General features: G+C 46.0%; 6 protein-coding genes and 1 long non-coding RNA gene across 13 annotated transcripts in view; 3 read left to right on the top strand and 4 right to left on the bottom strand.

The window, feature by feature from the left end:
* Window positions 1-222: 222 nt before the first annotated feature.
* Window positions 223-73,347, top strand: MAP3K13 (mitogen-activated protein kinase kinase kinase 13). 5 transcript variants are annotated; one of them, XM_035334514.1, is made up of 18 exons: window positions 223-294; window positions 7,094-7,182; window positions 8,495-8,611; window positions 27,019-27,164; window positions 49,077-49,633; window positions 56,509-56,692; window positions 57,193-57,384; window positions 58,168-58,326; window positions 61,317-61,475; window positions 62,929-63,037; window positions 63,963-64,072; window positions 65,237-65,353; window positions 65,871-66,008; window positions 66,453-67,182; window positions 68,585-68,655; window positions 70,493-70,790; window positions 71,462-71,559; window positions 71,648-73,347. In XM_035334514.1, the coding sequence occupies exons 5-18, from the start codon at window positions 49,132-49,134 to the stop codon at window positions 71,682-71,684; spliced, it is 2,904 nt and encodes a 967-aa protein (XP_035190405.1). In that variant the 5' UTR covers window positions 223-294; window positions 7,094-7,182; window positions 8,495-8,611; window positions 27,019-27,164; window positions 49,077-49,131; the 3' UTR covers window positions 71,685-73,347. The 5 variants fall into 5 exon arrangements, with proteins under 5 accessions (XP_035190405.1, XP_035190407.1, XP_035190410.1 ...); XM_035334515.1 differs by lacking the exon at window positions 223-294 and adding an exon at window positions 1,567-1,706; XM_035334516.1 differs by lacking the exon at window positions 27,019-27,164.
* A 2,943-nt stretch (window positions 73,348-76,290) lies between these two features.
* Window positions 76,291-78,422, bottom strand: TMEM41A (transmembrane protein 41A). Its single transcript, XM_035334528.1, has 5 exons — window positions 78,235-78,422; window positions 77,975-78,128; window positions 77,730-77,891; window positions 77,052-77,190; window positions 76,291-76,740 (listed from the first exon to the last, which is right to left on the bottom strand). Exons 1-5 carry the CDS (start codon window positions 78,330-78,332, stop codon window positions 76,520-76,522), a joined length of 774 nt encoding a protein of 257 aa, XP_035190419.1. The 5' UTR covers window positions 78,333-78,422; the 3' UTR covers window positions 76,291-76,519.
* Window positions 78,423-78,507: 85 nt separating this feature from the next.
* On the bottom strand, window positions 78,508-90,135 carry LIPH (lipase H). The gene is made up of 10 exons (XM_035334526.1): window positions 90,057-90,135; window positions 85,650-86,017; window positions 84,829-84,937; window positions 84,635-84,736; window positions 84,087-84,176; window positions 82,982-83,149; window positions 81,966-82,061; window positions 81,008-81,119; window positions 80,281-80,454; window positions 78,508-78,736 (listed from the first exon to the last, which is right to left on the bottom strand). Exons 1-10 carry the CDS (start codon window positions 90,106-90,108, stop codon window positions 78,652-78,654), a joined length of 1,356 nt encoding a protein of 451 aa, XP_035190417.1. The 5' UTR covers window positions 90,109-90,135; the 3' UTR covers window positions 78,508-78,651.
* A 1,318-nt stretch (window positions 90,136-91,453) lies between these two features.
* ANAPC13 (anaphase promoting complex subunit 13) lies at window positions 91,454-95,688 on the bottom strand. The gene is made up of 3 exons (XM_035334529.1): window positions 95,605-95,688; window positions 95,247-95,372; window positions 91,454-92,817 (listed from the first exon to the last, which is right to left on the bottom strand). Exons 2-3 carry the CDS (start codon window positions 95,343-95,345, stop codon window positions 92,692-92,694), a joined length of 225 nt encoding a protein of 74 aa, XP_035190420.1. The 5' UTR covers window positions 95,346-95,372; window positions 95,605-95,688; the 3' UTR covers window positions 91,454-92,691.
* A 297-nt stretch (window positions 95,689-95,985) lies between these two features.
* CEP63 (centrosomal protein 63) lies at window positions 95,986-115,113 on the top strand. Of its 3 annotated transcripts, none has more exons than XM_035334521.1 (15): window positions 95,986-96,071; window positions 97,125-97,260; window positions 98,997-99,177; window positions 100,200-100,295; window positions 102,533-102,658; window positions 103,524-103,637; window positions 106,032-106,268; window positions 106,496-106,641; window positions 107,417-107,551; window positions 108,176-108,290; window positions 110,187-110,384; window positions 110,788-110,874; window positions 111,326-111,528; window positions 112,092-112,416; window positions 114,587-115,113. In XM_035334521.1, exons 2-15 carry the CDS (start codon window positions 97,217-97,219, stop codon window positions 114,743-114,745), a joined length of 2,166 nt encoding a protein of 721 aa, XP_035190412.1. In that variant the 5' UTR covers window positions 95,986-96,071; window positions 97,125-97,216; the 3' UTR covers window positions 114,746-115,113. The 3 variants fall into 3 exon arrangements, with proteins under 3 accessions (XP_035190412.1, XP_035190414.1, XP_035190415.1); XM_035334523.1 differs by having other exon boundaries at window positions 106,035-106,268; XM_035334524.1 differs by lacking the exon at window positions 110,187-110,384.
* Window positions 115,114-120,064: 4,951 nt separating this feature from the next.
* Window positions 120,065-133,939, bottom strand: KY (kyphoscoliosis peptidase). Its single transcript, XM_035334525.1, has 12 exons — window positions 133,681-133,939; window positions 132,909-132,971; window positions 132,124-132,186; window positions 130,247-130,321; window positions 130,033-130,074; window positions 129,444-129,494; window positions 128,162-128,244; window positions 127,774-127,882; window positions 127,049-127,166; window positions 123,200-123,388; window positions 122,475-122,665; window positions 120,065-121,719 (listed from the first exon to the last, which is right to left on the bottom strand). The coding sequence occupies exons 1-12, from the start codon at window positions 133,844-133,846 to the stop codon at window positions 120,815-120,817; spliced, it is 2,055 nt and encodes a 684-aa protein (XP_035190416.1). The 5' UTR covers window positions 133,847-133,939; the 3' UTR covers window positions 120,065-120,814.
* A 4,515-nt stretch (window positions 133,940-138,454) lies between these two features.
* LOC118171419 overlaps window positions 138,455-138,525 on the top strand; it is a 5,211-nt gene continuing 5,140 nt past the window's right edge. The window contains exon 1 of the long non-coding RNA XR_004753195.1: window positions 138,455-138,525. This exon is cut by the window's right edge and continues 677 nt beyond it. This is a non-coding gene — a long non-coding RNA (uncharacterized LOC118171419).

Below are 138,525 nucleotides of genomic sequence, written 5' to 3' on the forward strand. Positions count from 1 at the left end.
TGGTGCTGTATCTGCTGTAAACTCCCGCAAAGAAATGTTAACAGGCACAAACGCTGGGAAGGCCTCCGGGGGCGGGAGGGGGGACGGACACAGGCCGCTCACAGCCCCCGGCCCGGCCGCTCCCGGTGTCCCTGCGCGCCCCCAAAATGTCGCCGGGTGCCGGCCCACGGCTGCGCCGTGCCGGCGGCGCGGCCCCGGAAGCGGCGGGGCGGTGCTCGGGAGGCCGGCCCGGCGGGGCGGTGCCGAGCCGAGCCGAGCCGAGCCGTGCTGCCGGCGGCGGGACGCCTTGCCCAGGTAACGCGGGGGGCCGCCGGGCTGGGGCATGGCGCTGCTGCCTCCTTGGGGGTGGCGTGGGGCGGCACGGCGCGGACCCCCGTTGCCCTCCGGTCCCCCTCATTTGACCCCCGGTCCCTCCCGGTTGTCTCCCAGTGCTCCCTGGTTGCTCCCCGGTGCCCTCCCTCAGTCCCTCCCGCTTGCATCCCAGTGCCCCCCCCGGTTGCCCCCCGGTGTCCCTCCCGCTCGGCACTGCTGGAGCCAGGCACCGACTTGTTCTGGAGCCCCAGGCTTGCTCTATTGAACGCAGGAGCTTGGCGTGTTTGGGAGGTTCCCCCCGGGGCAGGAGCTGTTTCTCAGTCCTATGGAGAGGTGAGGTGCTGGCAGTGCCGATAAGGAGCTCTCGAAGCAGGTGTCGCGGGGTATGGTCTCCTCTGCCCGGGAGGGAGGCAGCGTTGAACCAGATCTTTGCACAGAGTCTGGAGCAAATCGTGTCTGGGTTAAGACTGTGGTGTCTATCGCAACCCTGTCGGAGCAAAATGTATCACAGGCTATTGGCAGATCTAAATAAGTCTGCACAGGCTGCTGTGGTTTTGTGCTGTATTCAGTTAAAAAGTGCGCACAGTAATTTTGGTGCTTCTCTCTCGTGACAAGTTTGGAAGAGTGAAAGGGGCGGCCTCAGCTGGCGCCTTGCGTGGGTTCCCTGGCCGCACCTGATGAAGTGAGACCGGGGTAGCGGCGGGAGGGGAGGTGGCACCTGGCCTGCCCAGGGCTGGCCTGCTGCCTCCAGCCCGCTTTGGGGTGGGGGCGTGGAGATGGGAGTAAATAATATACTTGCAAGCATTGTGCAATGAAAATGAAGTTTGGGGAGTAAATGGTCAGGACCTGTCATCCTCCTCTTTTATGGGAGTTTTGCTGCTCAAAATGACTAAGATCACGTTGTGGCTTCATTTGCATTTCTTGTGTTCTCTAGTCACATTACTTCACAGGTGGGCTGGTCTTAGCACGCTGCTCACGTTGTCAAAGCAGAGCAAAAAAGTAAAGAGAAATACTTTCAGCAGCCATTCTGAGATGGATTTGATTCCTGAGCTCCGAGCAGCCATGGGAGATGCTTACGTTTTGGTAACTGTCAGGAAGGGTGGGAGGTGGTGCTGCTGAGGTGGCCCTGTGCACCTCTTTTCCTGCCCTCCAGCCACCCTGTTCGATCGCCTCCCGTGTGCGGCAGGTATCGGGTTGTGTGGCCAGCTGGGTTCATATCTGGCCAGCAATTAGCACCAGACAGAAAGCGAAGTGAGCGAGCGGACGGGCTGCCTGTATTGCTGCTGGTGCCTGTAAAAGGGAGAGGCAGGCCCGCCCATTTAGGCCGTGGCACGGCTCTAAATCAGTTAAGCTGCTCGTGGAAGTGCACCCTGAGGCTGCAGTTCCTTGGACAGGTGAGCTGGCCAAGTGGTTTTATGTTTTATTATTTTTTGGGACTGGAAGATCTTGTTCCCTGTTCACCTCCAGGTCCTAGTCAGTACATTTAGGTCAAAGTTCTGCAGTGCTGTCTGTCTCCGTGTTTCATGACGTGGCTGACATGCTCAGCCTCCTCACACCTGACATTTTTTTCAGGAAATAAATTAAATCAAACTAAAAATGCTTCTACTATTTTGAAAAAAAAGTTACTTTTTTTTTAAGGATGGCATAAGAGTTACTTTTTTTTTTTTTTTTTTTTTTAAAAAAAAAAAGGGGTGGTGTACATGTTGCCTTAAGTATAAAGGGCTAGAAATGTAGCATTGCAGGATTTTAGAAACTTCCCTGTAGTAGTTATCACCAGTAACTGCACTAGAATCATTGCTGAAACAGGTGTTCAGTTTGAGAGAACAAAAGCAGTCCTTGCTGAACGCAAAGATAGGAGTACTTGCCAAAAAATAAGTAAATCGCGCTTAGATAAAGAAAACAGGTGGATAAACGATTGAAATGTAGTAAACAAGTAATTTTAGTCTCAGTTGCCGTGTTTTGATCTGGATTTTGTTTCATGAGCAGTTTGAGAAAGATCTTTGCCTGGAAATACCATAAAAGATGAGAACATGAGCAGTAGCTTACGTTGGAGGCATACAAAGAATAATTCTGGGATCTAACCAATTTGGTTAGTTACACTTAGAGAATCGGCTGAAGTCCGTGCTAGTACAGCAGTACGTAGATTTATCCAAATACTATTGGAGAATATATACTTCTTGTAAAGCCCAAGAGCTCTGTATAAGAGTTTGTGACAAAGTTTAATAGCAGAATTGCACTGGTAAAGTGCTTGAAAAAGTGCTGAATTTAGCTTAATTTGTAAATGATTTCTGAACTGTGTCTTCTGCCCCTCTCTTGAACCTGTTCTGGAGCATACATCATATTGCTTAGAAGTTGCAACATGCTTCTGTGGAAATATTTTCTTTTAGGTCACTTATTAAGATTATTAGAACTGAATCTTAGCTGCTGTCCTTGTAGAATTTCTCTATACAACTTCTCATAAAGAAGATGAATTGCCATTTGTTATTTTTGGTCAGAAAAGATAGATAGTGTAAGATTTAATAAGCTACCGTATCATACTCTAGGTGGGTCCCTGTGGTACAGTGCCCAAGTTAAATATTTACCTGCTGTATAGGACTTTGGCCCTGCGTAACCCTTGCCAAACACCAGCTCTGTAGCCAGAAGGAAAGTGACAGAGATATTGGCACGGTAAAACTTGTCCCCGTCTAGACTGGAGCCGGTCTAGCTGGGCACAGAAACAGCGAGTGGCCACAGCGGGGCTCAGCCTGGTAACGCTTGTAATGATAAACCTGGGGTCTGAACAACACCTTATTCCTTTTTTTCCCATCTCCATGGAAAATAAACATTAATTAAAATGGCATTTCAAGAAAAATATGAAGTAAAAATGTAAAAAATATTAGTGTTTTTTTTTTTTTTTTTTTTTTTTAGTGTGTTTTTTAACTACGTAGGCATCAACCACCACATAGCGTGCTCCTGTCGAGTGCTGGAGGGCTGTGCCGCAGGGGGTGGTCACAGCCCCTCTGTCACTCTGTAGGTAATGAAATGACGGGAGTCTGTGGTCTCCTAGCTGGTGTCACGTCTGGTGATCCTTCCTGGCCTTGCTCTTGTTTATACCTAAACATACCTTTAGCCGGAAGAAATTCTGTGTGCCAGCAGGCCAGCAGTCAGAGGCCTGAGGCTTCTGGGGCCATTCCTTCCTGCACAGAAGACTTTTTGTTTCTTTTACAAACATTATCATTTCTGGGGAAAAAATAACATTTCTCTTTCTTGTAAAGATTCCCTTCCAAATATGAACTAAGCGTAAGTGGTTGAGTATTTTGGGCCTGCTCCATGCCTCTCTTCTTGCTGTTGTGGGCTTTCTTGCAGAGGTCTAAAATCTGGTTGATAAACTGCCTTGAAAAGAGAGGAATTCCTCTGGAACTGATGAGATTAGATGTGTTCCTCGGTGATGTGGCGTGTTTCATTCTTGAGTGCTTTGCTATGGGGAGCTCAGCATGTGACACTGAAAGCTGGATAATAGAGAACTCATTTTTCTAGCTGAGAGGCTCTGTAAGTGGGAGGCGTCTTGGACTTTCTTGTTTGCTAGTGGGGAATAGGAGCTTCCAGCTAGTCAGAGGTTGGTACCAAAAAAAACCAACAACAAACAACAACAAAAATAACTAGTTATGCATGGTGCTATAGGTGAAGGAATTTCTGCATCCCTTAGTGTTCAAATAATTCAAAATGCTTTTGAATTATTTACATGGGCGGGTAAAAGTTATTTAATGTGTTTTTTTTTTGGTAGGTCTGGTTCACTGTCAGAACCCAATTCTGGGAAGGCTCCCATGCTATCAGAATGAGGTTGGGTGTGTCTTAGGGACTTCATTTGCTTCAGTTGTTTTTGTTCAACAGAAGAAACATTTTGCTTTAGATGTAGGATTGGGTTGATAAGTCCTGCCTTTTTACTAACTCATTTTGAAGCTGTTTCCCTAGATGTGACGGGCTTGAATCGCCCCTGGCTCAGTCTGCGTATTCTGGAACATGCATTACAGAGCTGTCTGAGACAGCCTGTGGAGTGAAAGGTCGCGCGGGTTTTTAGTGTTTGTCATCTTTTACTGCTTTGGGAGTTTAATGCGGTGATGTGGTTCACCTCAGGTGTGTTTATATTAAAATCCTGGTTTCAAAGGTGCATTGGATGCTTAGTGTAACTGAGATCAGGATTTAGGCTGACCTCCAGATGGTGGTCGGAGGATTACTTCAAGAGCTGATTATGAGAGTGTTCTTTGTATAAGTCCCATGCCTAACTGAATAGTTACATCACAAAGATTTTTCTTTAATGACTCATCAGGCAATTTAGTGTGTGTGGGGAAAAAACTCTAACTTTCTGATGAAGCTTGTTTTTCCTTTAGCCCATCTGGCTCATACTGAGCTGCACCCCAGCACTTGCAGGCTATTTTAGTGAGCATTCATTTCCTGACTCTGAAATTGACATCTATAGTATCTTTGTTGTCTGGGTATCTTTCTCTGCATGTGTGGCCTACATTTGTCCTTGCATTCATCTGCTAAGTGAGTGGTGGGAACTGTGAGCAAAGCCCATTGTTCACGGTGTGTTTAGATGTAGACTCCACTGAGAGAGGGTGTGTGACTTTTGAAGTTTCCTAGTGGAGACGGTAATCAGCATGCCCAGCTTCAGAGCAAGCCAAGGGGAACGTACCAGCGCAAGCGGCAAGTTGCTGAGAAAATGTTCATTTTCCTCCTTTTGCCCAATACTGTTGCCAAGAAACATCTAGTTTAATTCTTCAGAGGCTTGTGGGCTGTGGCTGCACCTTCCTTAGCTCGGTAGCTTTGCCCGACAAGTCACACGTGCAGGCTGATGCCGTGGCACCTGCAGCTCCGGATCGCTGCTGGCGTGCTCGTCTGGCTGCACGGTCGCTGTCTCATTCGGTGCCTGCTGCTGTGGCCACTGCGGTTTTGACCTTTGCTGTGTGGCAGGATGGCTCAGTGATAGAGGGGGTGAAGTTTGCTCAGTTACCGGTCCCTGTGTACCACCTGGGTGCTGCTGGAAGAGCAGTTTCCCGCTGGTGCTGTGTTCCTAGCACTGCTGCTGGCTTCACATCAGCCAAACACTTGAGCGTCGGAGGAGGTGGAGAAGTTGGGCTCTCATGCAGGTGGCCAAGGGCCTCAGCAGGTAGCAGACTGACTTCTGACTTCTCCTTAACATCCTTTGTTTTCTGTCTGTTTGTCTTAACGACAACCTGAATGCTGAAGTTGGTGGTGTTGCTCAGTGGCACCGTGACTCCCCCTGGGGAGTGAGAAATGTTTACAGGTCTGTTAGTCACGGCGCTGCTGGGAGCACTCCTCTCTCTCTGTGCCTTCCCAAGTGGAGGTTAGCACAGCGTATAGATGACTAGGAGTACTTTGGCCTTCTGGTTCACTTACTTTACAGTACTTTTTTATGGTTTATTTACATTCCTCGAGGTACTGCGCCCTGTAGTTTCTATGTAATTGCCTGTCTGTAATGGGAGGAAATACTGGTGCTGGTTAACTGATTTGTTGTGTTTTTGTGCTTAGAGACTCCTCTTGCAGCCTGGTGGCCAGAAGATTGTTCAAAGGTGTTGGCTGCAAGCAAGGAGATGATTTTTTGTGTTCAATAATCCATTGCTCGTTCCTGCGGGCAAGAACAGCTGGGAGAAATAATGCGACCTGCTGATGGGAGTTGTTCAGTACAGTCATGTCTGGGGGTCAGTAAGATGACCAGGTAGCCAGTTGACTGAAGAGGACTGACCCCAAACAGGCTGAGACTGTATGTCTGACCCCAAACAGGCTGCTCCTCAGGGTTCTGCAAGATGTGATGTGTTGTGGTGCATCAGGTAATAATAGATGGATGCTTCTGTTGATTCCCTCCTGGCCAAGGGATCCTGGAACCTTCTGCCTATTTTGTGCGAGGCCCACAAGGTTACAGGACCAAAAGACAGCTCAAACTTCAGATTCATGTGTTGGGTTGCACAGGCTGAGTGCCAGATCTTGACACTTAAAACGGCCTGCTTTTTCTCTGGTAAGAGTGTAATTGTTACAAAGAAAAACGTCAGTAGAGAGCCTACCCAGCCAAAAGGCTGGGTTCCCCTTGCATTCGATGAGTTCACTGTTTATTTCAGAGCTCAGAGTACTTCATACTCCTTATTTCTTACTCTTTCCCAGTAAGTCATGCTCTTTCCTGTTTGCTCTGTAAGATTTCATTTCAGTCTTTTTCTGGAACCTCACATCTCCAAGGCATAGATGTTATATCACCTATGTTTCCCAACATCTATTGTGTATTGAGAGAATACTTTTTTGCTTAATTAGAGGACAAAATTTTTCCGGGTGCTCTTTGAAATCACTACTGAGAGCAAGGCTATTGCCAGAGTCACTTGGAGGTGCATTAGAGATTCTCAGGAGCTTGTTTGTGCTCTGTGTGATGAGAGATATTCCTTGTCCTCTTTTCCCCTGGGCCAGTTTAAATTATGCTGATAGTATTAATGAAGAACGCTTCCAAGTCTGATATCACTCTGAACACACCTCCAGGTTTTTGCTGTAGAGACTTACCAAGCACTGGGATTTTGCAGAGTCATCCAGGAATGAAACTGCGTTTTGTTGAGCTGTACTAGGATTGTGGTTTGCATATAGGGCTCCAATGCTTATTGCTGGATTCTCCGAGTGAGTAGCTCCAAGCAGGGCTCTACGAGCATGCTGTGTGCACGCAGTTACCTGAGGAGAGTTGCTTTTAAGAGGCTGACGTTCTTTAGTCTATGTTGCTTGACACTCCACTCTCCTTCTCTTTTTGCAGTTCTTTCAAACTCCAGCAGCAAGGTGAGAAGAACTGTGAGTCTGGGACGTATGCAAAGCCTCTGTACCTGTAAGCCTGCATGCAAGGAGGTATGGGACTTGCCCTGCAGATACGGCCGAGGGGGGAAAAGCTCTTGGGAAGATTGCATCCCAAGCAGCCGAGTGCGGCAGCGTATGCTGAGCTGTAGTTATTGGGAAGTAGCTGTGTTTTCATAGGCTTCCTGGCTGGTGGGAACCTTGAGAATGTGACCTGAGTAAACCAGAACAGATGGAGGGTTTCACTGCCCTGAATAGCATTATGACTTTTTCACGGACACTTGCAAAAGGGCAGTCTACAGAATACTGATAACAGGAACTGCAGGACATACTGTGTTGAATTTTTATCTGTCTAAATAGCTGCTAGTCCAATTCCATTAATGCTTGCATATTTAATAAACTTTTAATGTTGGATTTTAATGAGTTGGCAGTTATCTCTGAACATCCAGCTGCAGCAGTCACACAGTTGAGGAGGCTCTCAAGTGCGGATTTCTCTCAGAAGACATGTGGCCTTTTCTTGGGCAGGCAGCACTTCACAGGCCATAGCATGCTTTGCTTTAGCCTGTGCTGACGTGCTTCAATGTTGAATTTCCTAATGGGGGAGCTTTTTCAGGGGAGGAATCTTAAACTGAGTTTAAAAGAACATGACCTTGGTTAATCTTACAGTGAACCATTTATCTACTTGGGTTAATTCTTGCCAGAGATCTAAATATTTTGGCTGCGAAATGGGGCCTGTTAAGGAATTTGTTTCTAATGTGGCATTTGCTCATTTACAATCCAAATGTTTTGGCTTTGTCTTTTCAGCGTTGTTTTCCAAGCATCTGTCCAACTCCACAAAATACCAAACAGGCTAAGAAGTGCCCTCATTTTCAGCACAGTTGTACCTGAGTGTCCCTAATGAGGTTAAGGAAGCCAATCTATTGTTGATGAGACCTTGGTGAAATTGAGCAGAAAAGTTCAGTGTTAGTATTTCTGAGATAAACCCAAGTGTAGTGAATAAATGTCAGTAAGTAAAATGCATCAAACCATGTGAAAAGGGACTTTTGATAACACAGTGTAATTCTCTGCTCCGGCACCAGTGTGACTTTAAAGTCACTTCCCATTCCCAGCCTTCAGGATACATTTCAGTATGCTACTGTAACGTAGATATTAAATACATAAACTGTGAGGGTCGCAGAGGTAAAAATTGGAGCCTTTACTGCCCTTTGTCAGCATAGCTGTTCGGTAACTGGAGCCATCAGGCTGGTTTCAGGTGACCTTTCTGTGTGCCAGGTAAAAAGCAGGAAAAATGTAATATTTATGTAACACAGTATTGCTGTCAGCGAAAGAGCTGTATTTTAAACTGAGGTTCTTTTTGTATCTGTAGAATACCAGTTTCTGAGAGGAACGGCAAAGAAATTTAACTGCAAAAACTGATGGACCATTGCATCTTCCAAAATGAGCCTTTTCACACTTTTCTACTGGAAGCTAGAATGTCGTGAAGGTGAGTAGGTTTTGTCTGTGACGGATGAACTGTTTAATGTCTTGGGCCTTGGCCATCAGTCTTCTCAGAGATAGGACTGCCCTCGTTTCAGCTTAATGTGCGCAGGAAAGGCACAGCCCATGGAAGCGTATTTGTGAAGCAATTTATTTTGTCATTGGAAGAAATATCTAGGAAGCAGGTATATTTTCTGCCATGTCCATTAATTATCACTAATTTGGAAACTCTTGAAGAAATGGAGTGCTTAGTGAAAGAGGTGAACCATGGGAAGGAGCATGGATATTTTTTGGAGGGTGGAGGATGAACAAGTGTTTTACTTGCAGGATGAGGAAGTCAAGTTTGAAAGACAAACTTCAGTTTGCCAAATGTATTAAATTAGGTAGGGCTTTTTCAAGTTCTATTCCAGTCGTACCTCAAGTGATGGTATCAGCATTCAGAGTAGCTGAAGATGACTGCCTGCTGTCACAGATAGTAAGTTAATTTCCCCAAAGTAAAGAACATAGTGCTTCAATGAAATTAAATCAATTTTATTTTGTAAAGTTTGTGGTATCTTTTTGTTATTTTTGTACTCATACCCTTAGGGCTGTAGGCAGTGACCGTGCAGTATTGTTTTAAAATCCTTTAATAACAGAAATTAAAATGGGAAGTCACAAACAGTTGAGGTTTATAACATCTTGATTTAGACTGTACTGTCACTTTATGTAAGCACATAAAAGGAAGCAGTGAGTCTGTGTAAGTCTAAGGTTGCTTGCATAGTGATATCAATTGGGATTTACTTAGGCTAGTAAAGTTGCTTTTCTGTTAGTTAGCTTATTGATAATTACATTTTCTCTCTTTTTAATATGAACTGCCCAGAACTGATGAAATCAAAGCTAATGGTGCAGTGTGAGTGGTGAAAAATGTATCTAGGTGTTTGCCAGGTGTCCTTCTGTGTGGAAATTGTTTCAAAATGCCCAGCGTTGGAGTCATAGGCCTCCCATGTGCAAATACTGTACGGTGTGGGAAGGAAGCCTGCTAGAAGTTCAGTCTACAATAATCTCAGTTTTCCTGTGTTTTTGCAGCTTTGAAGCTTTGTGTCCTGTTACCCATGTGAGTTTCTGAAATATTTTTATATGGAGCAGTGCTGATGAGCCTTTCATGTGAGTGTGGTACTTGACAGAGGCAGGGCGATGCAGTAGGAGGGGGCCTTACTACTGGAGAAGAAGACTTGTAGCTGGGGAGATACTGTGCATGTTCCTTTGTGCTGTTTGGTCTCATAGCTGGAGAGAGAAATACTGTGCATGTTCATTTGCACTATTTGGTCTCTGGTATAATCTACGTGATTCTACGTGAAGGGATGGCAAACTGAAACCCCCAAACCAAAACATGTTGCTAAGGTCTAAAACCTTGTCCTGCATTAGCCCCGGGTGTCAGTGCTCTAACTTTAGTCCTGGGCCCACGTTCCTCAACCAGAAGATTTGTTTCTGATTTGTTTTCACTAATGGTAAGTGTGTTGCAATAGATGTCTCTGATAGCTGTGTTTGGGGAAAAAGGAGTTATCAAAATGCTCAGGTGACTTCAGTTTGTATTTCTGAGCATCTCTTTTTTGTTTCTCAGCTAGGACAACTGGGTTTTGAGCTTTTGTTATGTGTAGTTAGATGCTGAGAACTCCGGGAAGACTTTAAGTAGGATCTTGCTGTTGGTGTTTCACACTTTCTACCTAATAACATGGAAGCTAATCTAATGCTACCAAAAAGTAAGATGCTTTCTAAGAGCTTTAAGTTGAGTATTTTCTGTCTATATGGAAAAAATAACAATTCTTTTTCCTGTACTGCTTGCAGTCTAAACATTTAAGACACGCTTACAGCTGAACTTGGAGTGCCCTAGTTTCTTTCCACATTATGCGTTCGTTGTATGCAAAGAGGCTGTGAATGGCTGCATATTTATAACAATCTTCAGTTATTTTTGGAGGGAAGGATCTTTTAAATTTGATCCATGAATCCTGTACAAGTAACTGTATATGAATATCTAACTAAAAACTACTTGTGACAGTTGAGTGGTTGTGGAAGTCAGTAGTTACACTGATGCTGTTTGTGAGTGGGTGAAGGATGGTTGGAAGGTGAAAAATGTCATCTGTGAATCCTTTTGCTGGAAAATCTGGAAAACTAGGGAATGTAATTTGGAAATATTTTTTCTGGTGTAGCCTGTGCTTTTGTACTGATGTAGATGAACAGAAACACCACCTTCCTTTTGCTCTCTTTCTTCTCCTCTTACATCTTGATGAAAAGTGCAACTCTCCTCTCCAGATAAAGATTGTGCAACAGTGAGAAAAGGGTGAGTGTGTGTGAAAGAAGGATATTTTTCTTTCTACAAGGCTTCTTTGTTCTCTGAGGTCAGGAAGAGCTGATCTCCCAGTCGTTTCATAAGCTCTTCTGTTACCTGTTCACCGACTGTTAGGTCAGTTCCCCCAAATGAATGGATCCTCCTATGTATGAGTCATTAGGTAAATATCAGGTAGCGCTGGTATTCTAATACTGTCTGCTTTGAGTACTTGCTCCTTGTTCTTGTTTGCAGTTGACTGAATAATTTCTTTGCTGTTGTCACAACCCCAGTGGTTTTTCTCAGCACCGGATCTTCTCACAGCATGCCATGGTAGAGAGAGATCTTCATTGGTCCTGCTTGCTGGTCCGGCCTTGTTAGAGTGTATGTTTTCAACAGTAGCTGGAAAAATATTTGGAGATGTTTCCAGTAAAACAGTTGGTACTGATTCTTGGCTCAAAGCCTCCGCTTGATCAGAGGCAGCATCGTGGCTTGCCAGATGGCCTGCAGGCTGGATCTGGTGCGTGCTCTGATTGCACCCCTCCTGCAGGACAGGGCACGAGAGGCAGCGCTTTGCTGGCCTCCCGTGGGACACCAGAGCACGCTGTGTTCGGAGCTGCCACTAGAGCAGGAAGTGTCAGCAGTTCCTGCCTGCCTCGAAGGACAGCTGACTGCTGCAGGCAGGGCTTCAGGACGGGAGAGCTGAGAGCTGTGCTCCTCCAGCCGTTGCTGCAGCCGAAGGGTAGCTGGGTGGTCGTGATTCCTTGCTGTCTCCTTGAAGAGGAGCCTTGGAGCCTGCATGTGGGGCAGGGCACTTGCGTATTTGTGCTCACGGTTGGGAGGGAACAGAGCACGTTGCCCTCTGGCCCATGCAGGTGCCACAGACTGGCCTCCCACGTGCATGTGTCCAGGTAAGGGATAACTGCTGGGTTCTGCTGAGGCTGTGATCTGTGTCCATTTTTCATGTAGGTGAGACTGCAGAAGGCTTCTGTCCTAGGTGCAAGACCTTGGATAGGCATAGAGGTCCCCGTTGGTTTATCTCTCTTGTGTTTCTGTCCCTGATGTCATCACCTGAGGCCTTTTTGGATTGAAAATGCTTCACTATTTTCTATGGACCCACAAACTGGAAGGCGCTGTGCAGCGAGAATCAGGTGCCATCCCTGCTTTCCATGGGAGAGGGACAGCTTCCAGGGCTGGCTGGCCGAGTCCAGTTTGGGGGAGGAAAGTGAAGGAAAATTGCAGAAACCTGCCCTCTGAGGCATTGGCATCCCCTTCTGCCAAGGGGAGCTATTCCAGCCACCTCTAGAGAGGTTTCTGGAGGTGTTAAGGGTTTCTTGTTACACGCTGGAAGTCTAACAGTTCAGCTGTGGTACCAGCAGTGCAACAGCCTGCGACAAACGCCAGGTTTCCTAGAGGAAGATCCATCGGACCCATTGCCACGTTGAATTTATAGCTGCTGCCAACGTTCCTGCAGTGAATTTGCCAGCTTGGTTGGTAGAAATATGTAGACTTTGGGGGATGTTCCATTTGCTGTGTTGGAAACCATTTGTTTTGCGTCAACCATGTGTAAAATATTACTGCCGGGAACTGGTAGCATTCACTTAGTGGTGAAGGGGCTGTACACTCAATACCAGTCCAAGACTTGCTGTTCTTAGAGCTGTTTTACACAGCCACTCCCTTTAATTAGCTCTCCATGAACAAAAATTTAAGAATCCCTGATCTAGGATATCTCTGTGCCAGGAGTTAGTAATTATATTTATTGTAAATAAATATAATAAAAGAAAATAACCTTTCTTTTATTAAGATCCACTATTAAGAAAATCAGTTGTGGTAAGCAGAGCACATTGATCTGTCATTTAGTTCAGGCAGTAACTGTGAACAACTTTTATCGTGTTGGAGGAGAGAAGGAAGGATTCTTGTGGTGTTTTTTTTCTAGCTTCCTGAATATAACAGTTCTGTTTTTAAGGTGTATTTTTCCTACACTTGTATATTGAGTGGCTGTAAATAAAAATCCATGATTACAATATGATCGTGATTAGCTACATAGATACAGGAGAGGTGCAGCACTCATTTCACTGTAAATTTGCCAGGTAGCATTATTTGTCTGCATGTTGTCTTACCAAATAAGAAAATACTGTTTCTCCAGCACTTTGCACTTGCCCTCTTGAAATAGAGTTACATCTCTATTAAACTAACATGTTTGATCAGCGCCACTGAGTAAAGGAGAAGCCCAGTGTTACTGATAAGGTCCACAATAAATTTGTACTTAGTTTATTTAGCACCTGGCTCTGTCTCCATTCTCTGGTGCACGAGTATTGCAGTATTGGTAGTTCAGAAATACCTGTGTTTGGAAAGGTGCTCAAGCCTTCAGCTCAGATGAGTTACCACAATTTATTTTTCCTTGAAATCTAAATGCTGTCTTTGAGTTGATGCATCTTTTTAATCTCAGGCAAAAGGGAGCTCCGGTTTTATCTTTTAATTTAAGCAACCTTGATAAAAAGAAGCCAGGTTATGCCGGAGTCAATGTGATGATAATCAATTCCTTCTGTTCTTAAGTCATAGTGAAAATGAAAAGAGCTAAATTTACTGTCTGTTCTTCATGCCTTTTTGTACAGCGTAAAAGAAAATTAAGCTCTTTTGACCTTCCTCTGACATGTGTAGTCAGCGAAGATGAGGGCAGAGAAAGGCTTTGTCAAAATAAATGAAGTCGATACCGGGCTTTCTAAAATTGTTACAATGTTCTCCAGTATTATGCTGCAATTAAAGTCACAGCCTGTGAAGACAAGTGCAGGCAATCTCAGCTGCTATTTCATCCACCAGCACATTTCTTGGTTTCAAGTTTTTGTTCTGTCTTTCAAGCACTCTGTCACAGACATTTTGAGCCAGTGGCTCTAACCGGGTGCTGTGCTCCTAATGTGAAGCTTTGTCATACGCATCACCTGGAGTGTGATTGCACCCCCAGAAAACCAGTTGTCCTAGGTCTGAGCAGAGCTGGCTGAAATCAGGAGCACTGGGATTTGGACAGAGCTGTGGCAGTGATACACATACATGGATCAGAAGGGGTTTGCAATAAACTCGAGGGTTTAAACCTTAATGCTGTGTATATACCCTTACAACCAACTACAGCTGTGTACCTTTTTTTGCAAGAGAGTTGTAATTTTCCACGACAGTGAGGAGTGTTGAGTTCTCCCATAAACTACTAGAAAGTATAGTGTTAAGATTAAAAAAAGATAAATAAAACCAAAACAAAACAGCTTGCTGCTCCAATGGATCTACCAATTTGTTTCATTGTGTGTTTGCTAATGGCAAGGAAGGCTGGAGAGAGCTTCAGCTGCAAGTCCTGTGAGTTTAAGTTATGCTCACCTGGTCTGTATTGCAGCAAGGGCAGCGAATTTGTTCTTCCTGAGGTGTCTTTGTGGAGGAGATGATGAATTTGACAGCTCGTGGTGCAGGGGACTAGTTCATTAGTTGCTGATGGTGATCTGCATGCAAACTGAGGTACCTGCTAGCAGCAGGCATAGAAGTGGTGCTCTGTGCCTCTGCGGCTGCTGCGGGAGCTGGGAGCGCTGCAGGTGCATTTGCACGGTCAGTGTTAGCTGTGGCCTCTGAGGGGAGGGGGTGAAAACCTGAGCGTGCACAGTTTCCTATGTGAAAACTGGTAGTGTGCGTGCTGCTGTTTTGTAGTCTGCGTTGCATCTGAAGAACTGAGCGGTGTGCTCGTAAACTGGTTGTGTTTTAACTGAGGTGGCGGTTAAGAAGGGGATGGCTTAATGTTTGCTTGGCAGAACATTGCAGCAGTAGCAGAGGATGTTGTATTCTATGTTTAGTTTCAGGTCTAACAAAACTCCTACCTAGTTATGCTTTGGTACGTTCCTGCTTCTCTACTCTATATTTCCTAGACAGCTGTGTTTGCACTGGCTGACTTATCCAAAAAGTGATTTTACTGGTATCTTTATTTGTTTTACCCTGTACCGATAGCAGCCTTCAGCCAGCTCTCTGTTTCCAGTGTCAGGATGGGCAAAGTGCAGACTGCAAAATGAGCTTGTCCTGGGGAAGCATTGTACAGTACAGTACAACCTGGACAGTATAACATAGTGGCGAACTCAAATCGTGGTGGATTGTTCTGGGTACGGACTCTGGGGAGTTGAAACCAGCCAGGTTTTGCCTGATGGAAAAGTTAGAAAACAGCTAATGCAGCTGAAAGAACAGGCTTTTCTGGATGCTTTTTTTTTTCTTACAGAAAGTAACAATGATTTACCTGCCATGTTGTATCTTGCAGCTGGAATGACTGACAGTTCATGGGAAGTGCCATCTGAAAACTGCAGGCGATTTCCTTTCTCACAGTAGACCAAAGAGAGCTTTGCTTTGCTGTTTCAGCACCAGAAGTGACAAAGCTCAGTAGTGGAGTTGCGATGTATGCTGCTACAGGTTTTCATTTTATTTTGCTCTGAAAAGAGCTTGTATCTTTGGTGGTACATGTGCTGTAATTTGCAAACTGCTATAGATGAGGCAAACCAAATTCACTTTTTCATTGCTGTGAAAAATAGGATCGTACAGAAACACTTTGCATCCCCCAGAAGAATAAAAATTTGTTGGTGTAGTGGTATTGATGTTGGACACTGGATGATGCAAAGTTAAGGTCAGAGTTTGAGACTACTTAAACATTCTTCCCCCCCACTCCTTGTTGGGGAGGGTTGGAAGTCTAGCCTAGATTAAAACAGAGGCTGAGGAAGCAGCAATGTCAAGCAGCTTTTGGAAGTCTGATCTTTCCATTGTATGCCAAAACCAACAGGTATGATTCTATGTTTCTATGTATGTACAAATTGCTAAGACTTCTGAAGTATTATGAATGCTTCAGCATATTGCTTAAACAGATGAAAAAACAACATGTTGCTTATGAAATAGCTGTAGTTTTAGTGTTGGATAGGAATTTAGCTTATTGGGATGATGTGGGAGGAATGCTGTCAAATGAAATTCTGTGCATAGCAGTGAACGGAATTCTCTAAATTTTGTTTACAGAAGTATTTCTGTGCAAAAAGAAAGTACATATATGTAGCAGTATGCAATGGCAATAGACATATCCAGTAAAAATGGACAAGTATATTAAACCATGAATTTAAGGGAGAGCTAGAGTGGTTGCCTGGGGCTTCAGTCTGACTTTTCAGTGCTCTGGATAGTTAATATGGAATCGCCTTACTGCTAGGACAGAGGAGCCCAGAATAATTTTCCTTGTCCCAGTTAAGTCAAGAACTATTAGAGCAGTGGAAATAAGGTTTCAACAAGAGGGGGAAAAAGGGTGAGCGAAGTGTCAGCTCTCACTCTCTAGTTAGAGGGAAAAGTACACATGTACCAAAAGGCAGAACTGCAAGGAGTGTAAGTAGCAGTTACCAGTGGAAACAGAAATTAGGCTAGTGATGCCAAAGCACATAAGTGGATTAGGAATTATTTTCACTCTTTCTGGTCCTTAAAATAAATAAATAAAGGCAAACTGTATGTGAATTTGCAGTAAGGAGGGTAGGTCAAAGGAATACATGTTCTTCTGACCTGCATGTCTGTCAGGAAAGGATTCCTCTCTGTTATCAAGCCTGACCCTTGAGCCATTCAGAGTCATTCCTCTCCAATCCAGTACCGCCATATCATGCTACACGGGCTGTACAGGAGACCTACTGCGATTCGGTGGCATTGTTTCCCTGATGTTGGCAGCAGAAAAGGCACAGCAGCTTAGAAACTCTAGAAGTGACATCAAGTACTTTTCAGCATACCTTCCTCACCTCCTTTCCCTAAGGCATAATATCCCAAGACATGGCAGGAGAAGGACATTTGATTGTATGATGCTGCAATAGAAGTAATATTACTGAACAGCTTATCCAAGGACCAGGAGATCAGAAGATGGGCGTGTTTGTGTGAGAGGTTTCTTCAAGCTTCTCACTGCAACACCTGGGAGGTACTCCGGAAGCAGAACTTCTGGTGTCTCTTTGAAGTGCACGTGTACCAAGAACACTGGAAGAAATGAAAGGGTGTAACGTAGAAGGTCAGGAACTGGTCAAAACAGTCCTGTAGGTTGATGACTGCATGTGGCGGGCTGTTTGCTCCGTAGCCATGACCGTGACCATTTTGCTTCTTAGCTGTTAGCCTTCTAGCCTAAGCTGATGATCAGTAGGCTTCCTGTTTGAAGAAGTGGGGCTGTTGACTAAAGAAAAAGATATTTTACTATACTCTTCTTTACAAGGAACTCAGCATCGTGCTGAGGACTTATCTGCAGGAATAATTTCTCATTGTGGTGTATCGTTATTCTCCCATCAGCAGAGAGGCTGATAGTTGGAAGTTGTGAATTTGAAAAATTACTAAATTCTTTCATGGCTAACACTTGTCTCTTACCCATGCAGACTGTTGATGTGTCAGAATCTTTGCAAAAAGGGACATTTTTTGGCATTGGGGTTAGTTTTTGTGGTTCTCAAAATATGTATGGTCCTGTGCAGCTGAGAGTCGTTACCTGTACAATGCATTTGCTTTTGAACTACTCAGAGACTATTTCTGTACTGCCTCCCAGTGATGCATGTGGGCAGGAAGAAGTTTGATCAATCCATTGCTTATACAGAAGAAGATACAAGGCAAGCCCAAAGGGGAGGCAGAAGTGAGCATTAAGTGTTCTCAGCTGGCTCTTCTAATCATCTAAAGAAAATCGTCCTTTATGTCATCCCAGGTGATGATATTCACAAAAGCCAAACTAGAAAATCATACCCGTATCAGGTACCTACTGTCTGCAAAGTCTTTTGTGCCTTTATCTTGATTACCTTTGTTACCTTGGGCACTTGGCACAAGAAAAAAATCCACATCATTCTGATTGCTTTGTGCTTCATCTCAAAAACAACATCTTGGAAATGTTACCTCAGCTGTGTTCAACCTCTGAAGTAGAATTTGGTCTTTCTGGGAATCATGTGAGAGCAAGGGATTGCCTGGAGCAACGGAGTAGATACTGAAGCTGCAAGAGCAGAGACCTTGATATCAAAGGCCACCTGCAACTGCTCTCCTTCTCTTCAGCCTTAAAGTTCACTGGGTCACAAACTGAGCTCGCCATCTTCCTGTACAATGGGTAGCAGTTCTTGAGAAGATGAACGGGACAGTTTATCAAGGATTATTTCATATTTATGTTCCAGTCAGAAATCTTCTCCTTTTTGGATGTTCCCTTGCCTACTTTATTAGTCCTTCGGGGACAGTAAGCAAATCGATGTCAATATGTAGCTTCGACCTTCGGATTTGCAAACCAGCTTCCACAGTTATTTGGTAGGAGTAAAACGACGTCTCATAATAGAACATAAACTATTTTTTTTCCATAAATTGCTTTATATTGATCAGCTGATGTGAAGAATTTCTTATGAAAAGCTAAACAAAACTGCTGAACGTTATCTGCTTGAAGGGAATGGAGAAAAATGTTTGACAGACCACATTGATGTGGCTGATGTTAAACAACGCTCTGCAAATGTATTTCCTGCTCATGGTGTGCATTTTATTACTTCTGCTCAGTCAGAAATACCTTCCTAGCATGCTAGGATTGTATTTCTGGAGTGAACTCAATCAATGTAAAACTGAAAGAGAAATGCTAACGAGCATCACTGTCCCCGTGCAGGTCTACAGGCCTGTGGCTGGCTGCATTTGTTCTGGTAACGTACGCTGATGTGGCACGGCCTTACCTTGGATCTGAAGCACAAAGGACAGAGCACCTTTTCAGCCATTTTGCATTTAATTACCTTCAGGAGTTGCGTAGAGTTGTTTTAAAATATATTTTTCTTGTTCAACCCATTTTCTTCAGCTTAAGTGCAAGCACAGGAATCCCATGGGTGTTACAAGATGGCCCCTTCAAGGCGGCGTAGGTTCAGGTACTGCACTACGTGCAAGGCTCAGTCATTTTTCATTTGTTTTGTTTGCTGTTTGGCACAAGAGAGACTCCCCCAGCCCCCAACTGCTGCCAACAATTAAAGACAGTTACCAGTCCCCAGCGGGAATAAGTGTTTTCAGCCAATATTTACAGCCTGTTCTGTCCTGGAAGAATGGAGCTATCGCTGCTATTGTCAGCTGGAGATGTAGGGAGACTTCCTTTTGGCTCTTTGGTGAGAAATAAGCTGTAAAATACAGCTCTGGTGGTGGCTGTTAGCTTTATTGATTGCCCAAGAAGTGCTGCAAGAAGGCGTTGCATAGCTACGGGTTTCCCTAGCTCAAGCTAATTAGCGTATTTGATTTCTTCTGAGTCCTGATCAGTGAGTAACCCTGGTCACCTTCATCCTGGTGAGGACGGATCCTCCCTGTGCTTGCATGTCACAGGGTATGACTGAGGCCAAGTCCCCTGCAGGTGTGTTGTGAGTCGGTCGATGAGCTGCTTCCTTGGAATATGTCCTCTTCTGCATGAGGGCAACATCCTTAACTGGTGTCGGATAAGATACGGGATGACTGTTTAATATGATGAATGCCATTTATCTTAATATTGAAAGTTTCTCTTGAGAAAATAGCATGATTGTCTCACAGGAGATTGCTATTACAATAGAACTGTATCATAATCTGTCAATATAAATCTTTAATGTTCTCTGTCACTGGAGCAGCGTGGCACACCCGCAGTTTGGTTGTTATCTGTATCTTATTCAGTACTTGGCCTCTTTCTCCGGAGGCCTGCAGAGGTTGCTGTTCAGTAGGAAGAAGCACCGTGTCGCATCAGCTTTTGGGAAGCCGAAAATTCATAGTGGCCAGCAGTGCAACTGGGGGTCCTTTTGTGCTGGCATTAGTACGCCCCGATGTAAGGTGGGTGTGGAAGAGCCAGGGATGCTGTATTGGTTTGTGAGTTTGTTGCCAGCAGCTAATTGCAGAGAAAAAGAAACTTCTGATGTGGGTGTGCTTGCAACACTTAATTTTGTCTTTGTAGGTTTTTCTGTGGGTTTCTGTTTCTTCATTTTTTTCTCTGCCTCAGGAGAGAAGGAAACTAAATGTTGAACCTGCTTCTGAAGCTCGTGGTCGCTTTCCAAAATATACACCAACCTTGAGGAGAGTGAAAAATATGAAAATACCAGTGTATGTGCTTCAAAAAATGTTACTACTTTTAAAAGAGCAGACCTGTACTCGTTAATGACCTGCCTTGTTGCGTGGAGGATTTCCAAAGGCCAGACAGCTTTCACTATGCTCAGTGGCATTTGTAGCTTGTTACTTCATGGCCTGCCTCTGTGTTCAGCTGTAGGAGGGGTTAGGAAAGCCAAGCACATGGCTTTCCTGCTCTTCTTCTGATGCTCTCCCATTTGCTGCTTGGGGGGAACAGAAATAGTTGTAATAAAATACAGTTACGCTGCTGGGGTGGAAGCTGGGGCTGACTGAGCCTTTGATTTCAGTGAAGCTGGCATTTCTCTTTCGGGTTGGAGACTGGGAGGACAACTGGGTATGCTCGTGGTGATGGCAGAGGGGAGAGAGGCAGTTGTATGAATTTTGGCAAGTGTATGTAAAAACAGGAAAAACTAGGTTTGAGGTGCAAAAGGTATAAATAGGGAATGGAAATGGGCTGCTCTTTGACAATACAGCTGAAAGAAGCAGGCAATGGTGATCAGGTTACAGTCTGGGGGAGGTAAAAGCAAAAAAAAAAACAAAAAAGGGGCAAGAAAAGTGGAGGTAGAGATCTCTGTAGTTGTCAGGGAATGCATTCATTTCGTTTTTAGGATAAGCCATTTTAGTCACTAAGAAACACTAATCAGCAACTCTTCTCCCCTCACAGGTTCATTTAACCAGTCTGAGCCTACTCCTTAGCGGGATGGGAGTAACTCAAGGAAATGATGGGAAAAGGGTGATCCTTACTGATGGATTTTATTTGCAAGGCAAATTGCACAGGGAGAAAATGATTCCTTCTTTTAGGAGAAGTGTTGCTAGAGGAATAGTTCTTGTTGGGTCCCTTTTCTGCTTGCTGGCCTAGGTGGATTCAGTTTGTTCAGTATTTCTGCATGCATCTTCATTCCCTGCTTCTAGAGTTTCACTGTGTTCTTAGCAGGTAACATGGTGCCCTTAACTGGGGATGAGCAGCACTTTGTTTGGTAAGGTGCAGCGCAACAGTTGTGTTCTCAGGGCTGTTATCCCCAGCACTGTGCCAAACTGTCCAGGCTGTGAAATCGAGGTACTGGCTTTAGAGTTCTGTGTATGTTGCTAGCCGTTGTGCTGCTGTGTTGTGCCAGGTACAAAGATTTCTCTGCTCTTGTTCTCCTATTTTATTTTTATACTTAGTTTTTCACTTCGTGTCATGTAGAAGTCAAAGAAGGTGTATGTAGTTCAGCAGCAGCAGAACCATGCTTACTATGAATGGGCTGCTTTGCACAATAAACATGTTGGGGGCAGAGACTCAAGCCTTTCAACCTCCTATGTTGCAATGTCTTTTTTTTTCTTCATACTTTGACACAGCTCCTGCAAGAAATGTATAGTTACCTTCCAGTGGCCTCTCTCCCTTACAGCCCTTCTTTCCGTTTCCATTTTTTTCCTTAAATGGTGAGAAGCCATCAGGTTAAGTAATATTTAATGTTCCTTTGAGTTGGAAGCTTCCATCCCACTCTGATGAGCAGAGATCTGGCCTCAGTTATTTGTACCTTTATGTGCTTTTAGCAGTCTAATGACAGCGAGGTGGTGTAATTGTGTAGGAGCTCCTTACTCCTCCGACCAGGAAACACAATGGTGTAGCATATTATCTGTTGACACTGCAAGCTGTGTTGACTGGCTTGGTTTTGTAGAGAGCAGTCAGGTACCTCAGGAGCTTGGATCTTATCTGCAGGCTGCTCTGTGGCCTGAGGGCAAATCTGGGCAGTGGTTCTCTGTTTCTTGGGCATGTTAGAGGGGAAGAAAACTTCTGCAGAAGAGAGGGTTGTCTCTGAACCTAGGCAGAGGCTTTTACAGGAACCAAGAGATGTTACAAGTGTTCAGTCTTCCCCGCAGAAGCATAGTCTACTCTGATTTACCTTTTTTAGCTTGAAACAGTGCTGCATGGATGCTAAAAACCCACGCTCCTAAAATAGATAGAGTAGAACAAGCACTTCACTGATGACTCTTCTCCAGGAGAGGAGAGGGAGAAGGTAACAATGTACAGATGGCAGGTATTAGTCATGTCACTTAATATATCTGAAGACCTCAGACACCATCAGCACAAAGGTGGCAGAGGAACCTGGAGGGAATTAGACTTTCTAACAAACCAGGCTGGATGTTTGAGGTGCACTGGGTACGGATGTGAGACCTGAGGAAATGAGGGGACTTCCAGCCAATTGAGCAAAACAATGAAGAGTGTGCTCGCAGAGGCTCAAAGTGCTCGATGGATCCCAAGCCTGCTTTTACCTGCCTGTTCGCAAAGCTGTTCTCTTGTATGTTTGACAGGTCTCTCAGAGCATCTCTCTGGGGAGTTCCCGTGCTTACAATGCAGCTGCCTGTGCAGAAAGGCTAGTACAAAGGTTCGCTACCTCCAAAATAAGTGATTTTTCCAATATAAATATTGATTTGAACGGTGTTATTCTAGCTTTTACGGTAATGAGTGCTGTACAGAAGCTGCTTGTTCTTTTCACGTAGTATCTACATTGCCAGCATGCACCTTGTAGTCCAATTTGGCTGGCTCAGCATCCCCTCACTTCCTCAGGTCACACATTGGCCTTGGCCCAGTTGGCAATCAGCTCATGGAAGAGCCTCTGAGGTCCCACTGCCTGCTGATTTGCTGGGAACACATCTTGTAAATGGAATACAAAGTATGTATATCTGCTTGTACCTAAGTGGCTTCCAGCAGACTTGACCCCATGGAGCAAGCAGGCCACTGAAGTCCCTGCAGAGGCATCGTGGGAGAAGTGCATCGTTTCCAGTTGCTTGCTCTGATTGCATTGTTTGTGTAATTATTTGCTGTAAAGCCAGCGGGTGCGAGAGGCTGCGTGGCTGTGGGCACGAGGTGTAGGAAGGGGAAGTGGAGCTGTGGGCATGTTGGACTTCCTTGTGTGTAGAAGGGGTCACGAGAAATCACAGCGCAGGGCTGTTTTCCCCATCTGTTTTTTTTTTTGACAGATCTTCAGCAACAGAGGCTGAATGTGCACTCTCCTTGTGTTTTTCCCCTTTTGTTTCACCTTTTTGGTGTTTGTTTATGAAGAGCTGCTCTCCTGAATGTACTCCTGTCTCTTTTTGCACTTGTGCTCAGACCTCTGTGTAAGCCCTGTGGGCTGCTCAGTTACGACTGCTGTTTTGGTGGCACTTCCCTTCTTTGGGATTCAGCTATTGCCAGACACCTAGTGAAAGTATGAAGTGAGTGAAGTACTTACCTGCGGTGAACTCTGCTGATACATCAGGGGCTAAGCTAAGCTTTGTTTATTAATGTTGTTAATTTAAATTGTGCCAGAATGCTTTGAAAATGTGACAGCGGACAGGGCAGCAGGCAGTCAACACCGTTAAATGACAATACTGCTCAATATTTGCTGTTAATTGAGAGAGGCAGCAGCTGCTGGTATGTGGCTTCAGCCAGGATGAATTAGTAACAAGTCTGTAACTTGTTTTATTTTTCTTCCCTGGTTTAAAGTTGCATCCGCCCTTTACAGTTCAGTAGCTTGCTTGGGATAGAAATCAAAGATCATAGCAGGCCTTAATTGAGGACTTGATTTTGTTTCTGTTTCCCAGTGAGTTGTCGTAGCACTGTGATAAATTTGGCAACTGAATAAAATTGCCCTGTATTTAAAGACCAAACTTAAAGATTTTGGGTTAGTTTTTTCTACCCTGTGTGGCAGAAGGTGTGAAGGTAGCAGGCAAAGCTAGCTCCTGCTTTGAAAGAAAGCATTTTTGTTGCTTTCCCACTGGCTTCCAAAGGTATTTGCAGTTATGGTTTCTCTGAGGAAGAGTTCGGTTCATCTTTCTTTGCTGGATGGCACTGCAGTTGTATTGGTGTTCGGCTCCTGCTGGAGGGACCCAGCAGCAGGAGGGAGAACACGAATTCAACATTTTCCTTGTGCTTTCTGTGCTTATTTTTTTTGCCATGCAAATGTGTTGTTTAACCTTTGAAAACTTACTGATAAGCTGTTATCAGCCAGCAGTTAAAACAACAAACCCTCCCACCTCGCTGAGTTGGGACAGGAACTTCCCAAGGCTTCAAGGCCTGGGTACTGTACAAGAACAAATCAATCCAGGGAGAGTAACCAGGCTGGGGACAAAGTTTAGTCTCTGAAGAAATTGGCCCCAGTTGCTATTTTCATGCTGTTTGTGCAGTCTTCCCTGTAAGTATGTATTTTGCATGAAATACTTTATTTTGAACTAGATACGATCATGAGAGTGTAAAGCCGAGTTAAGGTGGTGGGCAGCATCTTGAACAGATCTTAAACTGGACACGGGAAATGAAATCTGGGGTCTGAGAACAATGCTAACAGTCACAGCTCGGCTTTCACCACAAGCAGGAGAATTTCAAAGCAAATAATGTTTTGTTTGTTCAGTTCTTTAAACAAAATACATCTGCAAGGGATGGTGTTTGAACCAAATACTCAGACTTCTGCTGGCATTTTGTTAGGATGAGAAATACCAGATTGGAGGAACTATTTGCATCTGTGACAGTTATCCTAAAGGCAAAAAGTCTAACCACCAGGGATGTTTTGTAATCTGTTTCCAGTGTGTATGATTCTCTATATTACATATAATTGGTTTTGTATTTGTTCTACAACAAAAATAACAATTTTTACCAAGGGCGTAAGTCCATTTATGCATTGTTAAGAGTTTAAACCTGTGATACTGTCTTGTTTCGTCTACTGGCTTACAGGTGCATAAAATCTTTAAAGTTAAGCCTGGCAGGCAATGTGTTACAGCCGACAGAACACTATACAAAGCTGTAGTAAATACAAGTGCAGGAAGAACAAAACTCATCTGGTGGTAAAAGTCCTCAGGCCCCCAAAATCTTGTCTCCTCTAGGGTACTGACAATTCCTACCTTTGCTAGCAGTTATAAAATGATGTTTTATAATCTTAGAAAGCTGTAATTTTCACGTGAAATTCAATAATCTATTCCAGTGGTATTCTTCCAGCTTCAGGCATCTTCAGCCTAGTGTTTTTTAAGAACATCTCTCCAATTTAACGTGCTATTTTAACTGTACTGTAATCAAATGCAATCTTTCCTGATTTTGTATGTTTCTGATTCTCAATTATGCATTATTGTTTCATCTGTAGCATCTACTTAAGTGTTTTTTTTTTTCTCTTAAGCAAGAAAATACATTTTGGGGTGTGTATGCACATATATATCGATGTCCATGATTCCTGTCTTTAAAACTGTGGTAAAAATTGTGATTGCCAGCTTTTGGGACTTTTTTTCCTTGATTTCATGGAATCACCAAATGATTTTTTTTGTAAATAGAGACAACCATCTATATTTTAATATATAAAAAGGTTTAAACTCTAAAAATGATCTAATAAACCTGTTTGAATGTGATGCTCTGTCATTCCTTACCTCTTTTGGAAGGAGTTATTAACAGCAATGTGCTAATTAGGAATTAGACTGTATACCTGCGTAGCGTGCTTCCCTATTTCTATTTTAAATTTTTTTGCTAGCTGCTTGGCCTGGTCTGTAGCAAGGTGTGTAGATGTTCTCCCGCTTTGCCGTGGTCAGCTGCCTGCACTTCTAAGGAGCTAGGATGCTGTGTATTTGGTGCTCTTGCTCCTGTTGTGTCCCCACCTGGCTCTCGGGACTTGTCGGTGTGGCATGGTCCTGGTGCCAGCCCATGCTTCTGTGCAGCTGTGTGGGCACCAGCCCCTACGAGAACACTGCTCGTGCCGATGACCAGTCGTTTCCACTTGAGAAGGTACAGCAGAGCTTCGCTGATTGGGAGGCTTTATTTTTCTTTACAAACTGCTGAGCGAAGCGGGAGAAGTCAAATCGCCTCAGATAACACAGTGTGAAAGCAGAGCTGTAGCACGGCTTCAGAGTGCCGGGAGAGTCACCTGCTGCTGCTGCTGCTGGAGGGGTGGGATGGGAATGGCTGAACTGATGCACTGCAGCTGTGCGTCTCTTAGGGCCAGTGTCGGTGCCTTGCCTCCAGGATGGTGGGAATTACTGTGCTAATAAGTGACTTAAACAGGGCTGGTACAGGTCAGCACTGACTGCAGGCTGGGACTTCTGTGCGTGTATATTGCTGTTGTCGTCATCCCGCCTTCAGGAGACCAAATAATAGCCTCTGAATGTAGCTTAACCTTGAATTCACACGCTTTCTTGTTGGGAGTGTGGAATTGACTTTGCTGTTTAATTTGCCACAAAAACAGTGAATATAAGGAATTAGTTGTGCTAGCATTACTGAATCCCTCTTTCAGTGTTGCAGTAATGTTGTTGTGTCTGTGGTGATTAAGGATCTAAGGAAAACAATGTCTGCAGGTAGAGCTACATCGCTTTTTAAGACTACCTACTTCACTTTTCACATTACAGGCTAGTATCAGCCAGTTCTGTAGTTTCAAGGTGTTGATTATTTCTAATTATATGAAGAACCACACTAAGGCTTGCAGTCTTTTAGACTTATGGGGGATGGGAAGAATATACAGTAGGCTCAGGCCTGGAATTCTCAAAATCTGTTACAGTCTCTGCTTGCGTGTTTGTGACAGCAAGAGAAATAATGGTATGAGGAGTTGTAATCTATGTTGGAAGACTGTAATAGCTTAAGCTTTTCCTAAAATTTGCTTAAAATTAGGGAAATAACTTGGAGTGTTAGTATAAAATTAAGTGGAGCAAATCATTAATAGATAATCTGGAAGTGTTATTTTAAAATCAAATCCAATCCAGAATAGCATATATATATATGTATTTAATATGGAAATCTGTGAGCTCTTTTATGGGAGCTGCTTGCTTAATTTAAAATAAAATTGTACTGTAAAAGGATTATAAAGTGTATGCCTGTGCTGAGAAAGGAAGTGCTAAATGTTATGAGGTGTCTCTCTACTCCTAGGTTCCATCCTTCTTTTTGAAAGTGCATACTTTATTTTGGATGTTTTCTGCTGCATTTAAATGTACCATGCAACGTCAGGATATACTAATAGGATGTTTTGGATGGATCTTAGGAACATTTATTTAAATAAGTTTTTGTTCAATGGGATTCTGAGTTTTCTTACTGCTTCTCTTTCTAGAGAAAAGAATTCAGTGCTGGACTGTCTTGAACATTACTCATGGTGCAACTTCAGAGAGCAGCTTGATTTATCTGACTTGAAGAGGAGGCACATGTGCAGTAAGCCAAGAGGACATGGGCTTTCAGTGCATCTGGAAAAATGATCAGGTATCAGCAGTTGTTTATGCTTGAACTGTAGTAACTAGTCAGAAACTTGAGGAGGCATGAAACAAAAGAGCACTCGCTCCTGCAGTTATCGTTACGTTTTAGATGTTCTTTGCTTTCCAAAGGTAGGGATTAGGTAAGTTCTATACCATCTCGTTTTATATTATGTCCATAGCCATTTCACCGCTAAGCGTGCTCGCTTGCAATAGCTCAGTTGCAGGACATCTGATCCAAGTCCAGTTCAGATGCAACTTGTGAGTGACCAGGAAGCAACGAGTGCCAAAGGAGTATTTCCATAGCCTGGGTTGAATTTAAACAAATGTTCAGATTTTTCAAATGTAACTTGAACTCTGAGAGCTTTTATATCTATTCAGTCAAATTTATTGATGTTGTGAGGGGACAATTCCAATATATTGTTGTGTATTTTTTTTTTTTTTTATCGTTTTAAGTACTCTTTCATTGTACTTGCTGTGATAATCGGCTGCTTTTTGGAGAAAGTAGATTTCCACACAGGAACCTACACTGTTTTAGTCTGAGTAGAGACACCAGGGAAGTTCCAGCAAATGCAAAGAACAGTGGTTCACGGTGAAGTTGTAGCAGGTTATAGGCTAAATAATTCTAGAATAATATGTTTTTAGCTATTTGTTTATTTTGAAGCAGCTGTTCATCATCTCTAAAATAATGTCAAATGTTTAAGGAAGTGATCAGGGACTTTTTTTTTTAGCAAGCTCATAGTTACAGTTTGGTTACAGTGAAGTGGATTCATTAAAAGAGTTTGGCATTTTGGCAGTAAACAGCATTTGTCCATTTTGTTCCTCTGCTCACAGCTGTGCTGTCTGAGAAGGCAAAGCCTGCCTGTTGGAGGAGGTAACTGCTGTCTGGGCACAGCCAGGTTCAGCTCCGGGAGAGACTCTGGGAGGCTGAGCAGGGCAGGGGAGGAGGAAGGAATGAGAGGTGCAGGGGGCAGCCAGTAGCCTGAGGCAGGGAGACTGAGATAGGACTGGGAAGCAGACAGCGAGGGCAAAAGGGATGCCTGGAAACAAAGCACAGCTGGCAGGGAAGGCTATGTGCTAACACCTCCTAGTCTGACTGACCCAGTCTCTTTGAATTTCCTTTGCTGAAGATGTTCTGGTTCATATTTTAAGAAAACTTGGTGTTTTTCTACAGGGAGAAACCTGTGCAGCAAAGGTGTGTGCATATTTGGTAAAGAGCTCTGGCTGGTGGGGAGGCCAGTTGCAGGCAGGCTGATCCTGTTGGCTGATCACATCTTTGTTTCCTGAGGAGTCACCAGCCATGCAAAATGGATTTCGGATGTGATTAAGACACTGGTTAGGAGCTTTAAGATGACAAAAAAGAGGCCCTTGATTTCATAAATTCTTGTTGCTTTGAGCTTTGAAATTGACATTACCTGTCTTCCCATTAAAAATGGTGTAATTTTAGCACAAGTTAAGCTTGCGGCTGCAGGTCGTGCATTGTGTCGTTCTGCGTTGCGTGAGGGGTTGGACTAGATGGTCAGAGCAGTTTTTTGGTTCAGGTGTGCTATTTTCCCCCCTCTGTCTGTAAACCAAATTTTTGCTATCACTTTTGAAACTTGAAAAAAATGTCAGAAAGTTCTTCTCATATTCTCTCATCTAATGCATCTGTGTGAGCTTGTGATACTTTAATGTGTATTGCCTTCTAGGTTAGCATGATACCTGTTAAGAATGTCATCCCTTGAATCTTTTATGAATGCAGTTTTTTAGCTTAACTATATCTATTCTATATATTAAAAAACTAAATTGTAAAACTGATATATTACTAGGGCTGCTCTGTAAGTGCTCACTTAAAATTGGCCTTTGCTTTTAAAGTGGGAAGTGCTTGACATATTTGTCTGTGATGGTATTCAGATTATTTTTATTCCCTTTTGTGATTACTGTCAGAAATATACTTTGTTTGACTTCTGCTAACCAAGTTAAAAACACTTTTGAAAACATGTACAATTAATAATTTCAGAGAAATTGCATTAGTCAAATTTTCATTGTATTTTATTTTTATTAAAGGAGAGTATTTGACATTTCAATTGAGCATAGGTATATGTGAAGAACCCTGAAAAGGAGCAAATTGTATAATTGTTCTGTAATCCTTGGGAATTAAGTTTTGAGGCATATTGTGCAAAAAAAAAAAAAGTGTTTTCTTTACAAATACTAGCAGAGAAATCATTTATTCTCATCTTTAACTGTAGCCTCAAGGAGACTGAAAATGTTTTTCTTTAAATTTTCTTTACATTTCTATGAAGTTTCTCATAAGTAGATAACTTCATGCAGATAATAGTAGATGTAAGTTTTCGGAGGTAATTGAGACACCTGTGTGAAGGCTTGCAGGAGCATGCATGATGGGGCTACATTTTGGGATTTGTTTAATATAAAATCTCAGTTCTTTTGTCTGTGAGGGGTGATGGGTACTGTAGAAGCGAAGTATCCATGTATTTAGTCTCTATCTTGTTATGGATTATAATTAAGGTGAAGTATTTTACCGAAGAAAGAAATTTTCCCTTGATGTAAACCTGATTTCATTTAAATGAAAGCAATTAGTTGCATGAACTACCCTGCCCTTGCTTCATCAACAACAATTTATCAGTTTCTTCATCAGCATTGCTGCTTCTTTTTATTTATTTTATTCAGTTAATAGAGAAGACACTCTCTATATTGAAGTGCTGAATGCACAGTAGTGGTGTGACAGGGGAATGAGGTGCCTTAAGGACATGAAGTGGGCCTTTTTGGGGGAACATGATCTTTAGTAGATTGCATGTAACAGGGGAGCAAGTCAACCAGCAAGCTACAAATCATGTAGTTGGTTATTGTTTTTTTTGTTTGTTTTTATCCCAACAATATGATATATCCTTTATGAAAAGGATACACATTTTCTGTTCTTTACTACTAAGTGGGAAATGGCAGTTTGAGCAGGCTTGCATCTCTCAGCTTGAAGGGTAAGTGCAGTCACCGTTTTTGCTCTGCTTATGCAGAACTACAGGTTTTATATGCTGGTGTGAAATAACAGTCCTGGAAGACCCCACGGTTAATGCTTCAGCTACCATGTTTCATGCAGGGCTGTCGTTCTTTCTCTTAGCCATCGCCTGTATTTACAAAGGCGGTGCTTATTTTCCCTGGATAAGCAAAATCTTCTGCAATACAAAGCTGATGGTTTGGTTTAGTTGGGATATTAGGACATTGACGAACTCTTATGTGCCCCTTTGGTGAATATTGTGTAATTTTTGGCTGTCCCTTAGGGACAGCTCTGTGACTTAATTCATAAAGCAAGTATTTGGTACACCACACATCATCTCCTGAGAAGGCCCCGCTTTGGGGCGATACACACGGTTCTGCATTGGGAAAGAGGCGCAAAAAAAGCCCCCACAACAGCGAGCTCTAACAAAAAAGCTACTAGTCTGGGAGGAAGATGCTGAGCAGGTTTTATGTGCCCTAAGAATATTTGCATAGGGCTGATCAACTGTTCTCAAAGGAACTTTATTACAAAACTACAGAGAACTATTAACACTAGAAATAGTGCCTTATTCTGGCAGTCATTAAATTACAAATGCTTGAATTCTGCTGTCTTAATGGGCTTTCAATGTTTTTTTTTTTGTTTTTTTTTTTTGTATTTTTTTCTATAAATCTGAGTAATATTCCTCAAAGAGGTTGTATAACAGTAGCAAGGCTGGAAGGACTCAATTCGGCAAGACCTCATACTGCAAAAGATCAGATTAATTTTTTAGCTTCTGGTCTTGCTGCAAAGCTTTCAGTATTTCACTATCTTCATAGGAAAAGAGGCCTGAGAGGTTCCAGAAGATCATTTTGACCCTTTGCCTCAATGCATCATCATTATTGCAAGGTAATTGTTGTGAGGCCTTTTTCATTTACCCTCTAATACAGGAGGCAACGAGACTTCATAGGTTAGTGCTGTATTTACCACTTAGAAAGCTTCTTCCAACTTAAGTAAATGTCTCTTGTTGCAATTTCAGTCCTTTATGCCTTCTTACCACAGAGGTGGAGGATATTTTTTTTTCTGTTGTTCTACAGAAACCATTATGTTTAAGGACCCTTATATCTCAATTTTCTCTTTTTAATTTGCTCACATTGAGCAACCTCAATCAGCTTACTCGTCCCTTGTAGCTCACTTTATTAACCCTCTGGCCTTTCTCGTACTTGTGTCCGGGTTCTCCTTCTTGGCAAGCCTTGCCCCAAAATGGACTTTGTCACAGGCTTGACCACAACTGAGCAGACCATGAGGGTTTCTTCCATTCTCTCAAATTTGTGTTCCTGTCACTGAATAAAGGTGCCTTGTTTATGACAACTCGATGTTTATAATTTGTGCTCAGTCTGTGATCCTCTCTATCCCCAAATCCTTATCTTCAGACCAGCTGCTCAGCAGTTGTTATTATATTTGTGCAGGTGATTTTCTTCCTCTGAACAGAACCTCCCATATGGTTTCACCAATTCCTCAATAGCTTTCCGTTTATGCACGGGCAGATCAGTGCCTCTTTGTAGGAATAACTTAACTTATTAGGACTTTTCTTTCCACGTGGCACTAATACCGAGGCTTCGTTCTTGGATCTGATTTTTTCCTAGCAGTGTTTCGCAGGCTCCCAGTGTGGGAGAGGAAGGGTGACTGTAGCTCACTCAGCTTTGAAAGTGTCCGTTATAGCTGTTAATTATACATACTTAATTTTATTACTTTTGCAGCATTTCTTACTGCTGGCAATTCTGTTAATGTTAATTATTGTTATGGAAGACTTCATTTTGAAACATTCTCTGGGAGAATCACTATTTTATGGCCGTTTCCCTGAACAAATAGATCTGCTGTTCTCACAGGGCCTCTGCCAAGGATTTCTGCAAACGACCTCCAAGGGGAAAAATAAACACATTTCCTTCCCTTTAGCTGTATGTTTTTGGGTAGACACTTTGAAGATGTGGGTGACTTTCTCGGAGCATTGCGTATCTGAGTTTGCAGCCACCTCCAGCTCCCTGCTTTCATTTCTGAACAGACCTGGAAGGCTCCCTTGTGGCTCCAAGTGCTGCTGCTGTGTGAGCAGAGAGAGCGCCGACGTTTCTGCTCTGAGAGGGCCCGAGGCTTGTTCCAGGGGCAGCCCTGTTGCACCTGTAGCAGCAGGGTCACCGGAATGGGCACCCTGCTTTCTTCCTACCCCAAAGGCAGCCCCTCGGCCAGGGGACGCTCATTCTCAGCGAGGCAGGAACGGGGCCTGAAATCACAGGCTGTGCTGTTGTGATCTGACCCGCTGTAAAGCAAGGCTTGTAAACAGGGCCCCTGACTCCAGTCGCAGCTTGCGTGTTCACGGCATGTTGCACTTGCCCCGCTTTTGGGCTTTTTCTCTCTGCAGTTTTCCCCCCTTCCATCACTCCTTGGCCTCCAGCCCTTGGCTCTGAGACTTGAAGAGACTGAAGATCTTCCAGTGGTTTAAGTAAAAACAATTCCTTTCTTCCTGTCACCCCCCACCTCCCCACTGAAGTTTAAGCCATTCAGAAGGGGAATGTATACCTGCAGGGCTGGAGTGAATCGAACATCTTGCAGGTTTCAGGACTTGACAATAAAATGTCCCTCCAGACATCTTATCTATGCAAATACTTAGGCTCTCTGTTCAACAGTCATTTGCTCCCTCACTTCACCTATTTATTCATGTAGGTAGGAAGTTTTCACAGCAGAGTCCCTCTTGTTACCTTCAAATGTGTGCAGGATGGATTTATAAACAGCCTCATGCCCATGTAGTTATGAGATTAGCCTTTGAGTCACTTGAATCTCATTTCTGATTTTCTGTTTTTTAGTGGAGTATGCCATTTGCTTTGATTTTCCTGCTTCCCTGTGTGTCTGATACTGGGCACCATTGGGAGTGCAGACGATGGGATGGATGGGCCTTGGTCTGGTGCAGCAGAACCATCCTTTCCAGTCAAAGGCTGAATTAAGATTTTTTGCCCCATATCAACATCAAGTTACCAAGGCCTATAGATAGCAAGCTTATGTTATTTTTGACTATTGGCATAATATTGTTGTTCTCAGTCTTCTGCAATTTCAGTAGTTTTCCAGTTTATTAAAATTGAAGGTCATTGGATTGGAGAACTTGTTAAATGATTATTTTAGGACTAATCTCAAATTAATATGATGTGCCGGCTTTGAAATGTTATGCCTAGCAGATGCTGTATACCATTCCTATTACTTACTAATTGGCTTGGAAGTGCTTAATTATCCTGCCTTTTTCAAATATAGTGAATAGATATTTGTTAAATGCTTCTAGCTTTCCTTTTGCACCCATTAGCACTGGCTTTGCCTGCTATGATTCCTAATGGCCTATTTAGTTGCTCAAATATCCTTTTGGAAATCCTCCTACCTGTGAAGTGTCACCACCACTCGTATGTTCCCTTATGAACTTTTTTTTTTTTTTTTTTAATAGCTTATACCCTTGTCATACTCTATACATTTCTTTTTAATTTTTATTTTCCTTTTTCTCTTTAATACTGAGCTGAACTTACACACAGAGTCACGTTTGGGCATCTGATGCTTCATAAAGATTTCCCTGCTTTTGCCAATGTTCTTGTCTGAATGAGCAGGGGGGAAATTCTAATGCAGATCAACTTGAAGTTAGATCTTTTGATGCATAAGTGGTATGCAATGTCCATTATTGAAATATGTAACTGGCTGTAGCCATCCTGTTTTCTAAAGCTGCTCTTTGGCTACTTTCATAATCTTGTAAGGAGCCATCAGTTTTAGGCCAATGACTGTTTTTTCTTTTTCCTACTGAGCTAAGGTAGTTATCCTGGATTAAATTCAGGTGCTTGTATTTGGAAAATTTTAACCGGATCTGTTAAGTCAAGGACAAAATTGAGTGTTGGTATGCTGACCCAAGTCACCATGGAAAAGAAAATGTTAACTTATATATGCAGGCTCTTTTTCTCTACTGGTGTCTTCCTGGGGTTTTGTTCCCACTTACTATGCCTGGTGGGTGCTTTTTAAATGTCATTGCAATTAACCCTTGGAAACCTCTGAAAATTCTATTTTTTCTGCTGAGTTTTTAGTTCTATGGCACTGTTTCTCCTTTTCTTCCGCTTCTTGCATGTACTGTGCTACCCTTCTGGATCCTGAGATCCTGAATTTACCCCACCCCCCACCCTCCTGCTTTTTTTTTTTTTTTTAAGGGTAAGAAAGTAATTCCCATTTCTGTTTGTTTAAAAGTGCCACTGAAATCTGGAAGCTCTTGTTTTTGCACTGCAGTGGTGAGGTAAGCCATAAGCAGGACGTGGTACCCTGGAGGCGAAGGGAAGGCAGGAGGTCAGGGCAGGTCCTCTGAGCTACGGGACCACGTGCTGCTGGGTGAAAGACCGTGGCATGAAGTGATCCCCTGGAGATGTGTCACTCTGCCTTCAGCCCTGCTTCTCCCTTTGGTAGCAGGTACATTCTCCGGGTAGAAACCTCATGATTTGCTTTCTGTGAATTTTAGCTCTTCAGACATATTTCTTATTCGGATCTCCTCAGCAAAAGTTCATGTGTACTCTTTTTGATCTTGAAAGTAGGTAACAAGATTTGCATTAATTTTCTTTGGTCTGCTTTATAAAGCTCCATTCAAAAACCGAAGTCCCAAATCAAAACTCAAATTCAGAGCATGCTAATACATTCATAGCAGCAACTCTTTGGTTGGGGTGGTTGCGTCTCCTGCACTGTGGTGCTGCTAAGAGACGATGTGCTCTGCGGGCAGGTGTAGAGCCCTGTGAGTCCCACCTGGGGTCTTTTACCATGGGCCAGTAGCTGGCACTGTCCTGGCTGTCTGCTGAGTCAAAGACACGCTAATGAAATAAACCATTGTCCTAACACACGCAAAGACCAACCTATCACCTCATACAAGCACATTTTACATAGGTATTCTCAGCAGGCAAGGCTCTGTTAGCCTTCAGGAAAGCTTTTGTATCCTGCCCTTTTCCCTCCACAGAAGCTACTCTCTGTGATTTAAAGTAGCACAAAATCTTTGTTTTCTAAACCCAAATCTGCCTTGCTGTTACATCCATCCCTAGTTCATTTGTGGAGGTTACCCACTTTCCGTAAGGAAAGGTGGGAACGTCTCAGATGTTCTCTCAAAATGCTCTGCTCTACAGAGTAAGTTTTGGGAGTCTGATTTTTGGCTTAGTTGCTTCTTACTTGCTAGGAAAAGGGGTGGTGAAAATACCAAAATTCTGGTTCTTAATAATCTGGAAGGCTACAAATTGGTTAGGAGCTCAAGAGATCACACCAATGAGTTGTGGTAAACCCCAAGGTTGTGTAGTTGCATAATGTGCAGCCTAGGTTTTTCTTCAAACCTTGGCCATAATTCCTGTTTATGCTCAGCTCTCCTCTCCTTCCCTATTATTTCACAGACTAGAATGAGGCAGAACTTGTGTTCTGCCTGTCCAGATCCAAGTTAACCGTAGCTGCCCTTGCGTGCCTCCACCAGGACAGTGTCATCTACTTGAGTGTCCAAACTGACGCAGTGTGTCCTCGCATCTGGTGTGCAGAATGAAGCATATGCACTGGCACAGAAATTAAAATGAAATGAAAATGGCTGGTAGGCTGCTGTGCGGATGACCGCCCTGTTGTGCCCACCATTTGTTACGTAGCTGCATGTGTCAAACCATGCACGCTCCGATTTTTGGTTCTGAATGTTTCTGACGTTGTGAGCCTGTCTGTCTGCTGTTGTGAATGTTTGAGAGCTGAATGTGTGATTTTGTTAGTGCTCCTATTTTTATTTCGTTGGTGCTTTTGCATTGCTAATCAAATACAAGCCTCCTATTGTTCTCCCTGCGGCTTCCTTCCAGTACATGCTCATATTTAGTTATTTTAATAATTCCCAGGGTTTGAAATCCTCAAAAAAGCCAGAGAGATAATAAACTCCTTTTCTGATTACTAAATACATTTGATTCATCTAACAGATGGCTGTTATTTGATCTGCTGTTGTTATCCGAGCTGCGCGGAGGGGCAGAAACTCAGGAGCAGTGACTTGGAGGCAGCAGAGGATGTCCTCGCCCGGTCCTTCCCGTGGAATGGCAGCACTGATGCCATTTTACCCCGCGGCCTCGGTTATGAGCAAATTGTTTTCGGTGGCATCTCCCCGCCTCGCACACGTAGCACGGGGCCTGGTGGGTGCCCTGCGATTCGGGCGGCTCGGCGGTGGGCTCGGGCTGTGCGGTGCCCAGATTTCGCTGGCAGGAGGCGGCTGGCGGTGCCCACGCGGATTGGCTGCCCCCCTGCTCCCCTCGCCGCACAGCCCCAGCCGGCTCCGCCGAATCTCGAAACAGCCCGATTTACATCCATTCATGAATCCGTGACGTCAGCACGCTTCTGTGCTTCTTTGCAGCAGGCTGCAGGATTGTGTGGGTGGAATTTCCTTTTATTTTGCAACACTTCCTTTTTTTTTTTTTTTGCCTTCCATCTTTTTAAAGCAAGAAAATGGAGCATCACATAGGCTACCTTAATCCTTGTAAGTATTTTGTCAAAAATGTCTTTTTTGAAGCGTGTGTGTGTTTGTGTGTGCGTTTAATGGTCAGCATTACCCTTTCGCCATTTATTTCAGAAGGACAGATGGATGTTGCATTTGTGATGTGAAAGGGTTGAAAAAATGATGCTGGGAGAAAGGATAAGGAAATATACAACCTTAATTTATCCATCGCTGCCTGTAAATCTGATAGCTGTCCTGTCCTTTTGCTTGTCTGAGAGAGAGACATTTTTCAGTTACAATTTTGCACGTTATCTTCTTGTGCCCCCCTTTTAAAGGGGAAGGAGGGAATAGCAATGGAGAATGGATATATATGGAATATGCAGGGAATGACATAAGAATTACTAAAGACAGTATAAAGAACCAGAATTGTGTGTGTATGTACATATATTTATATATTTATGCCTTCTAGACAATCAGATTTTTTTCCTTGTGGGCTAATCAATTGATTCTTCTATTGTGTTACAGTAATAAATAATTTAAATCCATTTTTGAGGTGGTGTAGAGATGTCTGTGTTTTCATCAGCCCGGTAGGAATTTGTTCCTTTATTATTGCAAATAGCACTTTGTGCTGTCTGTGTTGTGCTGAACACATGATTTCTACCCCGTTTTCCTAATAGATGAGGAAGCTGGGAGTACCATTCCAATTAGCGATACTGTTCACTGGGGCAAGATTTGTCATATTCTTGCTTACCTGAATGGGGCATGATGTCATGTTTTCTCCCCGTGAAGTGAGTGGAGCCATTCTTTATTTATATTTTTGGAGATTGGGGGGGAAGTGTCGGGTACTGCAATAGCTACATAATAACAAGCCAGATGTCTCTCAAGTAAATGAAAAATTGGGTATTTTATATTGTTCTGGAGAAAGATGACATCAGGCCTGGGTGTTTGGATATGCTGATTTTATCGATAGGCAGTCTGTTTCCATAGGAGAAACTGAAGGAACTTAGTGATCATTCATTTTGAGAAAATATGGAAATCTTTGAGGAAAAACAAATAGATAAGTGAAATGAGAGAGATTTGGCTGGTCTGATTTGCAAACATGGGCACTTTTTGCAGTACCCACTGTGTGTGTAGTCATAGACATCTTGGGATATCCTGGAATGCAGATATGTTTAAAAGTTTCTGGTACTCTCCTTTTTGTTGTTTCCCAAATGTATGTGCATTCTTGTTTCTAGAGAGATGCAACCCTTTGAACCTCGGCTTCTGTAACAGACTTGTGCTGTGAAAATCAAACAAATCATGATTTTGCTGTAGCAGGCTGTTTGTTTTTGTTTTAACACCGGTTTGGTTCGTGTATTTGGGCCCTCGGTCTGATTCTTTGTGGTGTGGAATGGTGCTATCATTCAGATTTGTCTTTGTCCCCTGCTGCCTGGTAGTTAAATTTATAGCTGGGATTCAGTTTGACCCGTGTCTGGAATTAGCAAACAACTTAAAGCACAGAATATATGGTAGGCATTCTTTCAATTTCTCAGTTATATGTGAAAATATGTTAATGGGTTTATTTTTTTTTTCTGGTTGTATTTTTAACCTTCCCTTTTGTCTTCTATTATAAAGAGTTGGTAAGTGGCTTATCTCCAGTGGATCAGAAAATGAAATAATGATTTATTTGAAAATCTCTTCATAGGTAAGCGGTTTCAAAATTGATAGTTATTAAAATGTGGTTCTGCTCTGAGCAGAGGCAGGATAAGAAGGATTTTACAGAATTTCCTTTTTTTTAATGACTGTTACAGCAAATATGAGAAGGTGACTGATTAGACTGGAGTTGTTCATATTTGGTACCCATTCTGTGCTTTCTGCAGTTCAGATGTGGGAATAGATTTCAAACAGTGGGACTTCTCCAAATGGCAGAATCTTTAAATAAAGCTTTTGTATATCTATTCATAAAAATAAAATAAGTCTGGCATCAGTCATACGAACAGATTTAGTCAGAGCAGGTTCTTCTTCAGCTCTGGTCCATGGGGTTGGGGTGGGCAGGGGAAGGCGCCTGAACCTCCTTGTGCACAGAGTGCTTTGGCCGAGGTCCTGCCTCAGATACCAGCTGTGGAGGAAGGCAGCAGAACTTCTAGTGAGTTTTTCAGTCATAACTGAAAGAAAATGAGTAAATTGAGGCAAATATTACTGCTGCATCTGCAGAAGAGGCAGGACTTTGGCACTTCAGCAAGCCCTGGCCTGCTTATGGCGTTCTTTTCTCTCCTTAGCAAATGTGCCCTGTGCAGGGGCTTAAGCTTTTGTAGGATGCTGCTATTATGATTCCGTAGCAAACCACTTGTGCTTCTTGCAGGGGGAAAGGAGGTGGTGAGTAAATATTTCACCTAAAACACACACTGCTTTGGATTGAACAGCAAGCTGGCAGTTGTGGCAGAAATAGCGAGGTGGGCTGGAAGCAGCAACGCCGTGTGTGCTTACTCCCTCCCCTATAAATACTCAGCGTGCATTTCGACCTCTGTCCTCTTTCCCTGTTTACAACTTCAGCTGAAAAGTCTTTTGTTGGAGTGGGTTCAAAGGCATTAGTGACAACTTAGAGTAGAGCAGGGTGAAGACTAGATTTTTTTTCTGTGAAAAGTATGTGGTTTTATAATCCTCCGGTGTAGTTGTTGGTGCTGTTCCTTCTGTGGCAGTTGTAGCTCAGTGCTAGAGGTGCTGTGAGGGAAGGAAGGAGAAACTGGGGTGCAAGTGGGAGGCTGGCCTTCTTCCAGCAGAGTGGGCTTGAGGAATGCAGGTCTCAGTCTGGACATTTTCTTCATGCCTAAGATGTTTGTCCTTTCCTGTCCCCAACCCGTTACTTTGCCACCTTCAGGCCTTGTGGAGGACACCAACATCAGTAATGCACAGTACCACTGAAACATAGAAAGTCTTCCCTCCCCATCCTTCTGGGCCTGAGAAGGTGCCCTTACTTTAGCAACGGTAGCCAAAAGGTTGCTCAGCAGGGATGAGTCAGAGAGCTGAGTGTGGCTTGGGAAGGTCTCTGCAGGATGCTAGGGGACATGTGGCCTGTAGGGCCTCTGAGGATCCTCCTTGTTCCTTGGTGCATGACTTGGTGCATTGCGTGTGCCGTCTTGATCATGTTACCGTCGTGTAAAAGCTCTAGTGGCCTGAGAATAGGATCACACCTCTCGGGTGTTGCTCTAACCCCTTATGCTGTGTCGGTAATACAGGCTTTAATAGAGGCTCCTGAGCAAGTCATTGTGCTTGCTTCTCTATGGAGGAGTAATCCTCTTTGCTTGTGGAAGTGCTGTGGTGCTTACTAAATGCAGTGCTTCCTCTTCCCTGCCGAGCAACCTGCCGGCTGGCCTTCAGGTGTTCCTGTGCCCTTCCCATCGGGTGTGCGCTCCGGCACTGCCCCCAGAGCATGGCACACACCCTGGCTGTTGGTATTTTTTTTTAAATTTCGAGGGTAGTTGCTTAGATACCTCAATACTGGGTATAAGTCATGTAAGCTGCTAGTGCTGAGAAGGTTGTGTGTGTATTTTTTTATGTCAAATATGCTTTGCGAATCTTGAATAATTCATATCTACTACAAAAATAATAACAAGTGTGAGTGAATTTACCTGAGACCAGTCTGATGCTTCACATGAATCAAAGCGGGAGTTTGATTCAGTCACTGGATTCCTGAAAATAGCGCTTTGATATTGATCTTCATCCTCAAAGATCTTTCAGACATTAATTAATCTTAACACTACTCCTTGGAGGAAAATATGATGTTTCAGTTCTTTAAGTTGAGGGAAATTACAAGATACGACTCATTGATAGTACCGGTAAGTTTTAGCGGCTTCACATGGCAATGCCGGGAAAGCTGTAAAGGTATCTGCAAACTTGGAATTTTTCCTGGATTTTGCGGTTGTAAAATACTGGAATTTAAATCCCTTAATCTGTTATTGTTATTTAGTAATGGAACATGGATCTTCAATGAGGTAAGAAAACAGTGCAAAATTCAGAAAACAACTGGAGCAGCACCTGAAGTCTGTGCCTGGGTTTTAAAAGGTGTTTCGTACCAAGAAGACAGCTGTAAAGATGAAATAGATGAGTGCAACTTAAGGTCATTTCTAAATTTTGATCCAAGACGGATTCCAGTAGTAAGTCAGTGGTATAAAAGGCTAATCAGAGTTTAGTCTTTCATTTATACTGGCTAAATGCTATATGTAGATGAGGCTGTGATGGAGGCTATCGATAGTCCACTAGCCATCAGAACATTGTGCTGAAACCACCGGTGTTAAATAGTTGAAGATGTGCAGACAACCAAAACAGAGGTCGCAAATGGGCATACAAATGTGAGCTGAATTTGGTGAAATCAAATTGTTGTAGCAGGATGGTACAAGGTGGTCCCTTGTTTGTCACCCCTTTTTCCACTCCCCAGCCCTGTCCCCAGAGGGCAGGTGGCTGATAAATTAATATTTTTTCAAAAACTGAGGGCCTCAATTTAGAAACACAGAGAAGGGCTGCTTTGCATTAGAAATATGTAGTACCAAAATCCTGCAGTGAATATAAGAATCATTATGCAACATCACTTATTTCCTGTGGCATCAGATTATGCAATTTCTGAGCAGAAGAATGCAAAGCCCTGGAAGAACACAGTAGCATTTTAGGAGATCCAAAAATACCTTATACAGGATAGAGGAAGCATTTATGTATGTAGCGCTGAAAATACACAGTTATGTAAGCTGCTTACTTCACAAACCACTCTTTGGAAAGCTGGCTAGCTAGCAGGTGAAACAGGAATCAATCTAGCTTTCGCTGAAATCAGCTGAAGAGGTCTCCCTGAATACAAGGGAGGGTGGATTGGCTTTTTGTCTGCCTTGTTCGCAAAAATGATTTTTTGCTTTGTTTGTTCCTTGTGCCAAAAAGAAGTGGATGCTTGGTTTCTTCTTCCAAATCAAGATCTTCCCCGCCTCCCACAAATCTGTGACCTTATATTGAAGGAGTTCCTAGCTTAAATATTTGTCTAGTGTTTGTGGAGTTTAAATAAATAAATAAGTCATTCCTATGTGGAGAGCCAGTGCAGATGCACAACTTTCATGTAGTGGTGTCAACAGAGCTGTTTTAAGGTGAAGTCAAGTCCTGGGGATCTGTTAAATGTCTTTGGAGGAGTCAAGAGGACATGAGAAAAGGTGATCTGGTCAATGCAGTCTACTGGAATTTTGACATGATTACTTACCCAACACTTTTAAAGGAACTAACTAGCTGTAAAATACTGGGGACACCCCTCTCACTGACAAATAATTGGTTAAATGATATGAAATTAGAGTGGGATACAGAGAGTAATGTTGAAAACATTTTCACTAAAAGAAGCTGTTGTGGTGGTCTGTTCTGGAGATGGTGCTACCAGTATACATGTGCTCCTTATACATGTGCTCCCCTTACCCAGGTCATTTAGGAATATTCTAAAGCAAAAGCATTTGTCTGCAGAATCGAGGCCTTCAGGATAAGAAACACGCAAGGCAGTTGCAGAGAATCTGATGGGTCTCGAACCTGGATGATAAAATGGCAGTCAAATTTAAACTGTATGTAAACAACACTAATCTTAAAATCCCATATGTGGGAATTAAGCTCTGAATTGGCTTTTAACTGCTCTGGAATGAGATCGTGAGGTTGTATGAGATCTGTGGAAGTTAGCTGAGCATCCTGAAGCATGCCTAGACATCAGATAGCGTTGGAGGAGTAGTTAGGAAAGAAATGAAGAACAAAACTGATCATTATGCCTTTGTACGCTGCTGTGGTGTGCCCACACTGGGGATTCTCTCTGTGGTTTCACTCCCCCCTCTAAGATGATACAGGAGAAATGGGAAAGATGCAGAGAGGTGATCAAAGATACAGAGCAACTTTCGTAGGATGAGCGAGTGGGTGGAGTGGGACTTCTCAGGCTCAGAAAAAGATGTTGGAGTGGAGGATGAGATGGTTCATAAAATCACAGCTGGCATTAAGATAAACAGGGTTCGGGTGTCCCTGAAACAGTGAGCAACTTGTGGTATGAAGAATGCAATCAGCTGGTGAGAGGTTCGGTGCAAAGAGTAAGTTGGTGTTACCTTGTGCAACATGCAGTTAAACTACAAAACTGCTTGTTGCAGCATAGCGTTTACCAAAGGGTTCTGGTTCAAATGACACACTTGTGCAGGAAACATGGAGTGGACTACAAAATAGAAAATTACTATGGTGTGCTGCTGATGCACAGAGAGCGGGTGAGCTGCACATCGTGGGGAAACTGGCTGGGGCTGTACCAGGGAGATTTCCCTGTCCTTGGTTTTCCTGCCTTGGTTTTTGGAGGCAGGAAATGGACAGAGATGAACCTGTTGTTCTTGTATGGTATGGGTTTTTCTTGTGGTATAGTCCAGGTGTCTGTCACTTCTACTCTGATGGGTTTAGTTGGAATATATAAGGTGCACAGCAAACCTCCAGCTGGCTCTGTGCACAGAGCTTGAATTCAGCCATTATGAGTATTTCTTGGCTGGTATACTGTACTATTTTTGTCACTGTCAGAAAGGGTTCAGACCAGAAAGCGAGACAGAGTTGTCTTTCTCACTGAGACAGTGACAGACAAAAGTACATCACAACTGTAAAATCACTTTTGCAAAAAACGCTGAGTACCTATTTGAGGACAGATGGGGAATGTGTTGAATGAAGGCGAACATTAATCAGCAGGCACATGAGTTCCAGCTTCTGTTGTGATAGTACACGCGACATACAGTTATTTGTCCGTGGTCTCACCTGCTTAATGCCCATGGCTGTGTCAAAATACTCTGTTAACGTTTTAGTATGACTCTTAGAGGTATAAGCCATAACGCACAGCTCAGGAAATGCCTAGGGAGTCTGCAAAAGTTAGTTACCTTATGTTGAGGTGCCATCCAAATATTTCCTAGAGAAATGAATTAAAAGTGCAGAGTCTAGTCTTATTCTGCAGTAGGTACAGAAGTAATGCAGTGTGTATCTGGCAACCAGAAATAGCAGGGTGAAGCACAGGACCTCCCTGAGTGTTACAACACCTTGGTTTACCCAGGTATGTGCTGTGTTCTTGTAGAGTAAGCTAGGGTATATGCATACATGTGTTGAGATCAAAGCTGCTGCAGTGACAGTCGGAAAATCTTGTTGGTTCAGATGAAAGGTTTTCAACTGTTTTATCAGAAATTAACGATGTTTTGGCAACGTCGCAGTTGTAATACTCAAAAATAAAGCGGAGTATCCGAGCAGGTGTGAGAGATGGGATGTGTGTTGTGATGTGGAAGGAGCTTCCTTGAAGGAAGAGAGATTGATTTCCTACCCCTAAACAAACAAAAAACCACCCAAGCAAAAACAACCACAAAACAAACAAAACAAGCTGTTGCCTTGGGCTACTTTGTAGCCTAAAGATTTGCACATGCTGTGGGCTAGCTTAGTGCAGCTTCTTTTTTGAAAACCTAGTGAAATAAAACTTTTTCGTAAATGAAAGAGGGAAGGCAAGGCAGAGCAATTCTGGGTGAAACATCAGGATATGCTCAGTTACGTTTCCTTCATCTGAATAATACTACTTCAGAAAATATAAGAGGTTGCATTTGGCTGGTCAGTGTAACTCGTTCTGTATTAGTATATCTGTTACCACAGTTCGTGTTCAGAACAACCATACAAAGCACAAGCATGTGTTCCCAGCGATGTAAACCCGGACAAATGTAGCATGAGATGAGTATCTGATTCACTCAAACAGCACTTTCCTCACCAAGAGAATGAGAAAAGAGAAAGTTGGTTTTTTTGGGGGAATCCTGTGGAATAAAAATGATGTGGTTTCAAAACGCAGAGGTCAGAAACGAGAGCCAAAGCTGTGGTACTCGCCAGCTCAGCAGCTCTCAGTTCTTTCATGTGCTGAAGCTAGACCATGTGCCAGGTCAAGAGATTGTAGAAGACTGTGTGGCAACCTGTTGTGAAAACTCCCTGCAGAAAGAGATAATCACCAGGGGCAGTAGAGCTGCAGGATGCGTGTAGTGAGATAACTGTACTTTATAAACTTTTTGCATTTTTGTTAGATTCTGGAAGGTTTTAAAGTAGTGTCCCAAGCCAGGAGCATTGCGCGAGCCTTGAGATGATATGCACATAAACTGCAGTTGTGTTATCAGTGCAGAAAGGTGTGTTTACTGTGCTGTACCTGACGTAGCCAAGAGAAAATCATGTTGAGTACCAGGAAAAAGTAAGGGAGCTCCAGGGTGCGAATGTAAGTAGTGCTATGGACAGGAAGCCCCTCTGACCTTGATGCTTGCCCTTTGTCACTTTGGTAGTCTTGGCCAGCTGCTCTTATTCAACACTTAAGTGTAGATCAGAGGATTGCCTTTATTTCCTTTGTATGATGGAAGTGCAAGCACAGAATATGCTTAACTGTGTAATGTAATAAATAGTGTTTTAAGGAACCTAATATTACTAGAAGTGTGCTTATTAGGAAACTGAGTGATGACCACTTTGTACTCACGCAGCCTTTGCAGTATACTAAGATTTTGTGTGCCTTGTCTGGAATTATGATTTCTATTTGAGTTTTATCACAACTCTTCAAAGGAGAAACTTCCACGATAGCCCGTGTCTTTAACTCTGCCACATCTCCAAACCCCACCACTGCTTTGACACAGTCGTACCTGCTTGGCTCGTATAGGTGGTGCACGCTTTGGTGGCTCTGTGCGCATGAGATCACGCTCCTGGGGGATGCTTCCAGGGGCATGCAGGATCAGGCGATGTGAGAGCATGTCTTGTGATAAGTGATTCACCCACTGGTGCTGCCTCACCTGATCTGTCACTCTTCTCAGAGTTGTAAACTGTAGTTCAGACTGGCTGGCGTGTTAAGGTGCAGTCAGCCTCTTTCTTCTCAAAAGAGGTGTGCTCTGTCCTGCTTTTCTTTGGGCATGGTGGGATTTTGCTGGGAAAGAAGCTGTGCCTGGAAATGGAATCACAAAAAGTTGTGATTGCACAAAATTATACTGAGCCTTAAATTTCCTTATAAACTAAAACATTTTTTAGCTGCAGAGTGCCTGAACTCATCAAAATAGCTCAAATCAGAGGTTCTGCCTTGAAGTCTGCTGTTGCAGAAGCACTTTGTGAAATCTGAGTATCTTAAATATGCACACAATCCTCCTACACATGCATGCAGCTTTCAGCTTTGACTTGGAGACCGCTATGGCAGAAGCGTCGGTAAGAAACAGAATGCCGCTTGTCTGTGCTCTTCACTGTACAAGTTAAGGAGGCACATACTGATCATAAACATCCCAAACAGCAAACACTCTGTGTAAAATGAAACTTCAAATTTTCAATGAAATGATTTTTCAGTTCAATATAAATGATCTCAGACGTATCCTTGATCCTGTCACCGAAGAATAGGGGAAGTATGACAGTAAAGCTCGAAAAATTCTCTTTATTCCTTGTCTGAAGAGATGGCAAGGTCAAGGATAACCCAATTTGTTAGTGTTAAATCAAATTTTGCTGGGGGAAGAGGTGGTGCATTGCAGAATTTACTGTAATATCAGATGATTAAAAAAATTCATTTCCCCAACGAGTCAGCATTGTTGCATTGTGGCAGCCACTGCCTTCTACCTCCCGCTAACGTATCTGGACTACTTTACTTCACGTAGGCCCGATATGGAGTTGTTTTAAAATTAATGTTGCCTTCTCATGCTCTCAATGAGTTCACTACACCTCTGAAAAATCAGGCTGCTTATGTAAGTACCTAAATAAGGCCAGTTAGAAAACAATTCCGTAACTTTTGCATGCCTCCTGTCCCTTCCTCCTGACTCGATGAAGCAGATATAGTAGTATATACTATATGTGCTCTATATACCATACTTCATTATTATTATTTGAAACAGCTAGGACTTGGAGAAGGGAAGTTGATCTAGTAAGACAGCTGGTGTCCACAAAGCTGGGGTTTTGTTCCTGGCTGTGGTATCAGTCACGGGAGCGGTGTTGTGCTGGCCTTGCCGAGGGCAGGAGGGAGGTTGAACCTGGTATCTTCACAGGTCCTTCCCAGCCAGAACGTCTGATTTGGTGGCCAGCCTACTGTATCCAACATGGAAAATGCATATGGTTTGCCTCAACTTTGTCTTTTTCTTGAGAACAATAAAAGGGATTTTTTGTGCCTTTGCATTTTGTGCTGTATTGTGCCCCTGATCTTGGTGGAAGGCTGCAGGTCTCTGTGTATCGGGGTACAAGGGAACTGAGGGTCATGGTGGTCTGGTAGCTGCTGGCAGCACAACTTACAAACATTGCAGTGCCTCAGTAGCAGGATGAAAAAGAGAGCCTTAACTTTCCATGCAGTGCTGGGAAATGCAGGGGGAGGCGCATAGGGTGCTGATAATCCATCTAGAAACAAGGCAAATGTGAAAAGTATACCAGGAGAGCTGTTCATTCTCTGTTAAATCTACACAATCCAACATTCCAGAGACAGGAAAGTATGTGAAAAGGTAACAGCAAAATCCTAGATTTTTATTAGCTAATGTATTTACAGAATCATGTAAGAGTAAAAGCGTTTTATCCCCCAAGTCTGATTTAATCCTTAATGCACTTCCCATTGTTTAAACTTGAGGTATTTTGAGACACTGTTACCTCAAATTCTTGTTTTGGATCTTAGTTCAGAGATTTTTTCAGGTGAAACTGAGACTAATGTTTTACTTACATTGCTTAACGTGCTGTGTCATAAAAAGCAGATTCCTCTGTAGGAACATTGGTCACACTTTGCATAAAAAATCACTCGTCCCTTTCAGACCTCTGGAAATAGCAGGGGAGTGCCCAGGATTGCTGAGTTGGAGCTGGTTTGGTATTTTTCTGAAACTCTGTTCAGCTTTGAACTTTGCCCCTTTTCTTCTTTGTATCAGCAACAAAATCTGTCATCATTTCACTCCTGCTAGCAGTGACCATACTGCAGCAGGTACCCTACAACTTCCCATGCCAGGGAGTCAGTCCTTTAATGCCTGTCACAGGTAGGTCAGGAATAACCAACTCTTGAGGTTCCTGTTCAAGTTGGTCAGCTCCTTTACTAGCATAGACTGTGATGCAATTTTGGACTCACTTGCTATTTTGCTTTCCCTTAAAAGTTAAGTTTACAACCGAGATGACGTCCTTCTAATAAAGCTTTTATGTGTACCCCACGTGAGCAGGCGGAAATAAGGAGATGTGGAAGCAGGCTCGTGGCTGTTCCCATTTGCTGCTGCTGAGAGAGACTGAAGCACAAGGCATGAGCTTTTCATACGCCAAGCTAAAGTTCTTATCTTTAATCTCTGTAATGACCTCATCTTGAGAATTTACGGGCCTGAGCTGTTCTGTTGTGATTGGCTGCATGTACCTGGCCACCTCTTTCTTCCCTTCAGTGCCTGTTTGCAGAGCTCGGGACTTTGCACCCACTGTAACTGATCTTACTTTTTAACAAAATAGGTTCTCTTACTGCTATTTTTCCCCTCTCAACTTCATATGGGATTTAAGATCGGACTTTATCCTGTTACAGGCTGCGTGTGCTTAATTGCTTCAGGCGCGAGGTTAGGCTTGTCCCAGGAGGGGCTCTGCCCACCATGGTGGGCAGCCAGCGCAGTGCCGCAGGACCCTCGGCTGCCCCCCGGCTCTGGGTGCAGGCTGGCTTCACCGAGAGGTGGCACGAGGCTCCCTCGAGGAAGGGAGCTGCAGTGGGGCACGGGGCAGGAGCAGAGAGACGGGGGGACTTTGAGAAGGAGGCGCCAGCTCTGAGTTCATAAGCAGTCTGCCAGGAGCTTCATGTGGGGGAAAGCAGCAGAGCAGGAGGAGGCGCTTGGCGGGCTGACGGAAGGAGGGAGATAAGAGGCATGTACTGTTCCTGTGGAGTTCTATAAGTCTTCAGCAGTATGTTATCCTTTTGAGGATAACATACATGGTTAGAGAATGTAACGTATATTGACCATGACAGTATTAAACTGAAGGATTAGGATGGCCACCACTTGGTGGGTCTCTGAGGGAGCAGGTACAACCACCCCTTGGTGGATGCAAGACACTCGATCGCTGTGCTGTGTTTCTCTAACGCCTCATCGTTGGGCTTTGCAGAGGAATTCTGAGTCTGAGCTGCGCCAGACCCAGAAACAGTGACTGCACTCAGACTGTGCCTGAGCTGGAAAACACCTGGGGATCAGCTTCAGTCTGAGAAGGGCTGTGTACTAATCACAAAGAGACCATTCTGTGCTGCAAAGTGTCTTTCACAGTTCTGACCTTGAGGCTTTTGTGTATAACTAGTGGTGTTTGTTTACTGGGCAATTCCTGCACTAGGTTACTGAGAGTACTGTGCCAGCGGAGTTTCTGTAGGAATAATTTATTTGCTTCTTTGAGGGCAGTAGTATTTAATAAGTATCAGCGGTAGTCTGGTATGGCTAATTAATTATCAGCTCACCTCTCAAAAGGGTACGTTGTGAAAATGAATAAAAATCTGAAAGTTGTTCTTTTTCCTCTCATTCCAGGTACTGGGTCCTCGTGTCACTAATTCTCTAAGTACCAACTCCGACTGTCTCCTTGATGCACACTCACAGCATCATGGCCAGTACTCAGGAGCGCCTGAGCTTGTCTTCCTCTCCAAACTCGATCGGCAAAGCTTTCTGTGAAGATAAAGACTTTGGTAGGATACACGATGAACATGGACCTACTGGAAACCACCCGTCCCCCGAACTCATAGAGGATGTGCGTGAGAAGGGCTTGCTGCAGGCAGACCTCATCGATAACATGAGCAGCCCGGTCACTGCAGCAGTGCTGACCAGCATCAGCGAGGACTCTAGGGACCAATTTGAGAACAGCGTGCTGCAGCTGCGGGAGCAGGATGAATCCGAAGCAGCCATTCCTCAGGGCAACAGGAGCACTATGGATGGAGAGAGCAACAGTGGAGCGGATGATGTCAAAGTCCAGTTCAACAGATCAGGCAGTGGGAGCGGTGGGTTTCTCGAGGGACTCTTTGGTTGTCTGAGGCCCGTGTGGAACATCATAGGCAAAGCATACTCCACAGACTACAAACTGCAACAGCAAGGTAAGTAGGGAAGATGACCTTCGTTTCTTCTGGGGCAGTGTGTGAAGATGTGGAAAGAACCGAGGGCTTTTTCCCAGCTTTTTGTGTGACCGTTTTGCCACATACACAATGTAATGGGTTTGCAAAGAGAAATCCTGCGCTGCACAGCCTACAGCTCTCATTAGCAGCAAAGGCTGCAAGGGACAGAGTGAAAAATAAACACACATTCTGACCCATGCCTTGGGCTGTCGTGACAAAGTGTGAATCTGAACCAGGTATTTTTGTAAGTGAGGAACAGAAAGAATTGTGGCACGTGGGGGATCATGCCAACTTCTTAATTTCTGCACTTTTCTTATGCCAGGTGAACTTGACATAGGGATGACTGCTCCTGCATGTGTACAAGGGTTGTCTCCAGTTGGCTGCCAAGTAACAGAAATATTGCTTCTCTGTGGGCACATTACGTGGAAAAAAATATATATATTTCTGAAAAATGTAATTTGGGAATAAGTTATGTCCCAAATGCTTGCATATGCGTATCCTTAGGGGCTACTGAAAGCTTAAGAGCTGAGTATGGTGTGCCTTCGGTGTCCAATTTCTCCCCTAGCACGGGGGGGGGGGGGGGGGGAAGTGGCAGATGGGAAAAGAACAAGCTGTCATTTGAATTAAGGAGCTGAAATGGGTGAGGTGTCAATAGGAACAGCCTGACCACCATGCCACTACTGTGGGGTAGAAGCCTCCTGTGATCATGACTCAGTTTAAATCAAATTATTTTCTGGCATAGACAAGTTATAGGTTTTCCAGCCACAAATCTTATTGTTAGCATCTGAGATTGGTCATACCTACACCCCAGGCTGTTTCATTGGGGAGCAGTTCCTAAGCTGAGGTAACAGCGCTGTTAAATAGCATGTTGGGTGAATTTGGCTTGAAATTAACTTACAGCTTCTCCCAAGAATCAATTGCTTCCAGTCCTTAACTCTGAGCAGGGAAATCTTCCTGTGCACTGCAGAATGGCAGGTGTCCTCCTGGGCAGCAGCCTGAGCTTGGGGTTATCAGACCTGTGTGCCGAGCAGCGCTCCGGCTGTGCTCGCAGTCCTTTCGCAGAGGTGGTTCGAAGTTTTGTCCACATGCTTGAAACTTGGTACAGCACAGGATACAGCACACCTGCGTGAGTCTATAAATAAAAGTGGTGACCGACAATTCCGTGAGGAGTTAGCACTACAGGAAGGATCGCACAATATGCGGAGTCAGATGTGGTGAGTTTTGGAGGAGACAGGGTCTGGCTGGAACCTTCCTTGTAAAGGAAAATGAACTGCTGAGCAGTCAGGTATCATCTGGAGGAGGCGTGGTATCGGTATGTCAGTGTTATGCTGCTTTGGGTTGTAATGTGTTATATTACAATCAGTATTTTTCAGTGAAGCTGGAACTTTTGAATGAGATGACACTTTATATATCAGTAGCTATTATACTCTTTATATACTTAAAAAAAAAACAGTCCAGTTTTGCATCAAAAACTCATGATAAGAAAACAAAGCCTAATGAATGTTTTCAAATTAATATTAATATTTCCATGTTTTCAGCCCCTAATTTTTCTTTGTTTTGTTTTATTATTATTTGTTCAGAGATTTTCTAATGTGTTATTTGAGAACAAGAAACTGCTTCTCTGTGCAATCCTTAATACAGGAAATTCTTGTTCCAAATTGCTCTGATGTGTGAGTATCATGCTGCAAGTGCACCTTGCCCACGGCTTCCTAGGTCTGTGCGGTGCTTTCTAGAAGTCTGGACCCTTCGCGTTACAGAGTTGCATCGGCTGCTTCCAGTGATCCTATGAATATTGCGTATGAGCACTCTCAGAACTTCCACCAGGTCAGACTGGGGACTGTGGGGCCATCCCGTGCTTGCACAAGCCTGCAAGCTCAGATGGTAGCTTCAGGAAAGCTACCTGGGAAGCAAAGAGGTTGTCTTTTGCATAAAACTGGGACAGCAGATGCACTGGAGACCAATGGCTTAATATGTGCCTTGATGGCCCATAGGGGACACTTCCTGTTGTATGACAGTCGCTAATAAAAAAGATGGAAGCACTAACTAATGACAATGAGCAGCTGAGAGCATTGTTGTGTTTAGGGGATGTATTTAGAGCTCCTATTCTGAGCACAAAAGTAGTGTGCCATTCTCAGTGTCACGAGCACATTCAGAGCCAGAGATCCGTGGATGCTTTGCAGTTTGTCGTTGCCATTAGGCGCTTCCTCAAAGGGCAGTTTTGAAATGGCCACAGATGTGGCAAGGCTGAAGATTAATTTGGATCTGCTGTGTGTGGCTTGTGTGGTTTAGCTGCATCTTCAACACCTTCACTATCGTAAGGGAGTATGAAAGGATGCTTTTTCTCCAGAATTGTTCTGGTGGTGTTAGATAACTACTGCTGTCCAGGGATAAAGCTTTTTAAGCTGGTTCTGTGCTAAAGCTTGAGGATTCTGTCAGAATGTTCATACTCTGTTTTTGAAATGATCTCATTCCTGCTTCTTGCCACCATGTTGGTACACCTCATCGGCTACGTGAAGACCACCAGGTTGGTAACCAAAGTATGGGATTTTTTACTTTTGCCGTCATGTTTAGCAAGAGCAGAACAGCTGCAAGGTTCGTGTTTGTGCAGCGTTCTACGTTTGGAGGCTGTGGAAACGCCTCTGGCCCTTTCGGCAGCACAGGGGTGCTTGGGACAGCCTTTCGTTCCCCCGGGAGCTTATTTACAGCTCTGGGCTGCTGCCACAGGTCTGTGCAGATGATCTGTCCCCTCTTCGTGAAGCAACTTCATTAAGCCAGAGGAGTGTTCGGTTGCTAATCCCGGAGCAATGCTTTGTGTTGGGTTGAATCACCGCTGGGCTAGGAGTCTGGCATGGACCTTCAGGCACGGGCACTGCCCGTAACTGAGTGTCCTTATTGCAGCTCACCGGCAGCTCTGCTCGCCTGCCTGCGTCCCCTTCAGGCAGCTGCTGCTCCTCTGGGAGCACAGGTTGCCCAGGCACGAGGACGTGGGTGCTATAGTGGGGTGGTTGTACATGGTAAGAGAGAAGTAGGCTTCATGTCCTTTGCAAATGCCTGATTCCGAGTCTGTGTTGCCTGCCAAGCCTGGCTTGGGACTTGGTGGGTAGGAGAAAAGGGTAAGAAAAACATCTGTAACAGGATTCTCCATTCTCTTCAGGTTGAAAATACTCCCTGCCTTTCCTCCTTAGCATTCAAGATGGTCATCAAGAAGAGTGTTTCTGTGCCTTTCTTCTTTATGGGAAGGCTAGTTTGTTTGTAAGGGCTGATTAGACTTTCAAGCCATTTCCTTTGGATTAAGAGTCAGTTCTTCAGGTGTTGCTCTCACCTTCTGTTTCACAAGTTACCTGGTTGCCTTCATTCCCGTGTAGGCCCAGAGATCAAGGTGCTTGTTGAAGTGTGTGTGTGGCTTTTTATAAAGCAGAGATGCTGCTTGTCATGATGCCAGCGCTGGCTAGCAGCCAGTGCTAGCAAACAGCAAAAATTTGCTTCAAATAGATGGCTCGGCTGCCCCTGCGTTTCTTCCCCTTGGGATACAGATTACCATCATTCTACTCAAATGGTTCTTAATCACCTTAGAAACGCAAGCTCTTGCGTAATGCCAGCTGCTATTGTGCTTTAATTTATTTAAAGGAAGTGTCCCACAAGTTCGTGGAGGCCCAGAAGAGCCTGGAATACAAACCACTCCATGCTGGTAGATGTCCTCAGCTCTCTCCTGCCGGGAGACGCGCTAGGAGAGCTGCAGCGAGCCCTGGGCCTAGGCAGCCCCAGGGGGTTTGGCCAAGCAATGCCACGGGCACTTGATCAAACTGGCAGTACGGCTCAACAGGATTAGTGTGTCCAGATGTGTCTCCTGGCCACTCTTCATGTCATCCGTAGTGTTGTTCTCATGGATACTCTGACTTAGCTAGGGTTTGTTGTCATAGCCGTGCACCCAAAGTCTTGCAGCTGGTTTATGCAAGTCCTTTTCCGTTTCAAGTTGTTGGCTGGGATCCGAGAGCTCGGCATCACCTCGAGCATACTGTGTTCCTTGTGCCTGCCCCGCAGAAGTGCTGCGGCTGGCACACCGTCATTCACCGTCCTCTGCTTCGAGGCCTGCTCAGGATGGTTTGTGCAGGCCAAGGGGGGGCTCACAGCCTGCTCTGCATGTGCTGTGCATGGCCACAGCTTCTCGCTGGGTGCAGCTGGGGCTGAGTCGAGTCCTCTCTTTTGCAGTCTTGCCCATTGCCCTCAGCAGAGCTGATCTGACCAGGTATTTTTAATACCAACCCTTGTCAGCCTGTTGTCCTCAAGGGAGGTTCCTGGGAGCAGCAGGAACACGTGCATGAGGTAACTTGTGTGCGTTTTTTCAGTTGGTGAGTTTGGGTTGTAGTGGGAAACGTGGGTTTGCATCACTGATGCTAAAACCCTGTTTTTCCCCTGAATGTAGCCCAGTGCTGTTCTCCACCAGCCTCACTTTCACTGGGAAGCTTTTTGGTGCTTGTTCTGTTATGGAAACCAAGCGACTCTCTGGCTGTCCCAAAATGTCGTGTCCTGTTCCTGAGCAGTGAACTTTTGAGAGAAGGGGATTTCTGTCTGACTGTTGCATTGTCTTAGGTGTGGTTTGGCTCTGTGCTCCTGAAATGCTCAGATGCAGGATGTTTCGCTGGGTGACTGCGTGATCCTTCTCTGCTGAAACCTCTTCCCTGAGCCATGTCCACAGTGTTCAGGCAGCAGCTGGGACGTAGGATGGGACATGTCATGGATATTCCTTACCAAATAAACACTAGATGACTTTGCAGGAGGGGCTGGTGAACTTCTGCTGTCTTTGCTTACAGTCTCCCTCTTTGCCATTGCAGAGGATAACAGCTAATGTTAGGGGACCTGAATGGCTCCTAAGGGGTAGCAGTATAGGTTCCCAGTGCCACTCCCAAACCTGGGGCCCTTCAGGGAAGTAAATGACAACATTGCATGCTTTGTACAGGAAAGGCAGTCTGGTATGTAATGAAACAGCTATTTCAGTGCAATGGAATAGTTTCACACATAAATAACTTGTTCATCAGCCACCGCAAAACACGAACTGTATTTACCACCTTCTTTCAGAAGAAGGTGTTTGTCAATTAAGTAGCAATATGTATATCTCAATTTCTCTATGTATGAATGTATTTTCCTTATTTAAAGAACTGCCTTTTGATTAAATACCAATTTTAAGTGTTGTGACAAATCACTCAAGTTGTTTATTGAAGAATGATGATTATGATTTTATAATCCTTGAACGTCCTGTGATCGAGATAATGCTAATAACATATTTCATGCATCACTTCCTCGTAGTTTCTTAGCTGACAGGCAGTTCTTGCTTCAGCACAGAAGTACACATGCTGGTAGGCAATGCAGCCTTCCCGTGTCGGTCACGGCATCTTGTAAGTTGAGGATGGGGATCACCCACTGCAAATCCACAGCTGTTACAGCGTGGTGCAGCCGAGAGCTGCGTGCCCTCTTCTCCTCGTACTTGTGCACAGCGTAAGGTTGTGAGTGGGTGTATCAGTACAAAAACTAGACTTGTCTGCCAGGAGCCACGCTGAGGGTTGAACTTTGCCCTGGCAGGTCAAAGGGTGTTTTTGCTGTAGATTAACAATGTTTTTTTTACAGTTCAGCAAGCAGAGCGGGTGCTGGGGTCTGGCTGTGGGTGGGAGCCAGCCTTCCCCTTCCTTAGCCATGCCTGGAGAGCAGTCTTGTGGCGATGTCTGAGCGTCACAGGAGTGCTCTGAGGGAAAGCCTCAAATCGGGATCAGTCCCAGAGGAAGTTTAGCAGTATGGGTTTTCCTTCAGTGGTGACAGTAATGGACGCTTCGGCACAGTCCCAGCTGCAGCCCTGGTAACCCCCAGTGGCTGGGGGCTGGATGAAACAAGACGACGATGCGTCTTTGTAGTGACCTGAAACAGGGCTGTACAGGCCCAGCTTTCTTCTTTCAGAAATCAGTGGTTTAAGTGTTGCTTTTGCTGCTAAAATATTTTATTCTCTAAACTTAAGCATTTATTTAGTTATAGTAAATAAATTATTGCTTGTGTTTTGTCTTGAGGTTTGTGGGATGTTAAGGTAATTTCAAGGTGCCTCACAGATGGCAAAGCTTGCTGTTCTGGTGGGCACGACTTCCTTTAAGCAGTTTAAGCAGCTTTCCTGGACAACTCTGACAGTGCCCAAATAAGATATATGCAAATACCAAAGGGGAGCAGTCCCTTAAGATTTTTTTGCTTGTTTGACAGCAGATATACAGAAAGTTAGTGTGGGAAAGACCAATTTCTGTGACCCGTAGTGGTGGATAATGTGCTTTGTGTTGGGTAACTTGGTTGCTGGTCTGGATTTTCCAACCTTCCACCTCTGACTTTCTTTCTTATTATTTTTGATCTGTTTCTATGGGGAAAAAACAGTATTTTTCTGGTAAATTATGAATGCTAAATGCTTCTTCTCATCTATGCTTTTCAATGGGGTCATATAGTTAATAACAGGTACCAGCATCCTTCAGTTTTGGAGTAGAGGACCGCTCCCTCATCTGCCAGTCCATTGTCCCTGGTATGTGAAACTGCTGCCTGCCACATCAGAGTGGCTCACCCAAGTGTTTGGCAGTGGTGGTGAGCTCTTGGCAAAAGCCCATGAAGGTTGAGAAGGAACGGCCTGGAAGCAACTGTGATGCAAGAGAGGAGCTGGAGAAAAGGGCCTGCTGGGGCTGAGCATCCCTGTGCTGGGAAGAGATGCCATCTCCCAGCCCCCAGAAATCCACCTTCAGCTGTAACAAGGGAGATGGCAGGTGCTGTCTCAGTGTTATCTTATGGCAGAGAGTTTTGTGGTCCTGCTCCTTTACGCTGTTCCCTTTGCCTATGCCTAGATACCTGGGAGGTCCCGTTCGAGGAGATCTCGGAGCTGCAGTGGCTGGGCAGCGGTGCACAAGGAGCCGTCTTCCTGGGCAAATTCCGGGCAGAGGAGGTGGCCATCAAGAAAGTGAGAGATCAGAACGAAACGGATATCAAGCACCTGCGGAAACTCAAACATCCTAACATCATTGCCTTCAAGTAGGTTGTGAAGTTTGTGAGAAAGACACCAGCACTACTTGTGTCTGGGGAAGAGCCATTTGTTATGGCTGGGCAAGCTTCTAAATCCAGGAACTAAATCACGTTGACTGCAGGACAAAATGGGTGGTGGTGTTCTTTGCTTCCTTTCTTAAATCATTGCACATCGTTGTGACAGCAAATATGTGGACACTGTCCCCACCCAGTGCTGCACTTTGCACTCGGGCTCACTTTGCATGCAGGCTCACAAAATGCTTGCTCTGAACCCTATGAACCCACAGCTGTAGGAAATTGAAGGAAACAAATCGTCACAAATTGGGTTCCTTCTGTGCAAAGTATGGAGAAAACATTCCCCTTCCTGTACAATAAGGAGAGCTGTTAGCAGAGCCTTGCCCAGGCAGGGTAAACAGGTTACTCTCCTGCCCCTTGGTTGCTACCTCTGAGAGTTGTTCTGGGGCTTGTAGCTTTCCTGATTCTCACTGGATACGTGTTTTCTTTAACAGGGGAGTTTGCACTCAAGCCCCATGCTACTGTATCATCATGGAGTATTGTGCACATGGACAGCTCTACGAAGTCTTGCGAGCCGGCCGGAAAGTCACTCCTCGGCTGCTTGTGGATTGGTCCACTGGGATCGCTAGTGGGATGAATTATCTGCACCTTCACAAGATCATCCATCGAGACCTCAAGTCACCAAAGTGAGTCTCCAGCTACTTAAACGTCCCCCAGTTGTGGTTGCCTTTTTTTCCTCAAGGAATAGTTTAAAGTTATGTCAAAAGCCTTTTTTTTTTTTTTTTTTTTCCCACCTTGACCCATAGCTAATGAGTAAAACTAATGAAACTTGTGGCACTCTCCTCCTGTGCTGGAATTTGACAAGACTGGAAATTTTACCAATTGCTTATGTCGAAAGTAGCAGTTGGGAAATATTTCTAATGATTTGATGGTGTCTGGTCCTATTTGAAAATGGAATATGGTGTTGCCTTCTGCTTTTTATTTTTTTTTCCATCTTATTTTTTTTTTTATTTCACTGCTTTTCTGGAAATTTCTCAGTTATCTGTTGCTTTCCAACTAAAACTGGCTGCTCATATCCTTATTCCCTAGATATTTCTTTATCACTCCTTTAGCCTGCCTATGACAAGACTGACAGTGCATTAGGTTGAGGCTTTTAAATGTTTTACAGTTTATCGAGGTAGAGCTTCACTAACACTTTAAAACACTCCCAGATATAGTGAATTTTCAGTGACTTGTTAATTTGCAGCTTTTTTTTTGACTTGTAGAATTTAGAATAGTTGAGACACAAGAAACCAACCACCCCAAAGGAGTGTTTTCACCATTGAAAATGCACAGTCTTTTTCTTTGTACTGTAGTCATAAGCAGCAAGGCCTCTTCAACTGTTCATATTGGTTAGGAAGTGATTCCCAGTGGCTCTTGCAGTACAAGATAACTCGCAAAATGCTGATTTCTTGTTTTCTTTTCTTCAGTGTTTTAGTTACACACACAGATGCAGTTAAAATCTCAGATTTTGGTACATCTAAAGAACTTAGTGATAAAAGTACAAAAATGTCTTTTGCGGGAACTGTGGCTTGGATGGCCCCAGAGGTGATACGCAATGAGCCCGTCTCCGAAAAAGTGGATATCTGGTGAGTAGTAGTATTGTTTTAGTTGAGTACCTTCACCTGCCGTCTAGCTACTTGGTTTTCCCAGCACTTATTTATTCAGCACTCTCTTCTTAGGGATGGGAATAGCTTGCGCTGTCATTGACTATTCCTTTCTCCATCTGCGTAGTGCCCTAAACTCTGTTGCTGAACCATGGGCTGTAGCAGAAAGAGAAATGACGTGCATGTGTACAGGCTGTGTGTTAAGCCCCTAATGAGACTCAGTGCAGACTGTTTGTATCCTGCAGAGGCCGAAGTAAACAAATGCAACAGTTTTTTTCAGTATCCAGGCCAGAGCTTTCTTCTAGTAGTGGTGTCTCCTCAGCAGCTTCTGCAGCCAGGGTGCCTTTCACTCGCATCCTATCCTGATCAGGGACAGGCTTCAACTGTAGAACCGCCTCTACTCTGCCAGCTCGAAGGGTCCAAACTCCTTTTGTTTCTGCATGCTAGACTTGGCTGCAATGTGTACAGCCACAGGGTTATGGTCCCTTGAATCCAAGAGAGGAAATCGGGTTACATTGTAAGAGGTTTAAACATCTATTTCCACCCCGTACAAAATGCACTCTGTCCAAATGATCAAAAGGGAAGGTTCGGGTCTCCACACTACTAACAATGCTTGAGATAGAACCGAGCCTTGGGGCTCCTTTGGGAATGCCTCTGCAGAGGTTTCAGGGTCCTCGAGGGAACCATGCTTCTGTTTCTGCCTTGTTGTTTCTGCATATTGTATGGTAGTAGGCAGGAAAACTGCCCTTCTCCCTGTTCTACAGCCACGATGAATTTTCCTTTTTGTGGCTTTCAGCTGTGAATGCTGCAGTGTTCCTTACGCTGCGTGAAGCCACAGGTCAAAGCTGTGGGTGGGTGGCTCAAAGTGTGAATGGAGTCAGCCAACTGCCTACTGCTGGTGCTTCAATGCAGAGCTGGGTTGTGACTTCAAGTCAAGGTTTCCTGTAGGGAAAGGGAAAGTCAGAGTCTTGTAGCGTGTGATATACAGCTCTTCTTGTGCCCACGATGTTTTGTGTGTTCATTTTGTGCAGATGTAGCAGGCTGCAGCATAGCCAGCTCTTCTGGGAGAAACTCTTGTACTTTCTTTCCAAAACAATCCATCCACCATTTGTCTTCTGAGCTCCTCCTTTAAAATCACAGGTTCATTTAGAGGAATGCTGCTGTATTTCTGCCCTCAGCTTTCTGTATTTTAGAGTGGCTTAGGTTCAAGAATATTGTATGGAGCATCATGTCCAATATGTATATATAAAAAAAACACCTGCTAGCTCTGCTGAGGACTGTGAGTGCTCCTTGACTCCTTTTCTCAGTGATTTAGAAATATTGCTCCTTTGTGTAAACTTAGGGGTGGGTCCCTTTTGGTCCAAATTCCTCTTCAGAAGATGCAGTGGTTATTGCTCAGACGCTACCTTGACATCCATTCTTTGCCCAGGATGAGTAAAAGTGATGTTTGTGAATGCTGACAACAAATGAGAACAGTTCCTAAGCTGCTTATATGTCTGCTCTCTCTCATCCTTAGCAGCATGCTTAAAAAAAACAAAACCAAAAAAAAAAAAAACCTCACCAACCCTATAATCTTATCAGGAGTCTTCAAAATCCTTTGCCAGGTCTTAATCATAACAAAGCTGAAACCAGATGGGGTTTCCTGATAGCTCATCCAGCCACCTGGGATCCCTGCTTTCCTGCAGCCCACAGAAAATTGTGAGGGAAATATGTTCCAGTTCTGCTTTTTTTCCCCGCATGATTTGAAACCAGTGGGTTCTGAAAGTGTGACGTTTTTCACATGAAGGCCTGTTTCCCGACTGACAGTAGTTCAGACGCAGGCAGTTTGCCTCCTGGATGTTCTCTGTACTTAAAAGCAACTCGATCCTAGTACAAGCCAGAAACGCTTCTCACTTTTCACCTGGTTTGTCTCACCAGCGAGCTTGGCAGGGTCGGTGTCCCACAGACGGCTGGGGCACGCAAGTAAGGTGACACTTGTGTGTGTGAAATTGAGACGGTTGTACCTCAGCCTGTCTCGCAGCCTGGTTAATGCGCAGTAAGTTGGTTCTCTGCAGTATTTAGTTTACCTCTGTATCGACTGGTTTGACATGTCTTTGTTGTTTTTTGGGGTGAAGATTGTAAATAAGCCAACAACTGTTTGCTGCTCTAAATTAAGGTCTTGGTCCTTACTGATCGTTTCGCTAAGGAAGAGAAGCAAAGTGATTTTCTTACATATGGCTCTCACCTCTTGTAATAAGAGGTTCTTTCCTTGGCAGTGTTCACTTACTGGTATTTTTCTTTTTGGCCTTCCTGGCTTCAGCACAAAAGAAATACCAGATGAGATTGCATGTGCTTTTGATAATGACTTTTACACATTGCATTTGTCTTGTTCCCATGTTGCACTAGTTGTAGCCATGAGTTTCAAACTGTTGAAACATCCAGGACATCCATGGGTAGTTGAAGACACGTAACAGCAAAGGGAACATTTGATTAGGAAATAAAGTTAAAAGACATGTATTATTAAATCAAAACAAAAACCCACAACGTTTGCTCTCTTTTTTTCTGTGAGACTTAGCAGTTCTGTCTTGTAGCAGATGATCTGTTCTTGCCAGTAAAGATAGTCAATAGTCTATCTCAGTAGAGCAAACTTTCCTCTTCATATAACAAGAGTAAGGTTCCATCTACATGGAAAAGCTTCTAATGTGCTTTCAGGATTTTTAAAATCTCACAATGAAATAGGAAGGGGTAGGTGAAAGCCAGTGTGGTTTGGTGTTCAGTGCAGAACTGGGATGGGGAGGAAGAGTTACCTAGTGTGTGAAATAGCTACTCTTGGTTTAAAAACTAGTATTTAAACAGTGCTGCCCCTTCTTGCAGTTTCAGATCAGACATACCTAGTTTTCTTTTTTCTCCAAAGAGCAATTTTTCAAGCTCCAGTTGTTCCTGTTGAACTGAATTCACATGGAAGTTTTTATCCTGGTTTGTTTCTTCATCAGGTCATTTGGGGTAGTTTTATGGGAGCTGCTAACAGGAGAGATTCCCTACAAGGATGTGGACTCCTCAGCCATCATTTGGGGAGTGGGCAGTAACAGCCTGCATCTTCCTGTTCCTTCCACCTGCCCGGATGGCTTCAAAATCCTCATGAAGCAGACCTGGTAAGACCTTGAAGCCCACACCGACCTACGGCTCACCCATAGCTCTGTCCAGACTCCCAGTGAAACTGATGAAACCAGAATCAGAGTGGGAGTGTTGAGCCCAGAGCACAAGGCTCTTAAGTACTCTCACACTTGTTATAAGAACAATCAATTTTAACGTTTTGGATTCTGCTTCCTTGTGGCACCAGGCCTGGACTCCAGAAGGACATTTGGAGTTCAGGGAAAGTAGAAAAAGATCTGTGTGGTTTGGGCAGACAGGGCGAGGGAGGGCTCTGACTGGCTCCAGAGTGAAAGGATGTGTGTGTGTGTGTGTGTGTGTGTGTGTATATTTCTGTACTCTGAACCCCGTTTTGAAATGACTGTTCTTTGAATTGGACAGAGAGAATTTCAAGATGTGTGTACGAAACCGTTTTTTTGCACATGTAGATATGGGAAATGCTTTCAGTTACTTCCTCCTGCCAGATTAGAGTTGAAATTCATGGTCTTGGTTCTGTATTAATCAGTAACCTCTGCAATTGCATCTTGGCACAGCGTTGAAGTGATCTTCCAGCATTTTCCCACTCTGTGAGTTGTACCAGCCATCCTCCCAAAGGCACGAAGGGAAGAATAGGCCAAAACATCTGTGGATATTTAAAATGTCTGTTCACTCTCGTGATCCTGGGATACAGCAGTGCATTCTGTTGCAATGTCTGTGCTGAGACGGATGCTCTGCTTGGCTGTGCTTCTGCGCATGGATACAAAATGCAGGAGGCAGTTTTTGCAGCTCTGAGCAGTGTGTACACACACTTGTATCTCCACCTAGTGGAAGGAGGTGGTTTGTAGGGGAGAGGTGGCTGAAGAAGCTGTTTCTTGTCCTAAACAATGAATCCATGCAGTGAGTCTGGTGGTTCAGCCTTGAAGCTCGACTGCTGGTCTCTTAAAGATACAAAAGGATTTGTACTTGAGTAGGATCTCACACAGATGCTCGGTGTGTTACAATACTGCGTAGGCTCAGGCATGTACTGTGTCATCACACAGATACAGTGTTTTTAGATACCCTGTTATGTTGAATGTAAATTATTAGACTACCATATCTACTAGATAGATTTCATTTCATTATCTGATTAATTTCCAAATCTTAAAATGGAAATAATCCATTTCTTCTTGCCTACCAAGTTAGGAGCAGTTTCATCTTGGTTCCTATCTTTCAATTTGTGATCAAGTTTTCCTATTTTAAATGGCTTTCATCTTTCCCATTTTTATAGGATAGATTAAACCAAAAGCAGAATACAAAACAACTCTACCACAATAAACTCAGGTACAGGAAAGGACAAAACCTGAGAAGCTCCTCTGCTCTAATCTGTCAGCTGCGCATTCAGAGAATTGATTGTAGTGAGAAATACTTACAGAAGGGCAGGAGCAGCTAACACTGTTAACCTGATCTCATGGTGGACATTTGTCTGTTTGGCTCCAGGCAGAGCAAGCCCCGGAATCGTCCCTCCTTCCGACAGACACTGATGCACCTGGATATTGCATCTGCTGATGTGCTGGCTACTCCTCAGGAAACCTATTTCAAATCACAGGTAACTGGGGAGTGTCCGTTGAGCATGGGATAGCTGCAAGGGTCTGATTTCACAGGCTGCACCAAATACAGCACAAGTCAAGAGCCATGATTTCAGTTTGATTCCTGGGGAGAAGTGAGCTGATAGGTATTTTATTTTTTTTACCGAAACTTTCACAAACCGAGACACCTACCAACAGCAGTCAGAAACTCTGTTACCTTATGGAGTTCTCCTTGAGACTGCTGACTTCAGAAGTTCTGCTCCCAGCTGTTCTCTGGTACAGGAGACCATGAGACTGTTGAGAGGAACCATTGCATTTATAGTGAGGATGAGCAGGGCAGCTATCGCAGGGCAATGAAGGTACTCTGGGACTCTTAGGGAGGGTCAGAAAGTATATGGTCTTTGGGATTCCCCTGAGTCCTACCCAGCTGCTGCCAGACTGGGAATGAGAATGGAACCTACCCCCTGGTATAGAGGATCTATGCAGTGTATGAGGGAAAGTGGATGTGTTTCTTAAGGCTGCAAGAACCAGGGCTTTGAGGGGAAAACAGAGTTATGTCATCCTGCTGACTGTCATCTTTGTCAAGCATATAGCTTTCCAAATCATCAGCCTTTCTGTTTTCTTTAAAAGCCAAAAGGGAATAAAATGTTGTCTTAGGATGGAAAGAGCTTTAGGAGAGTTTTATTTGTTTATTTATTTATTTGAAAGTACAGATATATTTTAAATAATATAATTGGAGCACAAAATTGGAAGTATCATTTTAAAATGCTGAAACTACGTATGCTACAGTGTTACTTCTTTTAGCTGAATTATTTTGGGTAACATGTTTTCAACCCAGACCTACAATTTTCTGCAGAAGCAAAGAATGTTGTCCAAGAGTTTTTCTTGGGTGGAACCAGGGATCCCAATCCTTTGTAAATACCTGAGAGTAAATTGCTTCCCTAGGCTGAATGGAGAGAAGAAGTGAAGAAGCATTTTGAGAAGATTAAAAGTGAAGGAACTTGCATCCACCGGCTAGATGAAGAATTGATTCGTCGTCGAAGAGAAGAGCTGAGGTGAGTTGGTAGCCTTCCATGTGCGTTGCTCGCTTACCCAATCCAGCCTTATCTTCTCCAGCAAAATGAGCCCAGCTCCCTTGACCTGTCCTGGGGGGGCAAGTGTTCCAGCCCCCTGGCAGTCTTCATTCCCCTCTTGTACTGAGGGCTCCAGAACGGGGCTTGGTATTCCTGGTGACATAAATTCAGGCAGCCTCAATATTCCTCACAAGTCCAGAATCTGAAGTTCCTGCAGGCCTGCCCTAGGCTTTGAGCACTGCTTAACTGATGGAAAGCCACAGAGAAAGAAGCAGTGGAAACTGTCCCTGCTCTTGGGCTGTCTGAACAGTTTGCCTGAGGCAGGAGAGGCAAAGGCTTGTGTGTTCACCAGGGAATATTTCTGCCTGAGTTTTGGCACTTGTGATAACAGTGCAGAAGCAAATACATCTGTCTTAGCAGGAAATACATCTTGCAGTTTGCTGTGAGGTTTCTTATACCCAATACTTTGTTTGTATTATTTGTTTCCAGAGAAGTGAACACAATCCAATTTATCATCCCACTGAAATTCATTGTGAACACTAGAGCAACGTAAAATTAAAGCAGAATGTTTATTTAAGAAAGCAAAGTGTTACCTTCTGTGATACAGACTTGCAAAGACAGTTGTGACAGAGAACCACCGAGTATGTCAAACCTGAGAAATCAAAGGAAGCCTTGTTCAGCCAGTTTGCTGTAGTTGTTGATCAGTGTTCCTTAGCTCGAAGGAAGCTTTTGAAGGCCACATCTTCCAGCTGCGGTTCGAGATGTCTTATGCAACTATACTGTAGCTGTAGGGACATGCTGCTTTATGTGAAATACAAACTGATGACTTCTGTGCAAACAAGATGATTAGGACTTGGCTGAAGGGCTTATGGATGCATGAGAGGCATTTGCAGCTTCTCTAGTGAGAAGTATTGCCACTCATTCAAGACTGTTAAACACTTTCTAAATCATATCATGATTTATTCATAGTATCAAGCTCTTAACCTTTATTTGCTGTTAGCTTTATTAGGGGTTCACAAACAGTGCCGTACTGCTGGCAGATTTCACTTTTAGAAGGCTTTTTCCTAAACCACCTGTATATTTCCTTATCCTCCTTGTTCCACAGGCATCAGACTCTGGAGCCATGATTTTTTTTCTGTTTTTCAGACATGCGTTGGATATCCGCGAGCACTATGAGAGGAAGCTGGAGCGAGCCAATAACTTATACATGGAGCTCAGCGCTATTATGCTGCAGCTGGAGGTCCGTGAGAAGGAGCTCATAAAGTACGTATCTACAGCAGAATGGATACCACACACGTGGCAATTTGCACACTGGAGAATAAACCAATGCTTCATTTCTAAACTGTGTAGTAGCGCTTGTAGATTTGGTGTCCCCTGGCATTATTTTAGAGCTAAACAAAGGGCTGGCAGGCAGAGACAGGCCCCTCTACGAGCAGACCACTGCAGACCACTTAGTGCATGCATCTTTACACTGTGTTTACCAACTGAGAGAAAGGCATCTTTGCCATTTGGTATTGGCATCCTTTGGCCCCTTTGTAAAGAGAAAAGCAGTGCTGTTTCTAGACTGTGTGCCAGGGCCATGTTCCAACTGCCTGATCTCTGCAGAGAGAATTTAGAAAATGACTCTGTCCTTCCCCAGAACAGCATGTTGTGTTGCACCCAGCCATAGCTGAGAAACAGGCACGCAGTGTGCTCATTGTACAGCTGTGTTTCTGTCCAGCAGGAGCTGCAGTTGGATAGAGAGAGAACTGGTCTGTTTTTTTCTTGCCCAATGTTTCAGGAGGGAACAAGCAGTGGAAAAGAAATATCCTGGGACTTATAAACGCCACCCAGTCAGACCAATAATCCACCCCAATACAGTGGAGAAGCTGATGAAGAGGAAAGGGGTCTCCCATAAACCAGGCAGCCAAACTAAACGGTAAGAAGTAACTACCTAATTTTGTGCTATGTTCACATGTGCCTCTGAAACAAGCTGGCCAATACCATCAGCAGATTAGGGTCCTACTGTGCTGAGCATTGTATGCCCACATAGCGGGAGACCTGCCCTACACCGAGGTCTTAGACATAGAAGGGAGCAATTCTGGGAGCAGATCATCAAAATGAGAAAGAGTATGAGGTGGCTATTGGGAAGAGCAGCAAGAAAGGAGCGTGGATCATGATGGGCTAAACAGAAAGGACATTTGAGTGGAGGGAAGCAAAGGAAACTAGAGGTAGAAGTCAAACAGCTGAAAGGGAGAGAGGCATGTAGATTACAGAAAGCAGAATATGCTTATGGCTATGGTTGCCTCTTTGTCCTGGCTCCTTACTGATGTCATTTCTTAGTTTGTGGTTCAATGTTAAACGCTTGCTGACTTTCTCTCAGGCCAGATCTACTGAAGTCAGAGGGCATACCCAGTACAGAAGCAGCATCTAATGGCTCACCAGTCTCAGGAAGTCCCAAAATGTCAACACTGAGTGGCAAAAGTCGCTACCGCAGTAAGCCACGTCACCGCCGAGGGAACAGCAAAGGCAGCTACAATGATTTTGCAGGGATCTTGAAAAACCAGCCAGTGCAAGATGATGCACCCCCACCTCCACCTCATAATCATTCTCATCCTCCTGGTCTACCGCAGCAACATGGCCACGGCCATCACTCACGGCTTCATGCCCATGGACAAGATATTGCCAACTGCGCAAACAACTTAAGGTACTTTGGCCCTGCAGCAGCGCTGCGGAGCCCTCTCAGTAACCACGCGCAAAGGCGGATGTCTGGTTCCAGCCCTGATCTCATCTCCACTGCCATGGAAGCAGATTGCCGAAGGAATCTGGAGAGCAAAGAAAGCAAAGCTGATCATTGGGAGTGTTGCAAAACAGATCCATATAATTCCTGTCTTCAGTGCAGGGACGAGGACAGTGGTCAGGTACAGATGTCATCTGTTGAAACAGGAATGAGCCATTCTCAATCGCCGTCCGTTTCCCTATATGAAAACGCGCAGTACATTGAGAAGATGGAGGAGGAGGGCTTCAGCAATGGTACATCAGCGTCTGCTCTAGGCACACCCCAGCACATGGCTTCCTCAGTGCTACCGTGCAAAGCAAGACCCATTCAGAAGGTAAGGGCAGCATAGCGATTTAGAAACAAAACAAGGCTTCCTCCTCTCTCTCTTTTCCACCAAAAGAGCAGTAGAGTTACGTGTACAACTTTATCTTAAAGAGGTTGTGCCTACGTGAACTTTGCTTTGTGATCTGGACATTCTTTTAAAGTCAATTTTATTGAGAAGTACTGTAGGCATATCAGGGAGTATTGCTAATAATTAGGGTTGTTAAAATGCTTTTGATAATGCCTCGTTCTGTTACTTGCAGTTCAGCCAGTATTTGATAGAGCTGAATCTTGATCTGCTGCATGCTTACTGTTGAAACAGTCTCAAAATGGTATCAAGCCTTTCTCAAAACAAAGGAGGGGGTGAACGTGTTCTTTTGTTGATGTTAAAGATCATGTTGCAGTTTTCATGAGCATCTGTAGCACTGTTGTGCCTTGGAACAGAAATACAACCTTTGCTGTGGTCTTGGAGACGTGCCTTTTGCTGCACCTGCAAAAAAACTGTCCTCCTTGACTGAAAGTCCTGGTTTTAGGATAGCAGATTTTCATAAAATACATGCTCAGTTAAGCACTGAGCACACTCTGTCCTGGGGCTGCCAGAGTTGAAAAGATGTTATGGCACAGCTGTACTACAGAAACAGAGTGCTTCTTTATTCCTCCTGCTTCCATCCAGGTGGTAAGAGAAGTAGGAACTGGTCTGAGAGGAGTTCCAAGAGCAAGAAAACTAAGCCTAGGTGGGAAAGTGAAGGCAAAGAGGATGAATACTAGAATCAGGAGTGTGGTTTTGAGCCCAGAATGAAAGGAGGAGAAGCTCATGTTACAAGGGGATAGAAGCAGAGGCTGAACTGGAGGTTGGCAGGCTGGATGGGATAAGAGGAGGCTGTAAAAAAACAAAGAGTGTGGGGGGGATTTGGATGGGAAGAGAAGAATAAAAGGCTGTGCTCACTGAAGCAGAAAATAGAACAAAACTCAGTTTTTCTAGTTGATGAAACCCACCAGCAAAGCATGTGTCATCCCCAGTGCTGCTCTGTGATAGGCCCATGGCTGGAGTGGGAAAGTGCCAGATCAGCTCAGTAATTTGGTTTGTGGATTTTGGGGGGTTACTTGGTTTGCTTCTGTTTGGGGAGCAAACCTGTTTGGGGGAGAACCTGGAACATGATGTTCTCAGTGCCTGAAGTGTTCCAGTCTGTTCTGAAGTCGATCACTCCAAATTTGGAAATGGCGACGTTTACGGCTGCCTGAAATAATCCGGTAACGTGAAGGCTGAGTGAGTTCTCACCGTTTTTTCTTGTCCGGTTGGTTGCAGCCTGTTGACCCAGTGACTTTGTACTGGAGGACCAAGGGGCAGCCATGTAGTTGTGTGTTTGCTGCTTCACGGGTGTGTGATATCATTCTTGTCCTTTGTTTTCTGCCAGAGTGGTGATGACTCCTCAGAAGAGGAAGAGGGCGAAGTAGACAGTGAAGTGGAGTTTCCTCGTAGACAAAGGTAAAAGGTGAATTCACTCTAGTCTCTTTTTGTTGGGACAAATCTCAGGACACTGGCACAGCAACCACACACCATTATTCAAACTGCTGGCAAAAGAGCAGAATCACATTCGGCGTGTCCCATCTGCCCTTGGTGATCCTTCATGTTAATTCACTCTTTTCAGCCTGTTCTGAGATCTTATCTCCAGCATAGCTTTCCTCTTGCAGGCTGTTCACAGCACAGCTTGGTCACACTTGTTTAGGAAGAGGTAACATGATTCGGCCTGCAAAATAAGCTGCTGTATCTGTTTCACCACAATCAGACTTCCTAGATGTTGGGACCTGCTGCGGACTCTTCCAAAAGTTGGTTTATCTGTTGCTGCAGCAAGCTGACTCCAGAGCCTCCCTAGCTGAATTCAAGTAGGGTATGAGGGCTAGGTGAGAGCACAGCAGATCAAATTTGATGATGTTGCCTGTAGAATAAGAGGCTTGAAGGGGAGTTTCTACTTATTGTAATAGTAGACCGTACAGTCTTCTGCTCTGGAAAGAGATCATGAATTGTTGCAGTAACTTTAGGAAAATCACTGCCTGATGTGCAGAATTTATCCAGCGAGCAAATAAGGGTTGTTAAGAAAGGAGCAGAGAAGATAAAATCTTGTCTGCTGTTACATTCATTCACAGCACACCTGCAGCTTGAATCCTAAATGCCACCTTCATTACCCCCAGTTCAAAGACCATGGTAGAGTTTGAGAAAATACTGAGAGGTGTGACAAGAATAGTTAGAGATGGTTTCTATAGAAGAAGAGATTAAATCCATAAGAAATCTTTGTCTAGCAGGAGGAGAAGCTATAACTGAGGTGCATTAAATTGAGAGTTATGTGGAGAAAGGAAACAAGCAATGATTCCTCACATTCATGTTAGGGACGCCTAGTGAACAGTGGGTTTAAAATGAATAAAAAGTGCTTTTTTTTGCATCCAAAACATTTTCACATGTGGAGTTCATTGTCAAGGAATGCTGTGGAAATCAAAACATAACCAAGTCCTAAATTTATGGCAGTAGGTCCATCAGTGGCTGCTGAGCATAGTCATCCAGGTTTGATCTTCAGAAGTCTGAGTGAAAACTGGGAAGATATGCTAGGAGAAACCTGGCTCTTTCTGTACACCCTGTTCTTGTATTTTCCCCTGATTATTTTTTCTTTGCTGAGGGTTGGAGATGGAGTGCTGGGCTAGATGAGTTTTCTGACTCATAAGGTTCTTGTGTGTGTGATTGTTGCTTCTTCTGTGATTTACTATCGTGGAAGACAAATTGCCTTCTCTGAACTCAGCGTGATGACCTATTGTGGGGCTCCTGGCATGTTCAGCCAACTGATAGTTTGTACTGTTGCTGTTGAATCCTGGCATGAGGTGATTTTCACATTCAAGTAATGTGCACGTACTTAAATTCTAGCCTGGCTGTAGGGACAGCTGCCAGGTGGTACAAATATTCCAGACTAAATTAGCTTGAGCCCTACAGCACAGCTTTCTTTTTTTTGGGAAAAAGAATGTTACAGAAAAATATGCTCCAGAGTAGATCAGCTAATGTGAATGTGTAGGAGATGAAAACAAAAAGAACAGATGAATTTAAAGATGCAGATCTAAAACTAAATAATTCAAAAGGTGGTAGATTTTCATAGCTCCAAAAGGTGAAAGGCAGCCTGTGCAGAGCTCTTGCTGCCAGCCTTGCAGATCAGTTGTGACTCAGCTGATGTGTACTAATGGTGGAAGGAGGCTCTGGTGCCTAACACAGCACCTGGGAAATTGCTTTTCCTCTGCAGTCAGAGGCACTGTGATAGAAGCTGAACTACTCTTCTGGTTTGCAGACCTCACCGCTGTATTAGTAGCTGCCAGTCTTACTCAACCTTCAGCTCGGAGAACTTTTCTGTGTCAGATGGAGAGGAGGGGAACACCAGCGATCATTCGAACAGCCCGGATGAGCTGGCCACCAAGCTGGAAGATGAGCTGGCTGAGAAGCTGGAGGACATGTTGTCCCAGACTCCAGAGATCCCCATTGAAATCTCCACCCAGTCTGATGGGCTTTCAGACAAAGAGTGCGCTGTGCGGAGAGTCAAGACTCAGATGTCTCTGGGCAAACTTTGTGCAGATGAACACAGCTGTGAGGTGAGTTGGAAGCTTAGCAATCCCGTCTTTGTCTACTGGGCAATAAAGTAAAAAAAGAGGAATCCAAGGGCCAGGATGTTGGATGACTGCCTAGGAAACATCGTAGCAGATGTGCTACATCAGGGGATGGTTTAGGCACCCAGTCTTTCTTGCATGTGGTCCAATGAATAGATGGTTGAAGGTGGCACACAGAAAGCTGAACGTGATTTGCTGATCAAGATGAGTGCAGAACTGGGAGGCCATCAGATTTTCAGTTGCATGAAATAGGATAAAAAGTAGGACATAAACCAGAAGTGGAAGGGATATAAATTGTCTGCCTCAAACTTATCCGTTGGCAGCCTAGCTGACAAAGCCAGACCAATTTCCTTTCTCTTACTGTCTTTCTAGTGTTCAGGTGGGGAGGGGCAGAGCCTGCTGCACCATTTGCTCGTGCCTATGTCTGCGTGTGGTGAAGGTGTTCGGACTAGATATTTTTCTGTGTCCCCTCCCTGAGGGGGAAAGGAGTGACCTTTGGTAGCGCACTTGTGAGCTGTTTGCATCTCTGTGTTGTCGATTTGTCCTTCTCTGCTGGCGGTGACCTTTGCCTGCCTCTTGTTGTGGATTGGGACGGTGTGGTCGATCTGCAGGGTAGGAATGTTGCTCAAATATTCCCCTTTCCTTTTGCTTTGCAGAACCCAGCACAGTTTGGAGAATCAGACTGTGACTCTTCCGAAGGGGAGTGTTCTGATGCCACAGTCAGGACCAATAAGCCCTGCAGCTCTGCTACTTGGTAATTCAGATCTCCCCCAAAGCTTCCTGATACTGGCATTTTGATTTCCCTGAGATTCCACTTCATTCCCCTTCATCACACTTTACAGGAAGAGAAGATGTTTCTCCTTCCCACCCCAGGAGTGATTTGCAATAACCCGAATCTCTGGAAAATGTCCAAATGAAATTAATTCTCTTTGAGCATTTCAATCAAGAATGGCAGGGATGTATTTTATTGAATAATCTAGTTACTGTAACATGGATATTTATTTTTTTGACATTTTAACACTTTTTACTGTAAAGAGTGGATTGTATTTATAGACACACAGACTTGTTGCAAAAAAAAAAAGTTCAGAAAGCAAGCACATTACAGAGAAACATCCTGGGAGTCCTGCCTGGACAGCTTTGTGTACAAACGTGGGGGGATTCTCTTGCTGCTTTCACAGGGGACCAGGCCGTGTGGCCCTGAAGATTGGAGAACAGATCAAGAAAACTAAACCACTCAGTCTTATCAAATGAGGAAGCATAAAAAGACCTTACTATAAGGTAACCTGTGAACAAAGCGAATTCAGTATAACCAGCTGGGTCATTTTTTAATCAGAAGGTGGACATGTTCCTGGAGAAAACTGGTACTGAGGTGCTAACATCCAGGGTCTTCTGAGTCAATACATCCCCAGGAATGTAATAGTGGGTTTTATTTTAAAGATTTTTAGTTTCTTTTTTAATCAACATTTTGTTGTGAGATCCTGCAAATGTATTCTAACCTCGTCCTCTCAAGAATTGGTATAAGAGCACTTCTTAACATCATCCTTGCTTCACTCTGGCAGTGTCGATCTCCAGTTGAGCAGGGAAGCCTCTTTCAGACGCAGTGTGCCATTTCCCAGTTTACTTCCTCCTCTTACCTCCTGTCTGTTTCAGTCAGTTAAAGAAATCAATCAAATCAGTGTTGGAAAAGCAAGAACTCGCAAACCGTGGAAAGCACATTCTGCAGAGCCCGAGCACTCTTCTGGGGAGGAAACTGGAGATGCCTGTACTGGACTTGGAGAAGCAGTCTCTCACCTGCAACAGCATCAATAACCAGCAGAGAGCTGTGTGTCAAGGGGGAAGACCGGGAATCGCTGGCTGAGATAGGAGCATCAGCCCTGCTCCGTCTCCTTCCTCACTGTACGTTCCTGAAAGCATTAACAGCTGCCTGCCCTTCATGTCAGGCTTGTGCAAAACAGGTTGCACAGGGAGCCTCGAGGGTGGCTGTGGCACAGCTGTGTCTCGGGCGTGCCCTGAGGCCTCTGTTTCTCCTTCAAGCTGAAACTCTACAGGTGAAAGTGAGGATAGTACTGGTATGTGACAGGCCGAGGCATTGGCAGATGAGAAAATTTGTTTTCTGATTAGAACTCATAGTGCCTTCCCTTCAAACACTACTCTTCTAAATCAACATTTAAAGAGAACAAAATGATAGAGCACGTCCTCCCCCGCCCCCCCTACCCCCTAGTTGATGCCCCCCTTGCAAGAGCTTTCGCTTCGCCCTTCGTAGCGTGCCGGCTGACACGGCTGTGCCACGTGTGTGGCTGTGCTGCTGGGAGCTGCCCTGCAGCCTGGCACACCAGCCTGAGGTGAACGGCAGGAATGGACCATGGACAGGTACTTCTGTTGCTTTGTTTGTTTACATTTTATGTTAAAATATTGGTTTGCATTTAACTGTGGTAATTTATAGCCTCATGGCAAAATGAAGGAAAATGTCTTATACAGAGAGCAGTATTGTATGAGTTAAATTATCCCATATTTTTAAATTTTCGTAGCTGGACTACACACAGATCTTAAGTTATGATGTTATTTTATTATTTATTATCATTTCTGTAGATCAGAAGGTTGGCTTCACTGCTAGCACAATTGTAATCTGTTTGTGTGACGTTACCTTCTCCCCGGACACGGCGGGAGATGGGAGCAGAGCTGGTCTCAGCGGCTGTCAGTAGTTGCTGCCTCCCGTGATTTCCACGGATGCTGTTAGGCTGGGGCCGAGAACCTGCCGGGGCTGGTCCAAGAGGGATGGGTGCAGGCAGAAAAGGTGATATTCATTACTGGGCCCTGTGATATTCCTCATGGTGATGCTGCGATTTGCTCGCGTTGGTGGTCCCTGAGCTGGTGGGGAATGGTGATCAGGGAACGGGTGGCTTTTGTACTGATGGCAAAGTAACCGGCCTTCGTGAGATCCTCTGGCAAGGACACCCAGAAGGACAGGCAGAGAGGAGGGCGGTTGCTGTGGGCAGTGGGTGCAGGGTCAGGGCGGCCAGCAGTGGATCCCTGCGGTGGATCACCAGTACGGGACCAAAAGGCAGCTGAGGTGAACAGAGGGCGAGCAGCTCTCCCCTTCCTGCTGCAGCAATACTCAGCTCAGGGCAGAGGCAGAAGGTGGAGGGGAATGAAACTTCTCTGGTTTGTTTCTGGCTTCCTCTCCCCATCACTCCACTTCCACCCAAATGTCCTCTTGGCCAGCAGCAGGAGGAGGCGGCAGGGCCAGAGGTGGCTTAGCTGTTGTGGTGAGGGAGAAGTGCTGTGGGTGGTGACTCAGCCAGCTGGAGGGCAGGGCCTGGGAATTGAGCGGTGTGGAATTGTGCATGTAACACATCCACACACAGATCCTGCTAGTCTGTAAGGAGAGGTTGAGAACTACCCTCCCATCCGTACCATCAGATCTCCGCCCCAGCCCAGTTTGCCTGTCACTGGGATTGGGCAGGCTCTGATCAAATCCTCAGTGCAGGGACTTGAGTCTGTGATAACTCAGTCCCTATCGAACAGATGCTGCAGGGCTTTTGGTAGCTGCAGTCTCTGCTCAGAGCTCCACAGTGGCACGAAGCTCTGCTGGGCATGCAGAGATGCAGAGAGGCCTTGGCATGGGGGATTTCAAGCCCATTCTGGCAAGCTGTCCTGGATGTGGGCCCATTCCTCCCCATCCTTGCCCTGGGACACGCCTGGAGAAGCAGAGCTGAACCCTTCTGGTTATCTGCCACCACGCTCCAGCCACACTTGGGTCTGGTTTCTCTGCACGCCCAGATCATTGCCCTGTTCCCGTCCAGCTCCTCGCAGCTGCTGCCCACTCTGCAGTGTCCCTCTGGGACTGCCCCTAGGGCTGCCCCTTCCTTGAGTAAACGTGACCCCCGGCCTTTCCCTGCACACACCCCGTGCTGTCAGCTGCGTGTAGGCAGCGGTTCTGCCGAGGGCTGTGCTGGCACTGCTTCGTGAAACCCGCCCAGCTCTGCACACAGACGTGCTGCTGCGCGGGTCCCTCTGCTGCGGTTCCTTGCACTTTCTCTCCTGGCAGGATACGGGGCTGAGATGCACAGACCTGCCCGCTTCCTCCTTGCAGTAACGCCTCCTTGGCAGGACAGAAGTAAACTGTGGGTTCCCTTCTCAGCATCCTGACTTCCCTGATGCAGTTCTTGTGGCTGCTGACAGCTCCTGAACACTAGCCTAGATTTTCTCCCAGAGCTGAATGTTGCCTTCCCCACTGTCGTGTTAAGTAACCATTTCATCTTGGCCCTGTCCAGTAGTGTTCATCTCTCTCCTCCCTGCTCTGCGGATTCCTGATACAAACTTGATTTTTTTGTATTGAACAGTGTACAGTGATGGAAACAAGAATGACTATCAAAGCAAACAATGCATGGAATAAAAAGCCAGTGTACTTCAATGTTTCTCAGGCTGGTCTGGTGATCTGGGAAGGGTTTGTGATGTACTTTGGGAGAGTCATGAAGTCTAACAACTAACAAGATGTTAGCAAGTAGTGTTTTTAAGTTACTTGTCACTAACCCCAGCTGAACTGGAACTATGGGGAGTTCCGAGTCCCAGGGCAGAGGCTTGGTGGGATGCACATCATCTTGGAGGACACAGGTGTCCTTGAACGTTGGCCTTTGCTTGTGTGAAGTGATTGTGCTGTGAGCTGGGCTGCTGAGTCCTGGGAACTTTGCCCTTTGCTGTCCCGCCCCGGTCCAACCCTGGCTACTTTTGGGGGTGAGGAGCAGCTAGCTGAAGGGCCCGTACATCCAGGCAACTTTTAGCTGTCCCCAAAACCCAGATGTTTTCCCTGCAGCATGCATTTACCATCGGAGTGACAGGAAGAGTTCTGCATGGATGAAAGCTCTCCTGTTGAAGGTGCTGGGACAAACCACTGACCCTACAACATTATTTTTCTCGACTTGCTACTTGTACCTCTGCATCTCACAGCACATTAAGTGCTGTTTTCATTTTATGACAAAACTACTGAATAGGTATGGGTGGGGAGAGGGCTGGGGGAGGAAGGAACACAGCCCGAGCTGGGAAATGCTGCTGTTAGAACGGCAGTGAAAAACAGCTAAGGCTTCTGCTATTGCAGCTCAATGCAGCTCTGCGTGCTGGGGCCTTGTAGTTGCCTCCAGACAAGGAGGGCTGAGGCTGGGCAGAAACACTGCTGCAGGCAGCAGCTCTCTGCCCCATCAGTTGTGCCCGCTGCACCAAGAGCAAAGCTGCAGCCAGAGCTGGATGTGGTGGGAAGCACAGGAGCCCAGGGGGAACCTGTGACTCGGGCTGGCAGGGAGGCCACAGCAGTGTGGTGCTTGGCCTCTGTGTTCAAGGGGCAGCAGGAACTGCTGGCCTTCCTTCCTCCAGGGATGCTAATAGTCCCTCTTTCCAACCCCTCACTCTCCCTTCATTAATACATTTGCAAGAGGCTGGCAACATCCTCAGGCACGCTGCAGACACAGCCTGACTTAAAGGACACAGGCAATTTACCTCAAGTGTTCACAAAGTTTCATTATAGAGAATTTTCAGTGCAGATACATGCACAGTAAAACACTGATTAAAAACAAGATTATACCTCCTCTTAGATGAGAAGAACAGTAAAAACTGCAATTGTCCTTGGTCCACTCGGGCACAGAGCATGCAGAATATTACCCACATGGGAAAAGACCCACAGCTTGTGTGAGACAGTTCCCCAACGTCTGGGTCGTGAGCCATCACATGCTCTTCTTGCCATTGAGTAACGGAGCATGCTTGTCTTCATCCAGCTTCAAGTGCTTCTTGCTGTATTTCTTGATAAGGGTCCCTGGTATCAGTGCCACCACAGCCATTGCAAGCAGTTTGAGCAGTGTGTCCCAGGAGAAAATGGCATCCAGAGAGTTGATTTTTGACAGAATGGCTCCTGTCTGTACGCAGATGAAGTTATAGGGTGTAAGTCCTGGAAGAGTCAGAGCAAATAAGCCAGTTAGCATCCCCCTTGCCTCCATGCAAGAGTGCAAACTTAGCTCCAATCACATCCTTGCCCAAGGCCAGACAGGTCTCAGTAACAGAGCAGGGTGTGATACAGAACTGTACACACACTTGCTCAATGCCCTAAGACGAGCAGCACGAAGGCAACCAGGCAAATGGGACAGAGTCACAGCCACAACCCTGCTGCTCCACCTTCCCCAGCCCTCGGTTGCTTCCCAGGGCTCAGTGACGAGGAGGGAGGCAGCGTCACGCTGTCCCCTCGGGCTCCCCTGACCTTACCGATGAGAACGGAGAAGAAGAACTGGGACACAGGGATGTTTAAGATGGGGGCTGAGAGATTCAGAAACCAGTTCGGTGTCATGGGGAACAGCCTCAGGAACAACAGGAAGAAAAACAAGCAGCTCCTGTTCTCTTCTACCTGTCAAGAGAAATGCTCCAAATTATTTCTGTTACTTAGCAGTAACATCTGAGTTGCCACACCACTGAAGTGAGTTTTGTTTTTTTCTCCTCCACCGTTCCACAACAGAACATCAGTGCGGAGCTGATGAAAAGTGGCAACTTCATGTATGCCTGGGACATACCTGGATGTCTGGGAGCCCAGTGGTGAGCCACCCCCTTTCACACAAGAGGTGAAAATGGGATCTAACCTGAATGAGAGATCAGGTAGAGGCCAGCAGAACCTCCCCTGGCTGTATGACAGAGCACAGGGCTGACAGAGGCAGTTCTGGAACATGGGGCCTTGCCAGTCGGCCTCTTACATCTGATCTTCCTCAGGATCTGGCACTTTCCACAGATCCCCTCTGCAGACTGGCCCGATCCCACGGGAGCAGTCTCGCTTACGCTGCCGAGGCCCCTGCCCGACCTGACGCGCCCCTGGCATGCCCGGCTTTTTACCGAGCCACCACCCCAAAAGCGGCCCCAAGCAGCAGGGCCTCCTGCGGCACCACGGCCGCTCACCTTTCCTTGCAGCAGAGCCACTTTGTCGGGGAAGCAGTAGACGACGAAGCGCTTCCCAAAGGCGCCGGACAGCAGGTAGCAGCAGGTGGCTCCCAGGGAGGTCAGGGCGGAGCACAGCGCCAGCCCGGTCCACGGCCCGAAGAGCGCCCCGGCCAGCACGTTCTGCGGGGACACGGCGGGGGGGTGAAGGCGGCCGAGACCCCCCCCCCGGGGTCCGGGGGCCGCGGGAGGCGCCGCCGCCCTACCAGGAGGCTGGAGCCGGGGATGGCGAAGCTCTGCTTGTAGAGGTAGGCGGCGCAGAACAGCGCCAGCGCCGCGCCGCGGTGCTCCCGCTCGTAGTCCCGCAGCGCCTCGGCCAGCTCCCGCAGCTCCTCCAGGTCCGACGGGAACCGCAGCGGCCTGCGGGGGGAGAGCACGGGGCAGAGCACGGCGCAGAGCACGGGGGAGAGCCGGCACCGCCGAGCCCGGGGCCCCGCAGCACGGCCCCCCGGGCGCCAGCACCCACCTGCGGGCGCTCCCCGCGCTCAGCCGCGCCGACAGCAGCGACAGCGCGGCCGTGGCGGCCACGAAGACGAGGAGCAGCGCGGCCAGGCGCCGCCACATCCCGCTGCCGGCCCGGGGACAGCCCCGGACACACCGCCGGGACCGGCCCCTCACGGCCCGACACGGCCCGCGCAGGCGCCGGGCCCCGGGGCGGCGCTGAGGGGAGGGAGGCGCTGAGGGGAGGGAGCCGGGCGGGCCCTCGGTTGAAGGCTGCTGTGGCGCCGCCGCCTGCGCGGGGGGTGTATATGACTGGTTAGCGTTGCTCCAGGCTGGTCAATAAATGTTTGTATTGGCACGAAACACGCGGGTTGAGCCCTTCTTTGGTCCCCCCGGGGTGGCTGTGGGGGCGGGCGGCCTGCCGCTGCCTCGCCTGCGGGTCTCAGCGCCTGGCCTGGCACGGGATGGGCCGGAAGGTTGTTTTGGTGTTCTCCGTCAGGACGAGGTCGTACCTGCACAGCTGCGGTCTGCGGGAAGACAGCCCAAAGTGAAAAACCTGCCCTCCCCGTGCCGTTTTCCCAGCCGAGTCTCCCAGTGTGTATTTACTTATGTAAGGTAAGTAACGTTATCAAGACAACGGGAAGGCTCCTACAGTGAGGTGCAGTTCAAACATTACAGAGGTCAGGGATACTGTGAATGTATTTTCATTTTGTTGTACGTTATCCTTTGCTTTGCACTGTGTGAATAAAGACACCACCGCACCAGCCATCGCTGCAGGGTCGGCTGCCCGGGTTCAGGGCTCCCTGCCAGCCCCTCTGCACCCGTGTGGCCACCACCCGGGGTGTCCTGCAGCCTCCGCCTGCCCCCTGCGTGTTCCTGCCGACTCCCTGGTGCCAGCGTGGGCTGTGCTGCCATGCTGAGCCGCCACCAGGCTTAGAAAAAGCCCAGCCGGAAAGGAGAGGGAAATGCTAGGACCAGACAAAAAAGAAAGGAAAATATTTGTGCTCCCACCTGGGGCCCTCTGAGCATCAAGGGAAGGAGAGGGCGGGACATGCCTCCCTTTGGCGGTCACAGATTACTTCATGGTCTCAAGAGTCACGCAACTACTTGTGGCCTGTGGCAGCCCCTCAAAGGGGCGAGTGAGCGGCCTCTGATGAAACATCTGGGCATTTAGACCTACTTTTTAAAAGACTGAATGTGGATCTGGGGCTGGAAGTGACTGTGGGGACACAGGACAGGAGAAAGGGAGTGCCAGCAAGGGGGAGTTGCAGGACTGACTCTTAGGCATGCACGTTCTTTTCTGTATTCCAAGACTAAGGGTAGCATTTCATGAACTGCAAAGCAACATACTCTGCAGCTCTGTCCTCTTTTGCTCCACCCTTTTCCCTCTGTGATACACGACCCTTATTTTAAACCAAGTTTAAAGCACGTATGGCCTGATGTCCACACACTGTCCTCGTACCACAGGCTCAGCCTAAGAGATTCTGTGCTCAGTGGACTCAGACAGATTGCCTCCCTCAAAGGTGCCCTAAAAATGAGGGAAGTTTAAGGGCTTCACTTTGACTGCAGGGCAGGTGGAGGTTAACAAGATGAGTGCTCTGGGGCATGATGGTCAGCAGCTCCCAGTCACTGGGATTCCAGGAGTAAATGAATCTTCCTAGTTGACTGGACATAGAAATTGACTGTGATATAAAATGTGTATTTGGGACCCTGTATCTATGTTTCCCCGAGAGTAACATTTGCTTTCAGTCCTGAGTTCAGGCCTGGGCAGCTTCTCTGTAGCTACACAAAGGTCATGATCCTGACCAAAGGTGAAAATGTCAGACCATGTTGAAATCAGACAACAAACTGCGTTTTCAATGCAGTAAGATAACCTCTGTGGTCAAGTAGGAATTCCAGGAGTTGTGTGCATGTGTGCAAGGCAGAATTTATTCCCAAAATATGTGCACGAGAACTATTAAATGTGAAATAAATGTAATTCTTCTGGATGAACTTGCCAGGCCAAGAATCTGTGAGATTCATTGACTTGTGTCTAGTTTGCAACGGGAATGGTTTGTAAAGCAGTGCTTACCTTTCTGGGTTTGTAAGTGACCGGAACCTCATTTGGAGAATCCTGAGTTTGTATTTCGGGCCGATGACAGATCCCGTGGAAAATGTCAAGGAAATTCTTTTTACATTTTCAAAATCCTGGTCGAATCCAATTAGCAAACTGATTTGGTTGTACTGCTGAAAGGCTGCAGCTTCTCTAAAGACAAAGCAGACAAGGTGTCAGGGAGTCACCAAGGGAATAGCACGGTTTTAATACTTTCAGTGTAATATTAGACACGGTGCTGGGGGAGGAGGACCGAGCTTATGACTGGTTTCAGGTTTTCGGGAAGTGGGTACATGTTCAGGTCTCTAGGTTTCAACCTGCTCAGCCACTTTTGTACTCAGTTACTTGGGGACACAGCGATCTGATCCCCGCTGTCCTGGGCATCCAGAGCTGGAATGCGGAGCTCTCCCTGGAGAGGAGATGAGTTTTCCTCCTGCTCTTGTGGAGGACCAGGACAGCCATGGGATTGCTGAGATAGCTCATGGCCATCCTCAGGTTGACTACAGAGGGCCCAAACCAAAGGGCCAGGCTGGCGGTGGTGTGCACTGGGGAGCCTGTGGAAATCACCTCAGGCCAGGCAAGGCCCAAGGCCTGTGTGCTGTTGAGCATCAACAAAAACTGGAGGAGGATGTCTTGTTTCCTCCCAGATCCAGTTGTGCTGAGTCGTTTGCTAACATTTGTGGATCATCAGATCAGGGAGACTTACGGATTAACTTTAGATTCCACCTTCTGCCCAGCATCATCAGCTAATACCATGCTGAAGGTGCCTCTCCTGGTGTCTTTGTTCCACGTAATGATGTCCACAAAGTAGTGGTAAACTGCGAGGTGAGAGAGAGCACGCAGTTAGACAAAGCCATGGGATGTGGTGTGGGTAGATATGCGTGTGGGAAAGCCCCAGGAGAGGCACTAGAGCTAGGCTTACACCAGTGGCACGGCTTTCATTGCACCGCCTCTCACTCCCTGCCTTCCCCATCCATTTGCAAATTGTGTTTTCTTTCTTTTGTCCCTGTCTCCCTGACAGAGCATGATCCCCTGTTTCTGTTCTCAGCATCCTTCATTTGTTTTTTCTGTCCCTTCTTTGGATCCCTTTGCTGTGGGGCAGAATTGTCTGTTCTTGACTCTGATGTGTAACTCACCAAGTTTGCTTGCTGATGTCTCTGCCCACGGGTTTGTGTTCTGGTGATCATCATGGGTGAGAAGAAACCCTGATTTTCACTGATTCCTCCTTGCCCCTTCCCTCTGCCCATCCCTTTTGTCCAGGGCAGCTTTATCTGCTGGTTTAGCTGGGAGCATGTCGTTGCCTCTCACCGTTCCCACACACGCCTCTTATCATGCAAGCATGAAAGCGGCAGGCTGTTTTGAAACAACCACACTTTTAAGCTTCGTTCACACGTTCCCAACAAATTTCCTAGCCCTGTAAGAGAGACGAGCCTGCTCTTGCACATCTCTAGCTAGCGAGCTGTCGTCTTTCACAGCAACAAGTACATTTGCAGTTAGGGAATATAATGGCAGGACTGCAGGTGGACACAGCTCTATCCTGCAGCACTGGCTTTGTTTCTGAAGTGCCAGGTACAATACTGATAGCAACCAACCATCTCTGCTCGGCTGCTGCTGAAGGAGGCAATACACAAAGAAAAGTCATTTCAGAAATCTTAGTCACTTACTACAAAATGGCTCTTTGTCCGCTGTATCAAAAAACATGTTTGTCACTGGATGGCTCTGTTGTGTTAAATAGCTTTTCCACTTGTGGGCATAATAGCCTATGGATGACAGTTTAAAAATGAAACAGAGGGTTACTGCACAGGTATATAAGCAATTAAATTGCTGAAAATAACCAGGCAAATGTTTAAGAAATACTGTATCGTGGTTCAGCTGCAAGGTAGCACTGTGATGCATGCTCCTATGCTCCACAGACTTACCTGAGGTCTTAATTTTACTTCTGTAACTAAAACCAACTGTGGGTCAAAATATCCCTGGTTACTGTTTGGCACCTATTTTCAGATCAGTCTTTTTTCACATCAGATGTCTGTGGTCTAGAAAGGTCTTACAGCACGGAATGAAAATAACCCCTCAGCTCTGCAAGGTAATTTCTGGAAGCGTCAGTTTTTTTTGCATCAAAATTTCAGAAGTGGCAGCCTGAAGCTGGGCTGTTGCCTCCAGGTTGGGGGGGGGGGCTTACAGAAAAGCGGAATACCCTTTGTTCACCCCTCCCTGCCATCCCTGTGGTGGTCAAGAGGGGTTTGGGGTGCTGAAAGTTTCTCAGAAAATATTTTATTTTAGCAAGAGCATGCCCCTGCCCCTCAAACTGCAGCTTATGGGCTTTAATTCATTGCTGCTGTGACTCTTGTGTAAAGATCCCAAGACTTGTTTTGGCTTTTCTAGTTCTGGATCCTATACCTGTGGACTTCTGTTGTAGATCATAACATGATGTGTTTCTACAAAGTGTGGGGAAGTCTCTTCAGCCTCTTGCTTGCAGCAGAGGCTTGTCCCTCTGCAGCGGTCAAGGAGGGATCATCCCCCAAAACTAGCAGAATGTAGTGCTCTTACAAAGCACCCTACGGTCTGTTAGTCCTTTAGCAAAACATTTGTTCCACTCACACAGGTGGATTAAAAGAGTAATGATAGGCAGCTATGTCAGGCACGTGTAGCCCCAACGTATTTACATTCCCTGGATCCTTACCTAGGATGGGGCATGGCATAGGCTGAAAAGTTTCGCAGCTGGTACATTTGCCATTCCTGTAGCTTCTGTACGAGTCACACGGGTACGCCGTAATATTGCAGCTCTTTTTCAGGGATGACATGAACAGGAAAACAGACCTCTGGTGGTCACATTTAAAATACTGCATTCCTTAATCACACAGAGAAGAAATATTTCATTACCAGTCCTCGTGCTTCAGGAAGTCAGCATTAAGGCAGTAGTGAAAAAGGACACACCAGCAGACAGTCATTGACCAGTCCAAATGCAGCAGCTTGAACTGGGAAGCACTGGGCTGTGGCAGAGCAGTAAGTGGGCAGCAGCTTCTCTTTGACTGCACTCAGCTCTGTCAGTGTCTCCTTTCCTTGTCGTCTTTTTTTTTTTAATTATTATTATTATTATTAAACAACATGTCTGCTGGTGCTGTCACTGCGGTTCCAGAGGAGCCAGCTATAGAGCCTGCCCCATCTCAGGTGTTCTCCTCTTCCCTCTGAGCTGACACAACAGGCGGGTATTGCATTTCTTTTGCACAAGACCTTGCCATTTTGTCACCCAGCATTGTCAAAACCCGTTCTGCTGCTGAGCAGAGGAGGAAAAAAAGCTTCCTTGTGTTCAAGGCTAGGGCTCTACCTGCAAGGCTGCCAAGTAAAGCTCTCTGGATTCAGTCTAGCAGTCTGTGCTGTGCTCCTCTTGAACCTGTTTTCTGAACAGTTGTTGTCATTGCTAGCAAGTCCTTGGGGTTTTGTGTGTATTTTAAGCGATTAAATAATAATAACAAAAAACCTCTCTCTTTTCTAAACATAGTTACAAAATGGGGGCACAGATTCACCTGATGAGTTCTTTGCGTGGAAAATTGATCCCACCTGCATTCGTGACACCCCTGACCGATACGCCTGCCCGGTGCACGGCAGCTAAGCTCCCGTTACATTAGTATGCTGCAGCAGTGCTGGGAGGAGATTGCTTTCATGGCTTTCCCAGAAAATGGTTTTCGCGTATTTTCTAGCACTGATGATGTTTCTGCAGCTTTCTCCTCCTTCCTGATTGGAAACATTTTGTCAGTGTGTGTGCAATTCCAGGCAGAATTAGTTACCAGAAAATACTGTCAGCGGACAGCCGGGCTGGTCGGTCCCGCCGTTGGGGTAGAAGTCTATGTGGCCCAGGGTGTCCGCGTAGCCGAGTCCTGACCAAAGAAAGCATCGGGGGAGGGAATATCAAATCGTAGCACACGGAAGAAGGAAACAGGAGAAACTAACTGGAAAAAAATAATAGTTTTTCAGCTCTAGGATGCCTGCTTGTGGGAAAGGCTGGGAAAAGAGAGGGCTGAGGAAGATGCCGGATTTGGCCCGGAGGATGCACCCTCCTGCACTGGTGCCCAGGTCCTTGCGCTTTGTGGGCCGTGAGGCCATACCTGCTGTGAAACAGCAGCATGCCTTGAACTGCAAGTAAAAGGGCAGCTCCCGAGGGTGTTCCGAGCACAGCGTGGGCAGCACAGGACCGCAGAGCCCTTCCCAGCACCCCTGCACTGGGAGGGATGGGCTAACGGAGCGGGGATCGCCACGGCAGAGCCGCCTGCCGCAGCCCCTGCCTGCCCATCGCTCTCTGGGTTTCCCTGCAGCAGTGAGGAGAGGTGTCGCGTACCGTCGGTGTCCGAGTGGATAACATCGACGAACTGCGCGTCGGTGGGGTCCAGCCTCTCGCCGGGCGGCTGCCCTCTGTACAGGGGGCCTGCTGGGTCAAGGCCTGCAGTGAAAAACCGCCATGGCGTTGCCTCAGTGCTCGGCTGGCGGCGAGCAGCTCTCCCCAGAGTGAAGGGCTGCCAGGGGAAGGGTTACCTGTGATTCTGCCGAGTTTACCGTCAAACATCTGTCCCACGAAGCCGGAGATGTGTGCTCCCAGGCTTACTCCTACCATGTGAATGGAGTCGAGTGATGCTCCGGCAAGCTGGGATTTAAGAATACCCACAGTCATAGGTGTTGGCATGTTAAAGGCTTAAAAACATCAGGAGGAGGAATGCAAATGCATCTCCCTACTTTTCCCACATTTTTCAGTGGTGTGGTTCCACTCCATGCAAATATTCTCCCTTTCAATAGCCCCAAAGCGCAACCGGCACTTGCACGTGAGGCCTCTGTGTGGGAGCTGTGAAGAGAACAGCGCAGGCAGTGGTTGCATCCTCCTGGGGCTGTGACTGAAGGCTGGACAGGAACAATTATTTGTGGAGCCCCTGAATACAACTCCAGTTGCCCTCATGTTATTCCTGGAAGGAGTGAGCAGATAGAAAGATCCTAAAGGCCCAGTGTCATAGCTGCCTGTGCCTGTGCAGCGCCTTGCAGGAGCTGCAAGCTGTAGCTTATCCCCATACGCTGACTTTGGACATCCAGAAGGTGGAAATAGAGTTTGTATGGACAGGAAAACAGATCTGTGGGGTTTTGTATCCAGAAATGTAGGGACTTGGAGTGTGAACTGAATACTGCAGCAAAATGCCATCATACCGAGTCCAAGTGCAGAATTTGGCACTGCTGTGTAGCTACACTTCCAAAAAATGAATGGATTCCTTTTTAGGAGTTCTTTTCCCAGACATGCTGCTGTTTTTAAACACTTCCTTTGTGCCCTTTACATATTAACAACTATATCATGGTGTGAATATTCAACTTACCAACATTTCATCAATAAGTTTCTTCAGAATCTCAGCAACTTTCTTGCTGTTTCTGGAAGCCGTGCTGTAGATGATGGTTGTTGCCCCCCGGTTCCAGTCCACAACGATGATGTTCATGGCTTCCGCAGAAAGCAGGAGATGCACCAAGCCAGGGATCCAGACTGGGACAGAGCCTGTGGGCCGGTACCCGTGGATAATGAAGGTGGTTTTCTTGGTCAGATCTAGATACTTGGAGGCTGTAGAATTGAGCTCTTCAGCACAGTCTGGGTTCTGCCTGGTGTACAGCATTAGCTTCACTTTCAGGTCGGTCCCTATCAAAGCGTTGCTGAAGCTGAGAGCTGTGAATGCAGGACATGTCTCCCCGGGATCTGAAACAAGCACAGTATGGCAATCCTGAGGTTAGCACCAAAGGGCTTGCCTTGTGGGTTTGCCTCTCCACATGGTTTTCTTGCCATGTTGGATCAAAGGCAGCAAGCGTACCTGCTGGGAGCAGCGCTCCCTGAAACGGCCCAGTCCTGCTCCCACGAGCAGCATGGGCTCACAAAAAATCTCATAAGGGTGAGGAAGGTACCGGACAATGGCACCTCGGATAATTGCTGTATTGGTTTCAGAGCATGCCCAGATGCCCTGAGCAGGTTGTAGGGTAAAGAAATATCCTTGTATTTTTATCATATAATGGTTTGGGGTGGAAGGGACCTTAAAGACCATCTAGTTCCAAGCACTCTGCTGGGGGCAGGGATTCATCCCACTAGGTCAGGTTGTGTCCACAGCTCCAGGCTGGAGCTGACAAGCTGCGCAGGATCTTGCTGTTGCGAGGGACAGCTCAGTGCTTCACTGGTATTTGCAGAGGCAGCCTGCTATTTCTGACTGTGAAATGGGACACCCTTTGTCTGCATAAGATAAGGTACTGATACTGCTTTCTACACAGCTGGAGAGTTCCCGAATTTTCTGTAAGTGCTGCTTTTCAGGACAGTCTCCGCTGTTTGAAAGCCTGTCTTTGTTCATTGCTTTTCTAGCAGACCACCAGCTGAGCCTTCAGAGTCCAATACAATCTCCAGCAGGGCGCTGCCAGGGAAAGGAATAACAGTCTCCAGACAGATGCTGCTGCTGAAGGCCTTCCCAGGTTTTGTAGATTCTTTCTGGCTCACAGGTCTTTTCCCCCAGTGCCCTTGTTTTTATTGAATAACCTTGTGGGAGAAAGTGATTCTTGCGCACACAGCCTGGGCTGCAATAATTGTTCAGGCTGCAGTTGCAAGAGGGATCTTCTGGGTTTTTGCTGCTTTAAAGGGCTGTGCAGTAGGGTAGAAGAGGTTTAGAAAACCTGCAGCTTTGAGCCAGTTGTGCTTTAGCAGGTGTCCAGTGCTCCATGCATTTTAATTTCTAAATCATGAATCTCTCACCATTTCCACAATAAACTTTCCCTCTTTTCCTCCTATGGAAATAGAAGCATGATAGTGATATAAATGCTGTGTGCCCAGCACATAAAATAATCTGCTCAGTTGCCATAGTTCTGCTAATTACTTTGAAGAAGCCCCAGGAGCTCCAGAAATAAAAGTTAATAGGCTAAGAGGATGTTGCAGTTATCTCCAACTGGATATTTTAAATTACTACTATAAATTCAGAAATAAATTTTAACATTTGAAATCCACGGAGTCCTTCCTGTGTAAAGCCTATGGTAAGATATGAATAGCGGGACTGGAGCGGTGGGAAATGAACTCAGCCAGGGCCGATGAATTTCAGTTGAAATCAGTGGCCTGAGTGTGCTCTGCCTCTGTAATGCTTCAGCTGGGGCTCCCAGCGACAGGATGGGCCATGCTTGCAAGGGTAAAGGTGAGCCGGGTGCTTCTCTCCTGGTCCGTTTGCTCTCACCGCTTTTTTGCAATGCCAAAATACTCCAGAGAAACAGCAGCCAGAGTTCTCCCCTAAGACTGCTCATCTGGAGGTCTCAAAGTAACGAGCAGAGAAAAATTACCATTTTTTGCTGATACACAGCAGCATACACAGTGATAATCAGCAACTGTCCTCTAGGTGCTACTGCAGCATCAAAGAAAAATATATATTTATTTTTTAAATAGTTATTAATAGCTAGATACTGTTCTAATTCTCGTATAGTATTGTTGTATAGTATTGTTAATCATCTTTACTGCCACTGAGGCGGTAGTAATGCAGGCAGAAATTCTGGACAAGAATTATTTCTACATGGTACAAAACTGCACTGATTGCTTAATTTGTTCCTATGTCTCCCATGTTGTGCTGAGACCTGCCCAGGGGAGCTCTGTGTTGTCACCAGAGCAGCCCAAACCTTCTGGTAAAGAAGAGCTGATCAGCATTTGCTAATACCTAAGACAGGAAGCGTTTAAAAAGCCATGCTATATCTGCACTGAGTCTGTTAAATTTGCTGTAGCTTGATTAACAAAATCAGATCCGTGCTAATCGTGGGGGAAGACCTGCCAGCTTCTCTTTGGCAGGCTGGTGCATATCCCGGAATCATCCACCATGTGTTACAAAAGCTGCTACACGAGGGCAGCCGGTTGTCCTGGCTTTGCTCTTCCTCCAGTAAGCACTGAGAATCCTACCCAAATGGCTGGAAATGTCTTTGAAACTGACATCATTTCTCTGATGGGGCGAGAGGCTTACTCTGATTAACTCTAAATGAGGGCGGCGGAAGCTCACATCCTCACACTGTGCTTAACCCATGGCCAGCAGACCCCTTCTCCCCAGGAAAGGTGAATAAATGCTGGCAATTAACCCAGCATCCCATTAACTTGCTTCCTGGCCATTAGCTTGCTGGACAGCCTCAGGCAATTCCTTTTTCTCCCTTTGCTCGGTTTCCCTGCGTGTAAAACAGGATGGCAAATGCTGCTTTCCTGGGCAAGGTGCTCTGATGCCTCGGGACCTGTAGCAGGGGGTATGCCAACATAATAAACTGCAGTTCCTGCGTGGGAGCTGGACATCTTTTGTCTTTAGCACGAGATCAGCCTCCCTGGTGCTTTTGCAGCAGGAGGAACACCTTCAGCAGATCTGGTTTTTTTTGGAGACCAAGTGCAGGTGGGAGTTTTGCAGTCATGAGAATGGTGCCAGGCAGACCCCGTGGCATTTACTGCAGGCAGTGCTACGTAAGGCTTGTGCCCCCATGCAGACAGTGTTCGGAGACTTTGTCTTCCTTTTGTCCTGGATGTTCAGCCTCTGGCCAGGCGGGGTTTGCAATAGAGATATTTTGGGGCTGGCATCTTGAGGCCTTCTGCACAAAAAGAATACCAATTTATTATTATTTTTTTAACTCCACCAGTTTGTCCTCTTGCAGAGTGAAGTTCCAAAAGGCTTTCACATCTTTGGGTCAGTGGTGATTCAGTCAGATTTGTACATTTCCTAGCTGTGACCGTCGGGACAGTATATTGCCACACAGCGCACGAAGGGGGCTGCTTACCGGGTCAGCACTTGTGCAGACCTCATCCAGGTGTGTCGCTGCTTCTGTGCCTCTCTGCAGCTTCCCTGACTTTCAAACCCCCGTCACATTGCTTGGGCTTTATCATTTGTTTCAAAGGACTGGTCTTATGCATCAGTACTGAAGTCTTCAGCTTTAAGCACTACCACCCAGCCAATGTCAGCAGCCTTACCGAGATAATGCTGGAAATACTGAAAATACTGGGCAGCATTTTACACACCACTGCCTTCCACACGGAGGGTGTGCCTTCCACCGCTTAAAATGGTCTTCAGTATCTTGCTGGGCTTCCTTGGTGCTTTTTCACACAATTCTCTTTTCCCACTTATTACTACATTGCCTACAGCATATCCTTCGAAATAAGTAAAACGAGACCCCCAGGATTACTCCAGGGAACCTGATGAAATATGAGCTAGTTTTTAAAAGAATACTCTTTTTTTAATCCTGTTTGTTTTCTCTGCAAAGCAGAAAGCTATAGCTTCACTAACCGAGCAACTTGCTCCCATGTGTATGCTAACAGAAGGCAGTACATTTGTTTATTATTATACAGGTTGATTCTTGATGGGGCTATGAGGACATCAAGTGAAGTTTAGTGTTCATAAATGCTAATTCATCCTTTGCGTCTGTCATATAAGACGCTGCTGAAAAGAAATCATTCTTCTCTAAAGATTTCAAATGGCATCTTCAGTGTCGATGGATAGTACTTATATAAGAAAAATGTTTGCAAAGTGAAGAAAAGATAATAAAAGTAACTTCTGGTTTTATGTTTGGAACTCTTACATCTGACTACGTTCATGAAACCGGGATAGTTTGCTTTGCCAAATTAATAGTAGTGAAAAATCGTACATAGTAACTTTACATAATGCATCTAATACATTATAATGCATCTACAATACATTAATGTGTCTGCAAAGCAGAGAAAGGGTTATATTTGACACAAACATTACAAATGGTTGATTTCCTACCTGTTTTCACCCCATACGAAAGGTAGATGAACACAGCACACAGCCTCAGCATATGGACTCCCACATGAAACTTCTTCAGGTAGAAGATTTTAAGGATCCCGCAGTTTCTTTGGCATGTACTTGCTGTCTCTGACAACAGTTTGCTCTCTTTTTCTGCCAGTAACGTAGGTGTGGTGAAAGGAGGAAGTTACCAGCCAAGAAATGAAGACCAGTCGCTAGTTATACAACTAAACCTTTTTAAAAAGGTGGGGCACCCTCTATTCTATCAGGATTCCTTATTTTAAATACAGTTTGCCCTGGGAGTGACTAACCAAAGACACAAGTGGTCTGGTATCACGCTGTAAGCAGCAATCTGACTACATGTGTTGAAATGAAGGAAATGATTGCGTGCCTATTTGTCTTCCGCAAAGAATGTCAGAAGGCAGCAAAGAACGTAGGTGTCACTGCAAATCCGATAAGCATCTGGGCAGGGCCGGCACTCGTTTTCACAGGACCCCAAGTTGGTGACGATCCCTACACTCCCACGTCCCTCTGGCTGCCTGCGGCAGGTGGAGGCTCGGCATCCCTTTTACCCTAGGAGATGCTGCAGTCTCAGGCAGGACGCGGGTGCGCACCGCTCCGTCGTGACAAAGGGCAGGGACCAGTTTGATTCAATGTGGGCCTCCATCGGGCTCCAAGCAGCTGCCGTCTTGGATGGCACTCGTAAATCTGGCATCCCCACCACTACTTCTAGCAGCTGGGCTGGAACCTCGTGGAGCCAGCTCCAAGTCAAGTAAGAAAGGCTTCTGTCCCTGCTGGGCAGGAGGAAAAAGATGGCAGATGCAAAGACAACTGCCAGGGGCCAGAAAGGAAGTCTGAAACTGGAGCTGGACAAAATTGGTAAGATGAGACTGGTGTGGAGTTTGTAATGGGGTGAGAGAGGGGAGGGGAAGAGAGGGCTGCTAGACAGAAGCAGTGTGGGGGCTTTACCTAATGTTTTCTTTGCAAATTCTTCTAGCGTAGGCCAGGGAAAGGGAACATGGGGAGGATCAGAAATACCTCATTAAGCACAGGCTCTGTTTTCCCCCGGTGAGATCCAGTGAGGAACTGAACTATTACAGCTCCCAGCTGCATAGCTGTTTCTTTGGTCCATACTGTACAAGGTAAGCTTTTTGATTTAGCTGATTCTTGGGTTAATCTTTACCTCTGCCTGCTGGCTGCCTGCAGCTCCTTCTTGTTCAGACAAGTGCGTGCTGCTTGTCTGCTGCAGGCACTGCTAACGCCTCAGACAGGGGCACACCCAGCAACACACAGTTTTTTTCACAAGCACCTTGAACCAAGCATCCTCATGCGGCTCAGCAATCAGTCTCACAGGACTTGTGCCGTGCTGTGATTCCATTTGGTACTCACACAGATGAAAGTTTTATTAATTTTAATTGGATTTTGTTAATTTTGAAGAGGATAAACATTGTGAAAAGACACCAAAAAACTTCTGTGGAATCTGAAAGCTGCGAGTTCCAGGAAAATGTATTTTTTTTTTTTTTTTTTCCTGGTGCACTGGCAACAGAAAATCATTTGAAACATTGTTTTCCTTCCAGTTCATTTCTCACTTTTACCAGCAATCCTAAACTCTGTCAAAATATTTTCTCCTTAGCAAGTTCTGCCAATGGTGCGAAGGAATCGGTCCAACAGTGAAACATGCAAGATGAACAGAAGGCTTTTACCTATTGCAAAAGACATTTGAGAATCAGAGATAAAATGAGGTAACGAAATCAAGAGGGCCTTGCCTTTCTTCTCAGCATTAAAAGAGGTAACAATTTATTGCCTGAAGCTAAACTCCACTTGTTTCTTTTCCCCACCACTTCCCTTAGATTGCTGTTTCCCCTGTGAGACAGCTCATCCAAGCAGCTATCATCAGTCAATAGACTGGGACTGGCAGACTCTTCCCTGTAACTCTCAAACATCTGTCAAAAGACAATGATTCTGAGTAACCCCCATTTCAGCATAAATTAGACTGGTTACAGAATGCACGTTGGCAAACATCCCCAGGATGTCACCACTAGAGATGTTGTCCAACGCCACCATCATATCCTGAGATGAGTTCAAACAGACACTTGTGTTTACATGTGACTTCCAGCCCTAGAATCTGACTGACCAGCCTTTCATTCAAGTCACACACTGGTTAAAGATGGTAACAACTCACTCAAGGTTATTTGGGTTTTCTATAGTGAGCTCTAACCACAAAATACAGTTATACTTGGAACATGAGCCTTCAGAGTCACACATGATCCCATCGTGAGATTTGAAAGGAAAGAACAACGTCAGACAGTAAAAACTACTTTTATATCACATGTAGAAAACATTTAAGAACAAAATTGGCACCGACTTAAGAATAAGTTAACAGAAGATATAAAATAATGTTACATAAGTAAAGAGAAACATTCTGATGTTAGCTCTGAGGTTTCAGATAGCCTTTGTTATTTCACACAGATTACAGAAGCATGTTAAACTGTGTTTAGTCACTGAGTAGTTTGAAATCAAGCCTTCTTCAGGAACTTTGTTTCCTCCTTAGAGAAGCTCATGACAATGATGGTCAGATGAAAAATAATTTTTATATCACATTCATGCATCCCCTGCATGAAATCTGACTGATTCGCTAGTTTCCTGTGGGAGGAACGTTTTCATGGAGATACTGGAGAGCCAGATCCGTCCACTTCATTTCTTGTTCTTTCACAGACTCGGTTGTGCCACCATTGTCTTGCTCTGGTTCAGGAAGCTCATTCTGAGAACAAATGGAAAAAAAAAAAAAAGGTACAATGCATTCCATGCATTCCACGCATAATAGGCTTGCTTCCTAGAAGGAGCAGGTGACTAAGACTTCGTATGAATAAATACAAAAATCCACAAATGAGACCAGAGGGGGCATCTGAACAATACATTTCACACATAGTGATTCAGTTAAAACATTACTAAGCCCAGTTATGAACAATATTCTTTTCATGTGATTATGATGCTTCATCTGAAAGGTAAATTGGTTTTCCAGGGCCCTGGGGCCTTGCTGTATACTCAGACTGCACACGCAGTGAAGGAGAATATATAGCAAATGCAAAATAAGTAAACAATAGTACGGTGTAATTATTTCAGTGCTGGTTTGCAATGTGTTTCTTTTGCTCTTGCCAAGAATACAGATATTGCATTTACTGTAGCTGTATTTAGACAACTGGCTGTGTAACATATTATTTTCCTGTGGCAGGTGAGAAATCCTTCCTATTCCTACATGCTGAACACAGGTGTGGCTGTGCTACAGCAAGAGGAAATGTCAGAAACCCCTAACAGGTGCAGCACAGAGCTCCCCAGGGCACAGTAAGGAGGAAGTATAGCTTAAGTGAAATTTCATTTTGCTTCCTTATATTATTTGTTCTCAGTGTTGCTGTATTGGTGTGGTCACAAAGAGTATGTGTTATTCCACAAGACGTTCTGCAAACAACCATTTGGGCAAAAATTCTGAGTTCTAGATCTCTGGAAATCCCAGCATGAGCTAAATAAAATCTGTCAGTTTTGAAAATGGCATATGATTTCAGCCTGTGTTAGTTCATGGGAGTCTCTCCAATGAGCACTGGGTCAGATGCTCAGGACAGGCTCAGATACCACTGTGCAGCCATTCTGCTTGCTCCTGATCAAGTCTCCCATGAATTTGTGCTGGTTTCTCCATGTGATCAGACCCAATCTCATCCCTGGGGATCTGTGTATCCACAACCAGGCCTTTCTTTCTATTGTTAATTGATGAGGCTTCCTGCTCTGAGGCTGCCACCTGTACGTGCTATAAGCAGCTGAAGAGATAGCTGTAAGGAAAGAAACAGCAGTGTTTCTTGACCTGGACACAGAGTGATGGCAAATGTCATCAAGGAACCAGTATATAATATTCAGCCTGCCTTAAAAACACATTATTCTAAGCAAAGTGGGGTTTGGGTTCTCGTATCTGAGAACCACAGTTGAGCAAAATCTTTCCCTCTAGCTCAAACCTCGGCAGGAAAACTTGTGTGCTGTATATATGGATTTTGGAGGTGAGTAGCTGCGCCTTGTCCCCTGAAGAGACAGTGCTGGGTGTCTTGCTCTGACTGGATCATAGTTTGAGATCCCCTCACTGTGCCAAGAAGGGGCTTGGCCAAACCTGAGCTGCGTTATCCAAGAATGGTGGCACGCTGTGATGTAAGGGCTAAAGCCTGAGCCACGTCACCGGTAATTTGGAAATGTCTCTGTGCTGAAAGTCACCGTCCGGGGGTGTTTAAGGAAAGGTTGGTTGTAGTACCTAGGTTAATGGTTTAGTGGGTAATATTGGTGGTTGAGAGATGCTTGGACAAGATGATCCTGGAGGTCTTTTCCAACCTTTATGATTCTACAGTTCTAAAATAAACTAGCAGTCTATTGTTTGCCACAATTTTGGCATGACTACTTTGTCAGTGCTAGCCAGGGTAAAGCTCATTCACCTGACTGAAGGACAGGGAAAATCCTCAGATACTTCTCAGTTCACAGACAGTTTCCAATGGCTAAGGAAGGTGCTGGTGGGAGAGATGTGAAGCTTCAGCCTGGGGTTTGTGGGATAAGGGATAGCTTTTCCTCAGCTGCACCTCTCTGGCCTAGAAGCTGTGCAGACTGTACACTGGATGGAAGGATGGCTGCCATGCATTGGATGCAGCATTACAAGCCAGAGTACTACTTGCAGGTGCCAGCATTTTCCCTACTATCCTTGAAGTGGCAACTGCAACAATGTATTTGGAGAAGTCTGATTAGGAAGACATTAGAAAAAAAGGGAATGTCAGGAAGTGGAAATAAAGTGAAACCAAGACTTCAACTGTCAGCATAAGACTGACCCTCTCTGTTCTACAAACTAACTGGCCACTGCTGATAATGCCAAAGGGTAGCACAGAGAGAGAAAGGGCAATTCTGCTTCCCCCCGATGCCAAACCCCGCAGTGTGTGGTGGGACGGGAGCTACAGTTCTGAGGAGATTTGGCAGCTGGCTGGGGAAGGGGGACAGGAACATCCATGTCCTCGTCTACACACAGGGCAGGAAAGAGCGAGTCATACCCATCCCAGGGACCTTTTGTACAAATCAGCAGTGCCACCGGCAATATCGTCTGTGCCAGTTTTGGCAGGGGCTGTGCAAAATGCACCAGCCGCACCTGGGGCTGACGAGCCGCGATTGACCTACCAGCGGGATGGCCACGTCCTCGTAGGGCAGCTTGTCTTCCCTCCACGCGTCGTCGATCAGGTCCAAGATCCTGCCATCCCTCTGCACCTCGCTGTCCATCCTCGCAGCGGGCAGGTACCGCCAGACCTGGGACACCGAGACGCCGTTTCTGACACGCAGCTTAACACCGCGCTGCCTTCACAGACCCACGGGGAGCGGCCGCCATGGAGGCACCTCGGGTCCCTCTGCTCCCACCCCTGCCCAGGCAGGGCCGCCCGGCTTTCGGGCTTGATTCGATTACATGGAGCGTGAAGCACGGCAGAAAGCAAGCCTTGCCGCTACCCATCGCGTAGCCCTGAGCGCGTTTATGGCTACTGACCTTTACAAATATCCTACAGGAGAGCGTGAGGCCCCGCACGGTGGGGAGCACCCGGCGCTTAATGGCGGCGCACGCCGCCGCCACGGCCCCCGCGAGGTGCAAACCCAACGGCCCCGGCGGCTCCGTCTGGCCCCTGGGCGGCTCCCGAGACCGGGGCCGCTGCCTCGGCCCGCCTCAAGGCGCCTCGGCCCGCCTCGGGCCGCCGCCGCTCCCCGGCGCCCGCCGCCAGCCGTCATCAAGCGGCGCCGTGCCCCGGCGGAGGCCGGGCGGGGAGCGGGCGGCGGGGAGCGGAGCAGCCCCAGGCCGCGTGAGGTGCTCGGGGGTGGCCCGGGTCCGGCATTCGCCAGGTTCCCCCCTCGGCTCGGTTGTGCCGGCTGGGTCTCGGGCTGGGGCGCTGCGGGGGGTGTTAAGCACGGAGCAGGGAGAGGCTGCTTCAGCGGGGAGAGGATTTTCTGTTCTCCTCCTCGGTGAGACGGGAGTTCTGTGTGCTCGGGGGTTGAGGTACTGCTCAGGGCCCGAGGTCAGATGTCCGGATGGGGTTTGGAAGCGCTGTAGGAGCATCCCACTCGGATGGAAATGAAGAGAGAGCAAAGCCAGGCCTGTGTTTTTGAAAAATCTCATTTGCCCAGACCCACTGCCCCTTCTGTTAATTGCTTAATAACCTGCTATCAGGGCTTGAGACTGTACGGGTGTGTTGGCAACAGCAGATTGTGCGACTGCCTCCACAGAGCGAAGCTGCAGTGTACTTCTTTATCCTCAGCTGTTTAACTGTTTTTCTGTTAAGGAGCCACTGGTTCATGGAGGAGCCATTGAAAGAAATTCTAGCTTTCTGGCATGGGTCCGTTGTAACTTAACTTGTTCTGTTGTTTTCATTTTTAACCTCCCCCCATTTTTGCCTGTAGGATAAGCCCTTCTTGCTTCACATTCAGGTGAAAGTTCGGCGTGTGTGCATACGTATGCGTGTCTGTGACCTGAAGGATGTTAACTAAGGCAATGTACTGCTGCTCTGCACCTGGGCAGCTTACCCTCACCAGAGGAATTTTTGAAAAGTGACTGCTGTCTTTAAAAGGCAGTTCTCAGAACCATACGAACCAGCAGTGTATCCTGAACGCAGCAGAAAACTGCGTGGCCAGTTTAGACGGTGATAGGCTAGGAGAGACGTAAGTGAAGGGTAGATTCATACCCCTAGATTTACACAGTGCTGATATTTTTTGTCTGAAGTGACAAATGCGTCAGTCAGAGGTGGATCCTGGGCTGGCTGTGTGGACGTTTGGCATGGTTTGGTACAGCTGCTGCGTGAGTTGCAGTTGTGTGCTCTAAGGAGCGTAGTATTGCTGCCATCTCATAGTGCTGCATGCTCGTATTGGGTCTTCTTTTGTACAAAAAACTGTTTTCCCTTATTTTGCTTGTAAATTCATGAAGGTGACCACTGTTCTGCTCACTTGTAATTGTGTGATAATTATATATTATGCATTTTTTTAAAATTCTTTCCCCTGTGGACTTGTCTGTTCTTTCTGCAGCTGGATGGAGAAATAGACTTGCTCTTACATTGCCACGGGTGAGCACTGCTTTTGTGTACTTTCTTAGCTGCTAAATCCACCCCGATTTGCTGATGGAGGCTTTGTTGGAAGGAATGCAAAGAAATGTGCAAGGGAGGTATGTAAGCAAAAGTGTATGCCAGTCTTTTAAAATAGTTTAAGTACACGGCTTCCCTCTTATTTACAACCAAATCTGTTTTATACCAAAATCGTTATTATGCAAACTTCCATTGCTTAAATAAGGTCTCTGGTGTTTATCCCCCACCGTCTACTGGTGGACAGATACAGCGTGCAGTGGCCTTCAGCTGGTGCAGAAGCAAAGTCGCTGGTTCAGCTAGCTGGCTTTGCAGTAATCCCTTGCTGTCAGAGACTGCAGTCTTAATTGTTAGAATTTCAATGTTTCATCTTCCTAAAACCTTTACCCCTCCGCCCCTTTTTTTTTAAAAGACCCTTCTTACCTTGTAGCATCAGGAGCAATGGCAATTAGAAGTGTGAATAAATATTTTTCTTAAGAGCCCTGCAAGGTTAATGAGACATATCTTTGCTGTCTGTTTTTAATGCAAGCATCTGATTAGTTCCTGCTCGTGTTGAAACGGCAGAGTCCCATTCGTCTCTGAAGAATCCTTAATGGTCTGTCTTAGGTTAAAGTATCTAGACTTTTGGATCCCAGAGAGAGACTGTAGTGCCAATAATGGAAAAAATGTTTTATTTACTAAACAAACACGAAGCAAAAGTCGTTGATGCCATTTTCAGTTTTCTCTCAAGTTTACTGATACCATATATTTTCTACAGATAACTGGTTGCATAAATCAAGTTTAGACTTAGCTTTATATTAGCAGATGCTGAGAAGGAAATGTTCTTGCTCTGCATAATAGCTGCTAATTTTTGGTTAACTCGCAGGACAGGGTGAACTTCAAATTTAACTGATTTTGGCTGCTTTAAGAACTATTTCTTTCCCTATAGAAAAACTGTCAAGTTGTGAAGTGTGCATATGCTCTGGGGGAACAGAGAAATTTCAATCCTTTAACCTATTGATTTCCATTTCTATTCAGTGCTTTCTGTTTGACAGGCAAATTAAAGGGGTGAAGATCATCATGGAGTTCACTGTCCTCTAGGGCTGTATCTTGCAAGCCTTAATATTGTCCCTGGCTTAGCAGCTTGTGAAGTTTTGGAGGAGTTAGTTGAATTGGCTTCAATAATTACTGCACCAAATTAGAAACTGCAGCATCACTAGGGAGCAGACTCTCCCCATTGGATTGAGAATGTTTTATTCTTCATTATCATGTTGTCATCCAACCCCCTCTACTTAGGGGTTTTTCTGCATTTGTGATAAACTTTTGTTTTCAGGAGCTGATAGCTTGGCTGTAAGATTTCTCTGGTGACTGAAACTTGGTATAAAATGCCTCTGTCTGGAGAGCAATTAAGACCAATACAAAATGTGGATATAACATGTTCCGGTTTGCCTTGATAATGCATACTACCAAGACAAAAGTATTTATAGGTGCTTGTTACGTGGTGAGTAGAAGGCAAAACACCCTATGTTTTAAAGTGTATAGGTCATTTGTGCAGACTGGGATTTCAAAAGTACTCTTCATTGGTCATTGCCAAATGTAAGTTTCTGCTCAGTGATATGAACGTACCAGTTGTGAGTTAGTGCATTAGACAAATGGGTGAATGCATAAGTATTCCATAAATTTATTTGCAAGCTGACTTGCACAGACTTCGCAGTACTGCATGTGCAGTGCCAGTGCCTTTAGTGCCAGTCAGTTTGTTCTGCTGACTTCACTGGTGTGGGGATGCTGGACCTGTGTGGGGTGGTGCCTGCTTTGTGACCTGAATCTCTTTCCCTTCCAGTGGTGGGTTCTTGACTTCCTGCGAGGCTGAGCTGCAGGAGCTGATGAAGCAGATCGACATTATGGTGGCTCACAAGAGGTCTGAGTGGGAAGGTCAGACACAGGCTTTGGAATCTTGCTTGAGTGTTCGAGAGCAGGAGCTTTCCTTGGCCAGGGCTGCTCTGGAGGAAAAATATAAGGAGGTACTGCCTCTGGTTTATTGCTTGCTGATCAGCATCCAGCTGTGTGTTTTACATGTTACAATACAACATAAAGACTGAACCTCAGTTTCGGAGTCTATTGACTTTGCATGGACCTGTATTTTAGTTGGTTTCATCAGATTTGATTCAGATTTGTTTGTTTAACTGCCAGGCCAAAACAAAGGATTAACTTTAGGAAACAGCTGTGCTAAGCAAAACAGGAGCCTGTCTCATGACTGGAAATCAGCACTCAAATTTATAAAGGAGCCTGTTGGACAAGGGTGTCCAGTTCATAATTCAACCAAAGTCAAATGATCAGCTCTCTAAGGGTTGGTTGAAGTTGATGCAAGTTAAATGGCCAGAGTTTCTAAAGAGAACCCAGAGTTGCTCAATCTGGATACAGCAGTAGCCAACAGCCTTGCAACCTGCATGCATGGGCAGAAAACTGTTTAGTGGTGTAAACTACACCAAGATGTTGCTAGGAGGTTTTCTGAGGGCTATTTTATGCAGGTCAGGTATTGTAGCCTTTATCTAAAGACTGAAAGAAATGCAATAAAATTCTGTATTAGTGTAGAAGTATCAACATGTGATGTTTCTGCACAGGATGTGGAGCATTGACTTTCTTTTGTACAATGACTTTCTGTATCTTTCTGTGGATCAGACAAAATCAGCAAGAGTCAGGGAGGCCATATGATGAAAATGATAGAGGAAAAATACCGTTTTCCTTCAAGTCAAAACAATCAGTTTTGTCCCAAAAAATGAATGCCAGAAACTGGTTGAAAGCAAGAGGCCAGAACAGAAGCAGTTCTGGTCTCAGCCAACCAAGGATACAGGCATAAGCTTACTCTGGTTCATAGTGAGCGACCCCATTGAAACATCCAGTTGCTAGGAGATTAAGGGTCTCTTAGCATTCATTTGCCACTCCCTCTCCAGTGTATATTTATGAAATGAAAAGTAATCCCTGTATTTACTGACAATGAAGTCTGTTTCTATTTTATTCATCTGCATTTTGATTTGTCGTTCAGGTTGGCATGTTGCGTCAGCAGCTAGAAGACATAGAAACAGCCAAACAGGACTTGGTTAGAGAATACGAACAGCAACTAAAGAAATTTCAAGAGGAGGTAAGTTTCAAAAAAAGAAGATTGGTTTTTGGTTCCCAGTTGACATACAGTCTGATAGGTGAAATACTTTGCATCATTGCTGTTGTTTAAATGTCATGGTTTAAAAACTTCCAGTTCTTTGGATGTTTATGTTCTTAAAAAAGAGAGCATTGCACACATACAAAGTGGTATTTTTATGATTCAGTAGCCCTGTTTTTTAGCACTTGGGAGGAACTCTGTGACAAAGAAGACTGGAGTAGAAATGTGTAGTAAGTGTACTGTTGCAATTTTCATGTGTTAGACATCTGCAGAGGTTTACTGCAAAAATTTCCTGTATTTGCCAATTCTAGTCACCATAGTGCTTATACAGAAGTTGCTATGGGTACAGGCAGCAGCAGTTTGCTCCTTCAGCATTTCATGAAATTAAAATGGGGTGGTGGTGTAACTGGCCTTGATTGTATGAAGAAAATGAGATGAGATTGGTATGCAGTCTCATCATCTTTCTGCCTCCATTGATTCTGCTTTTTTTTTTGATGGGGGTTTTGTTCTTCCAAGGCATATTAGTCTTAATATGCTTAATAAAAACTAAGTGCACCTGGAAAATATTTTGAAAAAAACAGTTTCAGAGCTTTCATCTCAAAAAGCTTGTTCACCGCAAGGAGATACACACGCAATATCCTGCAGGTAGTAGAGCAGCATTCCGTGTTTATGCCTTAACTCTTTGCCTGTCTCCACTTGCTTGTCAGAAGCAGCGAGTAAATGGCATGAACAGCTAGTAGAGCTCTGACCTTTTTTCTCTGGAGGGTTGGGCTTGGTTCATGCTCACTGTAAGCTGTGAGTTAAATTAATTTGGTAGTCTTAGCTTTGGCGACGGAAAGCATCTGTCCTCATTTAAAACACCTTACTGCTCAGTATGATTAACAGTGTTCATTCAGTACATGTTCCCACCGGAATAGTGGATAAGCTGCAGAGCAAAGCTGAGGTGCATTGGCAGATCTGCCTAAATTGCGAAGGCTAAAATAAAGTGTGTGTTGTGGTTAAAATTGCAATGCGTTGGTGTTTTACCCACAAAGTATTAATGTAGATGACATTAAGCTGCAATATTCCTCAGTCTTCTGTTGCTAGTGCTGTTTGGGGAAATTCTTTCTATCTTAGTTTACCACAATTACCAGTAAAATTACAGGTACAGTGCCGAACTCACTGAGGTTGTTGAAAGAATAAACCAATGCTGGTAATCTCCTGACTCGTTTGGCAAAACATGTTCACATATTAACTCTAAGCCTGTACATCTGTCCATTCCCATCAAACGTGCCGAAGTACTGTGCTGACTCAGAGCACTGGAGAACCTTTTGTGACCAGTGTGTGGGACTGAATCATAAGGCCTTGATTCAGGCGTTTGTTCTCACAGTCCTCCTGTTTATCCGTGGGCTTAAGGTTCTCCATCATTGCCCAAAATGGGTATGATGTCTTCTCAAATTTCTGTGACCATGAAGTGGAAACTTAGTTTATTTAATAATTGAGTTGAGGGAGCTCATCAGATGGAAAATGCTGTGCAAGTTGCAAGTGATTGTTTGCACAGAGGGTCATTTTAATGTCAAGAGTTTTTTCCTCATTCGTGCTTCTGATAAGACTTCAGCATTCTAGCAGTAGGCGGAGGAGTGATATTTTCTGTTGGCATGCTCCAGTCATTGTGAAATGCACAGTGTATCTAAGCAAAAAATGACAGATGAAGTAGTGTTGATATTAGTATAATAGCAATTCTCAAATCTTCTGCTAAGTGGAAGAGTTCCAGTCCCCACCTGAGCTTCGCTTTAACCTCAAAGAGACTGTACTTCTGTGCAGGACTCCCACCTGCCCCTGTTTGGCATGGTGTGCTCCACCATAGGAGATGGAGCACAGGTCCTGCTGGAGAGAGAGGAGGTACCACGCTGTAGCTACCTTAACAGCTACAAGTAAACCTCCATCTGATCAATATTTTAGTCATGCTTTAATTGTGATAAGACAGGGGTCTAATTGGAGCTGCTGATGTCATGACTTAAGTGTGGCATCTTGCTCCTCTTATATAACTCAGCGTATTTTGTGATACTATCGCTATAATAGGCTCATTATACAAATATAAATCTTCATTTGCAAGCTGTGTGGCCTTGATTGGGGGAATTGTTTGCATGAAACCATTTTGTATGCCTTTCCTCAAAGTGCTATTTAATTCTTGCCTGGTGGCCTTGAACAAAGTTGTCCTTTTTACTGAACTCCTGCAGTTGGCTAGGCTGAGAAGAAGCTATGAGAAGCTGCAGAAGAAACAAATGAGAGAAGCTAGAGAAGAATCTAACAAGAGACAAGGGGATGACCAGTTTGAAATGAGACGACTGACCAGAAAGCTGGAGGTAAGTAGTTAGAAAGCAACTGCTGATCAGTTTGCACGTATGAACTGACATTCTGGGCTTCACTGGTGACTTTGAGTAGTGAACTAGGAAGTGGACTGTGCATCCTGGTTAAAAGGTACTCTCCATCTAGCTCTTCTCAATTACTTGTGTATTAAAGACTGTTTCCTGCACTGAGGCCTCTAAGTACATAGGATAAACTATTTCACCGTTCTTAATCTTTGAATAAATGAAAGGAAGAAATTGCTGGAAGAGTAATTAATTATGTGAGTGGAATAATTCCCGTGTGGTGAGGTTGTCATCTCGCTTCTTTGAGAGGGGAAGAGCTACTTATAAAACTTCTCAACCATGTTTCATCTTTTAATCTTCCTGCTATGCTGAGCTCAACCACACTCAATTTTCTTCTAATGTACCCTGTAGTCGTAGCTGACAAATGCATCTGACTGATGGCAGTGTCCAATTTGTGGAGCAGAGAATAGCATTAAAACTCTGTAGCTAATGGTTGCCATCTTTGTGACTTCAATAGCAGCCTGTCTTGGAAGCTAAAGCCGGTCTGAATTGTTAAACCTCTGACAACAAATCCATGAAACTAGCCATGAATCTTTTAGCACTTAACATTTGTAAACAGCAATAATTGACACTGACGTTTATCTCGAGAGGGAGGGAAATACAAGCAAGCACAGTATGTGAGGGGCTTTGTACCGCTGGGTTGGTACATCAAATGACTGGCTAATGGTATCCCCGCTGTGGGGAAAGGTGCGTGAGGGTATGGTGGAGAGAGAAAGCAAACATGGATATGACCTGGAAGGGGGCAATCTTGTCAACTGAGTGGATGTACTGCTCCAAGCCACCCCTGCTGTCCTTGCAGGAGTTTCGTCAGAAATCACTTGACTGGGAGAAGCAGCGTTTGCGTTACCAGCAGCAGGTGGCATCGCTGGAAGCACAGAGGAAGGCTTTGGCTGAGCAGTCTGAGCTCATTCAGGTACAATTAATATGTGCTGAAAGTTTTTTTTGTCGTTTTGTTTTGTTTGTGGCAGCAGGTGGGAGAGCAGGGAGGAGGGAAGAGGGAGAGACTAATGAAATCTCTCAGGCTTGAATCCAGTTTAGGTTGCCATTGAAATGACTTTTAATGTCCTGGTGGAATAAGGTTTACTTTGTATAAGTGCAGTATGGAAAAAAGATCTGGAGTCTATCAACAGAGGTTAGACAAACCTCTTGCAGATCTCCCTCCCCCTGCTCCAATTAGCAGAGAAGGTAGTAGGATGAAGCTTTCCCTGAGAGGCAGAGACCACAACATACAACACTTTAAAGTAGCTGTAACATCAAGTCATCTAGTTCAAAGCTGTTTACCTGCCAGTAGCTAAATATGTACCTTGTAGGTCCAGCTCGGACGATGATGCTGGAAAATAGTCTTCCCCTACAACAGATACTTCAAAGTACTGAAGTCACAGCATTTTTCAGCCCTGTTTTTTATTTTTATTTTTGGTCCCCTAAAGGCAAGAAGTAATGGGGCTGCTGTTCCTGAAAAGCTAATCGTTCAGTGAGTTAGTAGTGCTGCAGCAGAGCAAGATGAATTGACCTAGAGCACAGCTGTGAAGTCACACTGACACAATCACAGCAGACACTGATAAGAAGCTCTTGCTGGGGACTTTACACTTAATGGGCTCCTGAATTACTCTTGAGTGGAAGCTCCTGCAAGGAGGAAGCTTGTGATGACAGGATTGAAGCTGGCTCTGACAGGGGCTTTGTGAGAGGCTGACACTAGTAGATCTACAAATGCAGAGAGAGTCGTTGAGCAGAAGGTCTTGCTGCTCTGCTGTCTTTTTGTCATTGATAGCTCAATTGTCTGAGAACAGATGTGTCCTTGGAGTGCAGGCTGGTATACTGGAGCACAGAGGAACTCAGTGTGCAGCAGAAGAACAGACGTTTGGGGACATTTTTCCTAAGCAGTGTAGGTGAGTTAGGTGCATAGTTGCTGTGAACAGACTGCCTGAAACCTCAGTTTCTTTGAAAAGCCCAGCATGAAAATACTAAATTCTTGTCTTGGATGTTTCTATGCATTTTGTATGCTCGGTTGCTTATCTGGCACAAGGTCAAGCTGAGATCTGTGACCACGGAGTACTCTCTCTTTCCGTGCTTTCAGCTGGGTCCCCCTCATATCTTTCAGCATAGTTAAGGGAAGCCTGCCATTCTCATCCAGTGATGAGCACCTCTCTGTAACACCTGCAGCCCTTAAAGTCAACAGGTGAAACTTGCTTTCTGTGCTACTCTGCATGTTCTTTCTGTGGCTGGAAATAAGAGAGAGCTTACATGTTTTCCTAATGCAGAAATAAATGCTCAGGTAGTCTGGCACTCCGGTTTATTGGGCTGAGAAAGGCTGTACTTTAAACTGTTGCCCCTCTTGATTACATTTTCTGTCATGACTATTCAAATAATGAAAAGGCTGTAATCAAAATTACACCATAGTCTTCCAAACGCACAGTTCCTATAGTTTTCTCAGTTACGAGGCATTATGTGTCAGGCAAGTGGTGATTCTGAAGCTGGCAGGAATTGCTGCTCTTAGAAATTGGGCGTAAAGGACTACTCAAATATTTTGTTTCAGCCTTTAAAAATTATAAGGTACTATACAAAAGGAAATACACAAAGTGAATATTCTTAGAAGCTTACATGAGAGCTGGCTTGTTAAGTTTCACCTATTAACTATGTGGAAAAAATGCTATGAAATAAAGTATCATGCTTGTAAATAATAGTGCACGTATTGTTTGCTAGTCATATGTTCCTTACGCTATTACTTTTTTTTTTGTCTGCTGCTAAAACAATGAAACATTCAAAGTGAGCATTCTAGCAGGGTGTTAGAACCAGATTATTTACTGCATAAAGCAAAGCATAATTGGCGGTTGTACCCAGTTCAGTTTTTGATCTTTTTTCCCCCCCTTATTGTGCACCAAGAGCTGCTTTCTGTCCTAGCGTGGAGTTAATGATGGGGTAATCTCTAGCTCGTGTATGGCATTTGCAAACCTTACATGCTGTCATTTCTTCTGGTCTAGACTTAAGTTAATGGGCAAAAATATTAAGCGGCTTTGTTCTTAGTTCATACCTGGACATCTTGAGTGATTTGAGAACCTCTTTTCTGAGATTCTCTTTGAAACCCTTTGGGAATCAGAGAGGCCTCTCATTTATTTTTAATTCTGACTAGCTTCAGAACTACCCTACCTTGTAACCCTGGAATAATGCCTTCCTTCATTCCCTGGTAGGTAGTCATGCTTACTTCGAGGATGTGACTTGTTGTGCAAAGAAACTAATAGTTGTTCTGAATGCAGGTTTGGTGTACTGTACTATCAAGAATTTCCCTTTCATACATACTGATTACTGTTAGCAGACTCAGCTTGCCAATAGGAAGCAGATTCTGGAGTCGGTGGAGCTGGCTAGCCGATCGGAAATCCAGCACTTAACCAGCAAGCTGGAGAGGGCCAATGATGCTGTCCGTGCCAACGAGCTGGAGGTGGAGAGGCTTAACATGAGAGTGGATGATCTGACTGAAAACAATCGGATGATTCTGGAAGATCAGCAAAGAGTTCAAGAAGAACTAAGGCAATCCAAGAAGATGTTAGAGGTCAGTGAAGGAATTGTTGGGAAACTGAATTTAAAGCAGTGAGCCTTTGTCAGCCTTCTAGAGCCTTTGTGAAGTTCCTGATTGGCCTCAAAGCTGGCTTTGTACCCATGTGGTGCTCCACACTATTTTCAAGGGTTCTTTAGAAAACCGTTCAAACTCTCTTCTCATTACAAGAATCTGATCTAGTCTAGTCCATCTTGCAACAGTCATTTCTTCCTCCCCTGCAGGTGTTACAAGATGAGAAGATGGAACTGAGAGCCACCTTGCAGTCTCAGGAAGATTTCATTGACAGCTCCAAGCTGCACCAGGAACAGTTGCAGAAAGAGCTGGCCAGAGTGACTGAAACTCTTCACACAAAAGAACTCCTCATCAGGTAACATCTGTGCTTCATTGGTACTTATGCTCTTGCATCCAAATCTATATGCCAGCTTCTTCCACTGAGAACAGAAGAAGCATTTTCATAGAGCTGGCTCTGTATCACTTGAAATACAGGGTACTGTACAGTAGTTTCTCACAAGTGCTGTGCTTCCTTGCAGTCTTTGCCAGTTTGCATTGCTTTTGATTCTCAGCAAAGAGTGTGGAAGGAGTCAGCTTTCTACTCAGCTACCTTTCTGGAGGCAGGACAGAGCTTTTGAGCATGGTTGTGTGTGTGTATGTGTGCTGGAGGACTTTCAGGTTTTGATACTGAGCTTACCAATGTCAGTGGAAGTTCTCCCTGAATTAATGATGTAAAATGAGAGCCCTGGTAAGGTAACACATGTGAGAAGATCATCTCAGCCTTTCCCTTCTGCACTGGCAATGTGCAAAAGCTAGAGGGTTCCAATGGCCACGTCAAAACACATTGTTACCTGACCGCCACACAGTTTCTTGTGAGCAGTTACTGGGTGTCTGCTAATGGCAGTGGAACTGTCTGGTTCAGGGAGGCCAGCGTCAAAATAGGATGCAGTCCTCTTCAATCACCCTGAACTCAAAAGGGAGCTGTCCTCTAGCTGACACATCTGTGTATTCACAGTGCACACGTGTGTCACCTAGTGTTGGGTTTTGTGCAATTTTCAGAGAATTCCAGGCAAATAGTGATTGTGTTTCCTGTATTGGTGTAATCAGGCATAATGTTTTTTACTGAAACTAAATTTCATGTTTCTGGTTAGGGCCTTGGAGGAGCGCTTGCAGGAGAGGCAGTTGTCTTCTCCAGGGGTAGAGCTGGAGCATGTACTCCTGCAGCTGGATGTTGCCCAGAAGAAGGAACAGCACTTACAGTCAGAGGTGACTCACCTTGAGAACAGGTAGCTGACTGCTTGCTTCCCCTGAATGTGCAATGAAACTTGGATAATAATGTAATACCTAATGTGTTGTATTCATCAAATTAACCAGGCCCACTGATTTTTGTAGGCTTTTAAAAATATTAAAGGGCTAAAGAAATCAAATGTTATTCATTTTGCAGTTTAATAGTGAGACTGTTTTGCTAATTGGCTGGCTGCTTTTCACTGCACACTGTGGGTGTTTTCAGTATGTTGGCTTGCTTAGGCTTAGCATTTCCATTTGTAATAGGTTAGGGAGCCTTTGTTAGGCAGCTGGTAAGAACCAGATCTAAATCTGTGAAATAAGAATTATAAACAAGTTTTCCTCTCTGAGTTTGTGGTTTTCAGACAAATGTTTGCGTGGGAAGTTGGTAATCTTATTATGACAAAGGAGCAAACAGGAAACCACTGTATCTATTAGATCAGCTTCCTGATTCCTTTTAAAGGGATTTTGGTACACAAACCCAAAGGATTGCTAAGAAACTTCTAGGTTAGAGTTCAGTTTCTGTTCTGACGGACATTGGAGACTGCTTGGAAGATCAAAGTTTCTCCTGACCATGTTCTCCTTCTTGGAGTATTCTAATCCGTACTTTTACATTTGGCACCCAGCCTGGTGTCTTCAAATGCAAGGTGTGTACAGCTGAGCGAAGAGCTGGCTGAGAATATCAAAGAGCTGCAGTCCATGGAAGAGCACCATACTGAGTCGAAGGCAGAGATTAAAAAGGTAACGTCGCTTTGTTCCTGGAGAGTGGGAAAGGCACTTGTGGAGTCAGCCGTTCTCCGTGCGTGTCATGTGCCTCAGCAGAGACTGTGGTGTGCTGTTAGCAAAGCTGCTGAGGGGATCCAAGGCTGGGAGTGCTGTAGAGGCAGGGATATGCTAAAGAGTAAAGAGAAGATCTGAAAAGGGGGAATTGAGAGGATGGTTTCTCAGGTTTTTCTGTACACGGCTGTACAGTTGGCTTTGTGAGCCTCTCTTAGGGCTGTTCCCTATGTTGAACAGTGCTTCTCTGCAGTGAGGAAATACTCAAATTGATGCTGAAAGGGTGAATGTGCAAAGAAATTCAAACCCATAATACTGAGCTTATGCCTTCTACAGGCTCCCAACAGGATGAAGAAGAGGGAAGGAATGGGTTCTGCTGTAAAAAATGCTACCACACTTGAGATACGGCTTCAAGTTGTGTTCTAGTCTGTATATGAATAAAGGAGTTTGTTTTAGGCTTGATACCTAGATGTGAATCCAGGATCTGGAAAAAATAAGAGTAGCTCATATGCCATGGAACCCCACCCTGATGGTCTGTGCACCATGGGGAAGCAGGGCCTCCAAAAGGCTTGGCTTTTAATAAGGGTCTAGGGTAGCTAGTGTGAGAGCTTTTAACTGGAGCCAGGCTAGAGTAGAAAGATTATTTGACTTGAGTGAAAACTCAGCTTTGTGAAAATCTTTTGTCCCGTATTCTAAATGTATAGAGATGCAGATCCTGCCAGAGATGTGTGCTTGGCTGCACATTTAAACAGCCACCCAATCAATGAATCTTCTGCAGGCTGTGAGGAGGAAAGAGATTTGTTATGGTTGTTTCTATTTTATATACTTGGGAGGCATTGAGGTGACATGGATAGAAATCAATACGTATATTTGTGTGTGTGTATATATTATATATGGTATTTACATGGCTAGGCAGAGATCATCCGTTTCAGTTTTCTGAAATGTATGTAATTCTCAGCAAGATCCTGGACGTTTAGGTGCTCAATATTTCTGGTTAATGGAATAAAATATTAGGGAAGAAATTACTCTATGCTGTTCTGTATGTCACTGAATAAACATTCAGTGTCCCTGCCAGAATACTGTATGCGATTCAGATCTGGCATCTCAAAGGGAATTTAGTAAAACAAGGTAAGGTATGGAAAATGATGACCAAAAGGATGGCGTGATTTTTATGGAAGGAACAGCTGAATGAAATGGGATTTACCAAACTGGAAAAGAGATAAATGAGATTGAATATACTAAAAATAAAGTCAGGCCTGTCATGTGGAACATAAATAGGGAATGATTATTCTCTCATAATACGGGGACTAGTGGTTATCAAATGGAGTTATGAAAACAAAGAGGTATATTTTTACCCTGTGCATAGCTAGCTTGTGGAGATTTGCCATGGATAGCTTTAGTTGCTGCAAGCTACCATTGAATCAAAAGTGTTTGGACACCTTCATGTTAGGAAAGTCTGGTTAGGGCTATTTAAAGATACCATCTCCGACTCAGGAAGGCAGTTTGGCAAACTGCAAGGTTGTTATGAAAGTGTTACTGTGCTGGCCCAGTAACTTCATCAGGTCTCTGTTGGCCACTGGGGTAGCGTGGGGAGCTAAAGGGGCTGTGATTTCATTGACTGTAGATCATCTTAAGTACTCCACAGCATGCGTCTTGTCCCAGTTGGCAGTGTACGGTGTGAGAAAGGAGTGGGATGAGATGGTTTTCAATCAGGAAGGACAGGCATGCACTGGGGGGTTGTTACTCAGAGCTTTTTGTTTTCTAGTACTTAGTTTTCACATGACTGTATCCAACGCTTTGGCTGTCTTGCTGAAACATCTGTTAAAAGATGATGGGTTGTGTGTGCATATCTTCCTCCAGTTGAAAGAAAAGCTCTGCCAGGCTGAACAAACTCACAGAAGTGAGCTAGAAGGAATGAAAAAAGAAATCTCGAGACTGACACAAGAGTTACACCAGAGGGACATCACAATTGCATCTGCAAGTGGTTCCACATCAGACCTAGAACAACAGCTGAGAACAGAAATTGAAAGAGCAGAGAGGAAAGCAGTGGAGCACAGGGTAAAAAACTCTTACGCTGCCTCTTTAATAGATCAGAGGGCTTGGAATACCGCCCTACACTTTCTAGCTATGTTGAGTTTCTTTCTGTCTGCAACCTTTGAACAAGGACTTTGAGACCCTTCCGGTGAAATCTTCTGATTTATGGTGAATCTATCTTCCTTCTTTTCAAACCTGTAACAGGCAGTCCTACAGAATTCTTTGAGATCGCTCATGTTATCTAGATCTGGATGATGACATCTTTGGAAACCAAATAAATGATTGTGTGTTGTTACTTGCCTGGTCTTCCCTCCAGTCTTGCAGGAATAATGGCTCAAGTCTTGCAATTGAGGGTGGAGAAGGGCTGTGGGGTTTTGTAGGTATGTGTTGTGTCCTTTTTCTGAGCTGTTACTTGCTTCTGTCTCAGGTAATTCTCGTTCAGCTGGAAACCTTGAGGCTGGAAAACCGTCATCTCTCAGAGATGTTGGAAAAAATGGAGTTTGGTATGCGAGAGGTATGCATGAGGGAACAGAGATGGGAAGCCAGTAGCATTGTGGGTCCCCCACCTGAGTGTTCTCAGCTTAGGCTGAGAGGTTTGCATCTTAACTAAGTGAGGGAATCCTGGAACATACAGCTGGAAGAGGACTCAAGGTCATGTTTCTGCCTCTGGCCTTGGGATAACGAGAAGGACTACATCTGAACACCTCTTGGTCCATGTTTTCCTGACTTTTTAAAAGCATCATCCAGTGATGAGAGAAATTTCCTTTCCTAGGCAGATTAGCACATCTTGTCTAAATGCAGACACGATAAGGCATATCTAATTGATTTGCTCTTAGGAAAGCTGTGAAAATTTTGCTAGTCAAAACTGGGATGGTAGAATATGTTTTAGGAAGTCACTTCCCAGCCTTTGCTCTGGAGTGCTATCTTGCCAAACAGAAGTTTTGACTTCAGCCCTTCTCTGTTAGGGAAAAGATGTCACCCTGAGAGCACTCAGTGAAGACTCTGCTACTGAATTAAATAAATTAAAATCGGAGAACCAGCAATTGCAGAGGGATCTAGCAGAGGCCAGAGCAAAACTGGAGCTCACTACCCAGGTCTGCCAGGATGAACCCGAGGGCGCTGCTCAGTTGCAAAGCGAAGAGCCCAAGACCAGGGATGTGCACTGCAGGTGAGAGTTGCATAACCCCAGGGATGCTGCTTCCATACTATGAAGGAAAACAAACGGTGTGGGGATGCGTGGGATTTTAATGACATACTTTAGGAACAGCATCTCTGTCCAGTGCGTAGTACATATGGGAGAGCACAAAAGGCTGCTTTGGAATCTGCCTTTATGCTTTAAGTAGTGCAATAGCTTTTAGTCCCAGCTATTTTGCATTCTGCAAAGCCAGCTAGTATTTGACTGCCTCTGTTCTAGATAGAGCAGTATGTGCTGCTTTTGGTGAAAGGATTAGATTTGGCACATGCAGCTGTGCTTTTTTTTTTTTTTTTTCAGTGCTGGGATGTGTGTATACTATAGCTTTTGATATCTACAGTAGCAGGAGAGTGAAAGAGAATTCCCTGCTGACTGGATGTGCATCTGGGAGTCATATGGAAATGAGAGATAGCCAGTCTGGATTGCCAAGGCTATCTGTAAACTGTATGTTAACTGTTATTTCTGTGCAAGTTCTTGCTGAAATTCAGCTGTTAAGAGGCAAACTGTCAACCAGTTATGTTTTCAAACCTGCCTTGCAGGACAACTAGGGAATCACAGCACAAACACGATGAACAAACAGAGAAAATGCATCACAAGCCTGACAAGATTATTCAGCATCATCAAGGGGAGCCCCAGGGATGGGAGATCCAGCCTTTGCCTGCTGACATTGGAGCTGTGATCCCCGAGACTGGTGAGCTAACCACCCAGACCAGCAGGAAGGGCTGCCTGGAGTCACCCACCCTTGCTCCGGATTCCTTGCAGGGAACAGATTCTTTGCTCCTCGTGCTGGATGACAGCAAAGGTTTTCCTGATGGAGCGTCTAAGAAGTGCATCTCAAATCATCAGCGAGAATCTGTGCCTTTGGTAAGCAGCTGCATAGAAGCTCTTTGCCATTCAACTGCTGACAATATATCTGGGTTTTCATCTGGCAAAATTCACATCTTTGAGTGTTTGGTCTGTCTGTGTGATGCCTTATTCTGTGAGTGTATGTCAAGCGTAAATCAGGAAGGAGAAAACAATGCTGGGTGGTCATTACTTGGACAATGGGAGTCATGTAATTACTGTTCAGAACTCTCTGGGGAAAGGTTTTGTTAGCTGTAACTGCTAAGCTAATTCCAGAAGCGCATGGTTCTCTCCATACTGGTGATGTACATCAGTGTGTACCAGGACCTGCTTCTGTTGCTTCAGGACTCTGCTTGAGCTTTTGGTTTGGGACTGTAGTAAGGTGTCTGACCCCTCTGAATGGGACTGCAGTAGTCAGCACCCTGCACTTGGAGCCATTTATGTCAGCTGATAGCAGAGCTTGAAACGAGTGCTCTACTGCACAAGTGGAGGTTGTTATTTTTGTATTTACACCTTCTCTGTCCTCCTACCTCAGCTCTGCTGCTGAAACACTTGCCCAACACACAGCAAACTTGGGCTCATTTCTTGCCTAAGGTGTTTAGGACCGTGTATCCCAGTGCCTCCTGCAGTTACCGGTCTGTAGACAGATTTGAGCAGGGAAGGGAGGAGGGGAATGGCAGAGGGACACAGACTGATGTGCTGGAATTTGTCAAACCAGGGAGGTTTGTAGTAGTACAGGGGGAGTGGAAGCGTAGGTACATGGTCTTGTGGGGACCATGGAGAAGAGTCTCCAAGGCTCATGTGTGGGCAAGTGGAGGCTTGTCAGGTCTGTAGAGCTTGTTGAGGTTTCCTACCAACAATAGGTCGTGATTGTTTCAAGACTGAAATTGCTTGTGGGTGCAACACCCCCCCCCCCAAAAAAAAAAAAAAAAAAAAAGGATGGGTAGGGGTAGAAAAAAGGTTTCTGAGGAAACACAAATGATTCTTCTGGTGATGACTGGGACTCCCTTCTCATGGTCAAGCTCCTGTGTCTTTAAATCAGTTCCTTTAACATCAAGAGAGGAGACTTCATACCAGCAGGCAATAACAGAGTAGGAGAGGTTTTCTTGCTGTTTGCAGCATTTTTTTACTGTTTTCCTTTGTTTCTGCCTGTTGATAGAAGGCCAGAAAACCGTGAGACTCCAGGGTTGGGAAATAACCAGTTGCATTGTCTTGCCAAGACACTGAGGCAAGTTTTCTGTAATGGAAAGCAGCTCTGTTGTAATTCACCTGCCAGCCCCTGTGCAGGAAGCTTCTCTTCAACTCATTATTTAAGCTTAGTTTACAATGTTATTTTTGTAAGTTCAGAACTTGTGGGTAAGTGATGCGAGTAGCAGGAACAATTCTTGACTGTAAAGCAAAGAATCTGGAACAGCTCATAGACCATCACTAGCCAAACTGAAGTGGCATTCAGTGAGCTGCGATGGGAGTTTGGCCTGTGCTTCCCCTGTGGGACTGTGGCAGACACCCATTAATTCAGGAAGAGGAGGTGTGTAAAAGAAAGAGAGATTCCTGGTGCTGCTCCAGTCTGGAAGTTTTCTCTCTTCTCTGGAACCCAAATTCTGAGATGTTACCGCACACAGAGGTTTTTATGAAGGCGAGGAGCAAAATGTAGACCTGAAGTGAGGCTGGACTAACGCTCCCAGGGCAAGGCGACCCTTGGGATTTTGTGGTGACCTTCTGTAGGGTTATGCTATGATTGCACAAGCCACATAATTCCCTCTCATTATCTTAAGGGGAGGGGCTGGTGATTGAAGTGAAACTCCAGTTTCTCCAAAGTAAATAGCCAAATCCTGCTCATGCTTCTGGGTCAGGGCTCCACCATGAAGTGCAGCAATGGCTGCTGCAGGCGCGTGGAGAGCTTGTTTCTGTTCATCTCTAGCCCCCCAGTTGGCTCTGTGGGGAACTGCTGAAATGGAAAAGATACGCGCGCTGAGGTACCGGCCTTACTCCCTGCACGTTGGCAAAAGCTTTGAAAGTATTTGCTGCTGCTTGGAGACTGTTGGGAGGGACGTTTACACAGGACACAAGTGTGAAATCCTGAGTGACACAATCCTTAGAAGTGCATTTAGCAGTGTGGTTTGCTAATCAGTAACATTTCTGACTGAAACGCAGAATGAGAGAATACCTGATACCCCTTTTTTCTCCTTAGTGCCCCCTGCCTACAGCTTCAGTTGGATCAATAGCTGCGAGATACCTGGAAGAGGAAGAGCTGAGATCCCAGCACATCCTGGAATGCCTAGATGCTCACATTGAGGAACTGAAAAAAGAGAGTGAAAAGATAGTGAGACATTTTGGACACCAGGAGTAGTGTTTCTTCAAGTGCACTGCTTTGAATGCTACTTTACTTGCATGGTTTCAAACTGCCCCTGAAGGAGGTACCTAAAAGCAGTTGCCGTTGGGGCTTGAGCGAGAGGCCTTGCCTCCTGCTCTGAGCTGGGTCAGCAGGCTGGATACCGAGGAAAGGAAACTCCTCTCTAAACGTTTGATCTGATGAAGGGCAGTACTCCACCACAAACCTTTAGTCAGCAGGCTGTGGGACACAAGGCTGCATCAGAGATACGTGTTTTTGTGCTCGGTCAGATTATGGTGTTTTTAGAAGCATTTGCTATTTTTAATGTATTTAAAGTGTATTTTATACATGTAAAGCATTGAAATAAAGTAAAGTGGAAAACCGTCCCTTTTCTTCTCTGTGCAAATTTACAGAGTAAGTTCTGTGGCTTATGTTGGTATCTCATCAGGAACTATGATAAACAATTTTTCCATCCTTTCCCTCTGTGTACTTCAAGAAATATAATTCCTGTTCCTGGAGTCCACCTGTATTTTCTCCAGTTATTTTTCCCATAGTGGAATTTCTTAATATTTCCTGGTTCATCTTGCAACTTGTGCACTTTATCTGGCTTCTTTATCTTGCTTGCACGTTGCTTGGAGAACTACAGAACAACTGAGGAGTGAATAGCTGCATTCTGATTGTGGTCACGGCTCTTATAAGATACAGAATAGTAGTTGGAAGTGGAAAATGAAATCGGGTGGAAGGGGAACCCGCAAACAAGAGAAATTCATCAGTACAGCGATGTAAGTGCAGCTGCTGTGTGAGCTGGTTATCAGCCTGCTTGAATCTAGGCAGTGTCTTGGACACTGCCCATTCGGATTGAACTGTGGCATTAGAATACGTTGGAGGTGTGTTTCTTTAGTCCTTTGTCAAGAAAAATTGTTAATGTGTTAACAGAATTTGTTTCCTATGGACTTGCCTTTCTTCCAGGGGCATTCTGCAACTCTTCCTGTGGTTGAGCCTTTACAACCTTTGTCCAAGCAAACCTAGGCACGGGGCGTTCCTTTTTCCTGTCTGTACGTTTCCCGTTCCTTTCCATCAGCTTCACCTTGTCCTAAAACAGCTTAATGCCATCAAGAACTAGGAATTCCAAAGCAACCTATGCATGCAAAAAGCACCATCAGATGAGGCAGATGTATTCAGCAAAGATGATGCCTGCGTGCAGACTGCAACTTTTTGTTCTGCCAAAAAACAAGGATTGAAAAGGTGGAGGATTTTTGAATCAGCAAATTCTTTTATTTTGGCTTTCTTCTAGAGTTCTTTGAACAAGGATAAAACCTTTGAGTCCATTCTGAATTCTCTTTGTGTGGTCTCTGTAACGAGGCGTTCAGCTGCCCACAGCTGTGGACAAACCGCAGTCGTGCATTTTGCAAGTAGTCAGCTTTGGCCTCGGTTCCTCTTCAGAGCTGCCCACAGGTAGGCATTTTTGGAACATCCACCTTAACTATCCTCATCTCAAGTAAGGACTTGTTGGTCACGAGGTGTTCTGACAAAAACTGAACATCAAACCAGGACAAACTTCTGTATCCCCTTTCCCCATAGAGCTGCTGAACCTGTAGAGCCACGGAGCATCTGGTATGCCAGAACTCTCACAGATTCCTCACGTCCTCCAGCTGTGACAGCATTACCCTTTTTTAAACGATACCTTTTGAATGTGCCTTACAAATTATTTTATGTTTCTTGAAGACTTGGTAAGTTACTGAGTGTTGCACCATGCACGAAATGCGTTCAGAAGTTAGAAGACGTTTTGACTCAGTGTTTGCCTCCCTTCCACTGGAGAGACTCGCCGATTAACCTTCATGTAGGCAGAAGTGAGCAGTGAAACTAAAGAGGATCCATTTGTTCAATTAGGTGTAATCCTGTAGTATTTATCAATTTCCAGTACGGGTAATGAGCAGCTTCATTCATGGTGTTGGTTGTGAAAAAAAGAAAATAAATTCCCTGCCTGCCTCCTCCCCCTGAAGCTTCCATGCTATTGCACCACTTCTTTAGCTCCACTGCTATTTTTTTTTTGAAAAAATACTGTATGTTTCCATGTAGGTTGACTTTAGGTGATCTTGTTTTTAAGATCTAGAAAGAAAACAGTATTCTAGGTGAAGGCCTCCATGTTTCCTGGTATCTTTTTTCTTTTTTTTTTTTTTTTTTTTTTTTTTTGTATTGCCTTAAAGAATTACTCAAAAAGAGTAATTCCTGGGCATTGTTCCCCAAAGAAACATTGGTTTTGTAGCAGGGAAGAAGGAGCTGCTAGTGAAGTCGTGAAGAAAGCTGGCACAGATGCAGGTACTGCTGGTTTTGCCAAAGCTGGTGCACACGCTGCACGGCCTTTTTTGAGGTGTGATGGAAGGAGCAGTTACATTCATGATACCAATTCAGCAATGACTAGAAACAGAGAACTTACTGCCTGAGACAATAGTCTGCATGGAGAAGTCTGATCAGAAGCTAAGCTGTGTGGACTGGCGGGTATGTGACTTAAATAAAGGATTACAGCGTGGTTTGTGGTGAGCCCTGTGCAGAGGGGGCAGGATGTCTTTGGCTGTAAGGTGGAAGTGGGACAGAGTTTGTGGGGAGAAGACGTGCCTGAAAGCTCTTTTCTCAGCTAGCTTAGCAATCCTTATTTTTGTTTTTCCAGGAAGAGGATTTGAGGCTTTTGTGATTCTTGGCAAACAGAAATGTGCCAGAGACCGTATCTGCCTCGTAACTAGCTTGCGCCTTGGTGGAAGCAATCTGAGTACTTTTAAGTCCTGCCTGGTTACACGGGCTAGTAGGACTGCGCTAGAGAATGTCTGGAGAGCCTATTTGGAGAACCAGAGAATATAAAAGCCAAATAATAATAAAATGTAGTAAAACATTCCCAACATCCTTCCCTCTCTTGTGCCTTCTTTTTCTGGACCTGCTGTGCGTGGGCAGCAGGAGGACGCTGAGCAGGCAGCGTGGAGTTGAGCAGCGCTCTCACTGCACTGCTTGAGTCCGAGCGTGTGCCCTTCTCACAGGCAGCGGGGCAACACGGGGCACCCGCCTGGATGCCCTCAGCATTTGTGCCGAGGGTGAGGCAGTTAACTCGTGAGAGATGGAAGTGCTGAGATCGCTTGCCAGAGATACAGAATTGTTCTGCGCAGGTTTTAATTTATGCTCTTTGAGAAGTGGGATGTTTGCAAAACACGTGGCGTTGCCCGAATTCATCGCGCCACGCACCTGCTCCTCTCGGTGGTGTAGGGATTGCAGAAGCTGTCCGGTCCTAACGCCTGCCAGGGAGAACTCGGCTGAAATGGGAGAGCCGAGAGTGCGGAGGAAATGGAGAAGGGGCTTCCAGAGGGGTTCTGCCAGCGTTAAGCCTCGGCTATACTGAAGAATGTGCATTTTTTTATGAGGGGGAGGAGGAAAAGACTCGTTTATCCTGGAGGGAGATGTCACAGCAGGTACAGGCTTCTGAGGTGCTTTTATCTGGGGCTGCAGGGTTTCGCAGGCGTTATTTCTCTGCCTTTGCAGTGTCAGACATCCCTTGGAATAATCGCCTGGCCCTGACAGCATTATAATTAATGAGGCTGGAGAGGGTTTTTTTTTTTTGTCTTTGAACTCATGCTTTCAATAGCACCAAAGAATTTCTTACACACTTGCAGGGCTGAGCCAGATGTTTGCTTTCTGTTGGAAAGAGAAATGTGGAAATTCGCTTGCAATATTCCTGTCGGCAGCAGGGTAGCATCTCAAACGTGGGAAGCTGCTGCGGGCTCTGCCTGCCGGTAGCGTGCTGCAGATGTTCCTCCGCGGCTGCGGCAGTGCTTTGGGTCGCTTTTCGCTGTGAGGGGTTAAATGCTTGTGCCTACATGTGCAGGTACAACCACAGGTACCCAAATTTTGCAGCATTTTCTATGGGGAGGAGGGACTACTCGCTGAGGTCGTGCTAGGCAGAGGGCAATCGTGTGATAACAACCTGTCCTCTCTGCTGCCTGCTCGCCAGCCTGGGACAGAAATGGAGCACGTGGGGTTTGAGAGGGGAGCCCTTGAAACAGAGGAGTGGGGATCAGCCCTGTGCCCCGGGAGGCCCGAGGCCGTGCCAGCCCTGGTGTGAGCTGACGCTGGTGCCTGTCACAGGGTCCTGAGAGCCGGGGTGAGCGAGCACCAAATGCTCAGCAGGGATTGAGGCTGTTTCAGCTAGAGGAGAGCTGGCGGTTTGTGTAGCTGTCTGTTGGTATGTGTATAAGTGAACTTCCTGCATTTGGTTGCATGCAGGGTGTATCTAGTTTGGTGCCCGTCACCCTTTTCTGTGGAAAAAGTTGTTTCCTTTAGTTCCTGAGCACTCCGGGATGCCTCATTATCCTACTGTTCTAAGAGGTGAAGGATTTGCCTGGACCAGCTTGGCACACAGAAAGAAAACTACTGAAATGTGTCTTCCTTGAACTGAAGAGCATAATCTAAGGAAAAAAGATCTCTGTTATGCACCAGGATGAGCTAGGCCAGTTTGAATTTAGAGAGAACACTTGATTTAGCCTTCAATGTCCTAGGCAATCAAAACATCCCAGAGTTTTGCTTGCATCTGTGCTGTTCAGTCCATGTTGCTGCCCAGGAAGTGGGTACCTGCTGGGCTCTGAGGCTCATTAGTGCTCCTGCAGCGAGCTGCTGCCAGTTTTTGAGGGCAAAGACACTTAGCTGTTTGGGGAGGACTTAAAACTTACTTCCATGTCGTGTGTGGAGCATCCTACGGTAAGCTTGTTTGTTCTGGGAGCTCACGTCTCTGGCAGCCTGCAGCCTCACCGAGGTTCTGCTACGTGAACGCGGCTCCCAGTGCCCTGCACGCTTACTGCACCTGCTTCAAGCCAGGGCTCGAGGCTGCTTGCTGAGGCAGAGGAGCCCCCCGGGAGGGATGGGAGGCAGGGAGCCTGCTGCAGGTGGGCAGCCCGCGGCCGTCGTGCCAAAATCCCACACCCAGCTGCCGAGGAGGAGAGGAGCGCAGGAACAACCCACGGATCTTGTGCAGAAAATGCAGCGCCTTTGTGAGGAGGAATTCGTATCATTTGGTCAATGAAGTAGAATGCAACAACAAAGCAGATTTATTTCAAATTCAAGCTCAAACATAATATCTGCCAGGCCACACTAACACAGACATTTGAGTTTTATGGATCTTGTGGTGTGTATTTGTGGTGAGATCCACTAGAAGACCACCTTGCACATGGATAATTTTTCCACGAGCATGGCACCGGATGGTTTTTTTATATGCTAATTATGTCACTTGGCCTGCTGTTCCATTTAGCCCCTTAAGTTCTGTAGTTCCAGTTTTGCATATGCAAGTAGGAGGAATGAGCAATTTTTGAAAACTTTATTCTCCTTTCACTGTAGTTTTAATTACAGAAACACCGCTATGCTTGAGCTACGATTACAGTGCTAATATTACAGAAAAAGTGCTTACAATTCAAATGCTCTAATATAAAAAGGTAAAAATCATTTTGTTGAATTTAAGATTCAGTGTAAGAAGTCATTTCGCAGTATCAGTTAAATTTGTAAGACAATGAAGTGCACAAGAAAACTTCACTTTGTATCTCCTTCTTAACAGTTCTCTCTCTCTTGGGATGTATTTTGCAACTAAAGTTGTACAGAAGCCTGCTTTAAATATCGTGAAATTCCTCATGTCCTATATTGCTGCTGAAAAACAGAGCGTAATTCCTTCATCCTGCCCCAAAACTAGGTGGATTCTTCTCTTAAGTAGCCATGATAAAACTTCTCCTATGGTCCATAATTTAGAAACTAGCCATCACTGCTGACGTGCCACGATCTGTGTCGTGATAGCCAGTCGTTTCTGTCAAAACGTCAGTCTGGATGATGTTACAGAAACATAGGTCAGAGTTTTATCTAATTCCTTCCATTGCTGCTCTCTTCATAAAAGGATTTTCTGCCTCCTTGAACCCCTTTGAGCCCTTGATCTTGCAAAAGCATGCAGGTGTTGCTCTGCATTTGTCAAATGAATGAACGTGATTGAGAGAACTAATGATCTCTTACAGCTGTATTGTTTTCAGGCATGTTGGTTCATGCAGGAGAGCTGGAGTGAAGGAAGGGCTGTTACGGGGCCTCAACCTCGTACTTGAGGACGTGGGAGTAGAAGTTGTGGTTGGCGTTCTCATGCACCATAACGAACAACTCTGTGCATCCCGCGGTGTTGCAGGTTCCCTCCCAGAAGCCGCCTCTGCTCAGGGTCAGCGTGTGAGTGTCCTTGGCCTGAACTAGCACCTTTGATATCCCGTGCATTTTGAGTTTAAACTGCACGTTGCGATTGGCTGGAAGCAGCCCGGAGAGTGGCTCCAGTATTTCGTAGTCATTCGCCCAGTTGCTGTAGGTCTGAGGGAAAGCCGGCCACTTCACTTCGGTGTTCAGGCAAGTGATGAGGTAGTTGAAGACGTAGGTATAATTGCCAGGATCTGACTTCTTCTTGGCAAAGAATTTCAGAACAAAGTTCCCTGCATGGGGGAGATGGACCATAAACTCAACTTGGTTGCCACGATGGATTTGCATGATGTGCTGCCTTCTCCTATCCTCTGTCAGGCCGCTGTTATCAGAGTGCAGCGTGGGTAAGATGCTTATGTCCTTTCCCAGGGTGAAGGTGAAAGAGCACCGTCCGTCGTTGGTGTGGATGACTGGGTCGGGCTGTGACGGCCTCAGGAACCCCTGGTGCTCTGAGAACCAGCTTGGTCCAACGGGCTGGTCTAGGTCCTTTGGGAAGTGAATGCTCTTGTCCACAGACGTGCACTCGACAACATACTGCAACACCTGGTTGTAGACCTTTTCTGGGGAGTTGGAGGGTTTGGCAAAGATCTCCAGTTCCTGGCGCCCTGTACTCTGTGGGTAGATCTCCAGCTTCATTCCGTGTTTCCTCAAAGACAGTAAGCCATGTTTTTCTCTTCCCTTCAGTGAAAATGTAAATAACGTGGAAGAGCGGCAATCCACTGATATGGTGGCTGTTCCATTGACTATGAAATACGTAAGAAAAGAAACCACATAGGAGTTTCAGTGCATTTTTTGCATGTACACAACCTGTTCCAGAAGACTAATCCGTCCCAACCGATTGTCACTTCCCTAGCAGTAAAAGAAAGAGCTTGTCATAGCTTGTCATCTGTCTATCGAAACCGGTGCCCCTCAAAAAGAACCAGGTGGTGAGTGGCCTTTTTTTGGAGACGTGCATTAATCCTACTTTGACACCAACTGAAATGGAGCTGTGGTCCTATGGAATATGAAAACCTGTGAAAAATGCAACTGCAAGTACTGTCAGCCTGTGTGCTCAAGAAGGGCTTAGTTAGATGTGGCCAGATGCGATTTCTAGTCCAGCAGCTATTCCAGGAAGTTTCAGAGAAAGGTGTGGGAGCCCTGCAGTACACAGGCATGAGGTAATTGACCTCCCTATGAGCCTGTTCCCAAAGTGCTTGAAGACAACATTAAGTCTTAAAATGTTGCTGCCCTTCAGTTTGAACTCTGTGTTCTCAGCATTCATAAAAATGGCTAACTATTAAAATTCCTGCAGCCCTTTTAAAATCTGAAGATGGTGATCTGAAATGTGGGCTCTTTGGGGCAGTGAGGTTACCTGAATGGGTTCATGTTAAAATTGCTGCTGGACACTGCAGGGTGCTGAGTATCACGTAAAGAAGAGCCTGGTTATGTGTCGTTCAGCACATCAAATTGTTGGAACACAGAAAATTGTTTTAATCTCATTTTCAAGGCAGGGCATTACCTGTTCGGATGACAGCTGTATCTGGGTGCACGGTCAGCAGGCCCAGCTTGTAGAAGTCACTGCTGCAGTGCACGGTATTCTCAAATTCCTTCAGCGTCAGAGTTGGTTTGAGAAGCTGCCAATTACTGTTATTTGGGAAGTGATCGTTAATGAACAGAGCTGGGTGAGTCAGAAAATAAAACTCGTTGTATCTGGAAGGAGGAGGAAGAGATAAAAGGAAAATGAGTAATTATAAGCAGTTATTTCTTCCGCTGCACAGTGGTGGTGGTTTCAGTAGGAGGAAGTCGGAGTGTTTGGGGCTGCTGAGAAGCTGAGCTCTGTGGGTTTGAAACTCTCCAGGGAGAGAAGGAACCTCAGCTTTGGTTTTCTATTTCCAGGGCAAAATGCTGAACCTTTGGATAAAACCAGGGTATTTGTACTGTTCCCTGCAACCACAGGCCCTGAAGAAAGAGGGAGGCACTGCTTGTTGTTTGAAAGTGTGGAGGCACCTCCTCTGGGGCAGCTGAAAGCTACAAGTCCCACTGCTCGCAGCTCGAGGCCACCCCCTTTCTACAGGAACGAGCTCCCTCCCTTGGACAGGCAGCCCAGAGGTCTTGCTCTGGGCTTCGGGTGGGAAGGGGTCCCCTTGCAGCGAGACCTAAACTTTGTCTGGAGTGTCTCTTATCACACCCATTAGCTTGCCTTTGTGGTAGGTTTATGTATTAAGTTAGAGAATGTTTCTCTACCTGAAGGTGAACTTGTCTGAAGTCTTGTTAACAATACCGCTTCCCCAGGTGCTATCCAGTAAGTGCCACCTTCCTTCCAGGTAGACGGCGTTCCAGGCATGGTTGGAGTCCCCCTTGAAGACCTGCCCAATCTTGTACCCATACCCCTTAGAGTATCCCGATAGTTTCATGCACTGGATTCCTGCAATGCTAAAAGACAACAATGAGGTGCAGCAGGAGAATTTGGTTTTAAATCCTTCAGTGTACTTCTGTGGGAGGCCATGAGGAGCCATATCCAGCGCGTCTGCAGGGCTTTAATTCTGTACTGAACGGGAGCACAACCCTCCACACCGTCCCACACCAGTGCCAGCACATCGCAGGCGCCTGCTCTGGCCGTGTGCCACCCAAAGCACCGGGCTCATCGCGCCCCTGCTGGGCCGGTGGCTCAGCCCTGAGCATGGCACGACCTCCTCAGCCCTTCCAGAGGCAGGCGAGTTCTCCACGTTGGCCAGTGGCATCAGGAGGAGACTGTGCCCTTCTGGGGGCTGGCTCTGTGCAGGGCGAGCACGGGACAGCAGCACGAGGCAGTGACGCCCGAGGCTGTTAGCACTGCCCGGTGTTGCGTAGGGGCCTTCTTTCCCTTGTAGATTTTGCACAGAAATTTGGAGAGAGGGTCCCATGGGAGGAAGGGGCCCTTCTCCTCCAGTTCTTGCACGTTCCATCTCTTTTGCCTGATGCACCATCAGCTCAGTCTTTCTGGGGGAGGATGACAAAGATGAGTTGTGTTTAATTGCTCTCTGTCTTGTTCCTCAGTGGGATCCCTTTGATGCACTCCACAATTAGCCCATGTAATTATAAATTAAAACTGCATTTGTTCATGCTCTCTCTAACAGTAGGCCCAGTGTTTGACACCAGCCGAGATCTCTTAGACCGCACAGGACTGTGGAGGTTGATTTAGTTTCCTTAAAGAGTGACCTTGTGCTTGCCCAGGGTACAAATGATTAAATAGTTTCCCTCTCTCTCTTTTTTAAATAATGAATACTTGTTGAAGTGTAAACAGGATTTAAATAAGCAAAGTGTTAATAAGCTCTCTGCTGTTGATAGCAACGGATTCTAATATTGGCCTCGCATTTCAGCATTAATCTAAACTTACTCCACTTAGAGAATTGTCTTTTGTGTAGGATGGTATTGACATTTTTCTTCTTCATTGAAAAGTACGTTAGCTGTAACAGCTACCTTAAGTAACAAACCATGCATGCTTCAAGATCAAGACTGTCTGCATAACGTGGGTTTAATTCAGTGAGAAGAAAAGTGATATTTATGGGGAAGATAATTAGCATGGTTGTTAAGACGCCTGCGTCTGATAACAGATAGTGGCTGGTAATTGGCAGTTTAGCAGTGCTCGTAGGGAGGACCACTTTATTCGTGGAGGGGATGCTCGTTTAGAGGGAAGACGGTCCCATCAGCTTCACATGCAGACTTCCTAGCGCCTGGAAGACCTTGTGTTGCTTTGTTATTTGTTCCTCTGTCTTAGGGAAAAGGGAACTGAGAGTCAGCTGGGAGCTTGCTGGGCAGCCTGCAGGGAGAAGACAGAGGCACACGGGGAGGAGAGCCGTGGCAGTGCCCCATCGCTGCTGTCTGGATGCTCTGACAGAACACCAAGGGACACATTCTGCCCTCTGTTCTGTCGGTGCTCTCGCTTAACATGAAGCTAGCGAAGGTACAGCAAGAGCCCGTGCTGGGATGTGCTGAGCGGTCAGAGCATCTCAATAAGTCTCCTTAATAAGATGGACAAAAGCACACTAAAACATCCTGTAGGAGCAATCCTGTACTGGTGAAGAGAGTGGGTGATCACATCTCCGTTCTTCTATAAATGACTTTACACAGATAAGTTAACCGTGCAGAAAGAAGATGGAGAAGATCTCCAGAAATGCCTGATGTGGCAGCGTGATGGTAGGAAATGTCCTAAAAGCAAGGTGGACCAGAAGAAATGAATTAAGGAACTGTTCTCAACATCTGCTTAGTGCACCAAGGTGGTTAAACCTAAGATGCTTTTCTGCTTCAAAAAAAGTAGGAAATAATCTGGGTCTTGCTGCAGATGTCACTTGAATTCAATGGCAGCTCCTTCCCTTTCATTTCAGGTTGGCTTTGAAGATTTCATTTGAAAAAAAGAAGCAAACCTGGCTTCTCCAGAGGGAGGCAGAACGGCTTGGGCAGGCAGTTGTACCCTCCTGCCCAAGAGCCAGGAACAGCCACAGACTGTAGAGGACAGGGAAAGCAGAGGCTGGGCAGCCTGGGCTATTTGCAGACCAACTCTGCACGAGGAGCAGCTGAGTGGGCAGTGGGCAGACCCGCCGTGGGGTGTGCGGCCAGCTCTGCTCCTGCGGTTGTGCTGAAACCTCTGAAGAGCAAACAATTGTTGTGCCTTCGCTGCTGGTGGTGAGTGTTTCTCCCCAGGTCCTCAGTGCTAGGCTTGCCTAAGGTTGAACGTGGGGGGACTTGGGGTGAGGGTGAATTGGGCTGTTTGTTAAAGCTGCCTTGATGGGAGCTAGGAGAAAAGGCATGTTAGAAAACCCAAATCCGGCTCTGGAAAACCTTATATAAGAAGGCTGCTCTTTGCCTCTCACCTTTATGCTTAGACTCAGCGTAAGACTTGAATGGTGCATGAGAAGAAAGAATGAGGAAATTGTCTTGCAAGAAGGAGATGGCTTGGGTTATAGTTTTTCAGGAGAGGAGCTGAAATATTTAGCTAATTGTCAAAAGTGATAGACTGGATGACTGGGAGGTTTCCTGAATCACGGAATGAATAATCAACCTGGATCGGAGGAGTGAAGGATGAATCAACAGAGCCTTTAAATAGTAAAAAAGATCCTTGGAAAGATTAATGTTTTTAATGAACTAAACATATGCTTTCTAATGAACAGATGATAATTTCCCCCACTTCTAACTGCTAATAACTGTTTCATAAGATGCAGTTATAAATTCATACTTCATCATCCTCTTTCTTTATTTTACTCTTTGGTAAGCAGGATCAGGTATCGTGGGACATGTTACTGGTTGGAAGCATTTACCACATTAGCATCATTAGCATCTGTCACGGCCTTTTTTTTTTTTTTTTTTTAAATCTCTCCTTTTCCTCCTAGATTTTGTTTATCTAATGGTGAAAGCCTTCCTAAATCTTTCTGGATGGTGTGGAAAGCCAATTGTTACTTGCATGTGCCAACAGATGACTGATCTTTATTTTTTCCAAAGCTTGTTGGTGGAAGCTGGTCTACCGAGAAGGGGAAGGCACAGCACTCCCTCACAAACCTGTGCTCTAGGAAACTACACGATTGCTTTCTGGTGCTAGGAGGCGCCTCCCAGCTTTGTGTTCCTGAGTCATCAGGGCCAGTCGTCTCCTGTGGACCCCCTCTTTCTGTAGGGCTGTCCCTTCCAGCAGAGAGGGCATCTGCAGAGGGCTCTGGGCGAGCTCCTGCTGGGGCTTTGCCTGCCTGTGCCACAGGAGCATGCTGCAGGCAGAATTCCCTCTTGTTTGAGGCTCGCCATGCTTTTAACCTTCACATAGGGACACTCGAAGGAAAAACCTAGCCTCTTCTAACCGAATTATCTCCGTGTTTTCATCTGCCATTATGTTAATGCGATGCGAAGCTCAGCAGATGGCACAAAGCAAATTATGCTGGGGAGGGGAGGGGGAGGGAGCAAAATTGACCTTTCCAGGACTTGCTGGTTTCCCACAGCATGGTTTGAAAGCTGAAGTGCCGCGTCCTGCTTAAAGTCACATCAGTCAATGCAAAGGCAGACAGAATAGACATGGAGATGACAAGAAATGTTAACCCTCCCTGGCACTGAACGTTCCTGAGCTTAATTTACCTGCACATTTGCTGAAAGAGCGCAGCGTATCCCTCACAAACACTCTTCCCCGTCCGCAGTACATCTATGGGACTGCACAACCGCTGGCTTTTGTTATGGAAGCCCACTACGTCGTACTCTGCGGGAAGGAACACAGGCTAAAGTTCATCCAGAAGCCCAAGGCAGCAGGCTCAGTGGGCAGCAGAAGCAACTCTTGCTTTGTTTTCCACCTCCGCGAGCGCAAACGAAGCAAGATGAGCTGCAGCACGTATGGCTTGTTTCATTATTAATTTTTTAAAACTGATTTAAATCCACATCTTCCCCTAAGAGTTTGTGTGTCCTATGCAAAATGCAATCAGTCTGCGAATCCAGTGGTGCTGGAGGGCTCTGGATGTGACAACCAAGCCTCTGGTACTCAGCAGCCTGGCTTTGTGCTCCAGCTGCTTTGATGATGGGGACTGGTATGGTTGCACCCTTGAATAAATCAGGTAGGCGTTACAGAGCCATCATACAGAGAGAAACCATTTGCACAATGCCTTGTAGGGCCTGGCAGTGCAAGGAGGGGGAGTGTGGAAACAGAGATGGTGAGATAACCTCTGAAGGTATTTCTGGATAAATATATCCGGAAAGCGTTCCTTTGCGCCTTCTGTGTGAAACCACCCACAAGACACAGAGTGAATCGCAACGGCAGCGTAACGGGACCAACGGCAGCACCGTTACCTTCTCCGTGGAAGAGCTCAGCCTACCTATGTGATGGCATATCCACGTCCATATGGCGCGGACTTTCTCCAGGTCGGTCCGGGCTTGTTTAAGCAGGGCTTGAACAAGCTCCTCTATGCTGCTCTTGACGTTCACCTGTTCGGGAGGAGTAAGCGCTGGGTGAGACTGGGCTGAGGAAATGCTGTGGTATTTTCCTCATTTTCCCTGCCTTCCCCATCCCTCGTCCTGCTGAAGCTGGTGAGACCCCCACCTGCCAGGACGCTGCTCTAGCTCGACCTTCGTTAAAAATAGAAACAGAGCTGTAATTCCACGTTTTGAGCAAGATGTATTTTTGGTCACAGGCTCCCTCCCAGAGTGGGATGTCTGCTGCTGGTGTATGCAGGGAAGAGGGACGGAGGCAGAAGCGAGACTTACTTTTAATGCGTAGGCATCCAGCTTCTCTAATTGCTGAAGATCTACTGGCATGGATTTCAAAGAGGATTTGTCCCATGGATACGCTGGGAAGAAACAAGCGGGTATTGTCTGGGGAAGGGAGGGACGGAGGGAGGGAGGCTGTGGCTGTGGCTGCCCCCGGGGCAACGGCCGAGCCACTGCCTGTCCTGCAGGATGGCCAGAACTGGTGCTTGGGGACAGAGGACACGAGGGCACCCGTGGAGGCTCCTCGCTAGCTGCATGGCAAGCTGGGCTCATTGCCTCTGGTCTAGTGGAGTTTGGGCAGGGCGGGAGGTGCCCGGTGTCTTTGGTGCTGTGTGGTAGCACTGAAAATCCCTGGGTGCTGGATGTGAGAGCACAAAACACTGCAGAAACATCAGGGAAAATCTGTGCTGTGCAATCCTCAGCAAAGCAAGACTTCCTAAACAAAACCAGCAAACAGCTGGGTTTCTTCACTCTGACACCTGTGCCTGCTGCACTCCCCCCCAGCTCCCCAAAACTGGGCTCAGGCTCATCCCCCCAGCTCCAGCCCCCGGGGAGGCGTCCATCTCCCCTCCCTTCGCAGAGGGGCTATTCCTGACCTGCAAAGATGCTCTGCTAACATGAGCCCTGCTCTTCTCGGAAACCCCTGCCCCGGGGAGGGATTACGGGGCTGGGCGCTGGGTCTGGCTCAGCCCCCGGGGACGGTGCCGCCTGCCAGCAGGACGCGGGCCACCGCGCTGGCTGTCCTGCCAAAATCAGCCTGCGAGCACGCCGCTTCTGCTCCTGTAACAGGCTGTTTGTTTATCTCCGTTTTCCCTGAAAAGGGCTATTAGGCTGACCTAAAGAGAGATAAAGCAGATTTACGCGCTTAACAGTTCCTACTCTACACCGCTCTGAAAATTACTTTTTGCCTTTTGGGAACTGGATGTTTTCTTAAAATTGGTTATCGGTTTTCATCTTTGTCAGGTTATAGCCGCAAAGGCTCCCCACAGATGTGGGGTCCAGAATAACTCAGGCAGGCTCACGCTGTTGGCTGGGCAGCGTGCATTGTGCCCCTTTGTGTGCACGGAGATGTGAGACCATCCCCGTCCAGCCTGTGGGATGGTCCTGGAGCCACCCAGGACTTGTGGGGGACTGGGAAGCTGGACATGCTCGTGTTGGTAGAAACCAGATCTCAGCTCTGTGCCTTCCAGGAGCAGAGCAAGCCTGTTTTGGGGAGTGATTGGGCTCCCTGTCTGGGGCTGTACCCCACTGGCATGGGTTTGGTGCAGACAATAGTTACCATGCAGGTCTTTCCCACTTGGTGGCTGTGGGGCTTCGGTCCTTTCGAAAACTGGAAAATTGGAGAAGGAAGAATGAGGCGAGAAGTTGTTGGCAAGAGAAAAAGAAGAAAGTGAAAGGGGTGAATTCTGGGAGTCCCCAGGCCATCCCCAGGCTCTGCACACACTGTGTGCCCTAGCAATAGGACGCCTCCCATTGCAGCCCCAGGGCTGGGAACATCAAACCCCACCCAAGGCGCTGATGGCATGGACAAGCTGGAAGCCTGGATGCTGCATGGGGCCCCTGTGCTGGCTTGGCCATAGCTGGTGCCTCTGCAGGCAGCTGCTGAGGGTTTCTGATGGCCCCAGATCACTGCCAGCTGTGTTAACCCCACCCCAGGAAGAGAAGGGTTTAGCTGTCACCAGCAGCTGCTTCTCAGCATCACCGCACCCACCCACATGGGTACGGCCACCACCAGGCAGTGTGGCCAGTGCCCAACCCCAGGGGCTGCTGGCATCTCAAGAGCTTTGAGACACCAGCCCCACCAGGGGAGGAGGGAGCCGCCTCCTCCTGGGAGCAATTTTCCTAGCTCGGAGGTAGGGCAGCCTCACCTTTGTTGTCCTGGCCTCTCAGGCTGGGCTGCCTCTGGGAACCTGCAACGATGCGGGCACAATTAGTGAAAGCGCTGCGGGGCCGTGGTGATCAGCATCCCAGCTCCAGGGCTGCAGCATCGCCTGCAGCTCCCGGGGGTCCCCGCCGGTGTGGTGCCCATGAAGGGAGCGATGTCCCCTCGCCCACGGTCAGGTTCCCCAGCCAAGAACGTACCTTTCCTGAAGGAGAGCTTCTTGAAGAGCTGCGGAGTGGTGTTCCTGGGATGGACCTCCACTGTCACCTGGGTTCCTGGAAGAAATGGTGACAAATGTGCTCGGAAAGGGAACACAACCAGCAAGTGGATGTGAATGAGGGTAGTACAGAGCCAGAGGGTCAGCATGCCAAACCAGGTCACGTTCACCCAAACATCACTGAAATGACACAACCTTAGCAAAACAGATGGCACCACTGCCATCTGTGAAGGTACCAAAGTGCTCTGTTTTCTTGGCAGAATGAATAAACCGCGCCGTAAGAAAGCCCGTGGTCACCTCTGATAATGGTTCTCAAAAAAAAATAAGGGGGGGGGGGGGGGGAAAGAAAGCCTGTAATAGTGTAGCAGGTGTTGAAGCAGATGATAATGAAGCAGAGGTCCTCAACGAGGATCATGTGGCAGCTTAAAGAAGGGGTTTATTGCTGTATTAAGTAGTTCTTCATGGAGATACAGTAAACAGAGAATCAATGTCTCATTGATTTTTCTCAGAATAAAATGAAAAAAGGCTCAAAGCTATGGAAATGGCTTGGTTTGTGGTATGAAAACCTTTGGAAAAGGCCATTGCCTGCAAGGGGCAGCGCTGGCTGAGAGCATTGTGCTCTGCATGCCGTGATGCTCCCAGACAACCTCACTGGACATTCGGGGTCTTTTGCTTAAAGCTTCACTCTGACCACCAGAGAGAGACAGAAGGGAAAAGTCAGGAAGTGTTATAGGAGCTACCTGAACTTTTTGAAAGAGGCTGCATTTGGGGCAAGCGTTTTAGGAGGTTACAGCTACCCGAGTTCCCACACGGGTGGGCTCGCTGGGCCAGGCAGTACGAGGTTATTTTTGAGATGAAAGGTCAAGGTGTGAATGCGCTTCGGGGCTGCCAGCACGCTGTACCTGCTGCCCCAGCAGCTTTAGCCAGAGCCTCGTGGCTTCTGAGGTTTTCCCTAAAACCCAGCTCTTGGGAGCAGCCAATTAGGTAAGGATCTGCACTCTCATTGAAGAATAAGCTTTTCTTAGAATTTAACTTTTAAAAAAGTTTTCTTTTATCTCCCGTGGTTTTGCAGAAAAGTTCGATGTCCTTAAATCCCAACAGCAGAAGGCAAGAAAGACTGTAAAAATTATACAACCCTTTAAAATCCTAGAGCTTGGCTTCAATTCTGGGATGCTTGCAGGTACCAGGGGGCTGAGATGAGGGCTGGTTGGTGTTTGTTAGTTAATTTAAAGTGAAATGATGTTGTTTCTCAAAGGCATGCATTTCTGCAAACAGTATGATTTCCTTAGATTCTTATATTTTGCAGGGGTGCTGTTTCTCAAGATTATTCATATCTGTGGATTTTTGTGGGTTTTCTTGCCATTTTCCACTTTCTCAATTTTCCTCCATAAATTAGAATTCTTTGTTTTCCAAGAAACAAATTTAGCACACAGGAATGCTTTCTCCCAGTAAGTTAAACAATGTTTAACAAATGATAAAAAGTAATCCCACAGTAAATGTTCAAAGCGCTGCACCTGTTTCCTTAAAAACGAGAGAGATGAAATGGTTGCTGATGTTTTCATGGTGTTTTCTGCTATTCCTAATTAAGACGCCCTCCATAAGGAACTGGGAAGTCTTTAGCTGTGAGCCAGAGTGCGTGAAACTTGAGATGGTTCCAACAGGAGAAATAAGGATGTTTGTCTGTCCTGCTGCTTGCCCCCTTCCATCTGCTCTGAAATATCTGGGGTTGGTTACATCCATGCTACGTCCTGGTTTCTGCTCGTTTGGGGTGTCCTGTTGTGTGTTTTTTACAAACCAGCTTGTTACAAACTTGCTGAAGCCCTGCTCTGAAAAACCCGTATACTTTGGCTGGCCACTTACCTTCATTTGTGTACGAAGTAATGGTTTGCCTCTGCTTGTAGGGCTCCTCGGAGGCTTGCTGGCCTGTTCACAGGGAGAAGAACATCTCAGTGCCATGAGGAGAGCAGCATCAGCTCGGCAGTGCAGTAAGGATGAAGAAGGTGGCTTGCTTGGGGCACGGGGTGAAAGGATGGCATGGGGCGAAACGATGGGATGCAGCCCTGCTCCAGAGACTGGTGCCCAGGTGGGGTGGTTTCAGGAGGGCATGGGCTGGAGCTGCTGGGACTGACCTGCCCTTCCAGGTGGCGGTCACCCAGATGCACTCGCCCTGTCAGGCACAGCCAAAATGTTGGGGTGCCACAGGCCTGTGTGCTTGGGAGCACAGAGAGGTGCGGGGTGCCTGGAAGCAGTGAGGTCCCTGAGCGAGAGCGTGGTGCAGTGCTCAGCAACTCACCCGCAGCTCTCCCCTGTGTCCTGGCCCATCGAGATGCTGATTCAGGAGGAATGTGTTAACCTCTGTGGTGCCACGGGAGAAAGAGCGCTGCCTGCTCTTCCAACACCGCTGTGCCATCAGTGTCACCAGTGCGTGTCCTGGCCGTGGAGCATAGGAGAGCATGCAGGGGACCCCCCATGACCCAAGGGCCCTGTGCCCACTGAAGCCCCCCAGGGTGCTGATAAGGGGATGGTTTGCTTCAAACATGTGGCTGCTTGAGGCAGAGCTGGGCACTACAAGCTTGCGGATGGGTGCCGTGTGCTGTTTTTTGGTAGCGGGGTGTTCCCATGTGCGGAGTGAGGAGATAACTTACCACTAAGGTCTCTCCCCTGTGACGGTTGTGGTCTGTTGTTTCCATTTCCGTCATCCTGCAAACCTGTAAAACATAAAAATGAGGCCGTGCTGGCACAGCAGGGTGTCAGCTGGGCGTTATTTCCCAAATATCCCAAATAAATGAGCAGATGATTGCAGTGGTCAGGTCTGTCCCTGCAGCTCCCTTCCCTCTGGAGACCCGGACCCAGCAGGCATCAGCCCATCTGGAGGAGCCAGCCTTTCCCTAAGGAATTTGAGCAGAAACACTTTTTTTTTTTTTTTTTTTTTTTTTCCCCTCCTTTTATTCCTGCAGGGAAGGTCCCCTTGCATTTGCAGAGCATGTTCTCAGCTTTTTGGAAGATCCCCTGAATGCTAGGAGCGGGGCCAGGGAGAGTGGCACGGACTGGAGCTATAAATGGCTCAGGGCAGCCACCTGTGGGGACAAAGCCTGCACACCCTTCGCACACAACGCTTTTGCCCCTGTGCTCGGCTGCTTGCAGGGCAGGACAAGGTGCATGCGTGGTCCTCAGTGGTGGCCCGCGCGCGTCACCTCCTCCTGCAGCCGCGGTGGCACGTGCCAGTGCCCAGAAGCGTGCAGGAGCAAAGGACTCTCCTGCAAAAAAAGGGGAAGTTTGGGCATTTTGCAGCACATCTCTTAAAACTGGAGGGAGAGGCGGAGGGGGAAAAGCCCAAGCCCTGCTCCCAAGCTCCTGCTTAGCCCCAGCAAGCAGTTGGTGCTGCACCTGCAGCCCTCCCCTCCCTTGGGGATTTACCTGCGCTGTCTGCCTGTCTGTCCCTCTGCCCTTTCTGCTCGGGGCGGACGATAAGCATCATGTTGATCGCCACGGTGCTGGGACCTTCCTTCAGGTCCACGGTACCCATCGCGGCAGGGCCACCGCCGAGCTGCTGCCACGCTGAGCTGCCCCGCTCGGTCACCATCCGTGCTCTGCCAACGCCAAGCCCTGCGAGCTTCCTCCGGCTGAGGAAGGAGCCGATTCGGCCGGGGGCTCTGGTTTCAGAGCGTGCCCTGGGCTCCCCCTCCCCTCGCTCTGCCCTTTCGGCTTTGAGCACTTGCCTGCACTCAAATCCCCCTCGCAGCTCTCTTGGCTTGGGGGGGATTCGCTTTCCCAAGCGGGCAGAAATCCTTAAAAGGCTTTCCCTTCTGATTCCGTCCCCCCAGTGGAAACTTAAAGGATGCTTAGGGACAGAAATTATAATAATGAGTGCTGTCCAGGGAGGTGGCTTGCTGCCGCAAAGCTGCGGCTTGGTGTAGCGGGGGGAGAGCTGCTGGAAAAGGGGTGCACGAGCAGCCATTTCGGGGAAGGGGGGATCAGCCTCTGCAGAGCTGCCTGGCACACCAGGCAAATGGAGTGAGGGGAATTGCCTGGCGCTGAATAGGACATCTGAACAAATCCCCCTCCCTCTGCCCCCACCAGCTGGCTGCAGGCGCACCAAGTGGAAGCTGGCAGTTTGCAGAAAAATCCCGCTTTTCCAGCAGCTCCCCCAGCCCACAAAATGGGGCAGTGCTGCAGGGGTTAGCGGCTCCTGCAGCCCGCGGAAGGGGCTGGCAGGGAAACGCTTTTCTAATTTTATCGCTGGCCCCCATCCCACTGCGCGCGGCCGCTGGCCCAGGGCGGCCTGGGCACCGCTGGGCTCACCGGGCAGGCTTGCCCAGCCACCTGGGGCTTGCCCGTCTCTGCTCCCCGAGATTTATGGCCGCAGTGACTTTCTGCTCGCCGCTTCACCATCTGCCCGCTGGCCTTTAGCGCTCCCTCGCCTGGCTCCAGCCCCGGCCTGCAGCACCCTTTCCTCCCCGCCATCCCCCGGCCTCTCGCGTTATGCCATGGACGTGAGCCGGAGTGGGGCAGGCCCCCAGGGGAATGCTGCCACGGGAGCTGGATGCGAAGCTGATGCGTTTTGTCCATGGTCGTGGTGATAATTTATTTCTTTTAAAGGTGACTTGGGTGCTCCTGGGCCAGCACCAGTACAGTCACCAGCACTGCTCTGCCGTCACTGTCACGGCTGCCCCTGCCAAAACGTGTGTCTAGAGAGATGAGAAAATTTGGAGAAATTTCCTGCTTTCCTAGAAATAACGATCATCAGGAAGAAGGCGTTTCTTCTTGGAGGGCTTTCTTGCATTTTTCTTTGCTCATTTATCCCAAGGGGGATTTCTGTTAGTGTTTTTATCATGAAGTGCACGCTTTGCTTGCAGCAGGCACTGCTCATAGGATCACAGAGCCATTTCATCTGGAAAAGACCTTCAAGATCAAGCCCAACCATCAGCCTGCCCCACCGAGTCCTATCACTCCACCATGGCCTCTGGTGCCCGTTACCTGCCCTGGCCACAGCACCATGGCATACAGGAGGCTTTTTAAGCCCTGCGACTTCTCATGCATGGGAAATCTGTCACTGGCCTGAGATAAGGTCACGGCCAGCAACAGCTGTCCGTGTGCCAGGATATTTTTAAAGCTAAAAATTTGCATTTTGAGGAGGGAAAGGAGAAAGGCTTTTATTGTTGTGTTGATTTTAAAATAAAGGCAGCTCTTTGAATTTGCTGCGGGATGCAAAACGTTCACCTAAGTCCCAGGGAGATGAATTAATGGCCAGAGAACAAGAGAAGCTATCAGACTGGCATGATTACATGTATTTACCACATAGCTGTCATTTCTCCAGGGGTGATCTGGGGGAAGGAGAGCCCATACAAATGTAGAACAAGAATTAGGTTATTTGAGTCCCATTGGGTGGAGAAGAAGATTGCAGGCTGCCTCGCTGACGAAAGTGCTTTAACTCTTCCGCAGGCGTTTTGCGGCTGGCGTGTCTCTGGCAGCTGTGCAGAAGGGGTGGTGGGAAGACCAAAGATGTTTGAGGGTCTTTTACGTTCATTTGAGCTTAACAAAGGCCACTGCAGATGACCACGGCCAGAAGAAGTGCGAGGGTGGCCCTTCTGCTTGGGGCATGGTCTCCGGAGGAGCTTGGCTTGCTCAGCCTTGGGAGCAGGGCTGCCCCCAGGCACTGCATCCCCTCGGCCATCACCAGCTCCACGTGAAGTCCGGGGACGTGAGACCCCCCCAGCAGGGGTAGGGCAGCTGTGGTGGGCCAGCCCCAAAGGGCCTCTAGGTCAGGCCTGGTCCCCCACACATGCCTCCGGCAGAGGCCTGAGGCCGGCACGAGAAGAAAGCAAAGCGTGCAAGGCACCACCAAGGCGGTGTTTGTACAGCCCTCTCCACAAAGATGCCCAAGATCCATCTCCCGGCTCAGAATAGCTCATTTATAGCTCGTTAGTCCGTGCGTGTGCATATATATTTGGTGTCTGTTGTTAGTTTTTTGTTTTTCCCCACGCATTGCTTTGCATTTGCAGCCATTGAATCTCAGCTGCCATTTTCTCTCAATTGTGGGCTAACTTTGAAGCATCAGGCTGTGTTCGTGTTGCACCGGGTATTACAATGGCATTCTGATGAGTTTTAATCTACTCTTCTGGCCTGTCCTTTCCTTCTCCCTCCAACAGAGCTGCAAGACGCTGTGCTTATTCTCCTCCTGGCGGCCTCCAAACCACAGATTGCACAAATGCTCTGTTCGCTTTGCAGCTTCTGCTGTGTCAGCAGCTGTGCTTTATGATTTAAGACAGCAGCAGAACTTTCCACTCAACTATAAACTCCCGTGCTCGGTTTCCTGGTATCCATGCAGACAGGAGGCTAATGGGTGGCTGGGACGGTCCCATCGAGGGGGGGTCGGGATGACTTTAGGTCGCAGCAGGATGATGAGGCTGGGTGGTGTGTGCAGACGTGAAGCGCATGCCACAGCCCCCAAGGAAGAAAGACCACGGGGACGATGCTTTGGACGTAGGGTCTACTTGCCTCCTTTCTCAGTGTGAGAACAGGTGAGAGGACATGTGCTTCTGGTAGCAGGAGGCATCTTGTATGGCGTTGCTGGTCCATAAAAGCCAAGACAGGTTGGTCCCAGGCTATTGCTACAGCACAGCATGGTCCATCTCCCTCCAGTGGGACATGTGGCACTGCATGGACACCCTGCCCTTTTCCCCAGCACAGGGAGGCACCAGCACACGAGCTAACCTAAGGCTGTTATTTTTTTTTTCCTTTTTTAAACAAGCAAAAAACATTTGTGTTCTGTGGCAGAGACCTGGAAGTGTGGCCATGTTCCCTCACCTTGCCATCCCCAGCCTTGACATTTCAGGTCCCTTCTGCAGGTGGCTTCCTCTCTCCTCGCACTGCAGCAGCTGGATGCTGCTCAATCTGAGCAAGAGCCGGGCACACGGAGCTGCTGAAGGGCCGTGGGCAGGATGTCTTGCAGCGCTAGGAGCTGTGCTGCCTTGTGTCAGAGCATGGATCTGCTGACCTTCCTGCTCGGCTTGCTTTTTGTTGCTGGCTTTTCTAGAGGGGCAGAGAGATCCTGGCTGGGCTGAGCACCGTCATTAAGGCACTGATCCTCTTAAAATCTCCAAACAACTCCTCCTTTGAAGACAGATGGAGGACCTGTGATGGACCCCATCCCTCTGACATCACATGGAGGCCAGCGAGCTCTCCTAGCCACTGCTGGTCCCTGGAGAAGTTTTTTCCCCTCCCAGTCACCATGGGACCAGCTCCTGAAATGTCCCGTTCAGCCTTTCCGGGGCAGTCTGTCCTTTAATCCCCATTTAGGATTTGGGGATCGCACCTCAAGGTGTCTTGGTAACCACGGCATCAGCCATGCCGTGTGGCCACATGCTACATTGCTAACCACTGGCTTAACACTGCCCCTGGACAAGATGGGCTAACATACGGCACGCAAGGTACACCCAAGGTAGGTGGTGCGGTTACAAATGTTTTAAGAGACAGTGGTGAAGAAAGGGGGGAAAAGCTTGGAATACCTGCTTACATTAGTAACATTAAACATGAAGGGGGGCTCTCTCCCCTGAGCAGAATGGTTTTCTCAACACCCCCTTCTCAGAAACTGTGGCTCTTGTCTGGTGGAGATTTTATACCTATTTTTTTTCCTAATATCCTCCATAATACTCAGGCAGGTTTATTATTATTATTTATTTATTTTTCCCCGGAAGGCTATTTCTGGTTTATTCAGGAGAGAGCCTTGACCTTTCTAATTAAATAGGCAGCATGTCACTTCCTGTGAGACGCAGAATGTACTTTGCTAGACCAGGCATCATCTTCTGTGTTTTATCAACATCTCTCTGCTGCAGCGATGAACAACCTCCTTTTTCATGCTGACCTGTAGCACACACGAGTTATCTCTTCTGCCCAATTACCCTGGTATTTTCTATCAGTTTCTACCAGATGACAAACAACTGGAAAGCATATTTGGAAAAAAAATACATGCAACTCATTACTGATGTTTGTGTGAAAGTGGATGTGGTAGTAATGGACTCTTCTGGAGTGACAATGAGCCTGGGGTGACCAAACCGTCCTTCCTGAGACATCGTAAGAGTGGGGCTGGGCACTGGGAACACTGGGTTCCTTCAAACACTGTCTGCAGATGGGCACGATGCCTGGTCGCGGTTGCCTGGAGCTAGAGCTAAAGGATCCAAATGGTCATTTAGAGGCAAGATCATGAAAGTTCTCATTGGGATTATTCTTCCTGACCCAAGAGTCCAGGATGCCATGGGAAGA

The sequence above is a fragment of the Oxyura jamaicensis genome, chromosome 9 (genome assembly GCF_011077185.1).
Source record: "Oxyura jamaicensis isolate SHBP4307 breed ruddy duck chromosome 9, BPBGC_Ojam_1.0, whole genome shotgun sequence".
NCBI classification, from domain to species: Eukaryota; Metazoa; Chordata; class Aves; order Anseriformes; family Anatidae; genus Oxyura; species Oxyura jamaicensis.

What these genes read in the sequence shown, in the direction of transcription:
- MAP3K13 (XM_035334514.1), top strand. Translation starts at nt 49,132, where the DNA reads ATGCACACTCACAGCATCATGGCCAGTACTCAGGAGCGCCTGAGCTTG. An exon ending in CTACAAACTGCAACAGCAAG is followed by an intron (nt 49,634 to 56,508) that starts GTAAGTAGGGAA and finishes GCCTATGCCTAG; the next exon opens with ATACCTGGGAGGTCCCGTTC. An exon ending in TCCGAAAAAGTGGATATCTG is followed by an intron (nt 58,327 to 61,316) that starts GTGAGTAGTAGT and finishes TTTCTTCATCAG; the next exon opens with GTCATTTGGGGTAGTTTTAT.
- TMEM41A (XM_035334528.1), bottom strand. Translation starts at nt 78,332, where the DNA reads ATGTGGCGGCGCCTGGCCGCGCTGCTCCTCGTCTTCGTGGCCGCCACG. An exon ending in TGGCTCTGCTGCAAGGAAAG is followed by an intron (nt 77,191 to 77,729) that starts GTGAGCGGCCGT and finishes TTCTCTTGACAG; the next exon opens with GTAGAAGAGAACAGGAGCTG. An exon ending in CTTCTTCTCCGTTCTCATCG is followed by an intron (nt 76,741 to 77,051) that starts GTAAGGTCAGGG and finishes TGACTCTTCCAG; the next exon opens with GACTTACACCCTATAACTTC.
- LIPH (XM_035334526.1), bottom strand. Translation starts at nt 90,108, where the DNA reads ATGCTGAGGCTGTGTGCTGTGTTCATCTACCTTTCGTATGGGGTGAAA. An exon ending in TTCGTATGGGGTGAAAACAG is followed by an intron (nt 86,018 to 90,056) that starts GTAGGAAATCAA and finishes TGCTTGTTTCAG; the next exon opens with ATCCCGGGGAGACATGTCCT. An exon ending in TCACTTACAAACCCAGAAAG is followed by an intron (nt 78,737 to 80,280) that starts GTAAGCACTGCT and finishes GTCTTCCCGCAG; the next exon opens with ACCGCAGCTGTGCAGGTACG.
- ANAPC13 (XM_035334529.1), bottom strand. Translation starts at nt 95,345, where the DNA reads ATGGACAGCGAGGTGCAGAGGGATGGCAGGATCTTGGACCTGATCGAC. An exon ending in AGGACGTGGCCATCCCGCTG is followed by an intron (nt 92,818 to 95,246) that starts GTAGGTCAATCG and finishes ATTTGTTCTCAG; the next exon opens with AATGAGCTTCCTGAACCAGA.
- CEP63 (XM_035334521.1), top strand. Translation starts at nt 97,217, where the DNA reads ATGGAGGCTTTGTTGGAAGGAATGCAAAGAAATGTGCAAGGGAG. An exon ending in CGAAGGCAGAGATTAAAAAG is followed by an intron (nt 108,291 to 110,186) that starts GTAACGTCGCTT and finishes ATCTTCCTCCAG; the next exon opens with TTGAAAGAAAAGCTCTGCCA. An exon ending in GGAAAGCAGTGGAGCACAGG is followed by an intron (nt 110,385 to 110,787) that starts GTAAAAAACTCT and finishes CTTCTGTCTCAG; the next exon opens with GTAATTCTCGTTCAGCTGGA.
- KY (XM_035334525.1), bottom strand. Translation starts at nt 133,846, where the DNA reads ATGGTGACCGAGCGGGGCAGCTCAGCGTGGCAGCAGCTCGGCGGTGGC. An exon ending in TACTTCGTACACAAATGAAG is followed by an intron (nt 130,322 to 132,123) that starts GTAAGTGGCCAG and finishes CATTTCTTCCAG; the next exon opens with GAACCCAGGTGACAGTGGAG. An exon ending in TGGATGCCTACGCATTAAAA is followed by an intron (nt 127,883 to 128,161) that starts GTAAGTCTCGCT and finishes CCTCCCGAACAG; the next exon opens with GTGAACGTCAAGAGCAGCAT.